General features: G+C 43.9%; 1 protein-coding gene across 1 annotated transcript; it reads right to left on the bottom strand.

Annotated features, from left to right (window-relative positions):
* Positions 1–17,224: 17,224 nt before the first annotated feature.
* Positions 17,225–88,461, bottom strand: LOC121867130. Its single transcript, XM_042366886.1, has 4 exons — positions 88,283–88,461; positions 33,254–33,544; positions 30,191–30,514; positions 17,225–17,705 (listed from the first exon to the last, which is right to left on the bottom strand). The coding sequence occupies exons 1-4, from the start codon at positions 88,316–88,318 to the stop codon at positions 17,649–17,651; spliced, it is 708 nt and encodes a 235-aa protein (XP_042222820.1). The 5' UTR covers positions 88,319–88,461; the 3' UTR covers positions 17,225–17,648.
* Between the last annotated feature and the right edge of the window lie 20,860 nt (positions 88,462–109,321).

Genomic DNA, 109,321 nt, shown 5'->3' with positions numbered 1-109,321 from the left:
ACAAATTTATTAGCTGGATTTCGAGACACGTATTGCTAACTACCACCCCAAACACTGACTGTGCCAAACTACCACCCAAACACTGACTGTATACCAAACTACCCCCAAACACTGACTGGCCTTGACACACCCAAACACTGACTGTACCAAACTACCATAAACACTGACTGTGCCAAACTACCCCCAAACACTGACTGTTCAAACTACCACCCAAACACTGGCTGTGCCAAACTACCACCCAAACACTGACTGTGCCAAACTCACCCAAACACTGATTTTGCCAAACTACCACCCAAACGCTGACTGTGCAAACTACCACCCAAACGCTAGCTGTGCCAAACTACCACCCAAGTTTGTTGTACGCTGACTGTGTCCAGAACTACCGCCCAAACGCTAACTGTGCAAACTGCCGCAAATACTGACTGTGCCAAACTACCACCCAAATACTGACTGTGGCAAACTTTCACCCAAACACTAACTGTGCCGGCCTGGGTTTGTTGTGTTGAGATACCCCCATTGACACTTGTTTTCTTATGGTACCACCCAAATTTGTTTTGCTTAGACTACCGCCCAAACGCTGGCTGTTACTTGCTACCGTCAGAGCGCTGACCTTAGAGCTGCCGCCCAAGCACTGACAGGCTTAGCTGCCACCCAAACATGATTGTTGAGACTACCACCCAAACACTGACTGTGCCGAACTACCACCCAAACGCTGGCTGTTGCCAGGCTCCACCCCAAACTGACTGTGCCAAACTATGCCCAGGCACTGGCTGTGAAACTACCCCCAAACCTTGTTGTTGCCAAACTACCACCCCCCAAACACTGACTGTGCCAAACTACCACCCAAATGCCCCAAGCTGCTTCAAACTACCACCCAAACACTTGTTTGTGTAGGCTACCACCCCAAACACTGAACATGCCAAACTACCACCCAGGCACACCCCATTGTTGCCAAACTACCCCCCAAACCCTTTGTTGTCCTTGAAACTACCACCCCAGGCACTTTGTTTGGTAGCCAGGCTACTTACCCCCAGGCGCGCTGGCACCAGCAGGCTGCCACCCAGGCACTTTGAGCTGGCCCTTGGGCCTGCCCCCCAGGCACTTGGTACAGCATGAGCTACCGCCCAAATGCTGAAGGCTGGCCAGGCTGCCGCCCCAGAGCACTGACTGGCCCTTGAGCTGCCACCCCAGGCATGTTTGTGCCAGAGCTGCCGCCCCAGAGCACTGAGGCTGGCCTTGAGCTACCACCCAGAGCCTGACTGTTAGCAGAGCCCTATGCCCCCTAACTTTTGTTCAGCCTTGAGCTACCGCCCAGAGCACTGTTGTGCCAGGCTACCACCCCAGAGCACTGATGCAGCCAGAGCCACCCCCCAGAGCACTGATGTGCCAGAGCTACCCCCCCCCCAGAGCACTTTGTTTGTGCCAAACTGCCACCCCCAAACGCATTTGTGCCAGACTGCCCACCCAGGCACTTGTGTGAACTACCACCCAGAGCATTTGTTATGAGCTACTGCCCCAAACGCAGTGGCCTTGAGCTGCCACCCCAAACGCACGCTGTAGCAGAGCTACCACCCAAACACTTTGACAGCCTTGAGCTACCACCCAAGCGCTGACTGTGCTTGAGCTACCACCCAAACACTGACTGTGCCAAACTACACCCAAACTTTGTTTTGTGCAAACTACTGCCAAACACTATTTGCCGAAACTACCACCCAAACACTTATTGTGCAAACTACCACCCAAGCACTGACTGTGAAACTACCACCCAAACACTGACTGTGTAAACTACCCCCCAAGCACTGACTGTGCCAAACTACCACCCAAACACTGACTGTGCAAACTACCAAACATTATCAAACTACCACCCAAACTTTGATTTTGCCAAACTACCACCCAAACACTGACTGTGCCAGCTACCACCCAAACACTGACTGTGTAGAGCTACCCAGAGCACTGACTGTGCAAACTACCACCCAAACCTTGTTGCCAAACTACCACCCAAACCCCAATGACTGTGCCAGATACCCCCAGACACTGGCTGTGCCAGAGCTACCACCCAAACACTAACTGTATTGCCAGAGCTACTTTAGAGCACTTACTTTGTTGGCTGACACCACCCAAACACTAGACTGGCCTTGAGCTGCCCAGAGCACTTTGTTGACAAACTGCCACCCAAGCACTGTTTGTGCCAGACTACCACCCTAACACTGAGCTTGAAACTACCACCCAAATGCCTGACACAACAGGCTACCGCCCAAACACTTTTTTATTATACTACCACCCAAACACTGACTGTGCCAAACTACCACCCAAACACTTGTTTGTGCCAAACTACCACCCAAATACTGACTGTAGGCTACCACCCAAACACTTTGTTTTGTTGATACTGCCACCCAAACGGTGTGGACTTGTTTTGTGCCAAATACCACCCAAACTTTGGCTGTGCCAAACTACCCCCAAACACTTTTTTTGTGACAAGCTGCCACCCAAGATACTTGTTTTGTTGAGCTACCACCCAGAGCATTGTTATGACTACCAACCCAAACGCTGTTTTGCCAAACTACCACCCCAAACACTGGCTGTGCCAAACTACCACCCAAACACTTGACTGTGCCAAGCTACCACCCAAACGCTGACTGTGTGCCAAACTACCACCCAAACACTGACTGTGCAAACTACCACAAACACTGACTGTGCCAAACTACCACCCCAAACACTGACTGTGCCAAACTACCACCAAACATGTGTAACAAACTACCACCCAAACACTGTTTTTGCCAAACTACCACCCAAACTCTGAGCTGTACAAACTACCCCAAACACTGTTTGTGTATTCCCCCTAACACTGACTGTGCCAAACTGCAAACACTGTATTTTGTGCCAAACTACCACCCAAACACATTTTGTGCCAAACTACCCCCCAAACACTTGTTTGTGCCAAACTGCCACCCAAACACTTTGACTGTGCCAGACTACCACCCAGAGCACTGACTGTGCCAGACTACCACCCAAACTCGATGCAGCCCATTTACCCAAACTTGTTTGTTGCAAGCTACCGCAGACACTTGTTTTCAGAGCTACCACCCAAACACTGATGTGCCAGAGCTACCACCCCAAACTGACTGTGCTTGACTACGCCATTTTGTTTTGCCAAACTGCCACCCAAACACTGTTTCAACCTTGAGCTACCCACCCAAACACTGACTGTGCCAAACTACCACCCAAATGTGACTGTGCCAAACTACCACCCAAACACTGACTGTGCCAAACTACCACCCCAAATGCTGACTGTGCCAAACTACTCCCAAGCTTGACCAAACTACCCCCAAACACTGACTGCCTTAAACTACCACCCTAAACACTGAGCTGTGCCAAACTACCACCCAAACACTTTTTCTGTCTTAGACCACCCAACTTGTTTTGCAAACTACCACCCAAACACTGACTGTGCAACTACCACCTAAACACTTTGTTCTGTTGCAGGACACCATGGGCTGTTGAAGCTGCCCCCCAGGCACTTTGTTTGCCAGGCACCACCCAGGCACTTGTGCCAGACTGCCCCCCAGACCTTGACTGTGCCAAACTACCACCCAAACACTTGTTGTGCCAAACTACCACCCAAACACTTTGTGCCAAACTACCCCAGACACTGACTGTGCCAAACTTCCACCCATTTCCTTTGACTTAAACCCCCAAACACTTGTTCATGCCAAACTACCACCCCAAACACTGACTGTGCCTAAGCACACAAACACTGACTGTGCCAAACTACCACCCAAACACTTTATTTGTGCCAAACTACCACCCAAATGCCTGTTTCTGTGCCAAACTACCACCAAACACTGACTGTGCCAAACTACCACCCAAACACTTATTGTGCTAAACTACCACCCCAAACACTGACTGTGCCAAACTACCACCCAAACACGTTTGTACAAACTACCCCCAAGTACTGACTGTTGCCAGAGCTACCACCCAAAGCACTGACTGTTTGAGCTACCCCCAAACCTTGTTTTGTGCTAGTACACCCAGGCACGCAGCCCTTGAGCTACCACCCAAATGCTGCTGTGCAGACTACCACCCGAAGCCTTTGTTTGCAAACTACCCCCCAAACATGTTTGTGCCAAACTACCACCCAAACTTTTTGTTGCCAGGCTACCACCCCAAACACTGACTGTGCCAAACTGCCACCCAAACTGTTTGTTCCAAACTACCGCCCAAACACTTTATTTGTGCCAAACTACCCCCAAACACTGACTGCCAAACTACCACCCAACATGACTGTGCCAAACTACCACCCAAACACTGTTTTGCCTTAAACTACCACTCAAACACTTATTTTGCCCAAACTACCACCAAACACTTATGTGCCAAACTACCACCCAAGCTCTTTGTCCTACCTATCGCCTTGAGTATTCAGGCTGTGCCAAGCTGCCCCCAGACACTTGTTTGTATAGTACCGCCCAGACTGTTTGTGTGAGCTGCCACCCAGACATTTTATTTCCACCCAGGCACTGTTGTGCCAGGCTGCTACCCCAGAGCGACTGTATGAGCTGCCACCAAACGCTGTTTAGTGCCCCCCAAACTTGTTTGCAGATCTTCACAGTGACTGTATGAGCTACCACCAGACTGGGCTGTCCAAGCTACCATGAAACCTTGTTCAGAGCTATCACCAAACACTTGTTGTCAGACTACCTGCCCAAACACTGACTGCCAAACTACCCCCAAATGCTTCATTTTGTGTAAACTACCCCCAAACACTGTTTTATGCCAAACTACCCCCCAAACACTGACTGTGCCAAACTACCCCCCCCAAACGCATTGCCAGACTACCACCCAAACGTTGTTGTACCAAATACCACCCAAACGCTGACTGTGCCAAACTACCACCCAAACACTGACTGTGCCAAACTACCACCCAAACACTTGTTTGTGCAAACTACCACCCAAACATGACTGGCCTTAATTCTGCCTAAACACTGACTGTGCCAAACTACCGCCCAAACACTGACTGTGCCAAACTATCACCCAAACACTGACTGTGCCAAACTACCACCCAAACATTGTTGTGCCAAACTACCGCCCAAGCACTGACTGTGCCAAACTACCACCCAAACACTGTTGTGCAATGCCACAAACGCGACTGTCCGGAACTACCACCCCAAGCACTGACTGTTGCAAACTACCACCCAAACGCATTGTACGTGCCAGACTATCCACCCCAGGACTTTGTTTTGTGCTAGACTACCACCCCAAGCACTGACTGTGCCCATACTACTCCCCAAACTTTTTTATTGCCAGACTACCACCCAAACACTTTGTGCCAGCTATCTTTGAAACGCTGACTGTGCCAAGCTACCACCCCAAACTGACTGTGCCAAACTACCACCCAAACACTGTTCTGCCCAAACTACCACCCCCCAAGCTTTGTCTGTGCAAACTACCACCCCAAACACTGACTGTGCCAGACTACCACCCAAACCCCATTTTTTTTGTGCCAATTTACCACCCAATGCTGACTGTGCCAAACTACCCATGAAACACTGACTGTGCCAAACTACCACCAAACACTGTGTACCAAACTACCTCCCCATTTAACTGTGCCAAACTACCACCCAAATGCAGCTGTGCCAAACTACCACCCAATAACTGTGCCAAACTATCTGCCCCAAACACTGTTTGGCCTTGAAACTACCACCCAAACTGTTGCCAGGCTGCCGCTTAGGCACTTTGTGCCAGGCTTTCACCCCAGAGCACTGACTGTGCCAAACTACCACCCAAACGCTATTTGGTGGCAAACTACCGCCCAAACACTGACTGTGCCAAATACCCCCAAACGTTGGTGTTGACTACCACCCACAAACACTGACTGTTTGAAACTACCACCTAACACTGACTGTGCCAAGCTACCACTCAAATGGCTGTGCCAAACTACCGCCCAAACACTGACTGTGCCAAAGCTACCGCCCAAACCTTGTGCTTAACTACCCCCAAACACTTTGTTGCAGCTACCACCCAAATACTGACTGTTGCCAAATACCGCAAACTGACTGTGCCAATACTGCCCCAAACACTGTCTGGCCAGCTACCACCCAAACGCATTGTGCCGAGCACTACCACCCAAACACTGACTGTGCCAAACTACCACCCCAAACACTGACTGTTGCCAGGCTATCCTTAGAGCACTTTGTTTATTTGAACTACCACCCCAAACACTGACTGTGCCAGACTACCGCCCAGACACTGTTGTGCCAGACTATCACCAAACCTTTTTTTCCCAAACTGCCACCCAAACACTGACTGTGTAGACTACCACCCACAAATACTTGACTGTTCGAGCTACCAAACACTGACTGTTAGAGCTACCGCCCAAACACTGACTGTGCCAGTACCACTTCAGAGCACTGACCAGGCTAACTACCACCCCAAACACTGACTGTTGCAAACTACCACCAAACACTTATTGTGCCAAACTACCACCCAAACCTTGTTTGTGCGCCAAACTACCACACAAACACAGTTGTGCCAAACTACCACCCAAACACTGACTGTGCCAAACTACCACCAACCTTTGACTGTGCCAAACTACCCAAACACTTACTGTGCCAAACTACCACCCAAACACTTGTTTCAACCACCAAACGCTTGTTTGTTGCCAGAGCTACCACCCCAGGCCTTGTTGTGCCAGGCTACCCAGACACTGGCTGTGCCAACTGCCACTGAAGCATTGACTGTAGCCGGTGCCACCTGACTGTGCTGAGCTACACTGAGAGTACTGACTGTATTAGCTACCACCCAAACACTGTTTGGCCGAGAGCTACCACACAAAGCAGGCTTGTATGAGCTACCCCCAAACGCTGATGTGCCAGGCTACCCTTTAAACTTTTTAGGCTACCACCCCAAACGCATTGTGCCAAACTACCCAAACACTGACTGTGCCAAACTACCACCCAAACTCACTGTACATGCTACCCAAACACTGATTGTGCCAAACTACCACCAAACACTGACTGTGCCAATACCACCCAAACATTTTTATGCCAAACTACCACCCAAACACTGACTGTGCCAAACTACCACCCAAACACTGACTGCCAAACTACCCAAACACTGATTGTATATTCACCCAAATACTGACTGCACTACCACCCAAACCCCAGGCTGTGCCAAACTACCACCCAAGCGCATTTAACCTTGACTACCACCCAAAACACTGACTGTGCCAAACTACCACCCAAACACTGACTGTGCCAAACTACCACCCAAACACTGACTGTGCCAAACTACCACCCAAACACTGACTGTGCCAAACTACCCCCCAAACACTAACTTCAACTTGCCAAACTACCGAGCTTAATTGTGCCAAACTACACCCAAACACTGACTGTGCCAAACTACCTCCAAACACCCATTTGAAACTACCACCCAAACACTGACTGTGCCAAACTACCACCCAAATACTGACTGTGCCAAACTACCGCCCCCAAACACTGACTGTACCAAACTACCACCCAAACACTGACTGTGCCAAACTAGCACCCCAAACACTGACTGTACCTAAATAGCACCCAGATCACTGACTGTGCCAAACTACCACCCAAACTGACTGTGCCAGGCTACCACCCAAACCCACTAGCTGTGCCAAACTACCACAGAGCACTTATTTCTTCAGGCAGCTACCTGAGCACTGACTGTGCCAGACTACCACCCAAAGCACTGACTGTGCCTTAGACTACCCCCCAGGCACTTTGACTGTGCCAAGCTACCACCCAAACACTTGTACCAAACTACCCGCCAAACATTGACTGTGCCAAACTACCCCCCAAACACTGACTGTGCCAAACTACCACCCAAACACTGTGCCAAACTACCCAAATACTGACTGTGAAACTATCACCCAAACATTACTGCACCAAACTACCACCCATGTTCCTTGAGCACCCCAAATGCTGCTGTGCCAAACTGCACCCAAACTTGTTTGCAAACTACCACCCAAACGCTGACTGTGCCAAACTACCACCCAGAGCACTGACTGTGCCAAACTACCACCAAACATTGCTGTGCCAAACTACCACCCCCAAACCTTTATTTTGTGCCAGGCTACCCCAGGCACTAAACTGCGCGGAGCTGCCGCCCAGGCGCGGTGGCCTTGAGCTGCCGCCCAAACGCTGACGTGCCAGAGCTACCACCCCAGAGCACTAACTGTGCCGGAGCTACCGCAGACGCGACTGCAGGCTGCCCCCAGGCACTGGCTGGCCTTGAGCTGCCGCAGGCGCTGGCTGTGAGCTGCCCAGACGCGACGGCCGCAGAGCTGCCCCCCCAGGCACTGGCTGTGTGCCCAGACTGTCGCCCCAGGCACTTCAGCACAGCGCGGAGCTGCCGCCCCCAGGCGCTGTTTGACGCGAGCTGCCGCGGGCGCTGGCTGTTGCCAGGCTGCCACCGCCCAGGCGCGGGCTGTTGCCAGGCTGCCCCCCCAGGCGCTGGCTGGTAGCAGGCTGCCGCGGAAGGCGCTGGCACGGCGCGGAGCTGCCGCCCCAGATGCTGGCACCGGCGCCGGAGCTGCCGCCCCAGGCGCACAGGCTGTGCCAGGCTGCCGCCCCAGACGCTGTTCGCGCCAGGCTGCCCCCAGGCACTTTGATGCTGTGCCAGGCTACTTTGAGCGCTGACCGACGCCAGGCTACCGCCCAGGTGCTTGTTTCGCGCGGAGCTGCCACCGCCCCAGGCGCACGGTACCGGTATGAACTGCCCCCCAAACTGTTTTGTTGCCAGGCTACCGCCCCAGAGCGCGATACCGTGCCAGGCTGCCCCAACAGGCACTTTGTTCCAGCGCAGGCTACCGCCCCAGGCGCTGTTTTGTATGAGCTAACACCTGAGCGCTGTTGCCAGAGCTGCCACCCCAGACGCACATTTCGGCCTTGAGCTGCACCCCAAACGCATTGTGCCAAGCTACCACCTGAGCGCATTTTGTTGCCAGAGCTGCCCCCCAGGCACTTGTTTTAACAGAGCTACCACCCAAACACTGACTCAGCCCTTGAGCTACCACCCAAACACTGACTGTACCAAACTACCACCCCAAACACTGGCTGGCCATAGACTACCACCCCAAGCATTGTTGTGCCAAACTACCCTTTAAACTGGCTGTGCTAAACTACCACCCAAACTGGCTGTGCCAAGCTACCGCCCAAACACTTCTGTGCCAAACTACCACCCAAACCTTTATTTTGTGCCAAGCTTCTACCCAAATGCTGATTGTGCCAAGCTGCCACCCCAAGCACTGGCTGTGCCAGAGCTACCACCCCAAGCTGTTTTGTAAGCTACCCACCCAATGTGCCAAACTACCACCCCCAAACCTTGTTGTGCCAAACTACCACACAAGCACGGCTGACGCAGAGCTACCACCCCCAAGCATTGGCTGTGCCAAGCTTCTGCCCAAGCACTGGCTGTGCCAGAGCTACCACCCAGAAAACACTGACTGTGCCCAATACCCCACCCAAACACTAACTAGCCTTAGCTTCACCACCCCCCAAACCTTTGGCTGTGCCAAACTGCACCACACCCAAGCACGTGTGCCAAACTACCCACTGAAACACTGGCTGTTAAATACCACCCAAGCTGACTGTGCCGTACCACCCAAGCATGCATGGTACTAACCCACTGGCTGTTGTAAACTTCCACCAAACACTGACTGTGTAGCTACTACCCACATGGTGTATGATCACTTTTTGTGTTTTGCAAACTGCCACCAAACACTGACTGTAAGCTACCACTAAAATATGATTGTTTCCTTCTACCTAAACACTGTTTTTGCCAGACTACCACCGGGACACTGTTTTGAATAAACTACGCATTTGTCCAACACCCCCATGCACTGGCTGTTCTACCCAACACTGGCTGTGCCCAGACTACCACCCAAGCACTGGCTGTATCCAACCCCCGAGTTGTGCAACTACACCCAAACGCTGACTGTGTAAACTACCCCCCAAACACTGACTGGCGCAAAGCTACCCACAATTCCTGTGAACTGCCCCCAAACTCTGCTGTGCCAAACTACCGCCTAAACTGTTCTGAGAGCTTCTACCCAAACGCTTTGTGCCAAACTACCCAAACACTGACTGTGCCAAACTACCACCCAATACTGACTGTGCAAACTGCCCAAACACTGATTGTGCCAAACTACCACCCAAACATGACTGTGCCAATACCACCCAAACTTGTGCAATACCACCCAAACACTGACTGTACCAAACTACCATCCAAACACTGTCTGACTACCCAAACACTGTTGTATACTCACCCAAACTGACTGCACTCCCCAACTGACTGTGCCAAACTACCACCCAACACTTATACTGACTACCACAACACTGACTGTGCCAAACTACCACCCAAACACTGACTGTCAAACTACCACCCAAACACTGACTGTACCAAACTACCACCCAAACACTGACTGTGCAAACTACCCCCCAAACCTAATTCCTCCAAAACTACCACACGAGCATAACTGTGCCAAACTACCACCCAAGCACTGACTGTGCCAAACTACCACCCAAACACTTTGAAACTACCACCCAAACACTGACTGTGCCAAACTACCACCCCAAACACTGACTGTGCAAACTACCACCCAAACACTGACTGTACCAAACTACCACCCAAACACTGACTGTACCAAACTACCCCCCAAACACTGACTGTGCCAAACTACCACCCAAAGCACTGACTGTGCCAAACTACCACCCAAACTGACTGTACAAACCCAAACACTATGCTTATACTACTTCCAACACTGACGCTACCCCCAAACATGACTGTGCCAAACTACCACCCAAACACTTGTACCAAACTACCCCCAAACACTGACTGTACCAAACTACCCCCCAAACACTGACTGTACCAAACTACCACCCAAACACTGTGCCAAACTACCCAAACACTGCTGTGAAACTATCACCCAAACACTAGCTGTGCCAAACTACCACCCAGTGAGCACTGACTGTACCAAACTTCACCCAAACTTGTTTACACCAAACTACTAAAACACTGACTGTACTAAACTACCACCCAAAGCACTAACTGTACCAAACTACCACCCAAACACTGACTGTACCAAACTACCACTGAAACTTTATTTTGGCTAGACTACCCCAAACACTAACAGCCTAAGCTACCACCCATTGCTGTTGAGCTACCACCCAAACACTGACTGTACCAAACTACCACCCCAATCATAACTGTACCAAACTACAAGCGCACTGTGCCCAAGCACTGGCTGGCTACTCTTAGGCGCTGCGTGCCAAACCGACGCAAACTACACCCTAGGCACTGACTGTGCCAAACTACCACCCCAGGCACTTAAGACAACCTTAGCTACCTGGGCACTGGCTGTGCCAAACTACCACCCCCAAGCGCTAACTGTTGCCAAACTGCCCCCAACACTGGCTGGTAGCAGCTACTACTCAGCGTTTGATTCCACCCCAGATGCTGACTTGTGCCGGACTACCGCCCAACTTAGGCTACCCAGACGCTGACGTGCCAAACTACCCCCAAACACTGACTGTACCAAACTACCTTGAGCACTGACCAATGCCAGGCTACCACCCAAATACTGTTTCGCGCTGACTGCCACCTCCCCAAGCACTGACTGTACCAAACTGCCCCCCAAACTGTTTTTTGCCATTATCGCCCACACTGACTGTGCCAAACTACCCCAACAGGACTTTTTAACTGCTGCCCAGCCTGTTGTGAGCTGCCTCTGACTGTGCCAGCTGCCACCCAAGCACTGTCCTTTCTACCCAAACACACTGTGCCAAACTACCACCCAAGCACTTTTTGTAGCCAAACTACTCCCCAAACACTTGTTTTGTCTGAGCTACCACCCAAACACTGACTGTGCCAAACTACCACCCAAACACTGACTGTACCAAACTACCACCCCAAACACTGACTGTACCAAACTACCACCCAAACACTGACTGTACCAAACTACCACCCAAACACACATTTCAAACTACCACCCAAACCTTTGTACCAAACTACCTCAAACACTAACTGTACAAACTACCACCCAAACACTGACTGTACCAAACTACCCAAATACTGATTTACCAAACTACCACCCAAACACTGACTGTATAAACTAACACCCAAACACTGACTGTATAAACTACCACCAAACACACAGCTGTACGACTACCACCCAAATACTGACTGTGCCAAACTACCGCCCAAACATAATTGTATTGCCAAACTACCACCCAAACACTGCTGTACCAAACTACCACCCAAACACTGACTGTACCAAACTACCACCCAAATACTGACTGTACCAAACTACCACCCAAACACTGACTGTACCAAACCACCACCCAAACACTGACTGTACCAAACTACCGCCCAAACACTGAGCTGTACCAAACTACTTCCAAACACATGCCAAACTACCACCCAAACACTGACTGTACCAAACTACCACCCAAACACTGACTGTGCAAACTACCACCCAAACACTGACTGTACCAAACTACCACCCAAACACTGCAAATACACACAAACGGAACAGCAAAAAACAAGTCAAGTCAAGAAGTCAAGTCATGTCACATCACATCATATGGGATCATCTCCACGATCATCTCCCAGTACAAGGTCCACATCTCACCAGAGCTCAGGAACAGGTTGTGTGTTAAATCCAGGTGAACTAATATGGTCACCTGGGCACTAAATCACACGGGCCTAATGTACCTCTTTGCCCAACCTGGTAATGATACGGACTGGCGGTGGGGGTGAAAGGTGGTGATACATAGGGAAGGGGTGATGATACATAGGGGGGTGATGATACATAGGGGAAGGGGTGGTGATACGTGGGGTGATGATACATAGAAGGGTGGTGATGCATAGGGGAGTGATGGTGATACGTGGGGTGTGGTGGTGATACATAGGATGGTGGTGATGATACATGGGGTGGTGGTGTATATACATAGGGAAGGGGTGGTGATACATAGGGGTGGTGGTGATACATGGGGTGGTGGTGATACATAGGGGAAGGGGTGATGATACGTGGGTTGGTGGTGTATACGAGGTTATTGGACCTGGTGGAGGAGGGGGGAGGGGGAAGATGTGATATTTTGGAAAACGACAGAGGTGAGCAAAGATTACCTAAAGGATTACCTAAATGAGCTAAACCTTAACCTGAATTAGCTTAAAAAAATCTATTTAAATCAGAAACAAAAACACCTACTCAGCTAAAAATTTACCTCATGAGCTCAAAGTTTCTCTAAAATTTTACCCAAATGAGCTAAAAAAAGTTGCGCTAAATGAGCTAAAATTGTACCCAAATGACCTAAAAATTTACCTAAATGACCTGAAAGTTAAGATGAGCTGAAAGATTACCCAAATGAGCTAAAAATTTACCTAAATGGGCTAAAAGTTTGTTCCCAGGCACCCAAACACAACAGCCAGGGCAAGCAGTGACAAACCCCGCCATCACAACACAACCAAGAGAAACAACAACATCTGCCATACGATGATCACAAGTTAACCCACACGTCTCCGTCCCACTTTCTACTGTATCACCGATTTCTAGTTTTATTATCGACCTCCCAAGCCGGGTGAACCGACTGAGGAGGTTCTGCAGGCGAGTGTCTGGGAACGGTAAATAGAGGCCTGGCGTCTTGTGGGGGAGAGGTGGCATGTTCCTCATGTGACTTTCTGGGAATGGCAAAGAGGCCTGGCGTTTTGTGAAGTCGTACGTTCTTCAGGTAAGTTTCGTAAGTTTCTGGGAACGGCAAACGGAGGCAGGAGTTAGCGTGAAAAACCGTGAGTTTGATATCTTCGTTGAGTACTAGTTTCGGAACGGTTGGTACAGTCGACCACATGTGTTGTTACACCATTATCTATGTGGATCAAATTATCTGGTGAAACTTTCGTGTGGAGAGCTGTCAGAATTTCAAAATTGCCAGTAATTAAAGTTTTATTCGTGCAGATATTTTATAATTATATATGTTGTTTTTATTTGAATAATGTCATGCAGGCACCACCAACATATTATTATAATGTACTGCAGAATATATCGAAGTATTTCTTTCACCGTGTCAAATATTAAAGGTGGAAAAAGTGATGATATTTTTTTGGGGGGGGAATTGTACAATGCATTACTTAATCAGGTTATATCTGGGCTGGTTAGTGGCCACACTCACCAGTCGGGCCACATCTGGGGTAACGGGTTGGTCGGTCACGGTTGGGTACGCTAGCCAGTAGGGCCACTTCTAGGCTGGTTTGTCAGTCTGGATGGGACAAAGTATAAGGCAGGGCCACAATTGGGCTTGCTGGTCAGTCGGGGTGGGCCACACTAGAGCCAGCAGGGCCACATCTGGACTGGTGGTTCGCTGGCTGGGTGATCCGGTCAGGACTCGCCAGCCTGGCCACTTTTATTGTTCCTGCCTCACCGTCTCCTCCACCGTGTAAAAACAACTCTGATAATTTATATGTAGATGAACTCAGCACACCTCTCCTCCACGACACTTTGATACCTCCTGGGTCTCTCTAACCCAGTGGTTCTCAACCTTATTCACTCCATTCCCCCCTTGAGGAATTTTCAACATCCTCGTGGCCTCCTTCATTTTTCTCCCAGAACAGACAAACAGACAAGTGATAAAGACTAAAGAATGATAAAGAAGGACAGATAAATAGGACAAGAGAATGGCAAACACACACACACACACATTCACATACATAACACGCCCATGCACTCACACATAAAGTACACATACACTCATACACAAACATGCACACAGGTAAACATTCACACTCAAGCTAGCAAGCTGAAGTGTACTTCCTGTAAGCAAGAACACGCCTCCTTTGACAAGCACTGCCCAACTTGGAAGAATGAGAAGAATAGTGAGTCATACCAATTTAGCACTAAAAATGGTAGGATTATATAAGTAAAGAATGAGTATGAACTACAATGGCACCAATAAATAAGGGAATAATTAATAAAGGAAGTGTACAAATATTTCACCCACGTAAAGCAGCGACCACATGAATTATGAAACAAAATAAGTAACACCAATTACGGAGTATATTATGCCTGAGTCAAGCTCAAACACAATATATGGTTCAGAGACAATACACTCCACTGTTTTCGTAATGGTATCCCATGCCAGACTGAGATCATTCGGTCCTGTCACCACTTGCAAAGGGATGACACGGACACGTACTGAACAAGTCAGTTCAGCAGCTCGGTCCAGCGCCTGTCACACAGACAGGGACTGGACCTGTGAAATCTTAAATAATTATTTAAGATTTTACGGATTATAATCCGTAAAAAAAAAATTAGCACCAGAGTATGTAAATATTAAAATTGTATTGTCGTTATAATTAAACAAAATGACAAAAAAAAAGAATGAAAATTCTCTTCTGCCAAGTCAAAATAAGTAATACAAGTTTTGTTTAATTCAGATTCCCAACATTATTTGGAAACGTACAATTTATAACAGCTCGCCGTGGCTCCCCTAAATTCTTGTCGTGGCTCCCTTGGGGGCCATGGCCCCCAGATTGAGGACCAATGCTCAAACCTAACCTAACCTAGAATTACCAAACCTTACCTAACCTAACCTAGCACAACACAACCAAACCTAGCACCACACAACCTAACCTAGCATAACACAACCTAACCTAGCACCACACAACCTAACCTAGCACCACACAACCTAACCTAGCATAACACAACCTAACCTAGCACCACACAACCTAACCTAGGTATAACACAACCAAACCTAGCACCACGCAACCTAACCAACCTAGCACCACACAACCCTAACCTGGTATAAACAGCCAGAACCACCACAAGCCCTAACCTAGCACCACACAACCTAACCTAGCAACCTGGTATATAGCACGACTGGGCCCCACACAGCACTAACCACAACCAAACCTACACACGAGCCTAACCTGGCACCACCTAACAATATAACACAACCAAACCTAGCACCACACACACCTAACCTAGCACCACACAACCCAACCTAGCACCACACAACCCAACCTAGCACCACACAACCCTAACCTAGTATAACACAACCAAACCTAGCACCACACAACCAACAGCACCACAAACCCCTAGCACACAATCCCAACCTAGCATAACACAACCAAACCTAGCACCACACAACCACAACCTAGTATAACACAACCAAACCTAGCACCACACAACCTAACCTAGCACCACACAACCCTAACCTAGTATAACCTAGCACACCACACAACCTAGCACCACACAACCCAACCTAGCACCACACACAACCTAACCTGGCACCACACAACCTAACCTAGCAACACAACCAAACCTAGCACCACACAACCAAACCTAGCACCACACAACCTAACCTAGCACCACACAACCCAACCTAGCACCACACAACCCAACCTAGCACCACACAACCTAACCTAGCACCACACAAATAACCTAGTATAACACAACCAAACCTAGCACCACACAACCAAACTCCTAGCACCACACAACCTAACCTAGCACCACACAACCTAACCTAGTATAACACAACCAAACCTAGCACCACACTTCCAACCTAGTATAACACAACCAAACCTAGCACCACACAACCTAACCTAGCACCACACAACCTAACCTAGTATAACACACCAAACCTAGCACCACACAACCTAACCTAGCACCACACAACCCTAACCTAGCACCACACAACCCAACCTAGTATAACACAACCTTAAAACCCTGGCACCAAACCTAGCACCACACAACCTAACCCCTAGCACCACACAACCTAGCCTGGCACCACACACAGCCTAACCTAGCACCACACACAACCCCTAACCTGGCACCACACAGCCCTAACCTAGTATAACACAGCCAAACCCCACAGCACCACACAACCCAACCTAGCACCACACAACTAACCTAGCACACACAACCTAACCTAGCACCACACAACCCAACCTAGCACCACACAACCCAACCCTAGCAATTCACACAACCTAGCACAACACAACCAAACCTAGCACCACACAACCTAACCTAGCATAACACAACCTAACCTAGTATAACCAAACCCAACCTCTCCTCCACACACCTCTATGACAGCCCCAGGCACCCAATGTTGTCGATCGGAAATTTTTCATAAGATGGCAGGTCAATGGGTAAGGAAAACGCTTCAATTCACTATGGTAATGATATATTTAAATACATTAGGCCAAAAGTTGCAAAAAATGAGGGTTAAAGTTGCTAAAAAGTCACGTGACTACGAAAAGCTCCGTGATTAGTTGTGACGCAGAGCAGGAGCCTGGTATGTGTTGTTACCAGCAGAAATACAGAACTTGTGGCCATATACAATGTTGATATACACAAGCATACCTTACTTTTAGGTTATAATAAATTACTGCTCAAGTATCATCGTGTGTGTTTACTTGGTGGTGCCAGAATGATGCACAAGACCGATAACTCCAACAGGGAAGTTTTCGTCACTGGTGTTTATATTTAATGTTGTGGAAGGACTAGGGACGACCAAGGCCAGGGGATGATCAGATGACAGATGTTATTTAACGCCCTTCATAGCTGGACGGCCGAGTTCTTGATAATACTCTACTATCATAAACACATCTACTTTGGGTAAATTTATTTAATTTGCCTTGATGAACCCTGGAACTAGTTGTCCAACCTTCTCGGCTGATCGGCTCTGTAAATAAATATTATTAGATAATTAATTGTGCTTTACTGTGCAACACAGTAATACTATATTGAATATATAAATATTCCGAAGCACATTTACCAAGTCAATAGATATTAGCTGCCCCTTTCTACTAATTTCATAGTATAAAACTATAAATATTCCAAACAATATTGGTATTATTATGGTATTGGTCATAAGAACTTAAGAAAATAAGGAGTCTGCAATAGGCCGGTTGGCCTGTGCTTGGCAGCTCCTGTCGAGAGTTACTACCACTCTCTATCATCCATGAATCCATCCAGCCTCCTTTTAAAACTTTCCCAGCGTCCCAGCACTTACTACAAAGTTGGTAAGCTTGTTCCACTCGTCCACCACCCTATTTGTGAACCAGTTCCTTCCTAAACCTAAACTTATCCAACTTAAATCCGTTGCTCCGAGTCCTATCCTGCTCGGATATTATAAGAACTTCATCTACATCCCCTTTATTGATTCCTTTCTCCCCGCACTCTTCGTCTTTCTAGAGAATGCAAGTTTAGTTTCTTTAATCTATCTTGACTGGGAAGGTTTCTAAGTCCCGGAATCTTACGGGAACCTAAGATTCTAATTATGGGATAAAGTACTTTAAACAATAAGACACATTATCTCTATGGGATTTCTGTCACAAAACATTTTTCGATCGCACAAGAAAATACAGGTCATATGTTAGGTTAGGTTAGGTAAGGGTATGATGAATTATAAGGTTAGCTTAACATACACCGGTAAAGGGGGGGGGGGATTGTAACTCAAAACTAGTGATTTCCGATAGAAATAAAACATAGTCTGCATGTCTAAGTACAGGGATGACCAAAATTTAACATTTACCCAATACTGTTATAGCCCATCTCGAACTAAACATCCAAATACTTATGGTATTTAAAGTAAATTTTTACCCATTAATTAATATAAATGATGATATATCCCAGTGGTTCATTAGTGAATCATCAAAACAATAATAGCACTATGTTGTCATGTTCACCTGGCATCAGGCATTATCAAAACTAAGTCCAGACAATGTCATTACTTCTAAATTGACTCGTATCTCCATCCGTGCAGGGAAGGTGGTGACGTCATTGCAAATGGTGGCCCTGTTTCTGGAGAAATAAACTTATCTCGACTATTATAGCAGGACTTTAAACTTTTATTACAAATTATATATACCGTATCACTCAACTAACGTGGCAGAGTGTATTTCTTGTGTTTACCCAGAACCGTCAACTCGTTCATTGTCCGACGATCAACGAGTAAAGGCTTTATGCTGAACGAAGGATGACCTCGGTTAATAATGCAGTACTGACGGGCAATAAATATTAACGCGTTCACAGTCAATATTAAACGAAGGAGGCATCAACGAGTTCATTCTCATAATGTTAAGCGAAGGATGTGATCGTTTGGTAATAAATCCTGGAAGCAGCAAATAACACTAAACAGGTCTGATGCCACGAGGAGTTTACCTGAAGAACTCGTTAAACAGGTCAAGATAACTCGTTAAACAGGTCAAGATAACTCGATAAACAGGTCAACAAATCACTTTCGTAGTTTTTCTTCCCTCATAACAGGAACATAAATAATAGATATATATATATAATTTCCTTCCTGATTATGTCACACACACACACACACACACACACACACACACACACACACACACACACACACACACACACACACACACACACACACACACACCACCTAACGCATGGCTCATCTCCACCCCAACGCATGGCTCATCTCCACCCCAACGCATGGCTCATCTCCACCCCAACGCATGGCTCATCTCCACCCCAACGCAGAGTTCATCCATGCGCTTGGCCGACACATATACTTAACCTATAATATATTGTAATGAGTATTTCTCTTAAGACCTTGAGACTAGACGAAAATGACTCTTGGCTTCAAACGGATGACTCTTGACCATTAAGCAACACACACGATTCACCTAAAATACAACACATCTTCACCCAAAACGTGTAAAATATACCTCTTGGCTCCCACACCTCAGCTATATCACCCAGTGTGCCACATGACTTCACTTCTAGTATACGACGCAGGGCCGAGTGACTCCTACCAGGTGGATGCACGATTCACCTGTGCATTCGAGACCAAACTTAAAGAGATTATATAGGTGACAACTTCTCTCCCTCGAGGTGTACCTTAGAGAGAGAGAGAGAGAGAGAGAGAGAGAGAGAGAGAGAGAGAGAGAGAGAGAGAGAGAGAGAGAGAGAGCATCTAGATGAGGCCAGTACAGAGTTGCATTGGCCCAAGTCTATCATTACAGTCCACCGTCCTAAACCTGTTCCTACCTAGAGAGAGAGAGAGAGAGAGAGAGAGAGAGAGAGAGAGAGAGAGAGAGAGAGAGAGAGAGAGAGAGAGAGAGAGAGAGAGAGAGATATCAGTCAGTCAGTCCATCAGTCCGCCAGTCAGTCAGTCAGTCCAACCACAACTAAAAAATCTACCCCAGGAACACTATTGGACTACTTCATATAAGACCCTCTATAGTAACCTCTCCAAACAGTGATGGCTGGCATGTACTATGATCTAGTATATACCATAAAGAATGCTAATGGTGGACGAGGGAATGAAGTGGAAGAGGGAATGAACTATGGAGGTTTCAACGAGAGATTTATGTCGCAGAGCTAAATGGATAATTGACCTTGAGGAATGGGGGAGTGAGAGATGGAGTTCAGGTGTAAAAGTAGTTGTAAGTATAGGTAGGTAGCTGTCTGGCTGTCTGTCTGGCTGTCTAATTGTGTCTGTCTGTCTGTCTGTCTGTCTGTCTGTCTGTCTGTCTGTCTGGCTGGTTGTCTGTCTGTCTGTCTGACCTTGAAGAATGGGTTGAAGTGAGAGTGAGAGATAGAGTTCAGGTGTAAAAGTAGTTGTAAGTATAGGTAGCTGTCTGGCTGTCTAATTGTGTCTGTCTGTCTGTCTGTCTGTCTGTCTGTCTGTCTATCTGTCTCGTCTCTGATACCTACTACTGTGTGTATATCTTAAGTGTGTGCCAGTATGTGTGTGTGTGTGTGTGTGTGTGTGTGTGTGTGTGTGTGTGCCCTAATGATGGTGGTGACGATGATGACGTGGAGATGAGATCATGGCACTGAAGGCACTCATGACGACAGTACAGTGCCAACCACGACGCTCAACACAACACCCTCTATCCCACACATTACACCACCTGAAGATTAGCCACCCCAGCTTATTTCACCAGTTAAACACCTTGATGCTAACCTAACCTAACCTAAGTTAACCAAATCTAATCTAACCTATTTTAACCTAATCTAACGTAATGCATCTAACCTAACTCCTCCAGGTAACAATCGGGGTTTTAATCACCAGGTGAAATAAGGTGAAGGTGTCTAATCTTCAGGTGACCCTACACATATAATTCAATTCACTATTCCTCACATCACACTACTGGTCACTTATACAGAACAACAACTAATGCATTACACAACTGTATTTTCTATCTGTCAATGTAAACTTTTATGATGATTTTAGGGAATAAAAATGAAAAGAAGTGATAACGCCTGGAACATAGACGAGGTAACAGAAACGTAACTGCCAATGCTGTTTAAGGGACGATCTTGTCTTGAGAGAGAGAGAGAGAGAGAGAGAGAGAGAGAGAGAGCACTTAACAACTCTTAAGTTTATTAAAATAACAAGTACACGTCCAGGTGTTTAGTTTACACGACACTACTCAGACAACGACACAATAAACATCGCCACGTTAACCAATAAGACAAAGCCAATAATAAACTGAGGCGGTGACGAGCGAACAAACGCGAACTGACAGGCGACACTTTTCCATCAGCCAGTCATTTGGTGAACACAAACACAAACGGTAGGAAGACGTCGGTAATTACACAGTATTATCACACAAGGCCCATATATCTTTGTATGCAAATTACGAGTTGGGGAAATGTTTCTCAGTCTTGCAATGGCCTTTGTTATTGAACCGATGCATGCAATGTATACCTCCTCCTTCAATTACACGTTTCGCTCTTATATTTCCATATTCCATTATTCCTACCTAAGTGTACTGGGGATAATTCGATTTCTAGCAGGACCAGGGGCGAGTGTTCCGCCGGGGGAGTCAAATAAGCACTTCTGGAAATATATTTAGTAATGGCGGCGGGCCTCGGCGACCAATCACAAGCGGAGATGACGGGTGGCGGCGCGTGACTGGCTGGTCGGGCCGACCCTCTCATGATGGACACTCCGGACGATACCTTAATCATTGTTATTAGGGCCGACCCAAGGCCCTTCATCCTGCTCCACTGCCAACACATCATGCTGGTGCGGGGATTACAGGCGGCTTTTTATTATCTCAAAACTCATCCCAAACCCGATTGAGAGAGACAGAGAAAGAGAGGGAGAACACTACAGTCTGTTAAGAGATCTAAGAAGTCTGTTCCACAAAGAGCCGAAGGACCTCAACGATCCTCTAGGGATAGGGAGCTACAGGGTCCTATACGAAGGAGAGGCATCGTGCATCACAGACCCTGACAAAATGACGGTCTAGCCGGAGCTGACACACGAGGTCGATGTTGCAAGTGAACGGCCGGTAGGTTGATGGCGCTGGTGCAAATGGTGGACGGGGTAAATGTGATGGTGCAGCTGAATGACGTGTAATTGTGATGGCGCCTTCGAAAAACGTTCTATTTATGATGGCGTACCTGAAGGACGTTTGATTTATAAAGGAGCACACACTCACTTGACTGTCGCTTCACCTGGCGACTAGGCAAGACCACGGATGGACAAAATATTAGCTCACAAAGACCACGGATGGATAAAACCTCAGCTAACAAAGACCAAAGCTGGACAAAACCTTAGCAAACAAAGACCAAAGCTGGACAAAACCTTAGCAAACAAAGACCAAAGCTGGACAAAACCTTAGCAAACAAAGACCAAAGCTGGACAAAACCTTAGCTAACAAAGACCACGGCTGGACAAAACCACAGGTAACAAAGACCACGGCTGGACAAGACCACAGGCGCTACAGTGTTTACAATAGTTCCACCAACATGTACACGGACAGACTCTCTCTCTCCACCATAAGGGACTTGCACAAGTGTACTTCATACATCAAGTACAGAGAAGGGAAATACTTAACTCCCTCGAAAATAAATGAGTCTTAAGTATATATATAAATGAATGTATATATATATATATATATATACCGGTATATATGAATAATAAATGCGTTATATATCATACATATTAGCATATATTAAATGAGTATACAAGTGTGTGTATATTATAGCTAAGTATATATGTAGTATATATGAATAATAAATGAGTTATACCTTCATGCGTATACAATATGTTTATAGGTATATATTAAGTTTATCATATAACGTCCGCTAAAGACCAACTATACTTCACGTCCCTCAAAGTTTATTAAGAACTATTAAATAAACCGTTGGGGTATGTATTGTGAAGACCTTATTATTTTGTGATATACTAAAGGAGATAATATCCAGGGGGGCCATACTGTTGTTTTGACTCATAATGACGCCCTAATAATGTCATCATCATCATCATCATCATCACCTTAGCTTCTTGTTCGGGTGTTGAAGACGCGAGTGATACCTGGTAGTCTTAATTACAGGTATGATGATTTATATTCACACTTAATTACTCGAATTCATTTACCTGGAGACGTCGCACAGGGAGAGAAAATAGAGTTAGTTCAAATTCTCTCTCTCTCTCTCTCTCTCTCTCTCTCTCTCTCTCTCTCACGCAGGACAGCATAACAGTACAAGTCATGACGCCGCTCACTATTTCCGGTGGCCGTTAATACTACACACACACACACACACACACACACACACACACACACACACACACACCAGATTGACAAAGGTTAAGATAAATATTGAACGTTAGCGAAGATGTAAAGGTGCACTTAACTGGTTGACTTGAGATAAAATACAAATTTAAGTTTCAAAATTGCACTGAGACTCTACTTAACTAGAGACGTTCATTTAACACTGAGACTCTACCTAACCAGAGACGTTCACTTAACACTGAGACTCTACCTTAACTAGAGACGTTCATTTAACACTGAGACTCTACCTTAACCAGAGACGTTCACTTAACACTGAGACTCTACCTTAACTAGAGACGTTCATTTAACACAGAGACTATACCTTAACCAGAGACGTTCACTTAACACTGAGACTCTACCTTAACTAGAGACGTTCATTTAACACTGAGACTATACCTTAACTAGAGACGTTCATTTAACACTGAGACTCTACCTTAACTGGTTACGTTCATTTAACACTGAGACTATACCTTAACTGGTTACGTTCATTTAACACACTGTACCTTAACTAGATACGTTCACTTAACACAAACTCTGCCTTCACCAGTTAAGGTATATTCTCTCAATGTTAAGTGAACGTATGTAGTAAAAGTAGTGTGTGTTAAATGAACGTATCTAGTTAAGGTAAAATATCGGTGTTATTCCCATGTTATTTTTTGTTAAAGTCAACAAGATAAGTTCACTCTTGTATCTTCCCACACCAGGAAACATTCACCTTTACGATCTTTTGTGAATCTCGACCCCCACCCCCACCCCCAAACATTACATCCACAAACATATAATTTTCACAACAAGGAACATTAATTAAAAAAAAAAAAACACGTGCCTAATAAATTTTCCATTTTTAGAATTTATTTTGTTTTATCTGATGGGGGATACAAAGCAGCACCTGTCACCATCACCATCATCATTTACCTGACAATAGTAAGTACATTTTATTTCAAGTTGTCTTATATATTCAACTTTATTATAGCTGTCACAGGTAACAGTTCATCACCATTAATATAAAGAGTATATATTATCGCCCCCCCCCTACCTACCTGGTGATGATAATATGATAACAATGATAACATCTGACTCGCTACTAATTGTCTTCCACCGAGTTGTTTACATTTTTTTTCCTTCCTTAATCCACAGAAGCTTGAGGTAACACACAAGGGGGTTAACGAGTTGACCTGAAGACCTGAAACACACACACACACACACACACATACACACATACACACACACACACACACACACACACACACACACACATTAGTATTACGCTCATGCCCGGCAGATGGTGTGGGGCATCAGATACCCACTTGGTGTACAGTACAGCTGCCAGGTAGACGGGGCTCTGTCGTAACAATGAGGCGAGTAATTTAAACTATATTTTCCTTTTATTGATATGCAAAACGAAAACTTTATATCCGTAATTATAAAACATATACACTTATAAATACGTGCTTACACATACATAAACATACAGTACACAAACACACACATCGAATACATACATACATACATACATACATACATACATACATACATACATACATACATGTAAAGTACCCAGTTTAAGAGATGTAAACAGAGAAACCAGATACCAGATGAACAACGTTGTTTAGAGAAATCCGACTCAGAAATACTTAGGAGTTATGATAAGTAGGAATCTTAAGCCAGGTAAACAATGTGTATTTGCTCGAAACAAGGCTAATAAAGTACTTGGTTTCATACAAAGGAGTGTTAGTTACAAGACTAGCAAGGTCATCCTTAAATTATATCTTCCGCTTGTCAGACCTCACCTGGATTACGCAGTTAAATTCTGGTCACCGTATTACAGAATGGATATAGAATCCTTAGAAAGAATTCAGAGGTGAATGACAAGATTAATCCCGGGCATTAGGAACCGTGAGTACAGAGACAGGTTAAAGCATCTTAATTTGCACTCCCTCGAGAGACGTAGAGTGAGGGGCGATATGCTAGAGGTGTATAAATGGAAGTCAGGGCTGAACAAAGGGGACATTACAAAGGTACTCAAACTATCCAACCAGGAGCGAATTCGTAACAATGGTTTTAAATTAGACAAATTTAGATTTAGGCGCGAAATAGGTAAACACTGGTTAGGAAATAAGAGTAGTGGATGAGTGGAACAGGTTACCAAATATCATCATTAACTCGAATACGCTGGATAGCTTAAACATAGGTTGGATGGATATAAATGAGCAATAGGGGTTGGGTGTAAACGGGACTGCCCAGTATGGGCCAATACATACAATCGCACTTACACATAAGTATACAGTACACACAAACACATCCCACCCCACAAACACCAATACAATATCCACCAGTGACGGAAACCAGGATGTACAGTAGTAGCGGTTGTTTTGCGGTCACCGTCACTCCAACAACCTGAACGCGATCAATACACGTTGAATTGTCCTTGTACGTAAACTGCCTCAGCTTAATTACACCCGTCAGTAAAACACAGTACCTGGCCGAGGATTAAAATAACAGATGCGTGCTGAGAGATGGTATCATAGGTGTAATTATCAACTGCAATTCTTATCAGGTAGATAGTGTGTATGTGTGTGTGGGGGGTGGGGAGGGGTGTGTGGGGAGGTGTGTGGGGGGGGTGGGGGAGGTGTGTGTGAGGGAGGTTGTATGGTGTTTATGTGGGGGAGTGTGGGGAGGGGTATGTGTGTGGGAAGAGGAGGTTGTATGTGTGGGGGTGTGGTGGGTGTGTGTGTGGGGAGATGGTTGTGTGGGCGTTTTGTGTGGGGGAGGGGAGTGTGTGTGGGGGCTGTGTGTGGGGGTTGCGTGTGTGGGGGGTTGCGTGTGGGGTTGCTGGTGTGTGTGGTGGGGTGTGGGGGTCTGTGTGGGGGTTGGGCAGTCTGTGTGTGGGGTTGTGTCTGTGGGGGTTGTGTCTGTGTGGGGGTTGTGTGTGTGTGTGTGTGTGTCTGTGTCTGTGGAGGGTCTGTGTGTGTCTGTGTGTGTGTGTCTGTTGTGTGTGTGGGGTGTCTGTGTGGGGTTGTGGGGGTGTGTGTGTCTGTGTGGGGTTGTGTGTGTTGTGGGGGTTGTGTCTGGTTGGTCTGTGTGGGGCTGTGTCTGTGTGTTGTGTCTGTGTGTGTCTGTGTGTGTGTCTGTGTGGGGGTTGTGTCTGTGTGGGGGTTTGTGTGGGGTGGGGGGTTGTGTGTGGGGTTGTGTCTGTGGTGTCTGTGTGGGGGTTGTGTCTGTGTGGGGTTGTGTCTGTATGGGGTGTGTGTCTGTGTGTCTGTGTGTCTGTGGGGGTTGTGTCTGTCTGTGGGGTTGTGTCTGTGTGGGGGGTTGTCTGTGTGGAGTGTCTGTGTGGGGGTTGTGTGTGTGGGGTGTTGTGGGGCTGTGTGGGGGTTGTGTCTGTGTGGGGTTGTGTGTGTGGGGTTGTGTGTGTGGGTGTCTGTGTGTGGGGGTTGTGTCTGTGTGGGGGGTGTGTCTGTGTGTGGGGGTTGTGTGTGGGGGCTGTGTCTGTGTGGGGGGTGTCTGTGGGGTGTGTGTCTGTGTGTGGAGTTGTGTCTGTGTGTCTGTGTGTGTTGTGTCTGTGTGGAGGTTGTGTCTGTGTGTGTGTGTGTGTGTGTGGGGTTGTGTCTGTGTGGGGTTGTGTCTGTGTGGGGTTGTGTCTCTGTGTCTGTGTGGTGTGGGGTTGTGTGTGTGTGTGTGTGTGTGTGAGGTGTCTGTGTGGGGGTTGTGTGTGGTGGGTGTCTGTGTGGGGGTTGTGTGTGTTGTCATCTCTGTTATAGGCACTCGAGTGTTAAGATAATCCTAACCTCGTGTTCAGTACCATAAACAGACGCCAGTAAAACTTTAATGTTCTGTATTCAGTAAATTTGTCAAACTCCGCTAGTAACATTAACATGGAGCTGCTGTCACACAAAGAAATGTTTTCAGCATTATTAAGGAGAGCCACAACAACAACAGTGACGTAACTCGCTAAAACGTACAATGGAGGTAATACAGTGCGCGGGATTGTTTTCAAACACAAGCATAAAGAAGACAGTCGGGATGCGCAAGGTGGTGCTGGTGACGCGGGTGTGAGCTGCCAAAACAGCGTCATAACACACCCTCCGCGGCGGCGCCTCAGTTGTTACACGTCTCGCACGCTTGAGCGCCTCGCCACCGCTCGAGTTATGGCTGGGCCGTCGCATGCGGCTTGATAATAAAGGAATCCCGCCGCTGTGTGGGGGATGATGGAGGGGGCAGGCAACGCACAGTACCACCGCCGAGCCGAGCAACACACTCACTACACAGCCGCCGCGACACCTCCCGCCAGATATAACACGAGTTGTCCTCCGCGCGTGGCAGGGAAATACTAATTACAGAATGTATATTGAACAGTAAATCGTGAGGAAGTTTTTAATGTATGCGGCGCTCTGACCGTCGACGCTGAGCAAGTAATAGTGAGCTGAAGGGAACACGACGGAGCTCACGGCCAGGGGGAGGTGTTCGAGCCCACTGACAGGTTAAGTACCGCCCCAGCACCGTCTACCATAATGCACCCAGACGTTAGTAATGACCTGTTTTAAGTAAACAAATGGGGACCTACCCTACCGTCATGTGACGTAAACCTAATATTTTACTAAGTTTAATCTTCACTTTTTTCGCCTTTTAAATACACGAAGTATTGATAATGTCTTCACGCTACAAGAGGAAACTGATGTGTTACTTCTTTGTGGCAAGGATCACGTAATAAGAGAACCCGTCTGCCTCATTACCATAATAACACATCTCACTCCTTCTCCACCAGCAGTTTGGCTCCTCGACATACAAGACCAACCAAACGCTGTCTAAAGATCACACTACAGGATCAACAACCAGGAGGCAGCTACAGTAAAGGCGACTTTCAACAGACCATGACAACAACAACAAGAGATCCGTCTTCCAGTGGTGCCCGAGGTGACGAAGGAGCTGTCGGGGACACGTGTGATGAGTGGACTACATTGTTTACAAAAATAAATCCAGCGTCGAGGGGGAGGTTCGCCTGATGCTTGTTGCTCCTCCTCTATGTTACCTACATCAACAAACTATGTGTGTGTTAACTGGTGATTTATGGAGGCTGACTGGTCTCCTTCAGCTCAAACTCCAGGACCTAAGGTATGGTAACACCCAGGTAAGTTATGGTAACACACCCAGTTCAGGTAAGTAAGGTAACACCCAGGTAAGTAGCACACCCAGATAAGTAACATACCCAGGTAAGGGAAGTAACAAACCCCGGAAAATGAGGTAACACACCCAAGTAAATAAGGTAACACACCTTGGTATGGAAAGTGATACGCCCAGGTAAGTACAGTAACACACCCAGGTTTAGAAAGTAACACACCCAGGTAAGTACAGTAATACACCCAGGTAAGTACAGTAATACACCCAGGTAAGTAGAGTAATACACCCAGGTAAGTACAGTAATACACCCAGGTAAGTACAGTAATACACCCAGGTAAGTAATGCACCCAGGTAAGTCAGTAATACACCCAGGTAAGTACAGTAATACACCCAGGTAAGTACAGTAATACACCCAGGTAAGTCAGTAATACACCCAGGTAAGTCAGTAATACACCCAGGTAAGTACAGTAATACACCCAGGTAAGTACAGTAATACACCCAGGTAAGTACAGTAATACACCCAGGTAAGTACAGTAATACACCCAGGTAAGTAAGTACAGTAATACACCCAGGGTACAGTAATACACCCAGGTAAGTAATACACCCAGGTAAGTCAGTAATACACCCAGGTAAGTACAGTAATACAGTAATACACCCAGGTAAGTACAGTAATACACCCAGGTAAGTACAGTAATACACCCACGTAAGTACAGTAATACACCCAGGTAAGTCAGTAATACACCCAGGTAAGTACAATGTACACCCAGGTAAAGTACAGTAATACACCCAGGTAAATGTGCGCAGGTAAATTGCAGTAATACACCCGTGAAGTGCAGTAATACACTCAGGTAAGTACAGTAATACACCCAGGTAAGTACAGTAATACACCCAGGTAAGTACAATACACCGCGTAAGTACAGTAATACACCCAGGTAAGTCAGTAATACACTCAGGTAAGTACAGTAATACACCCAGGTAAAGTATACACCCAGGTAAGTACAGTAATACACCCAGAGTAAGTACAGTAATACACCCAGGTAAGTAATACACCCAGGTAAGTACAGTAATACACCCAGGTAAGTCAGTAATACACTCAGGTAAGTACAGTAGCCACACCCAGGTAAGTAATACACCCAGGTAAGTACAGTATGCACTCAGGTAAGTACAGTAATACACCCAGGTGATAATACACTGGGCAAGTCAGTAATACACCCAGGTAAATTGCAGTAATACTCCCAGGTAAGTCAGTAATACACCCAGGTAAGTACAGTAATACACCCAGGTAAGTACAGTAATACACCCAGGTAAGTCAGTAATACACCCAGGTAAGTACAGTAATACACCCAGGTAAGTCAGTAATACACCCAGGTACGTCAGTAATACACCCAGGTAAGTACAGTAATACACCCAGGTAAGTCAGTAATACACCCAGGTAAGTACAGTAATACACCCAGGTAAGTAACACACCCAGGTATAGAAAGTAGCACACACATAATTAAGGTAATTAACTCACCTGTTTGAACTGCTCCTCAAAGCTCCAGGACTGCTGACTCTGGTGAGGCTCGGGCGTGTGGGAGGGCGTGCGGGTACCGTTGCCAGATGAGTCTCTTGATCCTGCCGACCCGGGTGTGGGTGGCATCTGGGAGGTGGGCGGCAGGCCGACCGTACTGGGGATGAAGGGCAGGTGTGGCCCGGGCGGCACCAGCGAGGGTGGCCCGCCGCCCCTCATGGCGTTCATGAGTGCCTGTGGTGACGACAATAGTGACTCCCGCTGTCTCTGTAACGCCTCCGCCCGGAGCACCAGGTCGCGCGAGTCCTCGTCCCCCTCCACCTCCTCCTGTAGCAGAGATTAACATGTTAACATTACCCTCCAGCTCCTCCTGTAGCAGAGATTAACATGTTAACATTACCCTCCAGCTCCTCCTGTAGCAGAGATTAACATGTTAACATTACCCTCCAGCTCCTCCTGTAGCAGAGATTAACATGTTAACATTACCCTCCAGCTCCTCCTGTAGCAGAGATTAACATGTTAACATTACCCTCCAGCTCCTCCTGTAGCAGAGATTAACATGTTAACATTACCCTCCAGCTCCTCCTGTAGCAGAGATTAACATGTTAACATTACCCTCCAGCTCCTCCTGTAGCAGAGATTAACATGTTAACATTACCCTCCAGCCTCCACCTCCTCCTGTAGCAGAGATTAACATGTTAACATTACCCTCCAGCTCCTCCTGTAGCAGAGATTAACATGTTAACATTACCCTCCAGCTCCACCTGTAGCAGAGATTAACATGTTAACATTACCCTCCAGCTCCTCCTGTAGCAGAGATTAACATGTTAACATTGCCCTCCAGCTCCTCCTGTAGCAGAGATTAACATGTTAAAAACATAACTCAATTTCAACTTCAATTGTTTATTCCTTGATAGAGGAAGCGGGATCCTAGTGCTGTCACTAGGTACCCCTGTACATTAACACCAGAAACATCTGGCAAGTGTCACAAGTATAAACAGTATAAATATTATAAAGGGGCTCACTAAAGCCTAAGGAAGGAAGGATATTCCTTTAACACAAAATCAATGTTATTTACATAATATCTGGCCAGTATGGGGAGGATCATCATGACTCCGTCAGGGGGTCGTGGATAAACATATCTCTAGTTCTCATCTCCCCAGAGTAGATAAGTATATAATCACACACACACTCTGTGCCCTGGCTTGTCCTGACCCTGCTCTGCCCACCTAGATTGATCTTTGATTAAGAAATAATTGGCTTTTACATAATAATTGTGACGTTTGAACACCAATGTACTAGAACCCAATGTGTACACATTACCTGTCAGGCTCCACATGTGTACACCTTTACCTGTCAGACCCCACATATGTACACTTTTACCTGTGAAGATCCAAGTGTGTACACTGTCAGCGGTCAAATGTGCCCCTCTGTGCATTTTCCACTTAAAGATAACAAAGCCACCTGAAGAAATTAATCGTGGGATCTTGTGGTCTTGGAGGCGACCTCAATGATCCATCGCTGTCCTCTCGAGCACCAGGGTCACCTCCCTTGAGTACAGAGACAGGTTAAGGCATCTTAATTGGCACTCCCTCGAGAGACGTAGAGTGAGGGGCGATATAAGAGATGTGTATAAATGAAAATCAGGGATAAACAAAGGGGACATTACAAAGGTACTCAAGCTATCCAACCAGGAGCGAACTCGTAACAATGGTTTTAAATTAGACAAATTTAGATTTAGACGCGAAATAGGTAAACACTGGTTTGGAAATAGAGTAGTGGACGAGTGGAACAAGTTACCAAACATCATTATTAACTCGAATACCCTGGATAGCTTCAAACAGAGGTTGGATGGATATATGAGCAATAGGGGTTGGGTGTAAATGGGACTGCCCAGTAAGGGTCAATAGGCCCGATGCAGTTTCCTCCATTCTTACGTTCTTATACGTGGCGAAACAGTGTTGTGCAAGCGTGTTTCTTATACCTTTTGAGGACGGTGGTTGAAGTTAAACCCTTTTGAGGATGATGGTAAAAGCTTTGGAAGACATCTTAAGTTATAATCTTTTCGACGGCGATGGTTTAAACACTAATTCGTTGAGGACGATAGTGTTAATTATAACCCTTTTAAGGATGATGGTTTAAGTTATCATCCTTTAAGGACGATGACTTGTGGGATAATCTTGAACGGTTAAACCATCGTTCTCAAAGAGTTAGTCAATCTATTGTTAAACCTACGCTCACTTCCTGGAATTCCGGCCAAAACCTAAACCCAAATCCCATAGGATCGAGTAATTGTTCTTGTTTCTTTGTTGGTTAAGAGAATCGAATTCTCTTCAGTATTCTAAATTATCATATACAGTTGCCAGTAACAGCCAGCTCTCTCAATACCTTCTGTGCTCTCAATGCCACCTAGAGAATGTCCCCCGTAACTCATCGTCCATTAATAATCATACAGTTTATTTATTTACAGCGATCTCTTAGCCATTCACGTCAGGCGGGGCTCCATGACAGTGCAGTCGTCGTAGTCGGTTGCATCGTCATTAGGCGTCGTGTCGTCTTCGCCAAGCATCGCGGGGCGTACAGTTGCCACACACCGCCACCAACCGCGACACCACCCTCACGTCACAATGGCCTACAGTCGCATGCAATATTCATTAGCCGGTCACAATAGCTAGTAAATCACTGACTATATTGACGAGTCACACTTATAATGCTCACCATCACCCACGGTGTCCCAGATGTGCTTACATTATTCAAAATGAACATGGAAATGTCGTACCTTGGAGACGGTCTGCTTACATTAATAAACTGCGGATGTTTATACTGAGAAATTATATATACTGGTCCATCAATATCGCACTGTAATATCCTAACAACATACCTGAATCATTTCTCAATAACAGACTCGATTCAATAATCTAATGTATCGTATTAGAGCAAAATAAACACAGCCCAAACAAAAGATCATCACACCAACACAACAGCGAGGATCGTGCACAATGAGCCACGATCCTCCCGGCCAAAAACAGAAGATAAACGACAATGTAATAAAGGTGGAGCACGTACCTCCCTCTTCATCTTGGCCTGCAGGAGGGTGTGGAGGCGGTCGTAAAGGTTGTGTCCATTATTAATACTGTTATTATTGTTGGGTGAGCCTGGCGGGGGCGGAGAGGAGCCGAGCACGCCCCCCTCCCTGGCCGTGAAGAGCGACGCTGCCGACACTTGTTGACGGAGCTTGGCCAGGATGTCCTCACCCTCAGGCACACCTCCGCCAGGCTTGAGGGGGCTGTCCCGACCCCCCAGCAGCCCCAGACTGTCCTCCTGTTCCATGTCCGACACTCGCTCCTCGGTACCAGACTGTAACAGAGATAAAACATACTCATTAAGGGGCATTAATCATTCTAAAATATATACATAAACCAGGCCACCTGCCTGATTCACATCTAAAATATATGTAAACATTAGTTGAGGGAATTACTCTGGTGTGTGTGTGTGTGTAAATTCATGATGCAATACAGCCATAAATACATACATATTATCGAACATATGTTACAAGCTGCGATAAATAAATAAAAACACAGTAACGATAAATATAATCAAAACGTACAAAGAGGCGACATTTTAAACTGCGTTCGTCGACCCAACTCCCGACTGACTCACTGACAATATTATAACCCATAAAGATGTTTTCCCCAAAAAGGACCCCATTATACACTGCCAGACGTACGACCCCCCCTTGCACTAACGCAAAAGATACAGACGTGGACTGATTGAGTTTAATCTAAAGCACTTGACTCCTCAGGTTATACAGTTATTCAATGTGTATAATTATTTAGCAGTGTGTGAAGGTGACCATGAAGATGACACATTACAGACAGAAAGTATTAGCTGTTTCTTAATGTAAATAGAAGAAAATACAGGATACTAAAATATTTGTTTTGTATTAAGGTGGTAACTAAAAATGATACATCTCTCCCTCTCTCTCTCTCTCTCTCTCTCTCTCTCTCTCTCTCTCTCACCATACTGTCTCTCACCTCCCGCTGTCATGGTATTTTATCTCCAATATCTATCTGTCGTGGCCACACCCCCCGGGAGCTACGGCTCTCTCTGTCTCCCACCCGCCTGCTGGCCCGTCCCGTCAGTGGTACGTCCTTGGCCCGTCCCTGGTATCCTCTTGGCCCGTCCCTGGTACGTCATTGGCCCGTCTTCTCTTATCTTCCCTCACCCCTAGTTCCTTCCCTCACCCCTAGTTCCTTCCCTCACCCCTAGTATCTTCCCTCATCCCCAGTATCTTCCCTCACCCCTAGCATCTTTCCTCACCCCTAGTGCCCCTCCCCCTAGTATCTTCCCTCACCCCTAGTATCTTCCCTCACCCCTAGTATCTTCCCACACCCCTACTAACTTCTCACCCCTAGTATCTTCCCACACCCCTAGTATCTTCCCTCACCCCTAGTATCTTCCCTCCCCTCCTAGTACCTTCCCCTCACCCTCTTCCCTCACCCCTAGTACCTTCCTCACCTAATGCCTTCTCTCACCCCTAGTACCTTCTCTCACCCCTAGTAACTTCCACACCCTAGTACCTTCTCCTCCTAGTAGCTTCCCTCACCCCTAGTACCTTCCCTCACCCCCCCCCCTTGTGACCCAGAGGAACAGGTGTATAAAGGCACAACAAGGGTGTGTGGAGGCAGTGTGACCACAGGCTGCCTCACCGTGCATGTCCCACTGCTCATTTGGTCACGAAGTTTATCACAGGAGGAGGTGGAGGAGACCTTATGGTGGGCGTGGGCAGCAGTGGTCCTGGTGGGTTGACCCTGCCCACCCATTTACCCACTCACCTAACCACCGCCCTTCCCCCCCCCATCCAACCACCCTCACCCCCCCTCCCCGTGTCATTGACTCGCCCACATGATAAACACAAACAAAATTCATTAATGGTGCGGCTTTCCCAGGCGGTGGGCGGCCAAGGACCCCCACTTAATCATGGTGACGGCCGCCCACTTATCCCATGTTTGCCGCCCACAGCAACCCCCCCAACCCAACCATCTCATGTCTCTTATGCTCGGCCCCATACCCAGCGCCCACTACCAGCCGCCCACACTTCACCCAATGTCCCAGATCAACCGCCCGCAAATCGCCCATTACTCCATATACTCGCCACCTAAAAGCCCACCCATGTCCTATGCCCACCCACAATGGCCGCCATTTCCTCCTACCCAGACATACAGACAGACAACCTATGATTACGTTAGGTTAGGTCACGTTACGTTATTTTATGTTAAGTGAGATTTAGTTAGGTTACGTTAGGTTAGGTTTGGTTACGTTACGTTAGGTGTGACGTCACTTCAGAATCCATCTATCAGTACGACATCACTTCAGGAGCCATCTACCTGTATGACGTCACTTCAGGAGCCATCTACCTGTATGACGTCACTTCAGGAGCCATCTACCTGTATGACGTCACTTCAGGAATCATTTACCTGTCCCACTGACACACCAACACACACCGTCAAAATGAAATCAAAATCGCACTGAGACTCTACCGTAAATACAACCGTTCTGTTGACTTCAGCCACGGAAGGAAAAATGCCATACGAGTTTGTGAACGAGATATGAGATTATATATAAAGAGAAGAGGAAGTGAATGAAGAACAGGGAGTTAAGGAGGAGGGGAGAAGGAAGGAGGTGAATAAAGAAGATGGAGAGGAGATTATGAATGAGGGAGAGGTGATGGTAGCCGCCCACACCGTCGACATGCTTCATATTTCACTCATACACCGCCCACCCCACCCACCATCCGGCCATGAACGCCACCCTCTGCCACCCACATCACCCATAGTTACCCCACATCATGCCCCCGCTACCCCACACCATCTACCGTCTACCCATGCAAAACACCCATCCCCCAACACTGCAATTCCCACAAAATCCCCCATCACCGACATCATCCCCACACCCACATCTACACCCACCACCCACTCCACACCCCATCAACCCATACCACACCCCAACCACCCAATTTCCCATCACCCACCACCCCCTGCAACCCAACCCCCCACCCACGCCAACCTGCACACCATCCCTCGCCCCCACCACCCACACCCACATCCGCCACCCACATCCACCACCCACTCCACCCCCACCAACCAGCAGACATCCGTGTGGGGGCCGAGTTCTGGGAAATTGATATCAGGAGGAGCTACCATTAAACAGGATCCTCGTAAATTCTAATAATACGATTTAATGGCGCAATAAACCTATGATCGAGCAGCTGGGGGCCACGGGCGACGGCTGCCACGAAGGGGGCGGGGGGGGCACTGGAGGTTGGCAAGGAGGGGAGGCGGAACGAGAGGGGAGGTGGAGCAAGGAGTGTGAGGGTGGTACTGAGAGGTGGAACATAGGGGGGGAGGGGAGTGGCACTGGGGGATGGCACAAACTTTAAAGTGGAACGGGGTGTGATGGCAAGGGGTGGCACTGGTAGACAGGTAAGGTGGTATACAGGGGAGTGACACTAGGTGGTGGTGGGGGGTGACACTAGGTGGTGGTGGGGTGACACTAGGTGGTGGTGGGGGGGTGACACTAGGTGGGTGGTGGGGGTGACACTAGGTGGTGGTGGGGGGGGTGGACACTCTGGGCGGTGGTGGGGGGCAGACACTAGTGGTGGTGGGGGGTAACACTAGGTGGTGGTGGTGGTTCTGGGTTCACATCCCTAATCACTCCTTGTTAACCACATATCTGATCACACGTTAATCAACCTCTAATCATAAATCAACCGAATCTCTTTTCACACATAAACCAAATCTCTATCCGACCATTAACCAATCTCTGGTCACACACATTAACTACCCCCCCCCTCCAATCACGCCTTGTTAGCCCAATCCCTAATCCTTGTATACAATTGATGTGTCACCATTGTCGCGCGTGTTATCTTAAGCGCTCATTTACGACACGCCGCCATGACTCGCTATCTTAATGGCGGACAGATAACACCGGGAAATACTCGCAGCTCTGCACATGGGGGAGGGAGGGAGGGGGAATAGCAGAGGGAAGGAGGGGGAGCAGAGTAGAGGGAGGGAGGAGGGGGGTAGAGTAGAGGTAGGGAGGAGGGGGGTAGAGTAGAGGTAGGGAGGAGGGCAACGCAGAGGGAGGCAGAGGGAAGGAGGGGGGGGCAGAGTAGAGGGAGGGAGGGGGGCAGAGTAGAGGGAGGCACAGAAGGCACAGCAGATGGCAGCAGAGAGAAGTAGGACACAGCAGACGACATCATAACCACCTCTTGGCCTCCTGCAGTTAAGTGTGTGACATAACTGCCTCGTCCTCGTGAACAAGACGACCGAACATCCAGAACACCCGAACACCTTCCAACATCCATCTCGGTGGAAATAACCAAACAGAACAGGGACGTATAGAAGCCCGACCGAATCCCCGAACATGACCGAATGATCAGACCTAATGCCCCGAACAGGATCGAACACCCCTCTCCTCCCCCCAATCTCCTCCCTCACCAGACAGGATGGTGAGCCAAAATAGTCGAGTCTTAATGTGAGTTTAATGAAGGTGAGGTGAGGGTGATCTTCCTCTTCCTCACCTCCTCCTCCCCTTCCTCCATCTTCCTCGTTCGTTTTCTTCTTCCCTCCTCCTCTCTCCTTTTCTTCCTGCTAACTTCCTCCTCGTCCTACTCCTCACACTCGCCTTCCTCTCTCCTCCTCCTCCTCCTCCGGTCCCTCACCTCACACCCTCTTCCTCCTCCTCCTCCTCCTCCTTCCCTTGTCCCTTCTCTATGTTGTCATCTCTCTTTATCAGCCTCTCATCCGTGTCTGCCTTCGTCTCTTCTCTTCCTCCTTCCCCCCCTTGCCTTCGTCTCTCTCTCTCTCTCTCTCTCTCTCTCTCATGAAATCTTTGACTGTCTGCCCCAGTGCCCCACTTCCACCACTACCCTACTCCTGCCCCGCCCCAGCCCCACCACCACCACTACACCCCATAGCCCACGCCATGGCCCACCACCATCCTGCCCCACCGCCACCCCCCACCACACCACCTGTATCAACACGCCCTCCCACGCCCACACGCCACTGTCATCACCACCACGCCCACCACCATACATTAATAGATCATCAGACTCGACTGTATTACCACGCGATACATACACCATACATCATACCCGACATCATACATATACATACGCAGACGACACACATGCACACAATACATACACACGCACATAACTCACATACACACGCACATAATACACATACATAAACATACACAAAACACATATACATAAACACGCACATAACTAGGGTGTCTACTGGCCAGACAAAACAAAATTCCCTGGTTTGTCCAGGTTTTTCAGGTGTAAATTTGAAAAATTCCAGGTACATTAATTCGGTATTTATTACGACAGAATAACAAAATTAGAGGTTTTCAATCATATGTATATACTATTGGGAAATTTAAATGTGATACATATGATATTAATAAAAAACTGAAGACTCTTTCGGGACCCAACCCAAGCCATCTGACAGAAAAAATATATACAGCTATGAACTGAAGTATTAATCAAAGTATGTACCTGTGATGTACTTAATCTAGGTATTAGTTACAGAAAGCTGTCAGACTCCGACTATCGTCTTTAATTTCCTTAATTTTTTCCACTTTATTTACAGAATTTCCTCACATTTTGGTAAATACATAACAATTTACTACATAATACATTAGGGGCATAAGACAGTATACCTCTCTACAAATTAAAAAAAATACCTTGAACCCCCCCCCCCAATAATTTTCTCCTCGGATTTGTGTCATTCACGCTGGTCGACCTGGACGTTCCAAAAAAGCCGAAAATCAGACAAAAAACGAAAAATCACACTCCTAATCCACCTATAAATCACTTAATTATGAGAACAATTCACCTCTGACAATACTCACCCCAGAATTAGTAGGTTAACCTATAATATTTGGTTATTTGATCGTTAACATGAAATAATATGAAAGGTATACAAACAATTCACTTATTGGAGTCGACTATTTACTGAAATTTGTTCATAAAAGTTCATTATTTACCTATTATATAGTACATCATTAATTAATGGTTAGATTGCTGTCAAAAAAAAAACAGAGTATATTTTGAAGTTAAACTGAATTCACATAAAATTCCAGGTTTATTTGTAAAATTCCCTGACTCTTCCAGGTTTTCCAGACCAGAAGACACCCTGATAACACATATATACACGTACACAACACATACACTGTATATACACGTACACACACATACACTGTATATACACGTACACAACACATACACTGTATATACACGTACACAACACATACACTGTATATACACGTACACAACACATACACTGTATATACACGTACACAACACATACACTGTATATACACGTACACAACACATACATGCATACACATACGAGACATACACACAAACGCACACACAAAACAATGGACAGAAGTACAAAGAGGAGGCAGACAGGCAGAAACAGAGATAGATCAGAGCAGACTCAGACAAGGAGAGAGGCAGACAGTGGGCAGGTAGATAAGCGGACAGACATACAGTGAGAGCAGACAGCGGGCAAGCAGACTGTGGACAGGTAGACAGTGGGAAGGCAGAGTGGACTGGCAGACAACGGGCAAGTAGACAGTGGATAAGCAGACAGCAGGCAGGCAGAGTGGGCAGGCAGACAGCGGGCAAGCAGGCAGACAGACGTATAAGGTGACAGAAGGCGGGGTGAATATTGACAGACACAAACAGAGAGAAAGACAGGGAGAGGGATGGCGAGGGGGCGAGACTCGTGTTACTGTCACTCTCCTCTAACAGGCACTGACAGCTTCATCGCCTCTCTCTCTCTCTCTCTCTCTCTCTCTCTCTCTCTCAGTGGGCGTGGAGGTGTGAAGGTACGGAGTGTAGGTGTGTGGGGGAGTGTGGGTGAGGTGTGGGTGTGTGGAGGGAGGTTAGGGTGTGGGAGATGTTGGGGTTTAGGTGTGGGCGGGGGGATAGAACGAGGGCAAGAAGGCGTGAGCTGATAATTAACTCGGATCACATGAAGAATCGTTACCCCAGCTTATTTCACCTAAACATTAACCCCGCTAACGTAACATAACCTAACCTAGCGCTAACGTAACATAACCTAACCTAGCGCTAACGTAACATAACCTAACCTAACGTAACGTAACAACCTAATGGCGCTAACGTAACATAACTAACCTGGCGCTAACGTAACTAACCTGGCGCTAACGTAACATAACCTAACCTAGCACTAACGTAACATAACCTAACCTAGCGCTAACGTAACACAACCTAACCTAGCGTTAACGTAACATAACCTTCACCTAGCGCTAATGGTAACATAACCTAACCAAGCGCTAACGTAACATAACCTAACCTAGCGCTAACGTAACATAACCTAACCTAGCGCTAACGTAACATAACCTAACACCATCCCCCAAATAGCATTAGAGTAGTTAATCTTAAGGTGAAATAACCTGGGGTGGCGATTCTTCATATGATCGATCCCTTAACTGCATACACAGCAAGTCTCCACACACACGCGCAACACAATAATAATAATAATAATAATAATAATAATAATAATAATAATAATAATAATAATAATAATAATGCTAATGATAATGATAATAATAATAATAATAATAATAATAATAATAATAATAACAAATCACAGGTGGAGTTAATAAAACACAGGTGTTGTCTTAACATAAACAAAATCTAATTATCTCCGGCAACTAATAAGTATAATAATATAACACTAATAATGTAATCATCCTTGTTCATTATCATCTCATACATAAAGTACACACACACACAGCTACCGTAAGTACACTTATACAGGCCACTTAAGAACAGTCTCACACACCACTTACTTTAACAGGGGACTTAAGTGCCTCTATTAGCTGTAGTGAATGAGATTAAGTGTCACTTAACCATCATTATTTTCCTCAGTGTACGTAACAAACTTTTAAGTGACACACACACACACACACACACACACACACCACTAAGGGCCGGCAACAAACGTCTTTATGCACCACCTGAGGTAAACTGAGCTGGCTTCTGTAGCCTCGTAAACATAATTAAGACGTGACCACAACCTCAGTGATGTATGCAGGAGGTGGCCATCAGTACCTCTTGTGGCCACCACTGCCTCCTGTAAGCATGACTACCAAGTGAGACCATGAATACCAAGTGTGGCCATAACTAACAAATGTGGCCATGATTACCTTATGTGACCATGACTACCATGTGTTGCCATGACCACCTAATGTGGCCATGACTACCAAATGTTGCCATAACTACTTAGTGTGGCCATGACTACCTAATGTGGTCATGACTACCAAGTGTTGCCATGACTACCATGTGTTGCCATGACTACCTAATGTGGCCATGACTGCCAAGTGTTGCCATGACTACTTAGTGTGGCCATAACTACCGAATGTGGCCATGATTACCAAGTTTTGCCTTGATTACTTTGTGACCATGAATATCTCCTGTGGCCTTGAATATCTCTCTCGGTCATCGCTACCAAGTACGGCCATCAGTACCTCCTGTGGCCATCACTACCAAGAGTTGCCATCACTATGAGGTGTGGTCATAACTACTCAGTGTGGCCATGACTACCTATGTGGCCATACTATTACCATAACCCCCTCCCATCAGAAGTTCAACCTGTGATCCAGCAAGTTGGTGCTACTTGACTGACAGACAAGACATGGCATTACTGACAGCTGTTTCACCCTCCACCTTCCCTCCCTCTCCCTCCCTCCCTCTCCCTCCCCCTTCCCTCTCAAAATATACATTAAATGAAAACGATTCTCCTTTCTTTACTCCTTCTCCTTCCTTCTTCCTTTCCTTTGTTTTCTATTTTTTTTTCTCCACAAGACCGAGACAGCAGGAGGACCCCACCCAATGTCTTCTTTAAAACCAAACTTGACCCAAAACACCGCCAAGTGAAGAAGTACTTGTCCGCCCGAGTCAGGCAACACTCACTCATTCTCAACAAACATCTATATACATTTAAATATATATAATACATTTTAAACATCTTCCCCAACCATTATATTATATTTCAAGGCGAAATCTATCATGTGAACTTGCTTGCCATTGGTTAACTATATACACTACCATCAGTAAGTCACCGTTCCATGTTTTATTGCAAACTCGAAAGCTAAAAATATATTCTAAAATATTGAAACTTATTTCATTAGTGGATCCTTACTTTTTAATATTACTTCAATGTTTTATGACGGGAAGAGTTAATTACGGTCCCTTATCTTCACGTGCATCAATTCTTTTTAATAAGTCTGGAAAAACTCTTCTTTATTTATGACGTCATTTGGTTACTGCCTCATTGTGATTGGTCGTAGCAGCGGTGACGTCAGGTTGTAGGCGGATCTGTCGGCGGTTGAGGGGGAGGGGGGTGGGAGAGAGAGGTGGCGCGCTGGGGGGTGACCCGACACTTAACCCCTGGTGGGGGTCTGACAGGCGCTGGGAGGGGGGCATTATGCCGGCTATACACACGCACATACACACGCTCCTCCTCGCAAACACTCATTCATTCATATACACAAGCACACAGCAACACCCTCGCTCACTCCATCCACTTAAACTATACGCCAGTCACTTACATTCTCCCCCCGAGGGAGAAGTTCTATTTTAAGGCGTGTGAACGATACACAGTTAACATTCCTTCAGAAATGCCTTTAAATTATCCAGCTTACAGTACGTGATACACGCTGACACTCACAGACAACTCCACGCACGTCTCGCCAGATTCACTCCTCCGTCAGATAGGAGAGAGCGAGGTATTTTTAGCATAAATGAATAATAAAATACCGAGGTGGACGCGCGCACGGTTCAACTGGTGAAGTCCATCGGACATTAATTTCATTCAAGTGTCACAAAGTCCGCGGCTGGTGCACCCACCCGCCTACCAGACGTACGATCACGCCACGCTCTCTTCCCTTTCTTCCAGCGAATATAAAGTGATGAGACTCCTAAACTGGTACTTGTTATACAAATAATCTCTCAACGAATCTAAATTATTTACAGATTGCAAATGTGAGGAAAACCAAAGTAAGAGAACCATACGATACTATTCTCAATCAGCTGGCACCATAGTCCCGTCATGCCCACCTCTTCACCAAGGCCGCCCCGCTCAGGTCAACACCGCTCACCATCACTACTAAACCTCACCACAACTTGACCCTAACACACACTAGAGGCTTACGACCACTTTGCACCCAAGTCTTCAATTGGTTGTTCCCGTAACGAGGATAACCAGCCAACAGGTGATTAAGATCTGTGAGTTATTGGTGCATCAAACATTGGAATTTATCTAAAAATTCCACGAAATGCTTCAACCCTTTTAAAACATGTAAACATTACAATAAAACCGAAACAAATGCCGTGTTAGTGAACGACTTACGAGAATTAACAAATATTTAACAAGATAAATATATTACGTGAATCCACACCAACAAGACTAAACCCAAAGTATCGTACAGTAATGATTTATTTCCTCACAATAGATAAGAAAACAACATACGTCACTGTAGTAGTCTGAGTGCAATAATAAGTCATATACGTTTTCCCATCGCTAGTTAGGAGGATAATTTAACTGTGTGTGTGTGTGTGTGTGGGTGTGTGTGTGTGTGTGTGGGGTGTGTGTGTGTGTATGTGGGTGTGTGTGTGTGTGTGTGTGTGTGTGTGTGTGGGTGTGTGTGTGTGTAAAAGATTCAACCTAACTGACATACACTAAAGTATAAACATTCAACATGACACCATAAATACACTGAGACTCTACCTTATCTAAATGACGTTCTTTCAAAACACACACACACACACACACACACACACCTACCTTTGTGAACCCCGGCCAGGTAGATGAACACCTCCCAACACCTGTCCTGGCGAGGTATTGGGTGACCTGGCCACTGAATATATAATGGTTACCAACACAGTACGGATCACCTGAAGATTAACCACCCTAACAATAACTGACCCTATAGTTAAAGTCTCCTCAAAATTAACCGTCCTAACGTTAACCTAACTTAACCAAATCTAACGCATATATCACCTAACCTAATTTATGCTAACCCAACACTAACATTAACCTAAATTTACGCTATGTTAAACTAACCCTAACTTAACTTCTCAGGTAGAATTAGGGGGTTTAATTATCAGGTGAAATAAGCTGGAGGCTAATCTTCAGGTGAGCACCACTGTAATTACTGCCAGTGATGATGTTATGTCAGGATACTATTAATACTTTCTACCATAACAAAGGTAGAAAAAAAATCAGAATTATTCATATTTTTCAGCTATTCATCACAAAGGTATTATATATGACGTTCAACTTGTGTTATATCATATAATTTCACTCATTATGAAACTCGAACTAAAATATTTAAAAAAAACCACGATTTATTTACAAATGTCAATAGAAAAAACAATAGAAATCGCTAAAGTTTTTTCTCCTATGGCCGAGTTTTTTTTTATATTTTCAAAAGGAAATAATGTCATGTACTGCCTTGTTACATTACATGCTTAGAGCTACCAGACAGACAGACAGACACTTCTAAGTACAAAAAATATATAAAATAAAACTTATCTGAGCTATAAAACGCGTCTTAAACCAATCACATAAAACAATAAGATAAACCTCCATCAACTAAACCAACTTAATGTAATCCACACCCACTCTAATTACTACCGTTGTAATGTAATCTCCACAACACAACACACTACATTATACAGGCAACATAACGCTAAGCCACTCAACACACCACGTTGTACAGGCAACATAACGCTAAGCCACTCAACACCACTTTATACAGGCAACATAACGCTAAGCCACTCAACACACCACTTTATACAGGCAACATAACGCTAAGCCACTCAATACACCACTTTATACAGGCAACATAACGCTAAGCCACTCAACACACCACTTTATACAGGCAACATAACGCTAAGCAGCAGCATCCGAATCATACAAGCCACTCAACACCACTTTATGAGCAACATAACGCTAAGCCATCAACACCACTTTATACAGGCAACATAACGCTTCAACACATCGTCATACAGGCAACATAACGTTAACCCTCAACACACCATTAAACAGCAACATAACGCTAAGCCACTCAACACACCACGTCATACAGGCAACATAACGCTAAGCCACTCAGCACCAAGGTCATACAGGCAACATAGCACAAAGCCACTCAACACACCACTTTATACGGCAACACTAAGCCCTCAACACATCACGTCATACAGGCAACATAACGTTAGCCACTCAGCACCACGTTAAACAGGCAACATAGCCTAAGCCACTCAACACCACTTTATACAGGCAACATAACGCTAAGCCACTCAACACACCACGTTATACAGGCAACATAAAGGCTAAAGCCACTCAATACACCATTATACAGGCAACATAACGCTAAGCCACTCAACACGCCATTATACAGGCAACATAACGCTAAGCCACTCAACACCACATTATACAGGCAACATAACGCTAAGCCACTCAACACCACGTCATACAGGCAACATAACGCTAAGCCACTCAACACACCACTTTATACAGGCAACATAACGCTAAGCCACTCAACACACCACTTTATACAGGCAACATAACGCTAAGCCACTCAACACACCACTTTATACAGGCAACATAACGCTAAGCCACTCAATACACCACTTTATACAGGCAACATAACGCTAAGCCACTCAATACACCACTTTATACAGGCAACATAACGCTAAGCCACTCAATACACCACTTTATACAGGCAACATAACGCTAAGCCACTCAACACAACTTTCTCCATCCATTACATAAAGGTAATCATGGGACACTGGACAATAATACTAACACCTTGGAAATATTAATTCACCATCAATCACATTTATTCCATATAACGATTACCTTTTACCTGATTTAATTATACAGAAAAGTAATTTAGGTCGTGAAGACAATGTAATGATGAATGTAATTAATATTTCCCCCCTACCTCTAACCTAACCTAACCTAACCTAACCTAACCTAACCTAAGTAGTTTATCCCCATTTAAATAGTAATAAACTTCCTATGATTGAATTACACAAAGGTAACTCGACTCTTTAAATTATCCTGACGCTAATTTAACCTAACCTAACCTAACCTAGTCTAACCTAGTCTATCCTAACCTAGTCTATCCTAACCTGTCGTAACCTAGCCTGTCCTAACCTAACCTAAAAGTATTTGGGGGAGGTGGTTAGGTTAGGTTCGCGCTAGTTTACGTTAGGTTAGGTTAGATTAGCGTTAGGTTTGGTTAGGTTAGGTTAGAGTGGTTAAACTTTAGGTGAAATAACCTGGGGTGGCGATTCTTCAGGTGATTAAAACGAGTTATAAAACCCATCTAAACCCACATCAGGTGTGTTATTAAACCCCGATAAACCAAACCAGGTATATTATTAAACCCCGATAAACCCACACCAGGTGACTTATTAAACCCCGATAAACCAAACCAGGTATATTATTAAACCCCGATAAACCAAACCAGGTATATTATTAAACCCCGATAAACCAAACCAGGTATATTATTAAACCCCGTTAAACCAAATCAGGTGTATTATTAAACCCCGATAAACTAAACCAGGTGTATTATTAAACCCCACTAAACCTAATGTAGCCTCAATTAAGCGTCAAGTGTAATCGGGAGCACCTGTTCAAAAAGAGAACTGGTACCAAGGAAGACAATTCGGCTTCAGAACAAACGATTGTCTCTTGTTGTGCACCAAATCGTAAAACCGAGCTAAGGGGGGTGGGGGGGCAGTGGGAGGGGGAAAGGGTGGTGGGAGAAGGGAGGAGAGTGAGGAAGGGAGGGAGGGAGGAGGAATGTTAGGGGAGAAAAGAAAGAAGAGAAGGAAGGAAGGAAGAATGAAGGTAAAAATGAAGGAAGGAAGGAACACTCACCGCACGCACGAAACCTGACCCCACACTTCCACTCTTAAACACACACATTCCAGTCCAATTCCAACTGGAATACAATTGCATCATTATGTCAATTACCGGACTGGAATGGGAATAAACCAGCTGGGTCGATAAAGGGGTACCACGGCCCCCACCTCGCTATATGACAGGTTAACATGAATGGTGTGAGTGAGTGAGTGAGTGAGTGAGTGTGTGTGTGTGTGTGTGTGTGTGTGTGTGCGTATGTCACAACTCCGTGTCAGGTGGCATAAAAGGACAGGTAACACTCAATACCGGACACAGGACATGTGACACTTCGTAACAGACATGTAACTCCATAAAGTGTCAATTTGTTACACGTGACACTTCATAACACGTAATAACTCATAACACATACGTGGCAGTCCCTAACGTGATAACTCATGGCACACACGAGACAGTTCTAAACACATATGAGAACCCATGACACGCAACAACTCATGACAAAAGTGACACATAATTTTTTTCTAAACATGTGACAGTTCATGATACAAGTGTCACTCCACGAGTAATGACAGCTCATGACACGTAATTACACAGTACACATGACATTCCGTGACAAATGATGAAAACAAGTACTGTACCTCATGATACAGGATAAATGACACTTCGTGACACAAGACAGTTATGACAATCGACTCACCTGGGCACCGAGAGGAGGCAGAGCGGCAGTGCCTTGGTACATGACGTCACGCTGTCGGACTCTCCTCAGTAACTCACATGTAAAGTCACAGGTAACGTCACAGGTATAGTCACAGGTAAAAGTCTAAGTAAAGTCACAGGCTAAAGTCCAAGTAAAGTCACAGGTCTAGTCACAGGTACAGTCACAGGTAAAAGTCCAAGTAAAGTCACGGGTAAAGTCCAAGTAAAGTCACAGGTAAAGTCCAAGTAAAGTCACAGGCAAAGTCACAGGTATAGTCACAGGTATAGTCACAGATAAAATTAGATAAATGCACAGGTACAGTCACAGGAATAGTCACAGGTAAAGAATAAGTAAAATTACAGGTAGAATAACACGTAAAGTCACAGGTAAAGTCACGGGTAAAGTCACAAGTACAGTCACAGGTAAAGAATAAGTACAATTACAGGTAGAATAACACGTAAAGTCACGGGTAAAGTCACAAGTACAGTCACAGGTAAAGAATAAGTACAATTACAGGTAGAATAACAGGTAAAGTCACGGGTAAAGTCACAAGTACAGTCACAGGTAAAGAATAAGTAAAATTACAGGTAGAATAACAGGTAAAGTCCAGGTAAAGTCACAAGTACAGTCACAGGTAAAGAATAGAAGTAAAATTACAAGGTAGAATAACAGGTGGAATCCAGGTGAAGTCCTGAGAGATACAGTCTGGGTAAAAAGAATAAGTACAATTACAGGTAGAATAACACGTAAAGTCACAGGAGTAAAGTCACAAGTACAGGTCACAGGTAAAAGAATAAGTACAATTACGGTGGGAATAACACATCAAGTCTAGGGTGAAGTCACAAGTACAGTCCACAGGTGAAATGTAGTACAGTGCAGAAATTAGAATGTGGGTAAAGTCACAGGTAAAAGTCACAAAAGTACAGTCACAGGTAAAGAATAAGTACAATTACAGGTGGAAAAACAGGTAAAGAATGGGGCAAGTGCAAGTACAGTCACAGGTAAAGAATAAGGTACAAACACAGGTAGAATAACAGGCAAAAGTCACGGGTAAAGTCTAGAAAGTACAGTCACAGGTAAAGAATAAGTAAAATTACAGGTAGAATAACAGGTAAAAAAGTCAGGTAAAGTCACAAGTACAGTCACAGGTAAAGAATAAGTACAATTACAGGTAGAATAACACGTAAAGTCACGGGTAAAGTCACAAGTACAGTCACAGGTAAAGAATAAGTAAAATTACAGGTAGAATAACAGGTAAAGTCCAGGTAAACTCACAACACAACAGCACGGGCTCGTAAATCACTATACCGCCGATATTAACTTCGATCGAAAGGGCTTTTGAAGGTTAGAGGCCTCGGAAGGAGACGGGGAGGTGTTTGGAGGTGGTGGAGACTTATGGAGGAGACGTGGAAGTGTTTGGAGGTGGTGGAGACTTATGAAGGAGACGGGGAGGTGTTTTGAGATGGTGGAGACTTGCGGAAGGCGACGGGGAGGTGTTTGGAGGTGGTGGAGACCAGAGACGGGAGGTTGTTTGGAGATGGTGGAGACTTATGAAGGAGACGGGAGGTGTTTGAGGTGTAGGAGACTTATGAAGGAGACGGGGAGGTGTTTGGAGGTGGTGGAGACTTGGAAGGAGACGGGGAGGTGTTTGGAGGTGGTGGACTTACAAGGAGACGGGAGGTGCTAGGTGGTGGGAGGTGGAGACTTATGAAGGAGACGGGGAGGTGTTTGGAGGTGGTGGAGACTTATGAAGGAGACGGAGAGGTGTTTGGAGGTGGTGGAGACTTGTGGAGGAGACGGGGAGGTGTTTGGAGATGGTGGAGACTTATGAAGGAGACGGGGAGGTGTTTGAAGATGGTGGAGACTTATGGAGGAGACGGGGAGGTGTTTGGAGGTGGTGGAGACTTGTGGAGGAGACGGGGAGGTGTTTGGAGATGGTGGAGACTTATGAAGGAGACAGGGATATGCTTGGAGATGGTGGAGACCTATGAAGGAGACAGAGAGGTAGCGGAAGTCTCCACAGGTAGCGTGTGTATATATATGGAGAATTTTTGGAGAGACGTCGGTCGGGAGGAGATACAGAAGGGTCTCTAGAGGAGGAGGAAGGATGCGTGGAGACAGAGTTAATCTTTAGGAGGACGGAGGAGAGGTGCGAGGATAGGCGTGTTACCGTGGGCGAGGCGCGGCCACCACTAACAGGTGATGCCGAGGTAAGGAAATGACTCGATATCAGCAGCGGCCCTCAAGGTGTAAATCACGTCCCCCAGCCCCGCCCCTCCACCCCACCCACCCACCCACCCATCCTACCTCCTGTTCACCCATACACTACCCCGCCCCTCTTGACCTACCCACCCCACCCACCCACCCACCCTTCCTCCCGTTCATCCATACACCGCCCCACCACCTCACGTTCACCCATAAACCACTCCCCATGATCCACGGCAGATATGGTACATCCCATAACTGAACAAGACTCCATAGATACCCACCCGTCTGTCGCCACTCATGCAAAACGTTCATGGGTGGGAGTGGAGTAAGTGGAGTGGGTGGAGGGGGTCACTGTTCTGTTGTGTTCTATTGTGTTCTGTTCATGTTCTTCTCTTGTTCTGTTTGTGTTCATTACGAGTCAGTACCATCGACGTTGTATCATTATCTGGTTGTTCTGTCTACCCTTAACTGTTTATATGAGGCTTTAATATACCCAGGTAATTGTCTTCAACTTCTTTCATGACAGGTAACATAATCATTAACTTTCACCGATACAGTTCTCTCGTCTGCCATCAAAATGTTTACTCCTGCAGCATCAAAATGTTTTTACTGTATATGTTTATATGTATATGTGTGTGTGTATGTATGTGTGTATATATATGTATATATATGTATATATATGTATATGTATATATATATATATATATATATATATATATATATATATATATATATATATATATATATATATATATATATATATATATATATATATATATATATATATGTGTGTGTGTGTGTGTGTATATGTATAGGTATGTGTATATGTACTGTATGCATAAATAAATAAATAAATAACAATAAAAAAATTAATAAATAAAAAAATAAAAACAATAAATAATAAAATAAATAAATATTGAAGTGATAACCGAGGTAACATTATGAGATGTTCTTATTACCACCACGCTATTGTACTAGTCCAGATGATACTGAATGTTTCATAATACTTCCTTGAGATAAATGTATAGTATATATCAGGTGCCTCAAAGAGAGCTCAGGTTCTCAACTGGCTCAGCCATGTTAATATTGTTATTATTATCCACTCTGTATCTGTGTTTTTCTGGCTAAATAAACTGTTACAATTCAACAATTCATCAAAACGTCTTCTCCCGCAGCATCATAAAATCATCAGATTTACGCCGTTCTCTAAACACATCAAATCCCATTAAAGAAAACGGGAAACCCTCTAAATAATTCCCCTAAGTAGAAGAGTGTCACAAAAAAGTGGAAAGGGGTTCGTCTCTCATGTCAGGCCTTGTCCCAGCTGTGGCCTCAACATAAACAAGAGATTTTTACAACGTGGGATCAACCCCTTGGGTAAACTGACACAGATATAATGTCTTCCCTTGATCCTATTTTAGTGCTGTTTTCCTAAAGCGAGGCAGATGTGGCCGGGACGTCTTGAGTGAAAGGCGCCTTGGGTCCTTCTTGCCACGGAGAAGAGGGAAGGAGGGAGGGAGGGGCGCCTAGGATCCTTACAGCTACGGAGGGAGGGGCGCCTAGAACATTTGTGGCCATGGAGGGAAGGGCACCAAGGATCTCTGTGGCCGCAAAGGGAACGGTACATAGGATCTATGTGGCCATAGAGGGAAGGGTACCTAGGATCTCTGTGGCCACAGAGGGAACGGTACATAGGATTTATGTGGCCATAGAGGAAAGGGTACCTAGGATCTCTCTGGCCACAGAGGGAACGGTACCTAAGATCTATGTGGCCACAGGAAACGGTACATAGGTTCTATGTGGCCATAGAGGGAAGGGTACCTAGAATTTGTGGCCATGGAGGGAAACATGGGCGTCTCCAGAGTGGCCAAAGTGAAGTTGGCTCTGCTTATGACAAGAAAAGGCACCTCTTTAACCAGGGACGATGAGGTGCCACGTTCGGAGAGAAGATTTCAGGTAACCAGGGAGAGAGGGGAACTTCGGTGTCCAGGGAGAAAAAAAAGCATCTGAGGTTGTCAGGGAGAGAGGGACGCCTCAGGCTTCCAGTGAGAATGGAGCTTCAGGTTGCCAGGGAGGGGATGGAGGGAAGCAGGGAAGCAGGGCATCCTGAGGAGAGAGAGGGACGCTCCAGCAAGGACCTTCTGCGGTTTTGGTGACTCTGAGCTTGGTGATTTAAGGGCCATTACCGGGTGCGAGGGTCGCCCTCCAAGGGTCACTCTGCCTCGCTGGTCAACCTTGTGGTCGACCTTCTCGACGCTCCTCCAACTCCTCCGATTGGCAGGATCAATATTGTTTCGACGCTCCGACCTGAGGAATCACCGCCGCACATCCTGAAGACGAGCGTACGGCACCGTGCACTCTGGTGATCACGTCCTTCTACAGTAGACATGCACTCTCTTGACCACGTCCCAGGCCAGACCCGCCACCTCCCCCTCTGGGTCGTCCTCGTGATGGAATTCTTGAACAACAACTTGGTCACTGCAAGACGACCGAGGATTAAGAAGACACGGAAGGACCAGGGAGGGACGCGAACCGCCGCCGCCGCTGCTACCATCGTCCACAACACCACACACCATCACTACTCATCACCACCACACACCATCTGATTACCATATACCACCACACACACCATCACCACTACCATCATCATCAACATCGCCGCCACCACCTCCACAACTATCACCACCGTCACCACCACCACACACACCACCACAACTTACACTAAAAACAATGGAAGTCGAGAATGGCGAGAAAAATAAAGGACTCAAACATCAGAACCCCAAATTAGTCGTCAGGGCCTCGAGGCGCATACCGATGAAAAACCAATAAGGGAGAGGGCGTTCCTGGCCTACCCCCCCCCCCCTTTTTCCTACCCCATCTACCACCCATTCACCCCCATTCGTGCCTGGACACTACAGACCCACCCGTCCACCCACCCGCCCCACCCCGCCTTGCCCACAAACACAGTGACATATTCAAGTCAGTCAAGGCTTTTTAGTTAGTTATAAAACAGTGAATGAACGAGGTGACGTCCTGACAAAGACCTCTCAAAATATGTGGTCAATGGTGTATTTTTTATAATCCTGCCTCCTCCTCCTACATGCCCTCCGTCACCGTCTCCTGCATCGTTTTACTTCCTCCTTCTCCACCTACATACTCCCCATCACCACCGACTCAGTACCTCATCTTTTACCTCCTGCTTCCTACACCACCTTACCTCTCCTCCTCCTCCTCCCCCTCCATCACCACCTCTTACAACACCTCGCCCCTTCCAGCGTTTGGTTGATGAGAGGCAGAGTTGAAACGGTCGAGGGAATGAGTAGCAACATCAAATAGGCAGTGTTGAAGGTCTGGAGCGTTGATAAATGACAACGAAAAATTTAAGCGTTAATTCATATTAATCATGTATCAGCGGTTACAAATGGCGTTGAATTGAAGTAATGTTGGTGGACGGAGGCGTTGACAGCGTTAAAAGAGGAAAGTAAATGGTGACGTTAATGAGACAGTAATGAGTAACAGATATCGTTGATAGGAGGAAGCAGCGTTACTGAGCCACGAACGGCGTTGACAAGGTAACACTGATGGTCCAGCTAATTACACATTCAAGGCAACTGATGGCGATGGTGGACGGCGGACAGCTTGGTGGGTTTTGTCCGTGGTGAGAGCGGCTGGGTATAGTTACGTTAACGGAACTCAGCGTTGATGACGTGGGCGTTAAGAGACTACCGTGGCCAATACTTAGGGAGATGAACCTCGCGATCTGAGACTCGGCTTACGTAGGTAGGTAGATACATGGCCTGAAATCAACCCTAGGGAGAATACAGGTAGAGACCGACCCCTTCAGGTTACTCTCTCTCTCTCTCTCTCTCTCTCTCTCTCTCTCTCTCTCTCTCTCTCTCTAAGTTGCAAAAGACGGCGAGACTTCTAACAAAACGCCATTGTCTCATTTACCGGCCTATTATAATTATCTCGCCATAAATGTCTCCCATATATCTCTTAAAATGGGTTAGAGAGATGTTGTGAGAATCAGCCCATAAGGTTTGGTGAAAAGGAAAGGTATATTCATTGGTATTCTGTTTCCATTTTTAGTGTGTGGTGAAACGTCGACTTTATAATCCTGTTGCAACAATATAAGTGATTTTTTTTTTTTAGGTATCAGGTTTGTGTTGTGAATTCAGTTTCTTATGGATGATGCTGATATATCCTGAAATAATGTAAAACCCAACTGAAAGGTCCTGAAATACTGTAAATACCACTTTAGTATTATTATAACAAACAAAAATAATAACTTTTAATAGTGTATAAATTAACCCTTTACACAATTCTACGAAGTTTCCCTTTAACTTTCTCCTCCAACGAAAAAAATAAAGACTTGAAGAAAACGGAAAAAATTACATTATAATCTGTAGGCAGCGACACCCTGACGAATCACAGGCCATAAAACGACTCATATACGGCTTCTCCTCCACCACTTACGATTCTAGTCATTTTTTACTGCACAACATTAAAAAAAAAGTCACCACCATTTGCATATTACCCAACTAATGGTAACCTCAGCGCCATAAACCCTCGGCTTCTTCCAATTGGTTACTTGATTTCCGTGACGTATTCACAAGTATAAAATCCTCGTTTCCTATTGATTTCTTTATTTCCGTGGCGAATTTCGACAACAAAACTCCTTTTTGGGGGGTTCTTTATTTTCCATGGCGTAATATTATCAACAAAACAGTTTTCCTATTGGCTATTCTATTTCTTTGGTGTAATCGTAGGATTGGTTATTTATTCATATGACGTAAACACGAGAATATATCCCTTTCCTATTGGCCCTTGTTCCCTGTGGAGTAACGCAAATTACGAGCCTGATTGGCCAAGGCTAGTCGGAAAACTCATATAAAAGCCGGTGAGTAGATGTAGCAGCGAGTCAAAACAACACAGGCACTTACAGGAGGAGGCCGCGTCGCTCCTCAGCCACAACAGCCTTAGGCCTATAGGCGACCCACTGATGAATATTGTGAGATGTTCTTAGTCGTGGGGGAGGAGGAGGGAGGGTGGAAAGGAAGTCGGTGAAGGGAAGATGGAGGAGGAGGAACAGTGAGAGCTGATCAGAGATATAACGAAGGGAAAGAGGAGTGGATTGGATGTTTAAAGAGAGGAAGACAAATACAAGACCCTTAAACTTTTGTATGACAGAATGAAGAACTTAATAAAGAGGAAACAGAAGAGAAGAAGAAGAATTACAAGTTGATAGAAGTTGGTAGAAGAAATTTATGCCAACAAAAGAGGACAGATAGATACCATAGATATTTTATTAAGGATACAGTACAAAAAAAGGTTAATTTATTAAGTAAAAATCGTCAACAACTTCACTTTAATTCATCATAGGTTACTTAAACTGTGCAGGTATATAAACAATGTACATAGACACTCAGTGCAGGTATACAAACAATGGTAAACAATAGGTGGATGTACTTGAAGGATAGATGAAGAAATGAGAGAGAGAGAGAGAGAGAGAGAGAGAGAGAGAGAGAGAGAGAGAGAGAGAGAGAGCAGGGCAGAGGCTGGATAAACCACAAACATCCCAACACCCTGATCCCTCCCTTCCTTCCCTCCCTCAACCCAATATCTGTCCCTACTTTCCTCTCCCTCCCTCTAGTTCCCACCATCACCCTCTCCACTTCCCCACTCAACTCACCCTTTGCAATAACTATATTCACCCACTAGACATGATACTGATAGCTCTGTTCTCTTGCTCTAACCCATGTTGTACTGCTCCCCTCCCTTACCCTATTTATGTATATCAACACCACTGTAAAATATGTATACACTTATAATATAAATGTACAAAAATAAAATAAATAAATATTGAAGTGATAACCGAGGTAACATTCTGAGATGTTCTTATTACCACCATGCTATTGTACTATTCCAGATGATACTAAATGTTACATAATACTTCCTTGAGATAAATGTATAGTATATATCAGGTGCCTAAAAGAGAGCTCAGGTTCTCAACTGGCTCAGCCATGTTAATATTGTTATTATTATCCACTCTGTATCGGTGTTTTTCTGGCGAAATAAACTGTTACAATATCAATATCTTCCCCTCTCCACTTTCCCACTAAATTACCCTTTCACTCCCTCTCTTCCACCCTCTCATTCCCTCTTCCTCCTCACTCCCTCTCTTTTACTCTCGACATCCCAAACACACCTCTCCTTCCCCATCATTACATATACGAATACATATACAGTATACATATCACATACATACATACATACATACATACATACATACTTACATACATACATACATACATACATACATACATATTCCCATCAACGCCAAGTGCAAGAAAATCTATTAATATTCAGAATATAATTATCTTAATCCACGAGTCGAATATATTTACTGTACCTTTTTTTCTTCATTATATTTGTATATCAATGTGAACTTACGTGGTGTTTAACTGAATAAATATCTATCTATCTATCTCTGTATCTATCTATCTATCTATCTATCTATCTATCTATCTATCTGTCTGTCTTTGTCTGTCTAACCAAGATCACCAAAGTAACAACGAGACTTAGGGAGATCCTTCATGCCCAGTGAGAGGAAGAGGGAACAAGAGGAGGAAGGAAAGGGGAGAGAGTAGGAAGATGAGAGGAGGAGGAGGAGCAGGAGGAGGAGGAGCAGGAGGGAGGAGGAGGAGGAGAATAAGGGGAGGAGGAGAATAAGGGGGAGGAGGATAGCAGGAGGGAGGAAGAATATCATCAGGAGGACAAAGAGGAGGAAGAGACGGAAGAGAAGGAAGAGAAGGAAGGGGAAGAGGCTGGTAGACGTTGTAGCGCCATTGTTGTAATGTACTCTGCATCTCTTCCCTCTCTTAAGACTATCACTATTACCATTACTAATTTTACTATAAACTCCTTCCCCCTTCCTCCCACGACGACCAACCCCTTCCTCCTCCTCCTCCTCCTCCTCTTCCCACGACGACCAACCCTTCTCCTCCTCCTTTTCCTCCTCCTCTCCTCTCACGACGACCAACCCTTCCTCCTCCCTTTCTCCTCCTCTTCCCACGACGACCAACCCCCTCCTCCTCCTCCTCCTCACGACGACCAACCCCTTTCCTCCCCTTTCTCCTCTTCACGACGACCAACCCCTTCCTCCTCCTCCTCCTCTTCCCACGACGACCAACCCCTTCCTCCTCCTTCTCCTCCTCTCCCTACGACGACCAACCCCTTCTTCCCCTTTCTCCTCCTCTTCCCACGACGACTAACCCCTTCCTCCTCCTCCTTTCTCCCTCCTTCTTCCCACGACGACCAACCCCTTCCTCCTCCTTTCTCCTCCTCTCCCTACGACGACCAACCCCTTCCTCCCCTTTTCTCCTCCTCTTCCCACGACGACCAACCCCTTCCTCCTCCTCCTCTCTTCCTACGACGACCAACCCCTTCTCCCCTTTCTCCTCCTTCTTCCCACGACGACCAACCCTTCCTCCTCCTTTCTCCTCCTCTTCCACGACGACCAACCCTTCCTCCTCCTTTCTCCTCCTCTCCCTACGACGACCAACCCCTTCCTCCCCCTTTCTCCCTTTTTCTCTCCTCCCACGACGACCAACCCCTTCCTCCTCCTTTCTCCTCCTCCTCCCACGACGACCAACCCCTTCCTCCCCTTTCTCCTCTTCCTCCCACGACGACCAACCCTTCCCCTCCTCCTCTCCTTCCTCCCTCCTCCCTGACGACCAACCCTTCTCCCTTCTCCTCTTCCTCCCACGACGACCAACCCTTCCTCCCTTTTCTCCTCTTCTCCCACGACGACCAACCCTTCCTCCTCCTTTCTCCTCCTTCTTCCACGACGACCAACCCCTTCCTCCCTCCTCCTTCCTCCTCCTCTTTCCCACGACGACCAACCCCTTCCTCCCCTCCTTTCCTCCTCTCTTCCCACGACGACCAACCCCTTCCTCCTCCCCCTCCTTCTCCTCCTCTCCCTACGACGACCAACCCCTTCCTCCTCCTCCTCCTCCTTCCCTACGACGACCAACCCCCTTCTTCCCTTTCTCCTCCTCCTCCCACGACGACTAACCCCCTTCCTCCTCCTCCTCTTCCTCCCACGACCAACCCCTTCCTCCCCTTTCTCCTCCTCTTCCCACGACGACCAACCCCTTCCTCCCCTTTTCTCCTCTTCCTCCCACGACGACCAACCCCTTTCCCCTTTCTCCTCTTCCTCCCACGACGATCTCAACCTTCCTCCCCTTTCTCCTCTGTCCTCCCACGACGACCAACCCCTTCCTCCCCTTTCTCCTCCTCTTCCTACGATTACCACTACCAATAAACACTCTTCCTCAATATCACCACTACTACCAACCTCTTCTTCTCCTCCCTCCCCTCCCTCCTCTTTACCCTCTTTACCCCTCCTCTTCTTTACCTCCCCTTCCACTTAATCTATCAACCCTGACTATAGGACGATGATATAACCGAATCTGCTATACCTTATATTCCCTCAGCTATATGGTAAGAGGCCAGGTAGGGGGAGGGGGGGGGTAGGTAGTGGGGGTGGTAGGGTGGTGTAGGTGAGACAGATGATAAACGCAGTGTTACAGGTGTTGAGCAGGTGTATTAATATTTATATTTATTGAAAATCGTAAAATATTGAAATTAGAAAATTATTACGTCGTGTATAAAGATTAGCTCATATCAACTTGTTTTATATTAGTTTGTAGGTGGAGGAGGAGGAGGAGGAGGAGGAGGAGGGGGGAGAAGAGGAGGGTGGTAGAGAAGGGAGGAGACGATGAGGAGGGGAGGGGGGACGACGAGGAGGAGGGGAGGGGGACGACGAGGAGGAGGGGAGGGGGACGAAGAGGAAGAAACCTGACAAGTACAGTTAAAAGCTTAAGACGTGAGGGTGTAGATGGGTGGGTGTTCCTGAGTTACCACCCACCTCCACCCACTTTCACTACCCAGGTGATCACTGATACACCTTCCCGCCCACTACCACCACCCACCCTCACCAGAACAAGGCTAGCCTCACACACGCTTACCATCACCTCCCCACACCCCTCACCACCACCCATCTGATCGCTGATACATCCCCCCCAACACACACACGCCCCCGGCACAACACCCACCACGTCTTTCCCGCTAATTAATCAAATTTTAACCTTATCTGGCCAGGTGAGAAGGTCGGCCACGCCACACCCGTCCTTCCCGACCCGTCACCCAAGTGTCATATTCCCGTCAAAGTGGACAGCGATCCTACCCTGAGCCTGGACAGGTTATGGAGACGAGTCAGTGGCTGGTTTTCGACTCTATGGTGAGGAGAATTAAGGCTTTGGGTCGTCTGCATCCGAGGAGGAGAGTTATGATGTGGTAAACAAAGCCCTCTGGTGCTGTAACACAAGGTTGAGAGTTGCTCATGTTAGGTAAAGGTAGAATGATTGAGTATTTAAGGCTCTCTGATGCCCGGCCACAAGGGTGTAGGTCGTCCACAATGAGGAAGGGGAGGAGGGAGGGAGGGGAAGGGGGAGGAGGGTGAGGGGGAGGGTATATGATCTCTTATCAATTATTGGCGGGTATTGGCCCAGCCTCTTATTGTCCAAGTGGCGGGGCGTCGGCCTTCTCCACACACACACACACACACACACACACACACACACACACACACACACACACACCTGTACCGACCTTGCTTGCTCGCTTTACCGGAACTGTTGCTTGTCTGTCTGTCTGTCTGTCTGTTGTCAAGTCTAAAAATCCAGATAAAACTGCCACCTGTGCGTCATAAAGATGATGAAAAATGCTTAACACGTTGTTGTTGTTATTGCTGATACTGTTATTGTGGAGTGTGGAGGTCGAGTGGATACAGTGCTCGCCTCCTATCCAAGGGTCGTTGGATCGATACCGGGGTACTCCCTGACCACACAATGGCAAATGTGTACTAAATTTACAAGTTGGGGAAGTGAAGGCGGTCGAGTGCAGTACCGGCCATGCTGCCTTGCCTATGGGACCCAATTTAAATTTTCACTGTTGTTGTTATCAGAGTCTTTAAATGGCATCTACAAGACCTCTAACATATCTTGCTATAAGACGTCGAAGCCAAACTGAACTCCTCCCTCCATCCTCGTCTCCCCCCCCCTATCCCCTCTCCATCCTTGTCTCCCCCCATCCCTCTCTCTCCATCCTTGTCTCCTTCATGACATCCACCATGAACACTCCACCACTTTCTCATGGCCACAGAGACATGAAGCTTGGTAGTTAAGAGCTTCAGAGAGTTATAAGCCTCATGGCGAGAGTATAGCCTGAACACATATTGAAAACAAAAAGGAATATTATTTGTTTTATTTCGCTCCATCTACTGTTACTATTTATATCTTGTAATGATAAACACGAAAACATATTAAAACCTTATGAAAACAAAATTAAAAGCAATTAGAAACACGAAAACTATATCAACAAAACACGAAAAGACGAACAAACACACGATTTAAATTGAAATATATGTAACAACAAACTTAAGATCCTGAATGAATTATAATTTGTCTGTGTCTCGGTATTAATTTACATGATCAGTCTGACTCCACTGAAGAAACAATATAGGTGTGTGTCTGTAGTGTGAGTACTTCTCCATACACCCTCCCCCTCTCCCTCTCTCCATCACTCTCTACCTCACCCTCTCTCCATCACTCTCTACCTCACCCTCACGATCTCCTCCCCTCCCCATCATTGCCTCCCACACCTATGTCCCCAATCCTCCGCCAGCACCCCCTCACCTTCCTCCCCTCCAACTGTTCCCTCACCGTGCAGCCCTATCCCCTCCCATCCCTCACCTGCACCCCTTCTCCTCCATCACCAGCACCTGCAGTAGATTCACACTTGTATCCCCACCAGGTTTGTCAAGATTGATTACCCTCATGTCTAGGTATTAAGGTTGTTACTGTGTGTGTATAACAAGCTGGTAACTCCTGATCCAGTAATATGATCCTGTAGTGTCCTTCCTCTCACAGGCTGTTAATATTACCTGTACTTTATAGGTGAATCTGTCATTAACCTCGTACTTGAGCTCCTGGCAGAAACATCTATTACTATCAGACAGGTGTTGAGGTGGGGGTGCCAAAGAGCAAGGAGGAGCCACAACTGGGTGCTGGACAAGACCTGCAAAGAGTCCAAGGTGCTCGGAGCCACACCTAGGAACTTAGTAAGAGATCCATGAAGCTAAGATGCCAAAGAACTACAGAAGCCACACCTATTACCAGAGCTAGGAACCTGAGGGAGGGAGGGGGGGGGGGTTCACGTAGTTAGTATATTGAGGTGCTGGGATGCCAAACAGCTAGGAGCCACACCTATTACCAGAGCTAAGAACTTGGGGGAGGTGTTCCACGTAGCTAGGATGCTGAACAGGTGCTGGGTGAGAGCTGAATGACCTGGGGGAAGGGGGGTGTGAGTTATCGCGGTCATCTGGTAAACAACTGTGACCCAGCCTGACCCGATACACAAGTCTATCACACCGCCTCCAATCCACCTTCCTCCCAGTCCTCCTCCTCCTGTGCCCCCCCCCTCCCAACTCACGCTAGCACTGTTACCACAACCATCCTTATGACCACATGTTCATTAAACTCTAAGTACACCTTGCCAGTTAAATCACCTAAAAAACTAAGACCCAGGGAACGATGCTTAATTACCCTAACAGTATAACCACACACAACAACCACCACAACATCAACGGGAATGGGACAACTGGCCGCCGCCATCTGGCCGCAGCCCAGTTTGGTTAGGTTAGGTTAGGTTAGGTTGGGTTAGGTTAGGTTAGGTTAGGTTGTCAACAAAAAGTTCCATATGGCGGCCAGTAAAAAGCGGCGAGTTTCCCGCGGCCAGTGAGGCTGCGGCCAGCTGCGGCCAGATGGCGGCGGCCAGTTGTCCTAGACCCAACATCAACGACCACTGACATGTATTGCAACGACCTGACAAGAAAGACCACGAGAAAGAGCAGCAGTAGTTGTCCGGTAACCGTCCCACATACAACGACCACCGGTATATACTGTAAGTCGAGCAACTGACCGCTAGATGAAGGTTTACTCACCATTTGACAATATCTAACCACTTTCTACACAACGTCTAGATAGTGGCCACGTTGTTATAACAGGTTGTAAAGTTATAAACAACAATCTCCTTCCGACATCGACGCCAGGTAAATAACAAGTAATATGAGGTGTAATAAATATTCAATTTTATGGGAGGGAAAAAATTTCACATTTAAAATCAGTCCTCCAAAAATTATAACTCCTTAAAAACCAGGATCCCTAAAAATAAAACACACACACATACACACACACACACACACACACACACACTAGCTGAGTCTACAAGTCACCACAATCCACCAATATTCTTTCCACCTTGTGAATAAGTAACTATTAAATACCGTTTTATACTTCCATTCCTCCGATGTGTTTTGAAATACCCGAATATATTTTTTCTTTTACTCTTTATAAAGGTGAGTAAGTCATTGTGGTGATGGGTTAGGTTAGGTTAAGATACCGAGGTGAAGCGACAACCATTGGAGGACAGTTCAGGTAAGGTCCCGGGTATGTGTGTCACTTATTAATGGTGGGCCCCAAGGGACTCGCCCCACACACACACCACATGAAACAGTACCTTGTGAGTGGTGGTGAGAGTAAGGTGTGTTGTCATTAGGGTGTAAACCACAAACGATATTTTTATTTTCTCTCACGTTTACGTTATAAATTGTATTGAAACCAGTAAAATCTGGTTAACATGAGTTGTGAGAGACTTAGGGGTACTTGTAAGCCCAGACCTTCGCCCTAGAAAACAGTGCGTTAATGTTCGAAATAAGGCAAACAGAGTATTAGGTTTTATATCTAGAAGTGTAAGTAATAAGAGTGCGGAGGTCTTATTGCAACTATATCTTGCGCTAGTCAGGCCGCACCTCGATTATGCTGTTCAGTTCTGGTGCCCTTATTATAGAATGGATATCAATTCACTGGAGTCGGTGCAGCGAAGAATGACGAAAATGATTCCGGGACTTAGAAACCTTCCATATCAAGATAGATTAAAGAAACTAAACTTGCATTCCCTAGAAAGACGAAGAGTTCGGGGAGATATGATATAAATATTTAAGTGGGTGAAAGGAATCAATAAAGGGGATATAGATAAAGTTCTTATAATATCCAAGCAGGATAGGACTCTAATCAAAGGATTTAAGTTGGATAAGTTTAGGTTTAGGAGGGAGATAAGAAGGAACTGGTTCACAAATAGGGTGGTAGACGAGTGGAACAAGCTTAGCAACTTTGTAGTGACGCTGGAAAGTTTTAAAAGGAGACTAGACAGATTCATGGACGATAGAGTGTGGTTGTAACTCTCGACAGGAGCTGCCATGCACAGGCCAACCGACCTATTGCAGACTCCTTATTTTCTTATTACCTTATTGAAGTTTAGTGTAGCTGTTCCGGATCACATGAAGATTAGACACCCCAGCTTGATTAAATACATTATCCTAACCTAACCCCCTAGGATGCGTCAGGGCGTTTAACCATCAAGTGAAATAAGCTGGGATTAGGTTGGGTTAGGGTGTTTAATCAGCATGTAAAATGAGCTGGGGTGCCGAATCTTCATGTGATCCGCTTTTCCTTTTTTATTGGGAAATGAAATCAAGTTGACAGTGATGATCAACAACTCCCTACACCTCCAAGACCTGACTGAGGGAGGGAGGGAGGGAGGGACCCGTCACTAGTACAAGGTGGTGGTGTGCTGTGCTGAGCCAAGACCTACTGAACAATAGTGATTCATGTGAGTGTCTTTGTTGCCAACCCCTAACACACCCTCCCTCCAACGCACAAACATTCTCCTACGTATCTCCATCCCACCAACGCCCGCAATGCACCACCTATCTCCAGCACACCATCCTCCTCCAACATACCACCACCCTCCAACGCCTCCTCAACACACCACTCACCCACATCCACTTAATTCTCCAACAACATCCCAAATTATATACACCCCACAAGCTTCACGGAGATGACATCAAGTATACTGTAGTACCTTCTTCAGCAGCACCTTATCTAGTGCTCACTGACGCTCGCTCTAACACATAACTACCAGGGTTGTAAATGGTGTTCCTTGTTGTGTTTGTCAATATAAGACTTGATCAAATCGTCTGGAGTTTAGCCAAATAAAATATTAAATGTGGTGTCCCAGTAGTGAAGGGGTTAAGAACCGTTGACACACAATCGTAACATCGTCGTATTTAATGAAGAACAGTAGTTTGCGTTTAAATGCTGCTTCATGTCATATTCGTGAAAATTTAATCAGCTAATAAAATCTGTATGTGAGTACTCTACAATAATTATGGTCACCAACCACTCAAGCGGCGGCGCCCTGATGACAGTCGTACATTATACACATCCTATCGTTTACCATGAACCTGTCTATAAGGAACCAACCGTTGTATCAAGTATTCTTACAAGACGTTTATTTCCTTATTAGCGAAGATGAGGGATGACAGGGTGAGCGTGAGGGGCGCCCACACCACCGCCATCACCACTATCTGCCAGGGTAAACAACAGTTGGCCCGCCCAACATCTAATTTAAATTTCCCACAATACGAGGGACTTGATCGCACCCTCCCCCCTCCCGCAGCTCACACTCGTCCCGACCCTCACCTTCATGACTTCCTTCCCTCGCGTTCCTCTGCCCTCATAACCACATACTACACCGAACAACAAAATTATGATAATTTTTCTTACTTACGAATATCCTATAGGAATTATCTACAACCAATGCTCAAAGGAAAAACTTGGGTTAGTATATGTTAGTTGAAGTCGTGGCCAAGGGGAGGTTAAATACTGTAGGGTATGGTTGGGGGGTGAGGCGAGGGAGGTGATGGCCTCGGGTCATGACCTGATACTGACCAGATAACTGGCTACTGACCCACCTGACCTACCACACCTATACCACCTCCACCGCACCTCTAACAGCCCACGTTTATTATTAATTTCCCACTTAAACATTCATAAAAATGTAAACAAACCATAAAATTTCAAATCGCATAAATGTCCGTTGATGGAAAAATGACTGTTAGTAGATTTGAATTCATGTCTAACGGCTTAAATTTCAAATCAATTTAAAAGTAACGCGTTGTACTGTAACTAGTGAACAAGGCCTTTAACATAATGTACAAGCCTAATATATCACATTAATACAGAGTCTACAAGTAGAGTGACCCGGACAGCCTGGTGCTGGGAGGAAGACAATAATGTTGGCTGTTACAAAAGGAACTTAACCCGAATTTTATTGGGCATTGTTCATTGTTGATGTCAGAGAAACCCGCTGGTACACACACGCATATATACACACACACACGCGCACACAAACACACGAGTACATAAACACACACAGTTCATGCTTTAGTACACATTACCAACAGTTACCGGGCCTATAATATACGTACAAAATATTAGAATCAATATACATCAGGAAGCATCCATGCAACACAAAACATACATAACATATCTCTAGTCCACGTAGTAAATTACAGCGGCGGCCAGTTGATATATAAAACTCACCACCCAACCCAACGTTCACTGAGTAAAGGCGGGAACACCATTGCTATTACGTCACTTGAGCTCACGTGGCCAAGAGAAGTGTGCAGGCCAGTGACGTGTATTATTGTATTGCTTGGGGACACACTGCTGTCACGGCTGCGAGTCATGTGATATCATGGGGGCTCCCTGTCAGCTCACCTCTCACATTTTCTGTCCCAGCACACATTTGTGAGGCGCATGGTAGCGTGAGGTTCTATTTACAGTGCTGCTCTAGACATGGAAGAATTACTCATAGAAAATGTTCGAGCACACGAAGTTCTGTACAATACAAAGTCGCCTAATTACAGAGACCATAGGTATTTGACTGGTTTCATCTATTTCATATTGTGAATTTTTTTTTTAATAATGGTGTTATAAGAACATAAGAAAATAAGGAGTCTGCAATAGGCCGGTTGGCCTGTGCATGGCAGCTCCTGTCGAGAGTTACTACCACTCTCTATCATCCATGAATCTATCCAGTCTCCTTTTGAAACTTTCCAGCGTTCCAGCACTTACTACATAGTTGCTAAGCTTGTTCCACTCGTCCACCACACTATTTGTGAACCAGTTTCTTCCTATCTCCCTCCTAAACCTAAACTTATCCAACTTAAATCCGTTGCTTCGAGTCCTATCCTGCTCGGATATTATAAGAACTTTATCTATATCCCCTTTATTGATTCCTTTCACCCACTTGAATACTTCTATCATATCTCCCCGCACTCTTCGTCTTTCTAGGGAATGCAAGTTTAGTTTCTTTAACCTATCCTGATATGGAAGGTTTCCAAGTCCTGGAATCATTTTTGTCAGTCTACGCTGCACCGGCTCTAGTGAATTGACATCCATTCTATAATAACTGAACCGCATAATCGAGGTGCGGCCCGACTAGCGCAAGATATAGTTGCAATAAGACCTCTGCACTCTTATTACTTACACTTCTAGATATAAAACCCATTACTCTGTTTGCCTTATTTCGAACATTAACGCACTGTTTTCTAGGCCGTAGGTCCGGGCTTACAAGTCGACTTCTCTAGGTTGATGTTGTTAAGGCTGTATACATTGACAGTATTTGTTCTTCCAATATTAAGTACGCTGCACTTGCTGGTGTTGAATTTCATTTGTAATGAATGGTATTACAAATTAAGTGACTAGCAAAACAATGAATTCAGTAATAACAAGCACATTTACGGTATTATTAAGTACATTATTATTATTATTATGGTGTTCATGAGGCAAAGCTGCTGAAGATTATTTTTTTCTTCTTGACGTTATACTCTTTTGTGATGAACAATATTTTCAAATTTAAAGAAAACCGAGATAAAAAAATAATAGTAGTAGCCTAGTAGGCCTAGTCTGGCTATTCTACTAATATTGGCGTTCGATTGGTTCGATTTATTTCAAATTTTGGACATTTAATTTTTTAGTTTTTAATAATGGTATTACAGTGACACTGAAAAATGTACTAAACGATATTATAACTTTAGGTGACTAACATAACATTCAATTCTGTATCAGTAAGCACATTTACAGTATATTAAGTATACTATTAGCTATTAATCTAGTGTTCATGACTAGGCTGGTGAATATTTTGTTTTCTTAACTTTGTAAAACCACGTGAGGTGACGGTACCCCAAGTTGACCCAGCTGGAGAGACTGTACAGAGCTGGACACGTTGTCTCCCTCTGTACTGAAGGCTTACTAAGTTACTCTACTTATCAAAGTTTTATACCCATGATCTGTAAAACCTACTTTCATCTCTTACAGTAAATATAATACCGTTTAGGCCTGTAAAACAGCTCAAGTCTTAGATGTAATTACAGGTGTATAAGGTGTTTATAGTTCATGTAATAAGGGTATATATGTAACTAGGGTGCCCCTATAGCGTGCGGTCTACCTGGTACATCTACACTGCAGGCTGCAATTTAGTATTGTTATATAGTATTACTTATTATATAGTTGAGTGTTATGATAAAAAAATAGTGATAAATAGTTTTTTAATGATCATCATAAAACAAAACATATAAAGATGTTGAATAATCGCATAATATTAATGACAAACTTCGTATCATATTCTTTGTAAATGATAAACCTAAACTGTACTAACCCCCTTTTATATGGTTGGTTAGGGTCCTGGTGTTCAGGTAGTCAGGTCAGGTCAGGTCCGTAGACTACGGATATTGCGGTAGATCGCACGCTATAGTAGCACCGTAACTAGTTTGTTTGAATGTGTTTGTCTGTGATACAGGAATGATCACAATACTAAAATGAGTAATGATAACATAATAATAATAACAGTATTGTAGCAGCAACAGAAGGGGTAGTGAGGCTGGGAGACAAGTACCACACCTCTCCATTAACCTCGCCACCTCCCACCCTCACGTTAGACAGTGCTGTACATGGACACATTACTCCCACCTGACTAAAATTATCATTAAAATATATTCAGTGTGTGTGTGATTGAACTAATTATATAACTTGCATATCCTACCCTTTAATACTACAATGTTAAGACAATGTATCTAAATGGACGAGTAAATAAAACGCTTCAATTCACTATGGTAATGATATATTTAAATACATTAGGCCAAAAGTTGCAAAAAATAAGGGTTAAAGTTGCTAAAAAGTCACGTGACTGCGAAAAGCTTCGTGATTGGTTGTGACGCAGAGCAGGAGCCTGGTATGTGTTGTTACCAGCAGAAATACAGAACTTGTGGCCATATACAATGTTGATATACACAAGCATACCTTACTTTAAGGTTATAATAAATTACTGCTCAAGTATCATCGTGTGTATTTACTTGGTGGTGCCAGAATGATGCACAAGACCGATAACTCCAACAGGGAAGTTTTCGTCACTGGTGTCTATATTTAATGTTGTGGAAGGACCAGGGACGACCAAGGCCAGGGGATGATCAGATGACAGATGTAATTTAACGCCCTTCATAGCTGGACGGCCGAGTTCTTGATAATACTCTACTATCATAAACACATCTACTTTGGGTAAATTTATTTAATTTGCCTTGATGAACCCTGGAACTAGTTGTCCAACCTTCTCGGCTGATCGGCTCTGTAAATAAATATTATTAGATAATTAATTATGCTTTACTGTGCAACACAGTAATACTATATTGCATATATAAATATTCCGAAGCACATTTACCAAGTCAATGGATATTAGCTGCCCCTACTACTAATTTCATAGGATAAAACTATAAATATTCCAAACAATATTGGTATTATTTTGGTTTTGGTCATCTGGGGAACCTTAAGATTTTAACTATGGGATAAAGTACTTTAAACACTAAGACACATTATCTCTCCGGGATTTCTGTCGCAAAACATTTTTCGATCGCACAAGAAAATACAGGTCATAGGTTAGGTTAGGTTAGGTAAGGGTATGATGAATTATAAGGTTAGCTTAACATACACCGGTAAAGGGGGGGGGGGGGTTGTAACTCAAAACTAGTGATTTCCGATAGAAATAAAACATAGTCTGCATGTCTAAGTACAGGGATGACCAAAACTTAACATTTACCCAAAACTGTTATAGCCCATCTCGAACTAAACATCCAAATACTTATGGTATTTAAAGTAAATTTTTACCCATTAATTAATATAAATGATGATATATCCCAGTGGTTCATTAGTGAATCATCAAAACAATAACAGCACTATGTTGTCATGTTCACCTGGCATCAGGCATTATCAAAACTAAGTCCAGACAATGTCATTACTTCTAAATTGACTCTTATCTCCATCCGTGCAGGGAAGGTGGTGACGTCATTGCAAATGGTGGCCCTGTTTCTGGAGAAATAAACTTATCTCGACTATTATAGCAGGACTTTAAACTTTTATTACAAATTATATATACCGTATCACTCAACCAACGTGGCAGAGTGTAATTCTTGTGTTTACCCAGAACCGTAAACTCGTCCATACTCCATCAACACCTAACACACACTACTCGGGGGTCTCTTGAACACACTAAATGATGTCACATTAGTATGGTGCCAAGTTCCTTGCTCTTAATTACGTCTATATCTTTCCTCTGTCTGACACAAACCAAAACAAACAAGACAATCAATTGGAGGTGATGTTTATATGCCTCCTCTACGACCTCCAGGAGTGGGGGGATGAAGGAGGGGGAAGGAGAGATGGAAGAGGAAGGAAAAGTGGAGGGGGAGGAAGGGTGGAAGAGGAAGGAAAAGTGGAGGGGAAGATGGGTGGAGACGGAAGTGCAGGGGTAGCAGGGGTAGAAGGGGAAGTGGAGTGGGGGAGGATTGGTGGGGAGGAAGGGGGTGGAAAGGAAGGGGGTGGATTGGGAGAGGGGTGGAGGAGGACATAACTCGAGTGAAATGAAGTTTGACTCGACTAAAAATATTAGCCTTCAGAAACTTCAAACTAAACTTCATTACGATCCATGATTCCTTCCTCGAGTTATGGGACGGTCACGTGGACAGGCAGAGATGCAGACAGACAGACGGACAGATGTAAACCCAGTCAGTATTCTTCAGTATTAACACAAGTACAGTACATGTAAACCTATACTGTTGGACCATGGAGTCAAGTTTGTTATTTGGGATCACCTGAAGATTAGCCCCCCAAGCTTATTTCACCTGAAGATGAACCACCCTGATAGCGAATGTAGGATGGAGGATAGCGAATGTAATACCGATTTTCAAGAAGGGGGATAGATCACTATCCTCCAACTACCGCCCAATCAGTCTAACATCAATAGTAGGTAAATTACTAGAATCAATTATTTCAAACTCTATTCGAAACCACCTGGAGAAGCACAAGTTGATCAATGATTCCCAACATGGCTTCACAAGCGGGCGTTCATGTCTAACTAATCTATTAACATTCTTTTCATCAGTTTTCGAATCGGTGGACGAGGGGCACAATTATGATGTGGTATATCTCGACTTTAGCAAAGCCTTCGACAGAGTCCCCCACGAAAGACTAATTAGAAAGGTAGAAGCGCATGGCATCAAAGGTAATATCCTTAAATGGATTAGGGCGTGGTTACGGGACAGGAAACAGCGAGTGAGCATAAACGGCACTAAATCGCATTGGAGCAACGTCACTAGTGGAGTTCCCCAAGGCTCAGTACTTGGACCATTATTATTTATTATATACATAAACGACATAGATATCGGCATAGACAGCAACATAAGTAAATTTGCTGATGACACTAAAATAGGACGTGTAATTAAATCTGACGAGGACTCTGCAAAACTACAGGAAGATCTAAACAAATTTTTCGAATGGTCGGAAAAATGGCAGATGAAATTCAATGTGGACAAATGTAAAGTACTCAGTATAGGAGATGTAAACAGGGAAACCAGTTACCAGATGAACAACGATGCCATTGTGGAATCCAACTGCGAGAGAGATTTAGGAGTAATGATAAGTAGGAATCTTAAGCCAAGTAAACAATGTGTTTTTGCTCGTAACAAGGGTAATAAAGTACTTGGGTTCATACAAAGGAGTGTTAGTTACAAGACTAGCGAGGTCATCTTAAAATTATATCTAGCGCTTGTGAGACCTCACCTGGATTACGCAGTTCAGTTCTGGTCACCGTATTACAGAATGGATATAGAATCATTGGAAAGAATCCAGAGGAGAATGACAAGACTAATCCCGGGCATTAGGAACCTTGAATACAGAGACAGGTTAAAGCATCTTAATTTGCACTCCCTCGAGAGACGTAGAGTGAGGGGCGACATGATAGAGGTGTATAAATGGAAGTCAGGGTTAAACAAAGGGGACATTACAAAGGTACTCAAACTATCCAACCAGGAGCGAACCCGTAACAATGGTTTTAAATTAGACAAATTTAGATTTCGGCGTGAAATAGGTAAACACTGGTTTGGAAACAGTAATGGATGAGTGGAACAAGTTACCAAATATCATCATTAACTCGAATACGCAGAATAGCTTCAAACATAGGTTGGATGCTTATATGAGCAATAGGGGTTGGGTATAAACGGGACTGCCCAGTATGGGTCAATAGGCCCGCTGCAGTTTCCTCCATTCTTATGTTCTTAACCTAACCTAATGTAACTAATCTAATGAAACTTAACCTAATGCTAACATAACCTAACGCTAATATAACCGAATGCTAACATAACCTAACGCTAATCTAACCTAATGCTAACATAACCTAACGCTAATCTAACCTAATGCTAACATAACCTAATGCTAACATAACCGAATGCTAACATAACCTAACGCTAATATAACCAAATGCTAACATAACCTAACGCTAACATAACCTAACGCTAATCTAACCTAATGCTAACATAACCTAATGCAAATCTAACCTAATGCTAACATAACCTAACGCTAATCTAACCTAATGCTAACATAACCTAATGCTAACATAACCTAACGCTAATCTAACCTAATGCTAACATAACCTAACGCTAACCTAACCTAATGCTAACATAACCTAACGCTAATCTAACCTAATGCTAACATAACCTAACGCTAACCTAACCTAATGCTAACATAACCTAACGCTAATCTAACCTAACTTAATCGACTGTAACCTAACGCTCCCAGGTACCGTAAAAGGTGTTTAATCATCAGGTGAAATAAGCTAAGGGGATGGATTAAAAGCCTCAGGTGACCCGTTAATTGATACGAACACCTGATATCTTTCAAGACACTGTTGATATGATTTAAAACAACCGAGGAATAGTTTATAAGCGTTCAATTTTCACCTCAGCTTACCATCCCCCCACCTCGTTAGTTGTTCTTTAAGACGGCTGACAAGAGAGGGGGAGGGGGCAGGAAGAAAAACAAGGGATTTATTGCACTATGGGGGGGAAGAAAAGGGGGCAAAAACCAAGTACACTGTGTAGCTTATTACCAACAGTGATCTCTCTCTCTCTCTCTCTCTCTCTCTCTCTCTCTCTCTCTCACCCTCCTCCATTCTCTCTCTCTCTCTCTCTCTCTCACCCCTCCTCCATTCTCTCCTCTCTCTCTCTCTCTCTCTCTCTCTCTCTCTCTCTCTCTCTCTCTCTCTCTCCACCTCCTCCACCACCCCTCACACACCCAGGGCATCAAAGCCAGGGCCAAACTTCCCCGCGATATTTTCATTACAAACAAGGCCGTATATCAACCCCGGAGAATGTTATGGGTACAAACACGAGGCTGGCTGGTGGTGAAAATATCAAGATGAGGGGAGACACGATGGCAGGAACACCACCACACCTTGTCTTGTACTTCACCACTACTACTCCTCCTCCTCCTTACACTGTTTATCACCTGTCCTTTACCTGTAGTTGACTTAGGGAGGAAGGGGGAGAGAAAGAGGGGAGAGGAGGAGGAAAGGGGAGAAAAAAGTAGAAAGCTAATATTTAATCCGCTCCACTACTCACCCCTGCTCGCATGTACCTATCACCCCCTCTCATTCCCCTCCACCCCCCCTCCCACATCCTCCTCCCCTCCACCCCCCCCCCATCCTCCTCCCTCCACCCCCCAATTATGTAGAAGTATTGACCTATTCCTTCCTAGGGTTTACTTCAGGTGGCTCAGGTCTTCAGTATTTCCCCCTTGAAATGACGACGTAAGAACCCAACTACACTAACTCAAGGTATGATTTCGTGGTGACGTCAACTTTAATGGCGTCAAATGTGCACTAAGACTCGACTTCCCTTTCCTTCATCTAAATAATGGGTAAAAATTATCGTAAAATATTTAGTGATTTTTAACTCCGAATTCTTAAAAAAAAAAAGGATTCTTACGCTTAAAAAAAATGAATCACGTGAAGATTAGACACCCCATGTAGGTCAGATTAGGTTAGGTTAGGTTAGGTCAGATGATCCAGAACTTAGTAATTCAGGAGATTATGTCAAAAGTATTGTCGAAAAATAAGAATTGGTCTTGGTTGCTTCAGTAGCTCTAAGAACGACATAAGTGACTGACTGACCCAGCCCACACAATGCACATCAGACCCGGACACTACCACCTCTGCCCGCCTTACGATCACACCTCTCTCGGTTCATCCTCATTCACCAAACATCCAACACACCAGCGAGAACGTCAATAATCCTCACAACGACGAACGACCCAATGTGAAAGTATAACAGAGGTAGAATGTATTAAAGGTAGAAGCCACAACATTCTAAAACTGCGTGTGAATGTTGTGAAATAATAACATTCTCTCTCTGTTGTGTTTGGTGGTGATGAGGAGGAGCCGAGATAAACTAGTTAAAACATGGAAATGGCCAAACCAACTAGCCAACCAACCTCACCACTGTGAAGAATTGACTGGTAACCACACACACACACACACACACACACACACACACACACACACACACACACACACAGAGTTACAGACATAGATAAATGACTGAAATATTCACGAGGCTCATTACAGCGAAGGGCACACAACGGTACAGCCGCCATGATGAAGAGACAAACTACGAGAATTAACTGATGATCTTCTACCTTGACACCTCCCACCCATAGTATTCTACCACGAAATGACACAATTCACCCGTTGCCATATATGATGAAGACTTAACACGTCCCTTGCCATATAGGATCCAGATAAAACACGCCCGTTGCCATATAGGATCCAGATAAGACAAACCCGTTGCCATATAGGATCCAGATAAAGACACGCCCTTGCCATATATGATCCAGATAAAGAAAGCCCGTTGCCATATAGGATCCAGATAAGACAAACTCGTTGCTATATAAGGATCCAGATAAGACACGCCCGTTGCCATATAGGATCCAGATAACCCCACGCCCGTTGCCATATAGGATCCAGATAAGACACGCCCGTTGCCATATAGGATCCAGATAAGACACGCCGTTGCCATATAGGATCCAGATAAGACACGCCCGTTGCCATATATGATCCAGATAAGACACGCCCGTTGCCATATAGGATCCAGATAAGACACGCCCGTTGCCATGCATGACCTATATATGATCTTATAACCTTTCACTGCGTTTAAGGGTAAAAGGAAATAAATGAGAAGTTCCAAAAAATTATTTATATCGAAAGAACAGTGATAAGATGTTCAGAATATGGCAAAATGACACGCATGACAGACACACACAAGGCGACCAACACGCATGACAGACACGCATGACAGACACGCATGACAGACACACACAGGATAACACTTATGACACAATACGCGCATTCGCTTTCAATGGATATATCAAATATTTCTCCTATAATTTACGTGATTCTACAAAGTTGATGAGAGAGAGAAAGAGAGAAAAGAATAAAGGAAAGAAAGAGGGATAGAGAGAAAGGAGGATAGAAAGATAGAAGGAGCAACAAAAGGAGAGAGTGCAAGAGCAGTATCAGAGCCTTACGAGAGCCATGCAGGTCAGAGGCATATACAGAGCACAGATAGGTGTAGGTGTAGCCAAGTGCGGATATTATCGAGGGCGTGTAAACCTTGGAATATACTGTAAGACGGAATAATTCTAGTAGGTCTTGGTCATTTCTGCACCTGCCTGTCACTCCGTTCCACCCGCTCCCACCTGTTCCCTCCTCCCACCTACTTACCCACACCCTCCCACCGCTTACCTGCTCCCTTCCCCTCTCCTCTCTATCGAACGAATGTCAGAATATTCACTTGATTATTCATTGGTTATGTGTGTGTGTGTGTGTGTGTGTGTCGAGGTCACTTGTTGGTGCCTCATAACCCAACAGTGCCACCCCTAGCCCCCCCAGGCCTCCTCCCTATACCTCAACTCTCTCTCTCTCTCTGTGTCTTACTGCTGTGGCCACTAATCCACCCTTACGGTAGCTCCCCCATAAGTACACCAAGCGGCACAGTTCTCGGAAACCAACTAAACGCATTAAACGTCCACTGTCCCCGCCAGTCACGCTACTACTGCCGAATCAAAGAAAATATCACACACACACACACACACACACACACACACACACACACACACACACACACACATTCCCTGTAGTATGACCTTCTCCTCCATCTAGTTATTATATATCATATTTGTATCACTTATGTTACTTGTATATTATTTGTCTATCAAGTGACCCATTCCCCAATTATGTAACTGTATATTTTCAGTCATTTTCTCTCAATAAATTTTTTATCATCATTATCATTATTATTACTCACACAAACACACACTGAGTGAGACCTGAGATACATAGATACTGTATAGGTAGGGGAACACACACACACACACAGAGAGAGAGAGAGAGAGAGAGAGAGAGAGAGAGAGAGAGAGAATTCGTCTTTATTCTTGATTTCAGCCACACACCAATTCGACCTAAAATAACCTGATATGAGAAAAAACACACCCACTCTCACAGCATATTTTAAAACACTCACAAACACCAAAACGTATTCCACACGGGTCATACATCACACTGAATGGCAATATAACATGGGGTTTTTTTAGGGGTTGGCAGGGGGAAGGATAGTAGGGGAGGAGTGAATTTTCCCAATATTTAATCGCCAGAGATATAAATATTCACGTTTATTTACATACTCGTGACAGCCTTCAGGAACCACACACTTGTTGCCTCAATATATCCCTTATGCATGCCCACCCCTCCCCCCTCCTCCCCACCGAAAAAAAAAGGTACACACATAATATGCATGTACACGAGAAACACAAACACACACACACACACACACACACACACACACACACACACACACACACACACACACACACACACACACACACACACACTCTCTCTCTCTCTCTCTCTCTCTCTCTTATGACAAATACTTAATTCTAGCATATAAAATTTTATTACTATTATTAATATAAACAGTTGTAGTAGTAATAATTAATAGTAGTGTTTCATTATTATCATTACTACAAGTATTAACATCATTTTATCATTATTAGTAGTAGTAATAGTAGTATCATAATTATTAGCTCTCTCTCTCTCTCTCTGCGATCAAATTATACGTCATAAGCAAAAAATAAATAAAAACAAACACATTCCCGTCACGAAGCTCCATCCACCGGTGAACTGTTCGTGTATACTTATGATAAAACGTTAATACTTCTCCAGACAGTCAATTAATGTGTAACACCAAACATTTATCAATATTCCATCACAGATTCAGTCTATGTTAATTTTCCTTAATGATAATAATAATTAAAATAATAATAATAATAAAAACAGCAAAAACGAAACAATAAGTAAATAAAATAATAGTAAACAAAATATTATACTTTTACAGGTACTAGTAATTTATTATTATTATTATTATTATTATTATTATTATTATTACTATTATTATTAACTCTTCCAGCGCCCATTGAAAAACATGTCTTCAGTTTCTTAATCATTGTCTGAGTACAAATTCTTATTCAAATAAAAATAAAATAAAGACATACAATAAACAAGAAAAGAAACTTATAAAATAAAAATAAAAATTGTAAATAAATAAGCAATAATAAATTACACAATATTACAAATAAAAAAATATTCAGAATTGCTCAATAAAATATAAAAATATAAGAATATTGAAAATAACCTAACAAAACTAAAACCAAACGCGACAATTCGAAAAACATAAATAAATAAAAATATACCGAAAAAATCCCACAACAAACCAACAAGACTCATTCAAAAAAATAAATCATCCCCCAAAACTTAATTCGAATTTATAAGAGTAAGACGAAAACAGACAGACAGACACTCACCTTTAACCCCTTGTGGCGAGCTTTATAAAAATACGGGCAGGTGGGACAGCCTTATAGGGCAGCGCCTTACTCACTCGCTGCTGAGTTACCCTTACCTCCCTACTTACCTTCCTTCCTTCCTACCTACCTACCTACCTACTCACCGTTTACTCGTTGTTTTATGAGGGGAAGGATGGGACGGGAAGGGGGAGAATGGTATAAGGAAGGAGGAGGAGGGTGGGGCGGTGGATAGGGGAGGGGGGAGTATGTGATGGATGAGGGGTGATGGGAAGGATAGGGGGAAGGACGGGACAGGAAGGGAGAGGTAAGTAGCTTAAGTAGTTTGAGACGAGCGGTACTGAGTCGGCGGTCTAATGGCGCTACTACATAATACTCGAGGTTAGTGGCGCTACTACATTACATAACACTTGAGGCATAGTTCACCCGACAATTGAACACCCTAATGTTAACCTAACCAAACCACACCTAACAACATCCCCCCCCCCCCGTGTTTAGCATCAGGTGAAACAAGCGGAGGTTTCTAATATTCATGAGATCCCTAATAATAATATAATAATAATAATAATATAATAATAATAATATAATAATAATAATGATAATAATAATAATAATAATAAAAATAATAATATAATAATAATAATATAATAATAATAATAATATAATAATAATAATATAATAATAATAATAATAATATAATAGTACTAATAATATAATAATAATATAATAATAAAATCGACAGTAGTGATAAAAAATATTAACAATAATAATATTAATTGTAATAATAATAATGACAATAATAATAAAATAAAACAATGATTAAATAATAATAATAACAATAATAATAATAATCATGATATTAATATCAAAATATTTAAAGTAATAATAACCAAATAATATAATATTAACAATAATAAACAGCCCCTTACACCACCCAACTGATACATCACATCTCCAACAGCAATAAATCCAGTATACAGTCAAGATCGTTTGTTTATTGTCCCCCCCAGCGATAAGGCGGCGATCATCTATCTGTCTGCCTGTCTGTTTGTAGACAAATTATTTCCGCTCAGTAAATCAGGTTCTTTTGGACGCACTGCAGGCAACGTGTGCATACCTGTTAGTGCTTAGAACCCCTGGTGTAGGTGGCCAGCTTCTGGCAGACCCTGCCGCCGTCTGGCCACAAAATAATAATCACATGACAGATGAATGCCACTGCTGGCAGACGGTGGACGAACCTGCGTCTGGTGTAACTACATAAAAGAAAACACCATATTCATAACGGGGTGGAGAAGTAGTTTACGCCAAGCAATTCTGATCGCTCGTGCTGGCAAGATTTTCAACGCTACAAAATGTCAGGTCACAGGAACTATTGTAGTGTTAAGAAATGATATAAACTCTTGACCTGAAGCCTTACTCGCCGAACAAGAATTTATCAAAACCATTTTCTCAATTATCGTTTAACTCGTACAAGTTCTGAACCTAACTAAAGAAACTGGTAATATCCGCCCAGGTAAGGTGACAGTGACGGTGTGTGATTTATCCTGAAGAAGTGTTGTAGTGGCCACGTCTTCGTTGAATATTACCTGGAGGTGATATGACTATGTGATTTGTTCTCTCACCTCATTCACTACTGCTGGTACACATGTCATTCACTGCTGCAGGTACACACGTCATTCACTACTGCAGGTACACGCGTCATTCACTACTGCACGTACACGCGTCATTCACTGCTGCAGGTACACGCGTCATTCACTACTGCTGGTACACATGTCATTCACTACTGCAGGTACACGCGTCATTCACTACTGCAGGTACACACGTCATTCACTACTGCAGGTACACGCGTCATTCACTGCTGCAGGTACACGTGTCATTCACTACTGCAGGTACACGTGTCATTCACTACTGCAGGTACACACGTCATTCACTACTGCAGGTACACACGTCATTCACTACTGCAGGTACACACGTCATTCACTACTGCAGGTACACACGTCATTCACTACTGCAGGTACACACGTCATTCACTACTGCAGGTACACACGTCATTCACCACAACAGGTTCACACTTCCCTCATTCATAAGGACACGGCGTTTCGTCCACCACCACGACAGAGTAAACACGGTCCCCAGCCACCATGACCACCATAATAACCGCAATATGGTGACCGCCGCTATGCTCACAACAACAAACACAAACAAGTACGCGATGTGGTTGTGTTATGTATAGTTTGGTGCTCAAGAACACCATTAACAGGTGAACATTCCAGGTGAAAACAACGCAATTAATCCATCTCTCAATAATATATAAAAAAAACGTGAACTTGAAATCATATGCAGTTAAATGTTTGTGTTTGTACGAGTCAAAAACACCTTGATGTAATAAGCGCATGTTTGATGAATAAAATTAAGTTAATGTTCGCCAAGCGTTAGTTCTACAGACGTGAAAAAGAACATATCGACTACTGTACACCTCCCCCCCCCCCCTGCGCCACCTACAGTATACATCAATGAGACGATACTATGAGGACGTGCTGACCCGTTCTTCTGGACACAGGTACTCGGCGTTCCCTCCTGTGGCCACGCCTCTCCCCATACACCGGGTTGACACCTACACAGAACCATCATAAAGGTGAGGGAGGGATCAGGTCTATTAATACCGCCAGTCACTGTAAATAAACCAGACAATAGAAGACGTAACTGAGATCTCCAGCCCAGTGGTTTATAGATACTCTTTACTGTTTGTCTGATAACTGATGCTAAATGTAATTTCTGTAGCATTTTCGACGTATTTTTTGTAATCTATGTCAAGGTAGTGAGTTAAATGCCTCTTTAGATCTCCAGTTACGGGTAAAAGTCAACTTACGAGTCTTTTGTGAACCCGACGCCTGAGTAGAGGTGATGATGACACTGGCTATAACTAGAGATGTAGACACACACACACACACACACACCGGGTCAACGAGCTTCTGAAGGTAAACAGCGAGTTATTGCGTCACCCACCAGCTTCCTCCTCCACCAAGAGCTTTCCTTCGTAAACACAGATCACGAATTATGTTTCATCATACCCTGGAGGACAGGAAGGCCAGGGGAGGGTAGGAAGGCCAGGGGAGGGTAGGAAGGCCAGGGGCAGGCAGGGGTGGAGATGGGTGAATAAAATTATAAGTCACGGTGCCAGAGAGATGAAAATTGTTTAAAGATCAATAAGGACAGTCTGAAGTTTGGAGTGTAGAGGGCCATGGTCGCCAACCCTCAGACATGTACTGTAGGGGAAGGAATTACTGACCTCACAGTGTACACAAAAAAACATTGCCACACTATTTACCCGTCCAGTGAGGTTTAAGATACAGTATTAATTAAGAACAAACACAAAGACCAACAGTTAGTTATGAACCATCACAGCCGAAAATTTAGTTGGATACATTGACCCGGAGATAGTAAGAGAATTTTTGAAACGTGAATTTATTAAACAAAAATAAAAATAAGAGAGGCTCCGTAGTAGGTCTGGTTTGTTTTTAGTTAATTTGGGTGAATATTTTATAATATAGAATAACGAGATCTATCCAACCGGTGATTTAAAACAACACTTAAAATAATATACTGTATTCTATCTATACAGTATAATATTCCTCGTTATATACTGTATCTACCTCTTCTATTTAATTATGACTGCTATTTTTTAGTGAAGTTGTATTTATATCAAGAACCGCCAACAATCCGCGGGAAAACTGCTATTCCTTAATCCCATCAACACACACACCTGTCCTGAGCGCGGAAATGTCGTAAATAAGGGCGGAGCTGTGGTGATTGCCGGGCAGTGTTGAGCGGCGGCTGCTGACGGCGGAGCACTCATGACACTTTTTCATAACCTGACGCTGTGTTAAACTCCAGACCAAATATTATCCCCCCTACAAGAGAACCACAATACATGCATGATACAGGGTGATTTAATTCCTGAAATCACATACACGAGAGGAAATTTGCCCAGGGAAACGAGAGAGATAGATAGGCCGGCTATACAAACATTTTCCGCCGTCTGTATATTCGCGGCGAACGAGAGCCAGCGACCGTACCGTGAGTAGGTGGTATGTTGATCGCTGATAAGACGTTCGCTAAGCCCCCGCCAAGCCAAGCCGCAGATTAGCGAATTCCATAACGGTATCGCAACTGTCGAGTCCCCCCCCCCCCTTCCTTGTTATTCGAGATCACTAGAACTACAGTGTTGACTCTTGCGCGCACACACAAACTTGAATGCAGCTCACACACACACACACACGACCTAACACTCTCTTACAAGTCATAACTCAACGAACAGATTCAGCGTTCGGTTAAAACTCGACCTAACGCATACATGTTACCTAATGCACAAACAACCTAGCACACACTAACACGACTCAACACACACAAACACACAACTCAACACACATAAACACACAAACACACGACTCGGCACACAAACTGCAGCCAATATAAGAGTGTGTTGGCTCAGCGGGGGGGGAGAGGAGGTGGAGGGGAGAAGAGGAGAAGAGAGAGAGGGGAGGGTGGAGGAGGAGAGAAGGTGTAGATAAAGAGAAGAACAGGTAAGGACAAATTAGCATGACGTAACTCAGGTGTAAACAGTTACCCCCAAAAAAAGTTCAGTCACGTTACTCGCTACGCCAGACACTAGTTACCTGACGTCGTTCCCTCCCACAACAAAAATATAGCCAGCGCCAGTATGAGCAATCAAGAGTGCCTGGCTTATCCCCACACCCACCCCGCAATGACAGATATTGCGCTAAAAGAATAGGTGTTACGCCAGACGAACGAAAACGACGTCAGACGAATTAGAACTATATTAGGAACGGGAGCAAAGCCAGACGAATGGAGATATTCAGTACGATTAAGAATTACAGCAGATGTATTTTCATTGTTCACCCACTTTCTGCCTCCAGTGACGCTGTGTAAGGAAGCAACGCGTGTTTCTCGGCGACACACTGCACTCTTCTTGGTAGGTCGTGAAGCTTGTGTGGAGGTCTGGTTAGGACTTATCAATTAAATCACCTCATTAATTAAATTTCCAGTTCATATAAAAAAAAAATTTCCACATAATAATCCACGTTTTTATCGTATTAAATTTTTGCTGTTAACTGAAGTGTATATCGTACTGAATTTTATTTATTAATTTAATATGGAACTTTTTTATTCGCCATTTTAGTGAGGCGTCTCGTGAGATGATAATAATTATTTGACGTGAGATCGATATTAATTTACGCTGACATATAATTGACTTTATTACTTCACATTTAGACTCGTTCATCACTGACAGATTACTTGACGTTTATGATACTTAAAACGTCATTATGTTGATCCCTTTAATTAAACTGACAAGGAAAATTTATATCAACTTTAAATAAACGCGGTACTTTTTGACACCATCTTTCTGAAACATTTTATACAAGTCAATATTGTTGTTGTTATTATTCACTTTGTATCTATTTTCTGGCTAAATAAACTTTTGTCAATGACAATAACAATTAATATAAATAAAACTCTGAAGCCTCTAACCGCTCGTAATTTATTTAATTGATAATTTCACCAAATTTACTTTTAACGAAATTTTGGAATTTAGCAACAATGGCGATATTTTTCTATCGTTTCGTCAATTAGAGACTAGGATGAATTTTAATCAGGATTTTATTGTTAGTTTCAATCAATTTCAATATTTATTCCTTGATAGAGGAAGCGGGATCCTAGTGCTGTCAGTTAAAATTTTAATACCGTGGTTTATTAAGCAAATCCTTAAACAAGAGTCTGATTTGGTATAGATTATAAATTGTTTATAATTATTTAAAAAATATGCACAATCATTTAAATTGACTTTATACCACTCTTTAAATTTGCTTCACAGATTGTCCATAAACAATAACAATAATAATAATAATAATAATAATAATAATAATAATAGTAATAATAATACAGTAATAATAAACTTCGATTTTTGTGTCTTTTGCCATTATAATTCATTATAAGTTTACTCTATGCAGAGTATATACTGTAATAATACATCAAACTACCAGACTAATCACCCAAAAGTGTTTCTCGGTTTCTTTACAAAATACGTTAGTCAAAACTTATTATTTAATTATAAATAAATTCATTACCGTAAGCTATTACTGCCATCAAGACCAGGAAATATTATTTTTGTCTATAGACCAATAGCACATATATATCTATATATATATATATATATATATATATATATATATATATATATATATATATATATATATATATATATATATATATATATATATATATATATATATATATATATATATATATATATATATATATATATATATATATATATATATATATATATATATATATAAACGGTTAACCGAGACCGCTAGTATAAGGGCAGATTCTACCTGGATAAGCAAGTGGTCAAGTTTCACCTGTAGCCTCCAGGCATAAGGTAAGATGCCGCCTGTCTGACACAGCTTTCAGTATCTCACAGAACCAGGTACTGTACCTCCCTCCACCCGCCTCAACCTGCTATTGGTACCCCCCCACACACTCCCAAGACGTAACACCTGGGGAAAAAAAGTCTTGAAAGCCCCGCAGATACCAAGGAGAGTAAAAGTGGCTTCCGGACGTGTCAACCTTAAACAGGCAAAGAACTCATAACCGTGTAGAAAATTTGGCCCATCTCACCTCATATTGTATTCAGATCTCAAAATAAACCTGTTCTGGTGGGGTATTGACGACTTTGACTTATACTGAGGCCGGCATTATCATCGAGTGGGATTCTTTCTGTACACCAACTGACTGATCCCTCCACACGTCTGCTGTCACCACTACGACTCCAGACCTTCGCCCGCAGTATTATTTTATCGCTAGCACCTGTCCACGTCACCTCGCACATTACCATCATCAAATCAAACCTCTACATCCTTCATTACAGTCAAACACAAAAGACAGCTCTGAACATCACTCCTCCCACTTACTGATCACCGACACATAATATACATGAATAACTCCTGGGAATTAACTGATAACGCTAATAAAACAAAACAAGAGCGCGGGCTTGTGTTTATTCGATCACTGGCCAGTAGGACGCGAAGGGACCCTTGTACTGCCGCGATCCCTGTCTGTCTGCCTGTTTATCTGTCATTATCCTCGCCGAAATAAAACTATTTCAAATACGTAAAAACTATTTAATTCCCAATCTTATCGAAAAACGACTCATACAAGTACTATTCATGCGCATTAATACACACGCTGTAGTCACAGATGCCCTAACCCATAAATGATACACATTTACCTCAAATATTATACCTGTTACATTGTTCTCTCACAAATATCAACAACATAATCTGTGGGTAAGACAAAAACAAGACCAATGCATTTACTAAAACAACAAAAAACTTCCTCATTCCAAAAGTTGTCGGACAAGATATTCCTTTTTATTCACAGGTTAAAATCACCAAGGCGAGATACTGGAGAAAATCATGATAATAAAACCTGAGCCTAAATATTCCTTCTACGACACAAAATGTTCATTCATACGCAGGGTTGGATTTACCTACTTGTGGGCCCCAGGCCAAACTCATCAGTGGGCCCCCAAATTTATAGAAACGTTTGCATTTTTCAATGAATGACTGCATGACTGGCTGAGCGAGCTGTCAGCAAACCAACGGTAACCCTGACACGTACTGAACGTGAAACGATCCTATTCTTCATACGTTAAGGCGCTGAAGGTTTCTTGAACTTTATTCTCTCTCTCCAGTATATATGTATGTATAGATAGATAGATAAATAGTTAGATCGATGGTGGGACACGGACATTTAAAAAATGTATATATTTTTTATTATCTTATTTTATCTTATTTTCTTCATTTACTATAGGGCCTAGTCCGTGGCCCACCTGAGAACCACCCCATGGCCCACCAGTTGAAGACCACTGCGGGCCTATACTTATTGTACAGGGGCCCCATACTCCGGGCCCTATACTTATTGTACAGGGGCCCTTATGGTTGTGAATATATTATATAATGAAATATACGGTGTACACTTGAAACAAGGTTATATGCTGGCACGCTGCGCGACAAATTAGTTTCAGTGGGCCCCCAGATAACGGTGGGCCCTAGTCCAATGGCCTGCTTGGCCTATTGGTAAATCCGGTCCTGTTCATACGATCAAATTTCTCCAGCAGATTGTTGAGGGCAGCGAGGTGTTGCCCAGTAGCTGTACGGTAAGGGGCTGTTATCATGCCGTACCGTTATTTATAATTTCCTTCAACTCATAAACTTTTACAAGTGATTTATTTGTCAGCCCTTCTTATCTTCAGTCTATTATTTTCTCATATTTTCAAATCGTTTCACTCATTTTTTTTTTAGTTGTAATGAATATGCAAGTAACAAATAATATTAATAATCATAATGATATGTATAATATATTTTTAAACAAGCTATCCAAATAGTTATTAATCTATAACGACAGTCATTCATACAAATTATCCATCAATGACTTCTTTGTCGTGTAGTCACCAGCAAGACCTTACCTGACACTTCTACCTGACTCCCGATAACACACACACACCCTCCTCAAAACACACACCATTCACAACACATACATGCATACCCTTCAGGACGCACACACGCATAAATAATACCGTTCGAAATACACACATACAAACATACTGCCCAAACATACACACATTCATGAATACCAACTACATACTACTCAAAACACACACTCAGCACATTACTACAGGATAACCATCTGGACGCTGAGCTGACCTGACCACCACCATAAGTCTATTCTTCTCCGTTCAACACTGATGAATAAAAACACTGGAGTTTAACCTAAGTACTTGGTGTGTGTGTGTGTGTGTGTGTGTGTTTAAGAGGCGCATCTTATGTGACAACTTTCACTCGGGGATGACAAGGTCTCTTAAACACTAGATGGGGGAACAAGTATATGTACTATAAGCCGACGTCCTCAACACGCTCTCTGCACGTCAAGACAGGTGGATCAAAGGTGGAAAAAAAATACATATTTTTCTTCCGTGTTTCTACCTTATTATATCTGAGACATCGTAGAGATTGTTACATTATTTGGCTGATTCGACTAACTGTTTATCATTGTTTGTATACATGAACTATATACATACATACATACATACATGATAAACAAATGTCAACTTGTATTATGATTTCACTGATTACAATCTATTTACTTATCTTGTACCTAAGCTTGTGACCTGTAGTTGTTTATTATATTGTATTATTTTGTACAATTACACCTGTATTAATTATATCCAAAATTAAAATTCCCCATAACCTGATGTAACAAAATTATTGTCTATGGTAAAGGTTTGATTATATTACATCTAATATCCAGGACTACACAGTAATATTAAGAACTCCTGTCATGTTAGGTTGTTAGGCCTCAAATCATTTCACAAAATATCGAACCATTTCATAAATATATAGAATCACTTTCAATTATTTTATAAACTTTGCCCTACAGTCATGCTCTCCTCTTCGTCTGCCAATCATAATTACCTTATAATAAATATAACAGGAACTTCAGATTCTCACTTTCAGGTCCGCCAACAAAATTATAAACACCATTCTATTTGTCTCTAGTTCGGTGTTAAATGAACTCCTTCGCCACTCACAGTCAATTTGATATCGTAGAGTCAACGTTGGATTTCACGTCACCAATTTAAAAATTCCTCCAATTAGTTAAGACACCTAAAGACGTTTAATAATTACGACAGGCATGATAGTTAAAGGTGAAATAAATGCAGGTAAATTAAAATACTGTACGAAAAAAATATCTGCGTAACGTTGTAGCCTATTGGGGTATCCGTGGCAACTCGACTCACACACCTCAAACCTCATCAAACGTAAATACTATAACTGGCAGGATATGATAATTATACAACACCCCATAATTTTAGATGCGATTAGTTTAGTTTGTGTTGCAGCTGGAAACACTAAAACTACATTGTAAAAATTACTACGTTATCTGAAATAAAAAAAATTCAACTTTCCCCCTAAGCCTCACCTGCCTGCCTCCAGCCTCCCAGGTTACGTGAAATTTACTGTATCAAATTATGATTCTGTAAATAATTCTCATGGTACACATAATTCAACGTGACAGCAGTTCACCTACACATATACTACTCAAGATACATTACTACACATCATCAAGCACACAACAGTGACGCAAGATCAGTGTACTTTATGTGTAGAGGGTGACAAGCTCAAGACAGTGTAATTATTTAAATGTATGATAAAGTGAATCACAAGTATAGACACACTTTTGGGGGTAGAGTTAACTTCATGAACGCTAGAACATTTATCCGTACCGGTTTGTTATTTCTATATTTGACAGACTTCCTAATGCAAATTTTAATCCTTATCATTCCTTTATTACAGTGTCGTCTCCTTAACACCAGTATTTTGTATGGAGTCAATTAGTGACGATACCCGTGAATTCCATCCTGTTAAATCACCTATTGTAAAATCCTCTAATTTATAACTTATTTTAAATTTGCAATGTGAATTTTAATTTGCACAAAAATTTTAAATTCGTATTTTCTATTATGTCATTACAGCCACATCACAACTAAAATATTATTATATAACCTTATTGGTCAATATCGATAAATATCAACAGTTATTTATAACAACAATACAATCCTTCAGTAATAACAAACTTCATTTTCGCGATAATTCTTCCCTCAGTTTCATCTGCAAACGTTTTAAAGTCGCAACACATGCTCACGCCCACCGCCCACAGCAACGCCCACGCCACAACCCACGTGGGCCTCTCCAGGAATGTTCACAATTTCACAAACCAAAACAAACCCTTGTAGGGCCGTCGCTCCTCCCGCAGGTCGTCGCTTTCCTCCTTAATTTACCTATAAACTCGGCTTCCAACTCACCATGCGACCGTCGTCCTCAATTTCCGGGTGCTCCATCTGGTACACGGGAACGGGCTCTCTGTTTTTGACCCGAATCTTGACGGATTTGTGGAACCACTGCGTAAATCAAAAAGTTTTAAGGAAGGACACACACTACGTCACACGGACTACGGAATACAACTGAGGGAGTGTTGAGCGCGAGCCTCGGCCTGGCCCGCACTGCCAGACGTCACCAAGGTAAACAAGCGATATCACGCCCGATTATTGCTAATTATACTCCCATTTAATGCACCTAATAACTCAACGCAGCGATTGTATTCTTGGTACCGTATTTAAAGATGTTTAAATTGATGGTATATTTTGTAATCATGGTGAATTATACTAATTAAAGGGTGGAATATCAGTGTATTGGGTGTATTGAGTGCCGGGTGATGCGAGGTGGCAACCAATAGATGCGCAAGTTTGGCTGGGTGGTGAGGATGGAAGGCGTGGCTATCATAGAGGCGGAGTGTGATCCCCCGTGATCCACCAATGATAGCAGTTTGATAGCGTGGTGGGGCCCTCACACGTCACTACTGGCGAGCCCTGCGCCGCCGCCCTCCCGTAATGGCCAGCTAGTGCCATGGGGCGGAGTTTGATATCAAATTGATAGCACATGATGGTGCCGGCGATCACAGAAACTACCCAGCCATGATCATTTTACCTACTTTGCTAGTTTCTCGCTCGAGTGTCTTCTTACTAGAAAATTCAAGAGCCCATTTTTTCCATTTTTCTTATTGATTGGAGTGCCAACCTCTTAAAAATTAACCATTAAACTAAATTTTTAAGTTTACATAACAGGATTTTACCCGAAACACATAACTCGAGGTGTTATAAACGGATAAAAATCTAGTCAGGGTTTCAGAACACATGCTGGCCTAGTTTCACCTGTAATCAATAGCATTTGGGGTGTTACCTGCAATAAATCAATACTCAGCCGAGACGCGATGAGATGGTAGCTAGGTTAGTGATGTGCGTGTGTATGTATACGTGTGTTTGGCCCTGTGTATGTGTAGGGGAGGTGTATCTGTGAGCTTGTTTGTGCAATAACGAGTATGTATGTGTGTGTGTTAAAAAGAGAGAGTGTGTGTGTGGTATAGAGAGTGAGAAAGAGAAAGGATGTCTATATTTGTACGTGTGTGTTTGTGCATATAACATAAGTGTGTATGTGTGTGTGTGTGTGTGTGTGTGTGTGTGTGTGTTACATCTCCTCGTAACCTCCACTGAACATCAACCCAACATCTTTAAAGACGATGTTGCCGAGGCCTCAACACCTCACACCTCCTCCCCCAGCAGGTCACAGCCACCACCTTCAGAACCCGATACAGTACACCTGGCTCTTGTTTCCTCCCCCCACCAGGTAGTGAGGAGCCACGTGTAGAATTAATATTGTGTCCAGAGTGTGAAATATGAAGAAAAGCTACTCTGATATCGCCTGAAGATTAGCCCCGGCTTATTTCACCAACTAACGCAACCTAGCATAAACCTAACCTAACATAACCTAACCTAACCAGCGTAATGTTAACCTAACCTAACCAGCGTAATGTTAACCTAACCTAACCTATTCTAACCTAACCTAATATAATATAATCTACAGCGTAACCAATATAGCCTTAAGTAACCTAATATACACTCTACAACGCAACCAACATAGCCTAACGTAACCTAACATGACATAACATAATGAAATAACATAATCTAATCTAGCTTAACCTAACCTAACTTACCTCACCTAAAATAACACGATATAACATTTAACTAATCTAACGAAACATAACAGAACATAACACGACATAATACTGCATAACTTAAGCTAACGTAGCCTAAAATAATCTATCTTAACTTAAACTAACCTAATTTAACCTAACCTGACCCACCAGGTAACTTTAGGGTGTTTAAATCATCAGGTAAATTAAGCTGGGATGGAGATAATCTTTAAATAATCGCTATAGTTTTATAATTAAATTTTAAATGTTAACATCATTGCCATATATTACTGTCATTATCAACACACTTACTCCTGTCAAGACTTGTAAACTGCTGTAACTAACCAGGAGTATATAAGAGTAGATTCTGTTAAGTATCACACACACTCCCCAAACAGTATCTTCACGGAGGATCCATTGATTTCACAATGAACAAAAATTGTGACTCCTGTTGTCTCGGTAGGGTTTGTCAAAATCCTTCGTCCGTTGTGTCATAATTATTGTCAAGCATAAAATCGTAGAGATATTTTTATGGAACGTGTGTACCTATCAGTAATTAGATGGTTATTCTGACAGTAATATATATTGTAGTGGATCTCTCCCCTACAACAGCGTAACCGTATCCCATAGCAACGGAGTTCTGCCAAAGCGTAGTAGTCGTCAAGAGTGCGCAAGTTTCTCGGACCAGTCTAGACATGGGGGGGGTCGACACCGGCAACTTACTTCCGCCCCACGTCCGCTGGACATGTATATAAGCCCCTACTCCAGCCGTATACGTGGAGGAAAAATAAGCAGCAAATATAACAAAATCGAGAGCGTAGACCTATCAAAATTCAAGAAAATAAGAACAGGACTGAAGGAGAAGCGACAGAGACTCTCCCCCGGAGAGACCGAAGCAACCAAGCAACACGCACCAAGTTCCCGCGACCCACGATTACGCAAAACAGAACGCTGAAAATAATACAACACGACGTCCTGGCCTGGATATATACAAGAAAAGCAGAACTAACAAACATATACAACAACATAGACCCAGACATAATTCTCATAAACTCACACGGACGGAAAAACAGTGACAAAATAAAACTCTTCAACTATTACACACATCAACTGAACACACACGAAGAATTTAGCGACGGAGCAGCAATAGCCATCAAAAGAAACATCAAATACAAACTCATAGACAACTTCCAAACCGACTTCTTAGCAGTCGAAATCAATACAACTAAAGGCCCAATAACAATTGGAACAACATATTTACCTTGCCGACGACAAACATTCCCGACTGATGACTTACTAAAACTAATGAGACGTAACACACCAGCATACTCTGACACAGAACCAGAAACCCAAGGGGGAAGATTATACACGACTTATAAGAAAACGGCAACATCACACACCTGGGCCCAGATTTTAAAACCTACACAGCTGCAGGAAACACCGGGAAGCCGGATATAGTTCTGACCAATAGACACCACCATTTGATTACACACATGAAACCTGGACCAACCACCACTAGCGATCACCTGCCCATAATTATCACTCTGTCAACATCACCAATACAAATCCCCTCCATCCCTAGACTCTCTTTCAACAGAGCAAACTGGGAGGGTTTTAAGGCAGAACTCAACTCAAACGAACAAATACATTTACATAACAAAAACACAGCAGACATTGACATAGCCCTGGAAACATGGTCCACTAATGTCACTACAGCCATGGAAAACAACACCCCCAAAACAACTTACCGCACACTACCCCACGCACAATTAACACACGAACAGAAGATAATCCAGACAAGACTGAATAATATACTAGAACATACAAATACACAAGGCTGGAACCAAGAAATAATAACTCTCTTCAGAAACCTAAAGGAAGAGCTGAAATAAATATGCAAACAATCACACAACGACAAATGGAACCAGCTAATCACAAACACAGAGGCCGACTATCACAACCCAAAACTTTTCTGGAGTAAAATATAAAACCTAATGGGCACTAACTCCATAGATAACAGCCATCTTATAGACGATAACGGGGTAAAAGCTACAGAATCTGTAGACAAGGAACTGATCTTCAGAAATTTAGGAGCAACGTATATAAAATCACAGAAGAAGAAAACAGAAACTTCTGTAGAGTAACAGAACAGATGGTAACAACACACCTTACACTAAACACAGAGAAATGGCAACCACCAAGAACAATTGACCTCAACTTACTAAACAGTGCAGACACATTAACCACGCCAATCACCACAAAAGACATAATAAACATAATAGCCAGTTTTAAAAATAAAGCACCTGGACTATGTCAGATAAACAAACGGTCCTTCAAAACATACCCACAATACCGATAGAACAACTTACACAGATCTTTAACGCTTCACTAGCAACAGGACACTTCCCCAAGATTTTCAAAACAGCCAAAATGAGACTCCTACCCAAACCCGGGAAAACCCAACAAGGCCGGAAAATTACAGACCTATATCATCATTAGAAACACCAGGCAAAATACTAGAAAAAATAGTCAACGGCAGACTCAGAACCTTTTTAGAACAGGAAAAGTTTTAAATTGGATAAAATCATGGCTCACCGATAGAACGCAGAGGGTCAGCGTAGATGGTGTTAAATATGAGTGGGGCCGTGTAACCAGTGGGGTTCCCCAGGGGTCAGTGCTAGGCCCACTCTTGTTCATAATCTACATAAACGATCTAGATACTGGGATCACCAGTGACATAAGCAAGTTTGCGGATAACATCAATATAGGGCGGCAAATTAATTCAGGGCAGGATGCAAATGCATTACAGGAGGATCCAAATAAACTGCAGGGGTGGTCTGAAAAATGGCAAATGAAATTCAACACCAGCAAGTGCAGCGTACTTAATATTGGAAGAACAAATACTGTCAATGTATACAGCCTTAACAACATCAACCTAGAGAAGTCGACTTGTGAAAGAGACCTAGGGGTACTTGTAAGCCCGGACCTACGGCCTAGAAAACAGTGCGTTAATGTTCGAAATAAGGCAAACAGAGTATTGGGTTTTATATCTAAAGTGTAAGTAATAAGAGTGCAGAGGTCTTATTGCCACTATATCTTGCGCTAGTCAGGCCGCACCTCGATTATGCGGTTCAGTTCTGGTGCCCATATTATAGAATGGATATCAATTCACTAGAGCCGGTGCAGCGAAGAATGACGAAAATGATTCCGGGACATAGAAATCTTCTATATCAGGATAGGTTAAAGAAACTAAACTTGCATTCCCTAGAGAGACGAAGAGTGCGGGGAGATATGATAGAAGTATTTAAGTGGGTGAAAGGAATCAATAAAGTGGATATAGATAAAGTTCTTATAATATTCGAGCAGGATAGGACTCGGAGCAACGGATTTAAGTTGGATAAGTTTAGGTTTACGAGGGAGATAGGAAGGAACTGGTTCACAAATAGGGTGGTGGACGAGTGGAACAAGCTTAGCAACTTTGTAGTAAGTGCTGGAACGCTGGAAAGTTTCAAAAGGAGGCTGGCTAGATTCATGGATGATAGAGAGTGGTAGTAACTCTCGACAGGAGCTGCCATGCACAGGCCAACCGGCCTATTGCAGACTCCTTATTTTCCTATGTTCTTATATTAACAAATATAACCCCAGACAACATGGATTCCGAAAGAACCGAGGCACAAATACGGCAATTGCATTAATTTATGAATCAATAGCTAACGCCGTCAGCAATAAAAACCAATGCAATATTGTTCTTAGAGACGTATCAAAAGCTTTTGATAAAGTGTGGCACGAAGGCCTCAAATATAAAATAATTCAGCTTGACATGCCAAAAAACATGACAACCCTTCTATGCAACTTCTTAGACAACAGACAAGCCAAACTTATTATAGACAACTACACTGGACAAGCCTTCAACATACACAGTGGAGTCCCACAGGGCAGCAACATTTCACCCACACTGTACACAATATACACAGCAGACATACCAGACCCAAGACAGTCTGACTACATAGCATACGCAGACGATATCACACAAATAATACAATATCCAGGGAAATCTAAGCAAATGATGGCCATAAGAACAGGAAGAGAAATTGAAGCAATTAACAACTATGAGAGAAAATAGAAAATCCAAACCAACATCCAAAAACTAAAGATCATATACATTGCTAAAATAAATCCATACCCAATCATAATCAATAATCAACAGCTACCATATGCAGAAAGTGGGAAAACACTGGGACTCAAAATCACCTGAACCGGTATTCACCAACACATTACAGAAAGATTGACGAAAGTCAAATTGCAACTAACCAATCTCCGTCGCTCTAGATAACTAAACACCAAAACACAGCTACATCTATACAAATCACTCGTCGGACCACACCTTGAATACCCACCAATTCCACTTAACACAATAACCAAAACAAACAAACTCAAGCTGCAAGAAGTCCAAAATACAGCACTAAGAATGGCAGCAGAACATAGGCCGCCATACAGTCAAAAAATACGAGACATACACATCGAACATAACATAGACACAATTAACATAAGAACACACAAACAAGCAAAAGCGGTATGGGACAAACTACACCGAACACAAGACCCTACTTTACACGAACTAGTACAGGCAAACAACAATATATCACACAGCTGGTGGCCAAGAAGCATCAACATTAACACAATCAGCCCAGAACCATTATATGCAAGAGAATAACACCACTTAAATAACCGAAAAGATGAGGACTATCCTGCCAGTTCACACAAGGACCTGGTGGGAACCCCAAACACAAAAGATGAGGACCATCCCTTCAGTTACACAAGGACCTGAAGGGACCCTCCAAGAAAAAACAAACAAGAAAGAGCAACACTATATGTGTAACCTTAAAGATGGGGAATATCCTGCCAGTTACACAAGGACCTGGCGGGACCCCCCAGCACAATCACAAAAGATGAGGAACACCCCTTCAGCAGCACAAGGACCTGAAGGGAACCTCCAACAAACCCAAAAACATCACCTCTCTTAGGATGGCACTTTAAACTAGCTTAGCTTAGCTTATTTAAACTCCCTTGCCCCAGGAGGACTGAGGGACGTCTGGCACTGGTTAAACCACAAACTAGCCTCCGCAAGGTGGAAAGCCCACCTGCTTTCATTCTCCTTCTGTACTTCCCACTTCAAAACTATACCTTGCCCTAGATATCCTTGATCACCTCAGAGCCACGGCTCTCTTATCTCGGTATCCTGACTGACTGACTGTGGGGCAAGAAGAGGAGGAAAAGAACAAAATCAATTTCAAGCTAACAAGAATACCAAGATAGAAGACCAAGACCAAGATATTTCTTTGCCCAACCTGACACGCACCTGACGTTTGACCTGACGCTCACCTGATTCAGGATCCGGCCACCTCCTCGCCGCGTCCAGACAGGTTGCTGCTGCCTCCAACTTGAAACTCCAACTTAAACCCAAAATAACGCAAGCGGTGTTTAGCCACTGCATCTTTCCTCTCCTTCTCAAATTCACTTCAATCCTCCCTTTATCCTTCCCCTGAACCTCTTTCCCCCCTGTCACTAGCCTTTGTTCAGTTCCTGTGGGGCATTCAACCTGGAGGCCAGGGACACGCAACACCTCTTCTAACGAAGCTCCTGCACAGCTACTCCCTTCAGCACGCTACTCACCAAGCAGGTCCTCGGAGTAAGCTTCTCACCACACGGCATCTCCAGCACCAGACTGTTTTGTATATAATATATTTATATAAGAAAACCACCACCATAGAGTTTCCTTTCTCCAACCCCTCCTGAGTGCGAGACAACCACACGTAACCCTACAAATGGTGACCCCCGGAAAAACGCACTCACTCAGGATGGAGGAGGAACGGATCACTCTCCCAGTCTTCAATCACAACATTGAAGACTGGCTTATCCACATTGAGGCAGCTCTCATCGGCTCTACAGCTACAGACGAACAGAAATACGTCGCCCTAATCTGTTCCCTGCCCACAAAAGTCGCCATACAAGTTGCAGAAGTCATCACCAACCCTCCAGCTGACAACAAATTCGCCGCTCAAGAGGCGATACCAGCGGCCTCACACCAGTCTCCTGCAAGACCTATCCGGTTTCTCCCTCGGCAACTCAACGCCTGCACGTCTCTGGGACGAGATGCGAAGACTGAACTCCCGCCACACAGACAGGCTTCCTGACACTATCCTGCTCCAGCTTCACACTCAGAAGCTCCCTGCATAAGTTCGTTTCGTCCTCTCGGCATTGGACTACTCTACGACCTCGGCGACCTGTGCAGCCACGGCAGATAGAGTATTCCACGAATACACTGCTGTGCGCCATGCTGCCGCAAACAACTCAATGGTCACACCTTCACTTAGCCCCGGTTTCGTCAACCTGATCAACGCTCCTCAGAGAAGTAGCATTCCACCAGACAAGCAAGACATGAGGGTCCTGCTACAGTCTCTACACCACAGAATGGATACCCTCGAGCAGCTTTGCTCCTCCATGCCTGCTGATTCTCCTGTTCCTGCCCCACGCACTGTGTACTACCAACCCCAACATTCCCATCCTGCCCCAGACCCCGTTTTGGTGCTAAAGCTAGACGCTGTGAGGCTCCCTGCAACCACACGGCATCTCCAGCACCATAGAGTTTCCTTTCTCCAACCCATCCTGAGTGCGAGACAGCATCACGTAACCCTACAATATCTTTGTGTACATATGTAGGTTAGGTCACACATATGGTATATATAATAGCTTACCCCCATGGTATACTGTTGATGTCACTTACTTCAGGTGATAATCATATATGCAGTATTTACCAACACTAATATTCGGTAAATGTGTTTGTCAGGTTTGTTCGTCAGGTTTGCTCGTCAGATATGTTCGCCAGGTATGTTCGTCAGGTATGCTCCTCAGATATGTTTTTCAGGTAGTTTCTTCAGGTTTTTCGTTAAATATGTTCAGCAGGTGGATGTCTTAGGTATGTTCGGCAGGTATGTTCCTCAAGTATATGTTCGGCAGGTGTGTTCAAAATCACCACCAGAGAAAAGATGAAATCATATTAGTATTTATCGAGGGATATTTTTGTGCAATTTCCAAACGAGATGGAACAGGTGTTGAATCCCCAATAAATAGGACGGCACTTGAACCTCTAGGCTGGGTTCAATCTGTCCCACTGAACCCACACGACAACTAGCTGGTTCTTACTATTGTGGAGTCTATTATAAACTAAACTCATTACCAATAAATAGCCAAGGTGTTGTTGTCCACTTTGTATTATTCTGGCTAGATAAACTAAGGTCAACTGACGATTAAACATTCTAATGCTACATATCTATGGAGGTTAGGTTAGGTTTGGTTAGGTTTGGATAGGTTTGGTTTGGTTAGGTTATAGGTTTGGTTTGATTTGGTTAGGTTAGGTGGGTGAATCTTAAACTGGGGGAGCTAAACCTCAGGTGATCCATCAAACTCTCTGATACATAACGATTGATAATATCTATACAAGGTGTGATTTAATTGTATTGATCTTAAACACTAATTAACCTTAGAGATTATCAACTTCATTCATCAGTAAAGTGGAGTGTGCTTAAGGGCAGTGATGGTGAGATGGTTATTTATTTGTTAGTGTGTAAGTGACGGGTTTTACTCTCTCTCTCTCTCTCTCTCTCTCTCTCTCTCAGCAGGACATAGCGCCCTACCCATGAGGACGTGTTGTGTCAAGTGCGTGAAACAGCTGTTATTCCTGGCACCTTCCTCACACATCACCCACATGTCATCCACCAGTACTGAGGGATGGAGGGACTATAGTTAGTGCAGGTGTGCCTGTCTGTCTGTCCATCAGGAGTCGAAGGGACTTGGTAGAGTAGTAGTTTGTGTGTGTGTGAGTGTGAGTGTGTGTCCATCATGGGTCAGAGGGACTTGGTGGAGCAGTAGTGTGTGTGTGTGTGTGTGTGTACCCCCATCACCACCACCACTTCCTGGTCATCAAATGTTTATGACTCGTCAACTGCTTTGTGTGAGCGTCAGTTTAAAGAGGAACATCGAGAACCAGAGCTGTGAGTCATGATGGTTGACTTTACTGAATAACTAATAGAAGACGACTGCACTTATATATTTACCTTCACCAGTGGGGTTCGAACCCGGGCTCACGGCATGTGAGACAGGAGTGTTATCACTGAACCACACTAAGGGCTAAACGTGTTGAAGTGTTCAGTTCCGTAATAGAATAAGCCATTTCTCTGAGCACTTGGTATATAAAACAAGACAAGCACACAAACAATTCAAACAAGTATCACAAACACTGCTGTACATCAAGCACACACGAAACAATCAAGCACTTGCATGCTGACAAAGACACACGACCCCGCCACAAACATATGATAGCCTCAACTTCCTCAGGATCACACTATCAAAACAACGCCAGCTGTTCCCCTCCAACCCGAAATTGAAACGCTAATGGAAACTGCGCCAGAGCCTTCGCTCGCCTTTTGTCTTCAGTGAGGGTGACAGGGGGCACCAGGTCTCCTGCCAGCTATGGTAAACGCCCGCTGAGAGACTTAGGGATGTTCGGGGACCTTCAGAAGCAAAGCTCTCTGGGATGTTGCCTCGTCCGGGGAGAAAGGAAAACCAAGGCAGCTAAGACCTCAAGGTTGGCGCCACTCAAGAAGGACGAGGACCCTGAAGGTACAAGGTCAAGAGTCGAGCTGTCGTGGGTGTCGGGGAAGGACTGTGGGGTTGCTTATATGGATTACTGTTAGGAAGATGGCGCTGGCGGTAGGCTATTACAGCGGCTTACAGTGTGGAGTTGACACGTTTCGGGTTCGGACGTCATCTGCTGCCGAAATGTAGATTAAAAGAATTACCCCCATCCTCGCTGTCGAGTTACGCATTAAGCAATTATATAAATGGACATACAAACGCCTGTAAATAAGTACAAAAACAAACGTAAATGACACTTCGGTAGGTAAGAAAATTACAATATTTTAACAGGTGGAATAATGTGTTTATCCCGAGACTAGAAAGCATCCTCTGCACGTCTAACTCAACCGAGCATCATCAACTAAGCTTATTCAAAATAACCTTCTGTTTTATAAGAATTTGGCAGTCAACCTTAACACTTACATGCAAATGACGTATCACTAACCATCTCTGTTCTGCATCGTCAACTTAGTCCACTTCCTCTCTCAAAGTAGATAACAAAAACCATACATGTATTGCGAATTTACGGACACGAGAGGTTCAGAGAAACAACCACATTTAATGGGTTTACAGACATACGGACTAACAAACAAAAAGGAGTGTGACGAAACAGTACACTGTGTGAGCAGGTGACAGATAACCTAACTTAACCTAACTAATCGAAAGTTTACCTGCATATCGGACAAACCACGCAATCAATTATGGTACATATTGTTAATTTAACTAATCCGAAACTAACTTAACCAAATATAACTCACCTTAATCAAACATTTACTAACTTAGCCAAATCTAACCAAACCAACATCATGCACTTTGCTTCAACACGTAACTCAGTGAAGTCGTTTCATGCATATCCTGGCGACGACAACCACACCGTAAAAATGCTAAATGTCTCTGTTTTATCTATACAGGTAAATGTTGCCAAGTCTGACACAAACACATGAAGGCCAGCAATAGATACGTGGCAGAGGTATTGTTTTGGACGGTCTGGATTAAACCAAGGTGACAGTGATCGAGGCGTTAGACAGTGTAGCCAGACAGGGAGGCGGCGCGGGTCTATTATGATGCACCTTACATGGATAGGTATGAAGGCAGGCACGTCGAACTGGTAATAATGACTGCTTTGTGATGTGAAGCCTCGACGTGTTGCCACTGTGGTGTGTAGCCGAGTTATGGGCACCAATACTCGCGCCATCACCAGGCAAGAAGGATCACCAGACGAGATGGATCACCAGAGAGAAGGATCACCAGGCGAGATGGATCACCAGAGAAAAGGATCACCAGGCGAGATGGATCACCAGATGAGAGGGATCCCCAGGCAAGAAGGATCACCAGGCAAGAAGGATCACCAGGCAAGAGGGATCACCAAGCGAGGGCAGTGAAAGGGATCACCAGGCGAGGACAATGAGAGGGATCACCAGAACAGTGTGAGGGATGCGCATCGTCCTGGTGCTGAAGGTCGCTCGTGATGCTCTGGTAAACCTGGTGAATTATGACTTCATCTCTGGTGTTTACTGTTAACGGCTGTCCATCTACCCCCCCCCCTCTCTCTCTCTCTGTTTACACTAATTCCATACACTAAAATCAAGTATAGTATTATTTCCTTACCTTCAAGGCGTGAACTACCACCACCACCTCAGAAAAGCACCTACAACACAGGGTCAGGAGGCGGCAGGGGAGTTGAGGTTGACGAGTTTCTGGTTACACTTCCTCCGTCATAACTTCCTGTTGTTCCAGCTTTGACATTTCCGAGGTGAAGAGGCGACGTTTTCTCTACCACTCTCTCCCTCTCACGCTGGAGAAGATAGTTTGAATGGCACTTGATTCTCCTCAGGGTTAAAATATCGGTGTGTTGGACGTTTGAAATGATTTAAAAGGTGTTGGTGGATGTGTGAGAGGACTGAAGACAGGTTTATGTAGGTCAATCAGGAAATTTTCAAGAGACTAATAATATAACACCAAAGGTTTAGCGAGCTGGAGGGAGGGAGGGAGGTAGGTACGTCTGCTGGCGATATAGAAAGTAAAATGTGAATCGAGATAGTACTAAGCTGGCAAGTGTTCCTACCGATTTGAAACTGGATATGATTGGAGGTCTCCCTTCAGATTTGTTGGTGTAATAGGACAGCTAAATTATTGTTTATGAAGCAACCACAATGACAAATACAATCCCCTTTCCTCCGAGAAGCGCTGAGAACACCTTATAGTTTATTATGACGGTAAGAGTGATATTTCTTTAACTAACACAAGATGCGGCCAGTGTTTCGAATAGGACCGGTAAATAATTTTTTTCCCATCAAAGCAGATGATACGAACTCAAACTAATCTAACAATCTTGGTTTGGTTAGGTTTGGTTGGTTTGGTTAGGTTAGGCTGGTTTGGTGTGGTTTCGTTAGGCTTGTTTGGTTTGGTTAGGTTGTTTTGCTATTAGAAAAAACTGTAAATTGGTGTAGTTCTCCTGTTTGTGGTAAATTTATATACACAGAACATTTTGTGTTATCGGCTTCCAACAGATCACGAACAGACGCAGATTTTCCAAGCGCTACCTTTCAGTTGCGTAGATTCTCTAGTTACGGGAATCGTATACAAGAACACCTAAACAGAACGAGATACTGTATTCTGTCTTAGATAACGATAACCAAAATCTATAGACTATATCCTTCCAGAATACAAAGACCTTAATGTCCTCCAACTATTATGCCACTCCAGTCCGTATAGATATAGGTATGCAGTCTTGTGTGCTGCCTGGTGAGTCTGTTGTGCTGCCTGGTGAGTCTGTTGTCTTGTGTGCTGCCTGGTGAGTATGTCTTGTGTGCTGCCTGGTGAGTCTGTTGTCTTGTGTGCTGCCTAGTGAGTCTGTTGTCTTGTGTGCTGAATGGTGAGTCTGTCTTGTGTGTTGCCTGGTGAGAGGATGACACCATTATGTTGCCTCGTGAGCTTGGTGCATTTATACGCTACCTGTTAAGGCTGGTTCAGCTCCTTGCGTTGGTGGTGCGTATCAGGGACGGCCCACGCTGGTGAAGCCCTTGAGGTGCTCTGGTACAAAGGTCACAGGTGCTAATCCTTCATCGACCAGCGTGCCATCACCCAGTACTGGAAGGGTTGGGACGGTGCCAGCCCTTGATGATGAGTGTGTGTGTGATGATGATGATGATGATTAGCAATACAGTTGTAGTAGTAGTTTGAGATATTTCAGGAATTATATACATTATGCTTCTTTTAAATACACTCCCGGGTAAGGTCTTATGTGGTGTATGGCGTCTTCTTGGGGTGAGAGTATACCCCACGGTTAGCGTAATAGGTGGTGGATGGTGTAGCTCTGGCAGTGTCAAGTGTGTGGGATGGTCAGGTCGTTTGAGTTTGATAGAAAGTGCAACAAAGGAACAGTAGTAGTATAGCTTTGCAATAAATAAATGAGAGAAATTTATCAACACTCAAACATCTGTTCCATAGTTTTATGAAAGAATTTGGATCATCATCTGTTACTTCAGGATCTTTGGTCATTTGGGTGTCCGTGAGAAGGCACTCTCATTGCTCAGTCATGTTAATATTATGAATTTTTAAATCGACTCTCTATCTTTGTTGTTCTGACTAAATAAACTGTTTCAATATCAATATCAAGATATCTGCCAGAGCGATTTCAATATGTGATTGTTGGTGGAACCATTTTTCAGACCTAAGTTTGGAGTCCCACGGGGATCATTCTTGGGATCACTTCTGTTTACAGGATACAGTAGTCTTGCATCTCTGTTGGATGCTCATGGTGTTGCCTACCATTTCTATGCCGATGATACAGATTTATGTACAAATAATAAATGTTGAGGATATTGAGGAGAAAACTTAGCTGAATAAACAGCAAAACCGAGATTATCGTCATCCAAGGAAATAGGAAAGGAGACAGCACAGATGATTTTGGCTCTTTAAACTTTGGGGGAAGTACAACTCAGCCCTGTCGATTCTGTTCGTAATTTTGGAGTGTACTTTGACTCAAAACTAAATTTTAAAGACTTTAATTTTCGAAATCAATATGCTGTTAAACAATTTTCGGATATAAAGTGACTTTTTTTGTCTCGGGTTGACTATTGTAACTCTTAATGGGTCTGCCTGCCTAAGTATCTACTAACAAAAGTTCAAACAGTGTTGAATAGGGTTGCCAGGCTTATTTTGCTCTCACCAAGGACTCCCACTACCCCATTCTTAATTGAATTATACATTGGCTTCCACTTAAAGCTAGGATAGAGTTTGTAGTGGATCTCTCCCCTACAACTGCATAGCCGCATTCCAATGCGACAGTATCCTAGCAACCAGCGAGCTGCTCAAGGGGGGGTCGCCACCTGCGAAGTTTGCTCTAGCAACGGAGCCCATCAACCGGCGAGTTCCCACGGGTTTACTTCCGGCTGCTGTGTATATAAGCTCTGTCTCTCCATTGAGATGCATTCTACCCTATGTTCCTGAACACGCAACACCTCCTCCGAGCAAGCTCCTCGCTGTCCTCCAGCTCTCATTCAACCTGGAGGACAGCAACACGCAACATCTCTAACGAAGCTCCTGCACAGATACCTCCTCAAGCACGCTACTCACTGAACGTGTCTCTTGAGCAGGCTTCTCACCACACGGCATCTCCAGCCTCAGACTGTCTTGTATATAATATATTTTATATAAGAAAACCACCACCTAGAATTTCCATCCATCCATCCTGAGTGCTAGACACATAACCTCACGAAACCCTACAAGTTCAAACTCTGTCTAATGACATTTAAAACACTCATGTTTGGTGAGCCTAAGTATTTGGCCAACCTACTAATTCCACTGACTACATATTCTAAAATAATTTTACGTAGTCGTGATGATCCTTCAAGCCTTGAGGAAACCAGAGCAGTATGTGAATGTTCTTTCGCTGCCCGATCCTTTTCCTATACAACACCTAGATTGTACAATCGGTTGCCGGCATCCATGAACCAGCTGACTTCTGTGGAGACCTTTAAGAAACAACTAAAGAACTTTTTTTTTAGGCTTATGATCCTGAACAGAGTACAGTGGCAGGGAATTACAGGGTTTAGGAAGTGTTATTTATTAAAACTTAAGGGTACATGAATGACAGAAGCTAAACTCACTTTTTGGTGATTTTTTATTGTAGTGCAGTATTTCTTTTTATTCTCATGTCTTTGTCTTTGTAGTCTTTCGAGAGCTGGTGAATTCTTTAGAATAACTGGCACTTTTGAGAAACAAAAGACCAGCTATTATTATTATTATTATGGGTCAAAAGTGTGGAAACTTTCAGCAGATACCAGAAAGAAGTTGGAAGCCTTTGAAATGTGGTGTTATAGGTGTATGCCAAGCGTAAACTACACTGGCAGGGAAACAAATGAAGAAGTGCTAATATTAGCAAAAACTTTTGGAGAAGTACTTAAAATGTACAGAAAAAGAAAATTTTGATACGTTGGTCATGTAATTAGGGATGAGGGGATAATAATAGAAATATTAATGGACAAAGTTGAGAGTAAGAGAACCAGGGGAAGGCAGAGAGATGAATTAAATTAAAAACTGGTTCCCCAGAGATCCAAAACCTTGGAGGTTTGGTAAAAATAGCCCGAGAACGTTTAGGGTGGAGGACTGTGGTCGCCAACCCTCAGATATGAAGACGGTACTCTGATTGATTGACCTGTTCTACAAGGGTGCAGGAGGTAATAGCAGATGGGAGGGGTTGAGCAGTATTGAATTTTAGGCTGCAGATTTGGAGAGGCTGAGAAAGTTATATGAGCAGTGGGCTTAAAGATTCAATGGAGAAAATACTTTTATGTGGAGAGGATGGTGGTTAAAAACACTGTACAGGAGTGCGACAAAGGGAGCTGAAGTGATAGGAAGGCAAAATATACCCTGAAATAATGAAGATGTGAGGGGAGTGGATCAGAATAGAGGCACACTTAAATATAACGGACCAGCATTTTGTCTTGTGGTTGACCTCTTCGGTGGAGTTCTCAGATGAAAATAAACAACAAAGATATAGATAAAAATATAGATATATATCATCAAAATTCATTCTCTAAAAGTTTCTAAATACAGTAGGGTCGGGATATATTGCAAGATAGGGTCCAAGGATGTTCGCCATATACTAAATCGCTATATATAATTACTGTACCTGTCATCAATGGGGAAAATAAGGCTAGGTTCTGGAGGCCAATAAAAGTGACTAAACGAGTTTATTTTCTTACTAACTAAAGCACCAATCAACACTAGACTCGGGAACACCAGACTGTTTCAATATCAATATCAAGGAACACCAGACTCGGCAGCTGACACGCCATCCCAGGAACACCGGATACGGCAACAGAAACCACAGTGCCACCCTCACTTGGCATTCCCACACCTACATAAACGAACAAACCAAAAATATTAGTTACAGTATTAAATCTTTTCCATTCTCTTCAATTCACTTTTCACGTCACTAGCAACCCATTTAAACTCACCTTAGAAGTCGGAATCTGCAGCAGTCGGCTGCTGACTCATCACTTGCTCAGAAAGACTATGCGGGCGAGCGTGAATGCGTGAGTGAGCAGCCACGGTGGCGCCTCTGGTGAGCAAATAACGCATTTGTTTGCTTTGTTGGTAAATTTGAAATATTTCCTGCCCGATTTCCCTCGCGAAATAAAAGATTTATCGCTATACAGTGATATCTCCATTAGCCAGAACACTTTTTGCAGAGCACTTCTGGGAATGAGAGATTTCCGGGTAACGAGACGACTCTCTCAAAGCCAGAAAAATATCCCTCATCTCCGGAATTTTCCAATTAACAGAAAATTCTTCTCAGAAATTTCAGAAATTGCCCATTACATCATCTCTTAAACCCAGAAAAATATCCCCCATCCCTGGAATTTTCTGGAAAAATTTTCTTGGAATTTACATAAAATGCGCCTAATTTTCATCTCTCAAACCCAGAAAAACTCCCCCATCCCCAGAATTTTCCGGAAAATCGTTCCCAAAGCCGTAATTTTCTGGAAAATTATGATTCTGGGAACAGTTTTCCGAGAAAATTTCAACTCCAGCTATCAGAGAGTTCCGGGTTTGAGGGAATCCGGCAAACAGAGATTTTACTGTACAGGGTACATTGGAAAATACAGTACTTTCAATGTTTTCTTTCACCCACATTGAAATTTCAGTTGCCAGCACTAATTCCACTATTCAAAGGATGAACATCCTGGAACATCATTCTTTGTCAATTTAAAATTTTGTCTATTCATATTCAAACTTTGGAATAAGGATACAACTTACTCGTCATTAACCCCCATGACTCAGTCCCCATTGTGACATAATTACAGTACTGTATTTTGCGGTATTGTTTGAATCGCTACATTATGTTGCCAAGCAGGCTTTTATCTTTCAATCACTCACCGAAGGGTCAAGACGTACCTGGCGCTCCTCTAGGAGCAGCCAGATCAACTGTTAAGTTGGCTCATACCAACCCCTTCCCCTGAACCCTCCTCCCCACCGGAATATCAACAAGTTCTCGCCAGAAGTTACAATTTCATTTAGGAAAGGAATGGAACCAGTGTTAAACAGAGGTGAACAGTGGTGAACAGTGCTTAAGTCAGTGAGAACAACTCAACAGTAACAGTTGTACCCAAGTTAACCTTCACACAGTGAGGTCCCAGGTACCCAGTGATAACGGCCCGTGATAACCAGCGATGTGTTAATCCGTCTACGATAGGAAGGCCTGGGACCAAACCTCACTCATATAACACCATCTGTGAGGGAATTACTACACCACGTGAGGACCCTCATAACACCATCTGTGAGGGAATTACTACACCACGTCAGGTCCCTCATAACACCATCTGTGAGGGAATTACCACACCACGTCAGGTCCCTAATAACACCATCTGTGAGGGAATTACTACACCACGCGAGGACCCTCATAACACCATCTGTGAGGTAATTACACCACGTGAGGTCCCCCACAACACCATCTGTGAGGGAATTACTACACCACGTGGTCCCTCATAACACCATCTGCGAGGGAATTACTACACCACGTCAGGTCCCTCATAACATCATCTGAGGGAACCACTACATCACGTGAGGTCCCTTCTAACACCATCTGGGAGGGAGTTACTACACTACGTGTTTGCTGTTCAACACGTACAATCCTCCATTAATCTGTATGTTCACTGTAAGTTCCTTTACCTTTCTCTAATGAAGGCTTTTGTTAAACCACCAATGTATGTAATAAGTCATTTATGTCCAATGTATATTTTCAGCCTTCGGGCTGCAGAACTTTTTCAACAAACCGTTAATTATTATTATTATTATTATTATCTGTCTCCCTTCTCAGTAACATCTTAGTTTTTGTGATGGAAGAATCTACTTCACATACCTCAACATATTGTATTTTTCTACCCCCCCCAAGCACAAGTGTACTGTAGTAGGGGTCTAGAGCATCAGCAGATACATGATAATTGTAAATAGTAATAACATAATAAAAACAAGTGTCGTGTACTTCATGATGACTACAGATCAGTGTTGTGTCTTTCCTCAGACATGCACAAACCACACAGGGAACTTTGTCTTCTCGACTCCGCAACAATATTCTTCCTAATAATCTCTATGAAGCCAACCTGTGATAAGTACATTTGTAAGATTTGTTTATTATTTTTCCAAGTACTGTATACCTGGTTGGGGGGGGCTTGCATATGCCTACCATAGCCCATTGCAAGGGGGGGGGGGATTAAAGACATGCTTTACTGTACAGTAGTACTGTGATAATCCACTGTATTTATCATTCACTATCAAACTTATTCGTCTCTCTTCTGATTCCAATACTGTTTATTGAATTTACCCAAATTTCATAAACAATGAATATTCCCCTCATTCTATTACATGTAATACAGGCACTGTATAGGTATATTGGTTCTAATTTATTGATAAATAATTGGCCATTTATAGAAGATGAGGTTAAGTTCCTATTGTTTTGTCCTCTATCAAAAATTTATTTCTTAGGTATGCATTCCTGAACAACAGGAATGCTTCATATACCCCAATATATTTTTTGTAAACAAATAAAATATTTTTAAAACACAAAAAGTCAGTGGTGTTTTTCACACTACTAGTACACAGAATTATTCAATGTCCCAACAGTACCCTCATTGCAATCTTCATGTTATTTTCATTGTTTCTCACAGCAGTCAGCAAGTTTAACCTTTTACTTTACTTTAAACGTACTGTAATATAAATTCTTTTCTTAGCTGAGCAGTCTTACTATATAGTACCTGAATGTTCTAAATTTTTTTGTGTACTCCACCTATTTTCCATGACAGGCAATCCTCTACTGGAACTTTTTGGTTTAAATTAAAGGCTGACCTGACTGAATTTGTATCTACTGTACTGAATATAATTATTCATAATTTTTTTCCCCTTTTGTTCAGTTTTAACACTGGCTTACGTATTAAGGAAGTAATACTGTACTGTCCACTGAAACATACAGTAACTGTGAATGGGTCGAAGATAGAGCACAAACTTTTATTAATCCCTGCAGAATAATGACCTCACTGTGTCAAGTACAATTTTCTGTTCAGCTGTAAACAAGGACAATTACTGTACAGTATACCATGAACAATGACGATGATGACAAAAAATCATTTATCGTAAAAATTCTTTTATTATTTGGCATTGCATAATAGAGGTACGTATTGCACACACTGATGCAGATATGATTGAGTAATTTAATCTTGGCATCTGTGCCACACTCGGCACAAGGAAGCCTTTAACCCACTCACTGGTACTTTATATAATAAATTGTTTTTTTTTTAATAATGATTTCAGAATAATTTAGTCCATAAAATCTTCTGTACCAGATATATATTTTAAATATCTTTACTACTTATGTAATAAAAGATCCAGAGATGCAACATAATATATATTATATGTAGTATATGATAAAAAATAATAAAAATAATGTTACAGTAGACTCTTGCCAATAACAACTTCCACAATAACGGTAAGTTACAATAGATACCCATTTTCGATAATAACGTCTGGATTCTCTTGAATAACGGAGATTTTGCGGGAAGCGTCGGAGTACATCAAAGATGGCGTTTGTTTGCCACCATGTTGATGACGTAGTTGTCCACTCCGCCTCACTCTCACACACGCTCCGTGGAATACAGTGCTGTGCCCACACGAGATTTTCGCCTCTATAACCAGTGGCTGCTAGGGTTGGTGATCAATAATGGCTTCCGCATTTGCGCCTGTGGGAGCTAGGGGAGGTGGTGGAGGGAGTGATTTGCCCGGGAACTTTTAAAGTGAATGAGAAAAAAGATCCCAAAGCTAAGAGACAAAGCCACAAGAAGTGTACGCCATCTTTGATGTACTCCGACGCTTCCCGCAAAATCTCCCAACGGGATGAAGAAAATGTACTAGTTGAGACTGTGTGTGAGAAGGACCTAGGTGTGTATGTTGACAATGAGCTAAAGTTCTCGGGCCATTGTGAGAAGAAGGTAAATCAGGCAAATAAATTATTGGGTCTTATAAGAAGGTCGTTCAGATATCTAGACGGTCCGTCCCTCGTGACGATCTTCAGGAGTGAAGTGCTTCCCCATCTGGAGTACTGTCACCCCATCTGGTCCCCGAG

This window comes from Homarus americanus, unplaced genomic scaffold (genome assembly GCF_018991925.1).
Source record: "Homarus americanus isolate GMGI-L3 unplaced genomic scaffold, GMGI_Hamer_2.0 scaffold6317, whole genome shotgun sequence".
NCBI lineage: Eukaryota > Metazoa > Arthropoda > Malacostraca > Decapoda > Nephropidae > Homarus > Homarus americanus.
This window is presented reverse-complemented; position numbering and strand designations above follow the sequence as displayed.

Bases quoted from the DNA above. Each gene is read 5' to 3' on its own strand.
- LOC121867130 (XM_042366886.1), bottom strand. From the start codon at position 88,318: ATGGAGCACCCGGAAATTGAGGACGACGGTCGCATG. The intron at 33,545-88,282 runs GTGAGTTGGAAG...TCTCTGTTACAG, and splicing joins TTGAGGACGACGGTCGCATG to TCTGGTACCGAGGAGCGAGT. The intron at 30,515-33,253 runs GTACGTGCTCCA...TCTCTGCTACAG, and splicing joins AGGCCAAGATGAAGAGGGAG to GAGGAGGTGGAGGGGGACGA.